Here is a 144,179-nt window from a genome sequence, read left to right on the forward strand (position 1 = left end):
AGCCTGCTGACCCTTCACATACCATAAAACTGTTGAGTAAGAGTTTTGCACAATGGGTTGCTTTTCCCCCAATGTCTACAACCCATTTTAGAAAAAAATGTTTTGTGACTGATGCAGTCACCCACCACATGGCTAAGCACGAGACAGTTGTACAGTACGTAATTGGCTGTAAGAGCAACACTTCTAAAAATAGGAATTGTTTCTCCCGACCCAGGATCCAAAAACACTGGTTATGCTAGATCTTGTTTAAGCAGATAACTAAGAGCTAATCTGAATTATGTGTTGCCTAGAGCAGGAGAATGTAGTTTGATGCTCTTGGAGAACAATGCTTATTCTGCCCATGTTGGTTGGGGATAATGGAGAATGAAGTCTGGATGACAGAAGAATGACAGCTTGACAGACACTTGTAAGCACCTTATTACTGCAGGCAGATGGCTGTAGCTGATGTGCATCTTTGGCATTTATACATCTTACAGTTAAAAGCAGTAAATGGCATCAAAATGTAGAAGTTGATCAAGTATTACATTAAAAGGTATGAATATGTGATGATCCACACACATATTTATAACATGCAATATGTCTAATATGCTGACATATTGAGAGGATCCCCTTGTAGGTATAAACAAAGTATTGAAGATGGTCCTCCAAGACAGATCTTTTCCAGTAACTCAAACTTTATTTCAATCAAAGACGAGCATAGAACAAAACAATTAACAAACTGTTTAAAAGTAAAAAGACCAAACAAAGCATAAGCTAGCAGAATACAGAATATCACTCTATTCATATCACTAAAAGCTATACATAGAATTAAAAAAATCCACAAAACTGTCTAGACATTAAGACAGAAATTAAAATTCTAAGATAGAAATTTAGATTGAAATAAAATAAACTGCTATTTACCCATCCTTATTCAATATTGTTCAAGTTAAGTATAGTAACTGTACCATAATATTGAGGGATGCGATTAGGCAGCTTGAATCTTGTTTTACTAGCAGCATAAAGAGAAGTGGAGTCCCTTAGATCAGAAAGCAGAATTAACTGTAATGGCAGATCACTGGGCTGATCTTTCTCCACCATCTGTAACTTCTATGTAAGGGTTATAAAGGATGAAAAATCAAAGATTGTCAGCCTTCAGCAGTTTAATTTACCCCTCAGTAGTTTTTCTAACACTTATGACATCAGGGCAGGACTTTGAGACTGAAATCTAAGTAATACGCCCCAGGGATGGGTTATCATTTTTAGTGACTGTAAATACACAATACTATCTGAAAAGAGAGAAACGTAAAACCATTTACACCCAAAGTCTTAAAAGTTCCTCCTAGTCTTCTCTGCTGGGCCTACATAGATAGCTCCCCTAAGATACAGATGGCATTGAGGAAAAGAATTGCCAACAGAGACTGCAAACAAATATCAAAAGTGAAGGATTAATATTCCAGCCACGTTTTGGAAATTTTAATCCAGTTTTCAAAGCAATCATCATTTTCAGCGTTAATTCCAAGTTTGAGCCATTTGGTAAGGACAACAGTGGTTGGTTTTATTCTTAATCCAATGTATGTTGCTCTATATTTTTCCGATGACAACCTTGTGAGGTAGGTCTGAATGTGAAGTGTCAACTAGATTAACATCACCCAGTGAGCTTCTGTGTCCAGTGGTGGAGTTGAACCCTTCTTGTCCAGCACCATAATTACTGCATCATGTTTACCGATCTCTAAGGAGGAATTTGAAGGCAGACTTCTTTTATCTGGTGTCCTTCAAATGTCCCTCAAATGCATGAGCATCATTGCTCCAGCGCTGTTCAGAATTATGCAGTGATGGTGCCTGCCAGGAACTGCAGTTCTACATCATCTAGGTTAGCTTCACCATTCAGGTTATACAAATATACTGGACCACAATTTTATGGAAACATCCCCAGGGTGCTAGGCTGTGCGCAATGCCACATTTTGTCATTCACCAGCATTAGTGTCCAAAGGATCCACAGCATGGCTTTTAATCAAGATTATGTTCACTTCTTGCACAGATTAATTGAATGGCAAGGACCGTGAGCAATGGTGTTAGGTAAAACACCTTGCATCAATTCACTTCACACCTCCAGGTATGGCATGGTGTATGAAGTAGAAACATCATCTTCTACTTGCTGCAGCCTGGAGATAAATAGCCACACCTTTGTAACATGGGTATAAACCCATGGGCTTAGACTTGATGCAGTAAGTGCCCTTCAGGGTTTATTTATAAAGCTGAAGACCAGCAGCCAATGAATGAACAGACGGCCTTTTCACCACATCCCCACATCACATTACTGTTAGGACATTATATATGGATAGTCCTCGATTTACAACCATAATTGAGTCCAACATTTGTTTCTAAGTGAAACATTAGTTAAGTGAATTTGCCCCATTTTATGCAGTTGTTTAAGTTAGTAACACAGTTGCTCAGTGAATCTAGTTGACCTATTGACTTTGCTTTTAAGGTCGCAAAAGGTGATCACGTGACACCGGGACACTCCAACTGTCATAAATATGAATCGGTTGCGAAGCATACACATTTTGATCACGTGACCATGGGGATGTTGCAGCAGTCGTAAGTGTGAAAAACTGTCATAAGTCACTCTTTTCAGTGCTGCTGTAACTTTGAACAGTGACTAGATGAAATGTTAAGTTGAGGACAATCTGTATAAAACTCCTAAAACAAAACTCCATTTCAGATAATACCCTGAGTACATTTATCCAAGAGGCAGTTTGGAAATGGTCTGACATCCCAAATTAGCCTACTGTATTGGTATTTTGTGGCAATTTCCATTCCAATTAAGCAGCCTAGCCGTGAGCCGGTACTTCCACTACAACATAATTAATAAATGCTAATCTTATAACGTAATCCAAATTTCAACCATTCCCTCACAGGTACAGATAGTCTTACTTTACTACTGTACCATCCTGGAACCGGAATGTTCATCATCAAGCGATATAGTTAAGTGAACTGTGTCCAAAACCCATTTTTTGTTGTGGTTAATCCCAGTGTCTTTAAGCAAATTCAGCTTCCTCCACTGATTCTGTTTGTCAGAAGCGTCCTAAGAAGGATGCAAATGCAGATCACATGACTCTGCAACTGTCATAAATACATGCCCATTGCCAAGCCTCCAAATTTTGATTACGTAACCCATGCAACACTGAAATGGTCTAAAGTGCAAGGAGTGGTCATAAGTCATTTTTTTCAGTGCAACTTTGAACAGTTGTTAAATGATTGTAAGTCGAGGGCTAGCTGTTATTAAATATGCTAAAGCACATCAATTCCAAACCAGGTTTTTGCATTGTCTTGCTAGTGAGATGAAGAACAAGCTAATCAGAGAACCAAATTTCAGCAATTACAAATGCTCCTTTCATGTAACGATTTAGTCACACATTTTTTACTACATTTCTCAATTACCAGTATGTGTTAATACTTGTATGCAAGCATTACCTATTGAAACATTCTGTTGTTTAAATTATGAATACAAAAAAAGGAGAGGATTTTTCAGAATTAAAAAACCCAAAACTATTCCATATATAAAATATAGCAAGTAAGAAAAGAAAACATTTTTACTGAACTCAGAAAGCAGTGAAGTAAATTAAATGGAGTCATTGCTGCAACTTTAGAGCAACTCCACCCAGGACCTTTATGCCAAGTTTCTCAAAAAGCCTAAATGTTGTCAAAGTATACAGCATATACTTCACTTTGGTGAATGTATCTGAAAGGGCCAAAACATGACGGGAGCTGCATGTTTTTGAAGTACTCTGATCATGAAATCAATAAAAATCTGCTGCAGTGCTAATATGCATGAGATTTTAAATGTAAAGCTTTCTTAGCCTCTTAAATCCATAGCCCACAGGCCAGTTTTATATATGGGATGAGACATCAGGGTGCTGCATGTAGCCTCCAGACCCAGCCTCCAGTCAGAAAACTAGAGTGCACAGCCCAATTAATGTTGTACATACAAATCAGATGATACTTTCTTTCAAATAGATTGCACTATAAATTCTTAGATTCTCCATTAGTTTCCCAAACACAACAAGCCACTCTCAGAAATTATATCGGTTAAACTGCCAACTGGCAGAGGGAGTTTGTATGGATTGATCCTTGTGCCAGGGGGAAGATCACAAAAACAATAAAAGAACAAGAGGTTTGTAAATCAAGGTAATCACTTCATTGAGAAAATTCTATGTGACAGACACTGCATTTTGCTAGCAAAAACACTCCACAAATAAGCCATAATTACTTGTCATTACATGCACCCTTTGATGGGGATTAAGAATGGCAGTAATTGAGAATATGTTGTCTTAAAAATGGAAGGTATAAGATATGTGTTCCACTTACCTCTAGCAACCACAAAATAGGGAAAGAGATCAGGAAGTATGCCTTGATCTTAGATTCATTTCTGAGCAACTGACATTGTTTAAAAACAAATGTAATTAAACTGTTTAAAACATTAAGATGCAGAAAAAATAGAGTTTACAAGTTCATTCAAGACAGTTCATTATTTTGCAGTAGAAAGTCAAAAGTTCAATTTCCTTCAGACAGTATTCAGCTGCAAAGTGATGTAAGATACGAAACATACAGTACTTATCTACCATCTCTATTGTTTCTATGACTGAACATAGTCTGGAGTCCAGGAGGGAGGGACTATCTCAGTGGGAAAGCAGGCAGTGGAGCTTGGAATATCTGGTAGGAAAGAAGAGGACTCTCCCTTGCAGTTCATAGAGTATATTTATAGTTATGCAGATAGTCATTTTAGTCTGGCAAAATTCTGTCTGTAGGCAAACAATAAAGAAGCTATTCAGAAGTAAGTCATCATTCTTGTTTTGTGCGGCCTGACATCAATCTTGCCAGACTACTACTACTATCTGCATAACTACAAATATATTCTGTGAACTGTTTTTTTTTTTTTTTTTTGGGGGGGGGCGTCTGTCCTTGCTCTTTTCCTGCCTATCAGATGTTCTGCTGTTTTTTTGCCCTCTGCGAAGCAGCCCCTCCCTCCTGAGGCTCCAGACTACATTCAACCACACTTCCCTAATTTATCCCAACAATGCTGTTAGGCAGGTTTGGGCTGAAAGAAAGTGCCAGATTCCAAACTACTTGGGATTATTGTTCTTCCAGGTCCCACACTGTGGTGGTTTTAGTAAAAAATACACACAATCCAACACTGCAAACTTAAATCAACCACAGTTCTCCCATCTCTAGTTTTATATTGTTTTCCCACTTGTTTTTAGTTTCACATGAAAGCCCGAGAGACTGTACCCTGGAACTGATTCAAATAATTACAGAACAAAATTTAACAGGAATTTCAATCATCACACAAATTAAGTGAGGTATGTTTTTGATTCTCCTTATGCAATAAAAAGGCTTTCCATATAAATAGTACTACTGACTCTTTAAAACAAGTAAAAATATGAAAACTAAACATGGTTTTTCCGTGAATGTTTCTTTCCTACCATGGAGAAAACTGCATATTGTGGTTTTCTTATCCGATACTTTCACAATAGAATTGTTGCACAGATCTTTTTAATTTGGCTGATCTGTTCTTTTATTCGTTGCTGAATATTATCTTTATAGCATATTCCCATCCTGATTTTATAAAGTTTATAAACACTTCAGATTTACAGCAGAAAAAGGCCATGCAATATTAAAAAAAACCTACCAGCTAATATAACAGTTGGGAGTTTGAGTTCATTGCAACAAACAGTATCAACCAGGCTTTTAAAATTTAAGGAAGGAAAGTCAATAGCTAATGTTACAGCCATATCACGTATTTTTCTTGCTGCTGATATTCAGAGGACTGGGGTACAAGAAACCAGAAACTACAATACCATATTTAAGATATATTTTCTGTATCATTATGTACAATTTTCTTTTAAAGCAGTTATACCCTGCTTTTCAACCAGAAAGACTTCCAAAGTGGTATACAAGTCTTTTATGTATTGTACGAAGTTCTTACTAGAACACTTCTAACATTTATTTTATTATTTTAGCTATTTGAAACAGTGTTCTTTTTTTAAAAAAAACTCTTACAATAAATACCTGTTTTTTAAAACATTAAAAGATGTATTTCTTGCCTTTTTGAATCAGGGACACACTGTGAAGAGCTGATGATACATGATAGTATCCTTACCTGACCTCCACAGGTATGGGAACTGATTATTTCAAATCAGCTGTAGCAGATTAAACCAGAATATAAGCAACTGTAATACATAAAGTCTATGTCACAACTAAGTACTTATCACCAAATTCTCCTGATCCAAATCCTCAGAATCAGTTTATTAGTTAAAAGTGCCAGCAATTCAAGCATCTTCCAGGTTCCTTTTTCTTATCCCATTTTTTTTTTAAAAATGTGGATATTTGCATAAGGGATGAGGGAGAAATAACATGAAAAATGCCTGTTTGGTTGCCTTAGTGATACACATGGCTTATCAGCATGGTTGCACTTGAACATATTATATCCCAAAAGATATTACACAATTTACATGATGATCAGGAAGAATCTATAAATAATGTACAGGAAAAATTAGCTAAAGAGCCCAAAGTCATGGCTTTACTGGTGCTGCATTGCAACTTTAAAGATTTTTTTCTACCTTTCAAATATGACAAGTAACTTGCTGAAATCCTTGATGGTCCAGGAGATTTTCTGAGATGTAAATCTCAATCTCTTTTCGTCAAATCATTTCTCTCTTGTAGCTGGTAAAACTATGCAATGAAACCCTTAAAACAACAAGGGTCAGCATTTCATCCCTTCTTACTCATTGAATGGGATAACCACCATACTAAACTAGATTCTAGATCTGACCCATTTGTTAAATCAGATCAAACTTACCATGCTTGATTTCCTAAAGTCAAAACGCACATCCCCACTTATTGCTTTGGAGGTCAAGAGAAAAACCGGAGACCTGTGATAATTTCAGGACTGGATTTTAACACTGTCATTCACATTAAAGACCCTTCCTTTCCAGTTCTTCCAGTACAGCTTGGATTCTATGAACTGCCTCTTTCCTTGCCTGGCGCACATTGTCCTGACCACCGGTCTCTACTGAGTCCAGTTCCAACAACTTCTTGGTCAGCATTTCTTCCAGCAACCAGTAGTCCTTATCTGTCTTTTTACCTACAAATTCATCCACTTCTTCTTCCAACAGTTCAATTCCCTCCATAACTTGTGCGATCTTCTGTATTCCAGGCAGCACATTAGTTGGAGGCTGTATGTTTATTTTAGAAGCTGATCCACTGTTAATCACAGATGGTTTCTTATGCACATTATCATACAGCTGGGGCTGTGCACTATACTGCACTTTGGGGTTGGAAGCAGATGGCTTAACATCAAGCTGTGTTGGATTGTAGTCATTCGTGGCCCCAGAAGGCAAATTATTGGCTTCAGGAAGATAACCATGTTGGTTAATTCCTTGATCCATTTGGCTAAAAGAGTCCTAAAGCAGAAAAAAAGCAATTTGAACAACTCTATCAATTCCATTTCCCCCCATCCTGTCTCAAAAATGCTGTGAAAGCAGATCCCTAGATGGCCAATATTGCCAGCGTGTTTCTCTGCATATTTGTAAGATCTGCATGCTCAAGATGCCAGTGCAAAAAGGTTCTAGTACTGAAGGCCACTATGGATAGGACCTGACCTTTGAACCTGTCAGAATGACATCACAATGTCCCATGATCCAATAGCCTAAAACCTAGGTGACCTTCTCATGGGTCCTATAACACAGTAAGCAAAAACAAGAATGTAAGAGCTCACTAGACTAAGTACTTCCTTCCTCACATACATGTGTGTAAACTTCAACAGCTACTACACTGAAGACTTGTAAGTTTCAAAATGAGCATCTCCAATTACTTTTCCTATTAGGTTTCTTTTTAAAACTTTATTTTATTGTTACCAATTTCTGCAATATAAAAACATTTCAACTATGACCGAACAAGATTTCACCAGTATTCTACCCAAATGCTCTTGGCAAAATGTTTCTATATCAATACTCGTTGAATATTAATCACCTTGCTTTTTTAAATAGCTATTTCCCTCTGCAATTCTGCATCTATACAAATCTCCTCTAGATGTACTATAATAGCAATAGCAGTTAAGACTTATATACCGCTTTATAGTGCTTTACAACCCACTCTAAGCGGTTTACAAAGTCAGCATATTGCCCCCAACAATTTGGGTCCTCATTTTACTCACAGTAAATAATAATTAATTAAATAATTAAAAAGTATAATGCTGTACTACTCCATTTTTTTTAACATTTAAAGCCTGGGTTCTGCAAATTTCCTATTAAATCAGACTTATTTCAGATAATACACCTAATATAAACTCATACTTTGTTTCTCAGACTGAAAGCTGAAAATAAATCAGGATATTTTTATTTTTAATAACGGTTACCTTAACTCTAGTCCTTTACACTCCAAACACTTTCATTCTTTTTTATATTAATTTCCTACGGTATGTTAGTGACATTATTAGTACAGAACTCACAGTATGTATTTGAAAAAAATTACGTCACTTTCTTGTAATCAGTATTTTTGCACAAAACTCTTAATTTTGAGCTTTTTTATTGCAAGTTAGTGACACTTTGACATGTTTATTTTAAAGTAAATTACTAAATAATTTAGAGTGATAGTGTTTCAACCAGTTTCAATTCTATGGTATTTTGAAGACACAACCCTAAATTTTCAGCATATTCTTTAATATTTTGCATTAAAGGATAAGTAAGTACAGCTAAACTATGAATTAGTATTACAACATTCAGGATTTTTAAATAAAACAACTGTCCCAAAACAGGTATTTATTAAACAGCTGGTAACAAGCACCATTTTAAAATTTTGGATTTTGCTTCAAGGGAGTTAGAAAGGTACTGTATCCAATGGGATTCTTCCTATGACGTAGGGCACAAATCCTAAAGCAGATGAAAATGGAGTTTCTGATCTTGAATAAATAATGCACCAACCCCTTGTGTATTTCAAAGACATACCTTAGGATTGTTATTTGGGGGGTGTAGAGTAGACACATCACTGCTAGGCCAAGATTCTGCAACATACGGATTCCCTTGCCCCGCTGGGGGAGGGGGCCAACCATAGGGAGGCTGCATTCCATAAGTGCCAGGTGTTTGCCAAGTGGCATCTTGAAGTCCTGGTTGAGGAGGGGGTGGCCTCTGCTGTGGAATATTAGGATTGCAATCTCCATAGGGATAGGGTGGGAGCGGAAAAGCTGGGCCCTGTAGGAAAAGGGGGATACAGAGACACAGTTTCTTTAATCATCCCAGGAAAACTCATCACTTAATTACGTTTACACTTAATTACATCACATTAAGACATTTCTAGTAGCAGTATTTCCATGATGCTAATAGAAAAACAACATTCCTGTTCATGCTTCAAAAGACTGGGCCCTTTTCTGATGGGCACATCTGATTATGATCCATCCATGCGGAGTGTAATACAGCTGAGTAAGCAATGGTTTGCCCTCCCCCATTTCCTTATTTTCATGATCAGGACACATGCCAGCACTTTAGAGTAGATGCTTCATAATACCATGTGTGATCTCCCCTTCTTTCAGTATCTGAATGCTCTTTGTCATTTACTGTTTCTATATCTGCCACTTAAAAAGAAGAAAGAAGGGCAGCAATTGAAACAGACAAAGTATTATGGCCTAGAAGAGGCAAGTGCCAGGCCTCCCTTAAGCATGAAAGCTGGATGGTGACATTGTGCCAGCCACTCTCTACAACCAACCCACCTTGTAGGTTTGTTGTTAGGGAGAGACTAAGAGGCAGGAAGATTAGGTATGTTTGTTGTCTTAAGATGACCAAATACACATATACACAATGATGATTCATATTAGATATTTACTTGTAGAGGGGAGTAACCTGCTACCTGCCTCCTCACCATGGACCCTTCAGCTGGACAGTCTGGAGGAGGGTAATTCCAGTTCGATGCCAATGATGGAGTTCTATATATGCTAGAAGTGTCTGTAGAGTAAGTGGCAGGAGTGTGCTCTGAAGAATAGTATGTGTTTGACTGTGGGAGACTTGGGTATGGCGGCCCTGCCCCAGGAGCTGGATATGAAGGTCCATAGGCACCATTTGCGTAGGAAGAATCAATTCCCTGGAGGACAAAAAGAGAAGCTATTTGAAATGGCTAGCCTAGCTTAAAGACAAGAATTAATTAGGATATCAATACCTTATTCAAAGACAGTTCCAGAGTTATTTGCTTAAGCAACCTCAGTAAACAAAATGACAGCTATTAAGATTTTTTGGTTCTTGCAACTTTTAGTTATGGACAATATAGAATATTGCTTATAAAAAAGCTAAGAAGGAAGCAAAAAGACCAGAACATATTCACACCAACAGTCAACACTCAGATAAGCAGAGATTAACACCAGCCAAAAAATCAAGCATGGAACAATACCCTAACCAAGAAATTATCCGGGAGAAAACCACCACCCCACATTGCCAGAAGAGACACTACTATACATAAAAAGAGACCAAATCCCACACTCACTTGCACTGATGCTACCAGTTGGGTAATTAAATGTTTGCAAGCAAACAACCAAGCTCAGAAAACACCAAGGATTTCATAGCAAAAGAAACTGTTACATTTATTACTGTTTGCTTGGTTCTGCTAACAATAAAACAAAATGACCCAGTTGGATAAGATATTAAAATCACTGATACTTCTATATAAACTATTTGCATAAAACAAGAAGTCCTGTGAACATTGATGACAGGCTAATAAACAATTTGAGACAGATTTTATAAACCGTCATTTAGGGCTAAATTTCAGGTGCTTAAGTTTTGTGCCCAGGTGACATCTAAATTCTTACACAAAATTTTACAGAGCAGAAAGCCTCTGAAAATTTGTATGCTGCATTACTTAATTTGATCTTTTTAAGATCGTGTTATATACTACCAACCCTCAAACCAGAAGCTTTATTATTCTACAAGAAGCCATGTCCAGACAAATGCAGTATGTTATTCCTATTACTTTACCTGGCCTTGAAGCTCTGATCCAACAGGATATGGATTTGAATAGGAAGCTCTTGGAGATGAATTCCAGTAATTGGGGGCATACCCGGGATAAGGAGGCTGTTCCTATAGGAAGAACCAATACATTTAATTTCTGTAAGTGATTAGGCTCACCTAGAATATTTCTAGAATAGTATATACAGTTACCTAACTTTTACATTCAAGCTGAATGTCAGACCATCAGTAGGAAGTTCAACAGAATGTTGCTGGAAAATCTTCTTGCCAATCCATGGCTACCAAGCTAAATTCAGCAGTCTGCTTGTAGCAACATGTGTGATTTCTGTTGTGAGAAGATCCTTGTAGCAGAGGAGCCTCTAAAAAGTAATGGCTTGACTTGATCAACTCTTGGTGACTGTGTGGGACTACTGATACAGCTTTCTTGGCTACATTATAAAAATGGTTAGCCTCTTGTTTGAGCCAACTAGTTTAACTTCACAGGGTAGTTTACCATCCTTGTATTCCAGAATTCCAGCCACCCACCAGCCCCTTGGTTGGCACGCTCTTGGGCTCTGCAGGCTCTTCAGCGCAGGTGAGTTGATTTACCAAACAGCAGAGGCAGAGATACGGGGGAGGGGGCAGGGGATCTGGATGTGCTGCGCGGCCGCAGGAAAGCCGAGAACCTATGGGCCAGGGGTTGTGGGAGGCTTGTCTTTGCGCAGAGGCACCAGTAAGTGGAGGCAGAGCCACTCGGCTTCCCTGCAGACTGTCCAGTGCATCCAGATTCCCTGCCTCTGCTTCCGCCTGCTGCTTGCACAAGTACTCAACTCACCTGTGCTGCATGGGCTGCTGCTCCCAGATATCACTGGCCCGCACACACTTGCCGCCTCCTATACTGGCCGCGCCCATCCCCTTCACTAGGGCTTATTTTTGGGATAGGGTTGATATGAGGTGTGCCCGTCAAAAACCAGGCTGAAGCTCATTTTCGGGGCAGGTTGTATTTTCGGGGTTGGTAATATTTTGGGGAAAATCTGTGTGTGTGTGTGTGTGTGTGTGTGTGTGTGTGTGTGTATGTCTGTGTCTGTGTCTGTAAGTGTATTTGTATTTTAAGTGGTGACTGGCAGACAGGCAAGGAAGTCTTGTTTTATTGATGACACATTAAGACTCATAACCACTGGCAAAAATAGGATGAGCACACTGTAGAAGACTTCCAGTCTTTTCAAGGTTATATCAGGAAATGGAAAGAGCAGGAGCTTCCTTTTTCATAATGCAATTTATATTTATATGAACACACAGCTATGATTAATAACAAATCTAAATTTTATCTGCAAAAATCAAATCCTGGGAGGCAGGTGAGTAAGAGGATCAGAGAGCAGGTGAATGAAGTACTCTGTGCTACAATACATCTAGTATTACATTTCTGAAATGCTTTACAACACCTTAAAGCTTAGCTCATTTGTTGGGTGATCTTTACCGTACACAAAGAATTGGAAACGCTTGTGGTGTTTGTTAAGTAAATGGCTACATATTACATTCATGGAAGGATATAATATCTGATAGGAGTGATCTGGAAATAGTGGATATATAGTAATGGTTTCTTCCAAGCAATGACTAGAAAATCTGTAATCTTCAAATGGTAAGAGCTATAAATAAGGATCAGAATAACCAATATGTATCCCAACAATACCTAAATACAAACTTAAAATTTTTAGGCACCCCCCCCTGCCCCCCCGAGTACAATAATCTAAAATTTATTTAAGATTCAAAAAACTCACTCATACTATATCTTTTATTTTATTTCAATTATATAACAGTGAGTCCGACAGTAACACTAAATCCTCTAAAAAAATCCTAGTGGCATCTGAAAGACCAACCAAATTACCGCTCCAGAAACTCTTGTGCATGTCCATTTACTCTTATAGATTTTGAGACTGAGCTGTATTTTTTAGAAATGGAAAAGTTAAGGTGCTGCACGAAATATCAAGAATTATAAGTAGATACAGATAGAAAGATCATAAAAATACCATCCTCCATTTCTCAAGGAAAATAGTCTCAGCTACTATCCATTTTTCTTTAACCAATACAATTTATGAGACTCCTTAATGAATTGCTTAAACTTAGATATTTTGCACTGGTAATTTTAACCATCAGTAGTAAAATATCAGAGTCTTTCAGGACCTATTTCACTGATTGAGCTATTAATTTAAGTGGTATCAAAACACAATTTGAAATAATTGTTTTTACATTTTTAATATCTGCTGATATTTGTGATGCACTAAAATAACATTAGTAAGCCTATGTATGTTTAATTTAATAATCATCTGGGCAACACCTTTTCTTTTACACTTACAGACTATTTACTGAATGGCTGCCAGGACTGACTAACAAAAAGCAAGCTTTATCTTAAATCTCTCTTCAGCAAACGAACTAATTAAATTTTTTTGCCTGATACTCTTATAAAGAATTCTATTCTATTATTCACAACCTATCAAACTGTCCAAGAATTTATAGAATGCAAGTAGTTTGTCATCTGTCCTCAATGTGGTTTTTAACTGGAGGCATACATATTTAATTTCTTAAAATTCCAAAAAACTACAATATTTTCCCAGAACAGAAAGTTAATAATTAGTGAGTTAAAACATTAATGAGCTTTAAAACACATGTGTTATTACTATTCCAACATTAAAATAAGGTGTCTAGAATTATAGTAATAACATTGTATTGCTCTACTTACATTCACTAGTTTCACTAACTGATGCTTAAGGCTATCTCATCTCTACTTGTCTAAATTTTGTAAGCACGCCTCCTCTCAGCAATGCCAAATGTTTGTACTAAAACTAATCTTCCAAGAAATAAAAAGGAATTCAGATCATAACCACTGCTTGTTAAGAATTTTCTAAGTGTTAAAGTATATTAGACAATTGTTCAGTTTAAATTTAGGATTTCTTTGCTCTTCATTCAGAATCTTTATAACTTTTGTAAATCCTTTATTGTTACAATCTCAATTTTTAAGATGTGAAAAAACTAGGGTACAATAAACTAAAAGCAGATGCTTCAAAACAGCACCTTCTACACAATACTACCACAATTCCACTATGAACTACTTTAAAAAAAACCAACTCTATTTGAATCTGCTTCAACATTTTGACGACTATGAATCGAGTTCCAAAACAGAAAGCAACTACCTTAAAAAGCAGCTAAGAGCCAGCTAATCCCACCCAAGCTTTGAAAATAAGCTGCCAGGTAATATAATAATGATCAATGAAAACCTTCTAGGAATACAAAACAAAACATTTTAAGACATTTAAACAATTTCTCAGAACCTACCTTCATGACACAGAATTGTTAAGAGAGCCTGGAGCTGTATACAGCCCCAAAAGAAAAGATCAAACAAAACAGACTTGCTTTATGTTTTCCCCAGATTTATGCAGTAGTTCCTCCCTTCCATGTTATGTTAGCCAGCAAGTCTTTTTCCAATTTAGGAAAAAGCACTCACCAAGAACATTTCCTGAGTCTCTGGGCTCCTTTTCGAGAATTAAAGTCTATACGATTTTCCTGGGGAGAGACAAGGATGAAAAATTCTAGATAGGAACAAGAAGAGGATTTTTCATACAGGTCTTACCATTTTTTCAACTTCTAATCAATCCAAGGCTCCCCCCTCCCCTCTTTTTCTGACTTAGCCGAACCAAGGGAAGGTTTTTGTTATGGGTCAGCTCCGGTAAGCGTGCACTTGGAGGAATGCATCAGACAAGAGTCAGCTAAGCAATCATTAAAACAAATGAGAAGGTAAGGAATAACGAGGGGACAAAACAGAACTGGCTTCGTTTCACTTCCTTCTCAGAGTAGACGCAACAAGACCGGACAGAGCACGTGGCAGCACTTCGGGGGAGGGGGAAGAGCAAAGGAGACGCAGACGGTGGCCTGGGGCGGTCAATTACGTCATATAGCGTTAATAAATGAGAGAAAAAAATAGGGTATGGACTGGGCCGTTACCTGGGAGCCGCCCTGAACCGCGCTCTGCCCGCTGCTGCGGTGCTGGGCACACCTAAATGGTGCCATGCCCCACAACGGTGGGGGAGGCTCCGGTTCAGGCCGAACTCGTTCCACTTCTGTTCCGCGTAACCTCCTCAACGCCGCCGTCATTACGGACTCTCAATTAGTATTTATTTCCCCCCCACCTTGTAAAGCAGTGCGCCTGTTCACCAAGCGACCAATCACAACGATCAACACACCTCTTCGCCTTCGATTGGCTATTTGCGATATTCCCGGATGTGGGGAAAGCGGTAGGGTTTTGCTAAAGAAACAAACGCTGCTGCTGACGTCAATAAGTGGGGACCACTCTTCAACGTCGCTGGGAATGTTATCCAATCAGCTAGTCTGAGTTAAAAGAAACTTTCAATTAACTCTTAAAGCGCCGGGGGAAAAAAAAAGAGGAATTCGGATTTTGTTTAGAGCCAAGATGAGAAATTCCCCTCCCCCCTTTTGTCATTTGTTATTTATTCTACATAGCAGGATTTACCTTCAAACTTTATTTCAGAAGAGGAATATTGTCATGGGTTGAGCATGGTTTATCCCACAAATAACAAATATGGAGGGCCATTGGAGAGTCCCCATCAAAACAAGATTGGGGACAAAACAGAAATTAAATAATATTGTATAGGTTGTGTAACTATCCAGGCACTTGAAAGAGAATTTTGAACGGGGATTTTATGCCCAGGAATATTTTTATATTATTTTCTTTTAAATAGTTTTAAAATATAGATTGTCTCTACTGTACATGTTAAGAACATTCAGCAGACTTTCAATTAACCGAGTTTGCAGTAGTATTTGAAGCCATTTTGACCGTTACATATATATCTGCGGGAGAGCAAGTTAGGAAATCCAGTCAAGGCTTTCTTAGGCTGAACACAATAGGACAAATGGCATACAAATATTTAAGTATGTTTTTTGCCTTCTATTTTATCCTTAAAATGAGTGGCATACAAATACTGTACATATCTTTACATCAATGGTAGACCAGTGTAAATAAAAATCACAATAATAAAATAATAGCAATAATAAAATCTATGCATACAAATAATACCTTAAATTTAGGGTTATAAGAATGTAATATGAAACACTATTTTAAATAAGAATTCTTAGTTTTTGTAATACTGTTGAAAAAGTAAGAATATAAAACAATAGAATAGAGCCAGTTTGATGTAGTGGTTAAATTCAGCTCCCACCCAAAGCCAGCTAGATGATCTAGGGTCATCCTTCTCTTAGCCCTAAGGAAGTAGAAAATGGCAAACTCCTTGAGAAAACCATGCCGAGAAAACTGTAGAGACTAGTTCAGGCACCATTTGGAGTAGAATAATATAAGAGCAAAAGGATAAAATGAATGTGCAATTATAACCCAAGGTCACCCAGTGATCTTCGGGCTGAGTTAGGATCCTGCAAGCTTGCATATACATCAGTTTTAGAACTGGGATCATAGCATCCTAAATGTTGGTTTATTGAATAAAACACATTAGGTGAACTCTCACGTCCTACAGACCAGAGTATAGCAGGCTTTCCACAACAAACCAGGTTTGCACGTGGTTTACTGACCCCGCTGAAGCCCAAATCCCGAGGGGGGGGGTAGGAGCTCCTGACCGGCGGGCGCAGCCGAGATCCCTTTCCGATCCCGTCTTTGACTGCGCTCCAGCCAGCCGGGCGCGGCCGCTCCCGACCCCTCCGCCCTTCCCTGTCCGCCTATTTAAGGGTCGAGGCCGGCGCCGCCAGACTCACTCCTGGGAACTCCCATGCGCACCAATTCGCCGCCGGGCACGGGTCCCCCTTTGTCTCCCCGCCCCGCCGGAGCTTGTGCTTCCGGACCGGGCGGGGAGAGGGCAAGAGCAGGTTCCGCTTCTCCCAGGGCCGATGCAGGCGGCGGAGCTTCCGCTGCGTCCGCGGAAAAAATGAATTATATGCCGGGCACGGCTAGCCTCATCCAAGATATCGACAGTGAGTTGCGCGCCGGGCGCCCCGCCTCAGCACGGCGTCCCTTTGCGCCTGGCGGGTGGCTCCTTGCAAAACCAGCCGGTCTTTCTCCTTTTCTCGGGTTTTGAACCAGCTTTCTTTCCACTTCTCTCCTCCAGATAAATGCCTTTGCTTTAGGAAATGGCACTGCACTAATTTAAGCTCCGCTGCCGTACAACCTGGCTGGCATGCACGCATGCATGCATGGCGGCAGCAGGCAGGGGTAGGGCCATGAATGCGAAGGGCGTAAAAAGGGGGAGAGACCCCACTTTCCAAAAAGAGAGGCATGGAGCGCTGCGTTGTGGCTGATTTCGGTTTGAAGGATTTGCGGCTGGCGAGCTTTCTGTATAGTAGCACGGACACCTCTCTCTGGTTTTGGAGGGTGTGTGGCGGATACCTTGGCACTACCTTCCTGCTTTTTCTTCTCTTTTCTGCCTTGAAAGTGGCTTGTAAAGGCTTTAACTTGACTTGCGGTGGGCTTTGAGCAAGTTAATTGAAATCATTGTTAATGGGATAAGCTACAGTTGGGGAGTTTTGCACAATATACTAAGTTGTAACCCATAGTTTCAAAGCCACTGGTGATTTTTTACAAAAGTTGGGAGGGTTGAAGCCCAAGTTTGTTTCCTACATACCTACCGGAGACATTGAAACATAAGTCAACCATGTTTTACGCTAGCAATGTTTTCATGATAGTTTCCTTCAGTGATATGTTTGTGAATGGCTTTTAAAGGCAAACATCCTTGCAATGCTGGTCAAAAGATAACCCCATTTTAGATATATTTGTACATAATCACCTGAACCACAAAATAGCTGGTTATATTTTTAGACTAGCATGTTGCATATGTGCAGTCCATATGGTATGTTTATGCTGCACTGTGCAAAAGAACCCCTGAACACTGAGCGGAGTAAACCATAGTTTATGGTGTTATAAGCATAAAATGTGGCAGACTGTTAATGCTGTAAAATCCAACACTTTAAAAATGGTGTGAACTAGGTTTTCAGTTAAGTTAGAGCAAATGAGGAAGAAAAAGCAAATTCAAGCAATGAAAATCAAATCCAAACAGGTTAATTGGATTCCTCACCTCTCTGCTTGTACAGTGAATCTGATCATTCTTTATAATTCCAAATAGCAAACCTAAGCGACAAGCATTCTTATAGAAAACAACACAGTAAATATATTTTGCAAAACTCCAAGGCTCATAGATTTTCAGAACTAGAAAAGCAAATTAATGGGATTTTCCTCTCTTTTTTCCCTCTCCAGAGAAACACTTGGTCCTCCTTAGAGATGGCAGAACACTGATTGGATATTTACGCAGCATTGATCAGTTTGGTATGCCAAACCATTCTCTTTTCGTTTATGTACCTTTTGATGGTCCTTCACACAGCTAATATTTTGCCAAAGCCAGGAGTTCAAAGAAAAAAAAAGATTGAGGAAAGAACAGGGAGGAAAAGAAAAAAAAAGTGACATTTTATTTTGAATATACTTAATAGCACTTATTGCTGACAGAGTATAATTATATAGAATCTGTTTGGTGTAATGTGAAGACATCAGGAGACTGTGAATTTTAGTCCTGCCTTAGATGCAAAGCCAGTTGGGGTTTCTCTTAGCCCCAAGAAGGAGGCATTGGCAAACTACATGCAAAAATTTTGCTAAGAAAACTGCAAGGATTTGTCAATGGCATCAATGGAGACCTGGCATCAAAACTGATTCAAAGAAGAAAATGTCAAAGACATTCCTAGATTAAAATCAAAATAAATGATTGGGTTCCTAGGGTACCTTCAAAATAAGTTTTCCAGCAAATAATTTTTTATTCTGCCTTTGCTGCAGGAATTCAAAGCAGTGTACATGGAATTCATTCCTCTTTTTTTTTTTTTTTGCTCCACAATAACCCTGTAGAATTTTGTTTCATGGCTTCTGGGGAAAAGTTGGGGTTCAGAAATCATCCCAGGCTCTCCCAAGCTTAGTTTTCATGCGGTATTATTGTTCTAAAGTCTAAACCATCAGATGACCAGAAAGATTGGTCAGAAATCTGAGTATTCAACATCAATTAATAAAGCACTGGATTAGTGTGAGATGGGGGAAGAGAACTGCATTCCAATACCCTTTTTTGACTAATGTGTGTGAACATCCCCAAAAATCATATCACTGGAATGCAGCAGCAAATAGAAACTTACTTTCGAAAGCAGGAGTGACTTTTGAGAGGCAAACTTCTCCCCTTTAAAATCTGTACCCGGCCTGACTTTATGCTACTGGAATTCAGTTGCTTTGCTATGGAATTTGATTTTCAGCTGTTAGTTGTTAATTCAGGCTTTTACGTACATGAATACATAAAAGTCCAGCTTGCTGCTGAATTCTGCTGTACCACTAGAGGGTAGCAAATGGTACAGAAGATCAAGACTTAGGCATGCTTCTAATTGGGTTTAGAGAGCTTCACTTGGACAATCTGATTGTAAGAATCATAAAAGTAGTTTCTGTTCTTAGATTAGAAGTGCATTGCTATGGGATTGTTTATCAAGCTTGTTTTTCTTCGTGCAGATGGGAAACATCTGTAAAAAGAAAAATAGGCTCAGAATACCAAGAATTCAACAATTCAGTTCTGAGCGACATATAATCCCCAGTATTGTATACTACTATTTTAGAGCTTAGGCTAGTTCTGGTATACTAAGAATTGAACAAAAATAACAAGCGCCAGGATTGACCCAACTCTCAGATTTAATTTAGAAGTCTGTATTCTTTGGTAGAGGCCCAATAGGTCATCCTCCTTTTTCTCTATTTTTATTTTTTCTTTTCTGTGCTGGAGAAAGTTGGAAAGAAGTTTATATAAAGAGGCATGGGACTCTTTATTTGTATGTCTATAAGCAGTATAATTGTCTAACAACTGAATAGAATGGAACAAAATTGGGTGCGGGATGAGAAACTGCTAAAAGAAATACTGAGTTTGAAAATGGATTAGAAAAAAGGAGACTGCAGAAGAAAAAGACTTCCTGTGCGTCTCTGATATTGATCAACGATTGAAATGTTTGCTACTGTACCATTCTAAGCTGCTATGGGCATAGGACTTAAGGCTCTTCCTGTGTTTACCTATGTAAGCATCCCCACAAATGGAGAGCAAAACCCACAGAGATGCAACTTATATTTATTTACATTTACAGAATAAAATGTTGACACTGTACTTCTACAGACATTATCAGCAAAGGACTTGGAAAAGAATTTCAGAAACCATGTTCTGTAGGGCTTCCCTAACTTATTCTTTAATTTATAGTGGTTTGTAATCTTGGTGGGGTTGACCAGAGGAACAGAACTGAAATAGTATATTGTGCCTATTTTCTGGAATGAAAATAAGTAGTGGTGTTCATATATTTCTGTGGCCTGATGTTAATATTTGCTATATGGTCATGGAGCAGAAGTCTTGAAAGGTTCTCCAGATGTGGGATTATTAAATAATGCTTGTCTGCAAATAATCAAATCCCACTAGTGGTTGGGTAGGCATACCATTATTGCTGCATTTGACCATATCCTTACAAGTAAACCTACAAATAATTGCAAGTGATCCTGTACTGACATGCTGCGGTTTGGATTTAATGCTGAAAATATGTTTTGGGATAAGCACACATGGTACATCTATTGGAATCTCCTTATAGAATCTGCAGATTTTGTTTTGCTCGGCTTACACAGTAGTTGTGCAAACCCAGGAAAATCACACCAGTTAAGGAACACTGACATGTATATTTCAAGTACCTTGTTTCATCTTTCACCGTCTTCATAGGTCAAATCAGAGTGGATTTGATTTAAATCAAGTAGATTTAAATCATAATTTTTAAAGAGCAACTGTCATCTCTGTCCCACAGCAGCTCCTCCTCTGACCTGCTGTTGACTCACTGACAGTCCCAATATTGCAGAGTATACAGCTTCATGCTACATAATTAAGCTCCATTTCATGCTGAATAAACTAAATTATTAATGTATCTTAAATAGAAAACTATCTTTAGATAGATTTTTACTCCAAAAGCATTTTATTAAGATAAATTTAATAAAAAATTAAAAATCCAATTTAAATTTTAAAAATCAAATTTTTTAATCAGTTTTTATCCACCCTGGCTCAAATGCATTTTTTAATGGCAATATATTGTATGAGCCCAGAGAAAGATACAACTGCTTAACTGCCAACAGATGTGGATGCATCTCAGTTCCGCTTTGCAAAATCTTTTTGGCTTCAGATCCAATATGTACAATATAATTTTTTTTCCTGAACAATGCCTAGCATTCTGCAATTTCATGCTGGCCATATAGGGCAGCAAGCCCCCGACCTACATCCAACCTGGAAGCTGATGGTGCCGATTTGTTTGTAGGTTAGTCCCTTTTGGGCTGAAAGAATGGGAAACATTGTTCTGTTATCAGCATGTTTATTTACACGTATGGAAATCCTGCACATCTTTGGCTAGCAGATGAATTAGATGGTAAATTTGTGTTAGATGCCAGATAGAGTTTGGATTTGCATACCTCTGTACAGAATAGACTTCCTGTTGGAAAAAATGAGGGATGTCAACTATGATTTTGATTTTGCTATGCATATGAAATTCTGAAGAAAGGCAACTTAGTGAGAAAAGCATAGAAAAATAGACATTGGGATCTGCAACTGAAACAATCACTAAGTGAAACTATGCTGATCTTCCTTCAGCTGTCCTTTCCTTTACAGAACCGAAAAGGTCATTAATGCAGAGGCTGGTTGTAAAGTTACTTTTGCATCTTAAACACAAACAGTTGCTAAACGAGGCAATAACTAAGCAAGGACTACCTATGGTATATGCTTTCTGATTGTACACCTCTCCAAATGAACAATTATTTGCTAAGACCTTATTTGTAAATGGCCACATTTACTTTCATGATCCTATAATCTCCTGATTACCAAGCTGAGAAGCTTTTGTAAATGGCTTGTTAACACCTTTAAAAATGATGGATTGTTCTCAGATCACCAAAATTGAATGTTGGAGGTGTGTACTCTTGGATTCACATGAAAATTTAATTCTGACTTAACATGGAATGTCACTCCAAGCCATTTTGTTTATGACTTATTGTATGAACTGTGGATTATTTAACAAACAGTAGTCAAGGGAACTCTGATTTCAAGCAATGTGCAAACAGACACTAGTCTTTCCTGACTTTCATTTCAGTACCCTAGAATGCAAGTACAATATTTCCTGTCTACAACTGTTTACCAGAAAGTTAGGGGTCATTTTTTGCCTTGTTACTAGAGAGCTGAAAGCTTGAGATGGTCCTTTCTGCCTGTGTTCTCCTGCTGTTTGTGTTAACATTGGAAGTGTTGAATAGGAATATTAGAGAAGATAAAGAAATAAAAGGAATGAAAATCCAAAAGGAAGAGTATAAATTACAAGCTTTTGCAGATGACCTGGTATATTAGAAGACCCATTGGAAACAGCACCTAAATTAATAGAAAAAATAGAATATGGAAAAGTAGCAGGTTTGAAAATAAACAGATAAAACAAAGATACTAACAAAGAATATGCTAGTAAGACGAAAGAAAGAGTTGGAAGAAGTTTTAGAAATACAGGTCACCAAAAAAAAGAAAACTCTTGAGTAATGCAATATAAGTTGAGGGGTCTTTGGTGCTCTCTGAGCTTGGCTGTTTTTTCGTTAGACACTGATGATGTTATCTAGTTGGGATAATGAAATGTTTACAAGAAAACAACCAGGCTCAGAGAGCAAAAAGCCCCCCTAATTTCAACCCTGAGCTACAAATATTCTCCTTTTTTGGGAATATAATATAAGCTACATATATGACAATGGTGTGTTTTTTAGGGACATACCAAAAGAAAATGAAACACCATCATGTTTGTAAAAAGCACTATAAAGGATATCTAAAGAGCGTAAACTATCTCATTGAGTTGTTGGATGAATAAAATAAGGTGAAGATTCACCTCTTACCTGTTGGAAGAAAAACACAGGTCTCATAAGTGCTAAATAGAAACAATGCTTCCAAAGCCAGACAACCAAGAGGAAATATTTGCTAATTAGTATTATTTGCTTACCTCTTTAGAACGCATTGCATAGAAATGCAAAGGTGGAAGGTTGCAGACTTCCTTTACAAGCAGCCACACATTTCATCACTCTTTCCTTCTCCCTGAACTTTCAGCAAATCTGGTTTTGCACCAAACAGTGGAGCGCATTCATGTGGGCAAAAAGTATGGTGACATCCCTCGTGGCATCTTCGTAGTCAGAGGCGAGAATGTTGTGCTCCTGGGAGAAATTGTAAGTCAGCAACTTGTTTTTCTTTATTCAAAGAATCACAGGCCTCGGAGCAGAATTCTGGGAGTTGAAATTCTTACAGCTTAAAGTTGCTATGGTTGAGAAACACTGCTACAACTTAATTGATATTAGCTGACCCAAATTGGGATTAAAAGCACTTGTAGGTTGATCTGTCTGGAGATCATAAGGTTGCAGACCATTAGGAGTTTTTTATTCTTTAGAAAGGTAAAGGTTTCCCTGTCCAGTTGTGTTTGAATCTAGGGCATGGTGCTCACCTCTGTTTCTTGGCTGTGGATCCAGCCAAAATGAAGACATTTTCAGCGGCCATGTGTCCAACATGGCTAGATGCCAAAGGCGCACAGAATACTGAAATGATACCTATTTATCTACTTGAATTTTCATGCTTTCAAACTGCTAGGTGGACAGGAGCTGAGGCAAGGATGGGAGCTCACCCTGTTGCACAGAGCTTGGGCCTCAAACTTGGACTGTCAGCTCTCCAGCTGACAAGCTCAGCATCTTTAACCGTTGAGTCATCCCTCCACTCATTTTATTTTTATTATTTATTGTATGATAAATTGTATCTTTAAGTGATTTTTTTAAAATTGAGAATTGTTTGATAATGTAGTGTAGAACAGAGGCACTGAACATACCTGTACAAATTCACAGCATATGTGCTTTGTGTCTCAGAGGGAAGAAACAGCAATTTCTTCCCAGTTTCAAGCCCTGAAATATTGACTCTCTTTCTACTGCAGGACCTGGAAAAGGAAAGTGATACCCCTTTGCAGCAAGTCTCGATAGAGGAAATCTTGGAAGTTCAACGGGTAGAGCAGCAAACGAAGCAAGAATCAGACAAGTTAAAAATGCAAGCGCTGAAGGAGCGAGGCCTGTCCGTTCCGAGGGCTGATACATTAGACGAATACTAAGTATTTACCTGAACTGTCTCCCAAAGATTGAGGAGACTGTGTACTGAAGTGCCCAAGGGATGGACAACTATTTTTTTTATTATTATTATTTCAGATTCCTTCCTCAGTCCAGAAAACGGTTGGATCACCATGATGTAAACCGTAGTTCTTCCCATTTCACGAAAAATCATTTTTGAAGATTAAATATAATCCAGCATGATGAAGCAGCTATAAAAGAGAAGGCTGGTTTAGGACATTTTGTTTAGTATTTTTTTAAATACAGGAATGATTTCTGGAAGAAGTGGGGAAATAACACCCTCTAGCCTGTAAATAAAAGGTGATTCTAAACACTGCTGTAAGCCAAGGTGAAAGCACTACTGAGAATTTGTCTTTTTTGGTCAGGGCATTTTTCTAGGGGGACAGAGAAGTGACAAAAAAACACTTTTGTCTTCTGAACTGGGCTGATGGAGACTTTAAAACCCTCAAATAGGAGGGGGAAGGTTTGACAGGAGCATCTGAGTTCTTGTTTGTGAAAAGTTCTTAATGGCCTCTGAGCTTGATTGTTTGCTTGCAGATGTTTCAGTATAGAACCAGGTAACATCACTGATGAAGATGTAACATCTGCAAGCAAACAACCAAGCTTAGGTAGCACCAAGAATTCCTGAGCTACAGATATTCTCTTCTATTTGCTTTTATCTGTAAGATTGCAGAATGAGGATTGGAAGAGACCTTGGAGGTCTTCTAGTCCAATCTCTGCTCAGGCAGGAAACCCTGTACCATTTCAGACAAATGATTTGTCCAGTGTCGTCTTAAAAGCCTCCAGTGATGGAGCACCCACAAGTTCTGGAGGCAAGCCATCCCACTGATTCATTGTTCTCACCATCAGGAAATTTCTCCTTAGTTTTAGGTTGGATGATTTTTTGATAAACTTCCATCTGTTCTTCCATCTGCCCTCGGGTGCGTTAGTGAATAGGCCATCCCCTCTTCTCTGTGACAGCCCCTCAAATATTGGAAGACTGCTATCATGTCACTGCTATTCTTCACTAGACTATATGTACTCAGTTCCTGCAGTCATTGTTCATATGATTTAGCCTCCAGACTGCTAATCATCTTTGCTGCTCTTTTCTGCACTCTTTCTAGAGTCTCATCATCTCTTTTGTATTGTGATGACCAAAATTAAATGCAATCATGCAAACAGCCATTGACCAGAAAGCAAGAAGTAAGATGGTTCCTGCCATTTCTTCTAGCTCTCAAGGATGATCCCTGTTAATTCAGTTTAGTCTTATTTTCTTGGCAATTGAGCTCACTTTCAAATAAAGGCAGGTTTCTTTTGCTTCCCTTGCTGTATCCTGAGAAGACCCTGGAGCACTTTAAAAAACAAGAGTAAATACTAGAATTGACATGTCACAGCAGGTCAGTGTCTTATTTGCTTTAAACAGTGTTTTAAACAGTGGAAAAAAAAAATAAAAGCCGGGTGAGGCAGAGATTTAGCAAGATCCAAAATTGATTTTACGTGGAAAAATTGACACTTCCCCTTGCAGTCTGTTACTTGACACAGCATTGTTTTCCTTAAGCAATGCCCAAGATGTGACCCACAGGGCAATATTGATGGCAAAGGACCTTTGGGGGTTGAGATGGGAGGGAAAATTCTTTTTACAGGTTTTTACTGCCAAGCAGCAGGCTTGCGGTATTCTCTGCTTCTCAATTTAGTTTAATTTAGGTGATGCCTAATAGCCCTGAATGCCTCCTGAATGGAACTGGAAAAGATACATGAATAATATATAAGCTGCCAGCGTGGAGTCCTGCCTACTTTTGCCTGTGATAGTTACCAACATACATCCACAAGTTAAAAAAAAAGTCCACAGGGGGAAATCAAGCAGCTTGGAAACCTCTCATTCTGACTTGGTGTATATTGAAGAGAGTCCCTGTAGCCACAGACCTCAGGCTGCTGTTTTAGCCTATATGGTAACTGTAGGTTTGTTTGTTTCTGTGTCCAAACAAAAACAGCACAATTCTGCATGCAATGGAGCAGAATGTATCTATTTCCCCAAATCCTGGTTTTTGTCTTGCAAACTGTGCACGACATTAGCTTCATGTACTTCTTTCCTTCTCCAGAGTGTAATGCATTAATTTTCCCTGCTGCCCCTTGTCATTTCAAATTAGTATTTGTATTACTATCATTGTATTTAAGGGCTTCAACTTTAAAACATCCTAGTTCAGACTGAACATGCTGCTAATTCATTAACCGTGGTTTGCCCATTGAATCTATAGGGACCCATTGAACTATCTACTCATGTTTGTGAACCAGCAAGTTCATAATGGGCTTGATCGATCCCATATCTAGCAAGCTATCCTCAATTCATTCCTTACAAATTGGCCTATTGTTCAAGATCTCACTGGTATCTATAACACCTTCGCAGCATTGTAGGAAAGGTGTGTAAGGGCAACCTGGCTGTGGAATTCTGGGAATTGAAGTCCACACAACCTCAAGTTGCCAAGGTTGAGAACGCTGATCTATGGTGGTGAAAAATCAGGAAGAGCCTGTTAGTACTTTTTCTGAATGAGCAAATTTTGTTAAAAACACCTGCCTTCATGAGCTGCAGCAGATGCATAGATTGGCTAGACTTGTTCTTTAGAATATGATGAGAATATCACAGAAGTAAACATATACACACAATTCATGCAAGTATATACAAAACTTCCACAGGAGTATATGTCAGTGGCCTCATAACTGTATGTCTAGTTCTGCTATTCAGGCAATTGCCTCTCAAGTTGTTTCATCAGATTTTCTAGGGAACCAGGGAATGTTCATTCCTGGCTAGACTTGATACTGGCATGTTGGACTTAACAACAGTCCGTATAGTGTAGTGGTCGCCAACCAGTGGACCAGGGACCACTGGTGGTCCATGAGAAAATTTTGGTGGCCTGCAGAGAAATGTCACCCCCAAAGCACCCCCCAAAGTTTAAAAGACCCCCCAAAACAATCCAGGCTGCGCGGGAACACAAGGTTGCGCTGCCCACATGGCCTGTGGGAATACAAGGCTTGCGTCACTTGCATTGCAAACAACAAGAGGTAGTGGTGGGGGGAAGGGCAGAGAGGGGGAACTTGCCCCACTCGCCTGGCCTGGCCAGGCCACCGGGCTGCTGCTTTCCGCTTCTTCTGTTTTTGTCTTCACACAAGGAAAGCAGCAAAAGTCTTTCTTTCTCTCCTCAAAACTCCACCAGAAATGAGTCTTTGATACCTTTGCAAGGCATCCTGCTCCAAGAGGCTGCACCAGCAAAGACTAATTTCTGGCAGAGTTTGGGGGAGAAAAAGAAAGACGACTGCTGCTTTCCTTGCATGAAGCCAAAAGTCTCTCTCTCTCTCCCTTCCCCCCCTTGAGAACGGAGCTGGAGACGGTATCCTGCGATCCCAAATAAAGAATAATCGATTGGTAGGAAAACAGGATGGGGAATTTTCCTGCAGACTTTTTGGGGGATTTTCCCAGGATCTCTGGTCTGCGGGATTTAAAATTATGAGTTTGGTGGTCCCTGAGGTCCAAAAGGTTGGTGGCCCCTGATTTAGACAATGTTCAAAGTTACGAAGGCATTGGAAAATGTGATTTTATGACTGTTTTTCACAGTTACAACCTTTGCAGCCTCTCAGTGATCATGTGATCAAAATTCAGCTGCTTGGCAAGTGTTTCATACTTATGACTGATGCTGTTTCCCAAAGTCATGTGATCACCTTTTGCAACCTGAGAAGCATAGTCGATGGGGAAGCCAGATTCACTTAAAAATCGGATTACTAATATATCAAGTACAATGATTCACTTAACCACCGTGGCAAGAAAGGTTCGTAAAATGGGCAAAACTCACTTTTAACAAATGTCTCACTTAACAACAGAAATTTTGGGCTCAATTGTGGTCATAAGTCGAAGACTACCTGTACAGGATTAAACCTAGGAGGTTGCTTTCATTGTGTCCCTGGCTTGGAGCTGATGATGAAGGGTGTCCTTAATCTGCAACCACACTAGTGTCAAAGTAGCACCTTTCTCTTTATCCTGATGTCTGCTAATAGCCTAAATGTCTATGACAAATTCTAGGCTTTTGCCATGCATTATTTTGGAGAGGAATTGGGGCTGACCAAGAATGGAGACAGGATAGGGGTCTCCAACATGGAATTTAATGCCATTATTATTTTGTATTGACTTAATAACAGGTCCAATTTCAGTACAAGGGTGAAAGCAGAGGTATTCAGCAGGTTCTGACCAGTTCTGGAGAACTGGTAGCGGAAATTTTGAGTAGTTCAGAGAACCGGCAAATACCACCTCTGACTGGCCGCACGCCTATCTATTCTCTGCCTCCTGAGTCCCAGCTGATTGGCTGGGTCTTCTTTGGTTGCCCTGCACAGGAGAACGGAGCTGGAAAGCAGGCTAGTGGGGCGGGGAGGGAATGGAGATTTTGCAGTATCATTCCCCTGCCATTTGCACCAAGCTACACCCATTGAGTCATGCCACGCCCACCAAGCCACACCCACAGAACTGGTAATAAAAAGTTTTGAATCCCACCACTGGTGAAAGGTCCTCAGACTTGAGTGAATGAAGCATAAATGGGAAGATCCTTCAATGTGCAATTAAAGTCAGAGTTATGGGGCTTTCTGACACTAGTATACAGACCGTTGTAAACTTGAGTGTGCGCCTTTATGCAAGCCGTTAGAGCAGGGGTCCCCGACCTCCAATTCCGGGAAAAGCTCCACGGAACCAGTCCCTGGTGCCCAAATGTTCGGGGGCCATTGCATTGGAGCAGAGGTCTCCAAACTTGGCAACTTTAAGACTAGTGGACTTCAACTCCCAGAATTCTCCAGCCAGAGAATTCTGGGAGTTGAAGTCCACAAGTCTTAAAAGTTGCCAAGTTTGGAGACCCCTGCGTTAGAGAGCCAACCTTTGCTTGCCCAAACTTTCAAGCCCTTCCCTGCCAAACTACATTTCCCAGCAGGCACTCGAGAACCATTTTTTTTTTTTTAAAGGTGGGACGGAGGCGATTACATAAGTCTTTCGAACGTTGACACATCGGAGCCCTCCCTCCACCCCGTGGGTGGCGACGTCACCAACTCCGAGCCCCGCCCTCTTGGAACGTTTTGTAGCCAGCTTGCTCGCGACGGGCTCTTTCTAGTATCCCTGCTATTTCCTGCTGGGACAGAAAGATTCCAGAGGTCTTGCCTTTCGCTTTCCACCCTCCTCTCTCTCTCTCTCTCCGCTCTGCGTCGGCGGGAAGAATTCCCTTTGAAGTGGCTTTCTCCCTTTTGGAAGGACCCCCCTGATCGGTACTTCTTTGGGCGGGGGGCGGGAGGCGCGAGAGGAAGCATCGCGCGCCCCTCAATTCCGCCTGCTGCACATCGACCGGGGCTGAGCCTTAGCTAGTTTTTCCCCTGCCCCCCTTCCCGGGCATGCTTTGCTGGACAGGAGGGTAAGGGGGGGGGATTTTTTCCTCAGCGCTGCTGCCGACCCCCTCCGCCCGCCCCAGGCGAAGAGCTTCACCGGCGCCGGAAAGCCGAGGATACGGCTGGCGGAGGGGGGGGGGGACGAAGGAGCGCGGCTAAAGAGGATTTCTTCTCCTGCCTGGATTTGCATTGCGGCGGTTGTTCCAACGGTCGGGGAAGAAGATCCTGCTTCCCCCCTCACGCCCTGCCGGGTCTCAGTTCGATCTTCCTGCGAGCAGCCGCGAGCCAGCGCTGGGCTGGAGGGATGTGATACCTGGAGGTCCAGGATGCTGGCGGCCTCTTTTTAAAAAGCCGGAGGAGAACATCAGCCTTTCGAATTACGACTGCGGAAGAAAAAGCCGGTTCTCCCCTCCAGCACCTTGATTTTCTGGTCCGGTTTCTCCTCCTCCCACCCGCTTCCCTCCTCGCCCCTCTGTTGTTTCTCTTCGGGATTCTGCCGCACCGCAGCATCTTCCAAGCTGGAGCACCATGGAGCTGGAGAACATCGTAGCCAATACAGTTTTACTGAAAGCCAGAGAAGGTAAGAGAGTCGGGCAGCCGAAGCGAGGCAGAAGCATAAGAGTTGTTGGGGGCGGCAGGCAGGCAGGCAGGCAGGGGAGCCGGTGGCGGTTTCCGAAGAGCGTCGCGCAATTTGAGTAGGGGAAAAAAGTTGAGCCAGCGCACCCACTTCTGGCCGGCAGATTCTCTGAATGGAGTTGCCTTCTGCAAATCTGTTGAGGGAAATGAATAATTTGTAGGATATTTGCATTTTTTTTTTTAAAAAAAAGAAAGCCTTGTGTGGCTGCCCTGGAATTTACACAACTCTTCCGTCATCTCCTCCTGAGTTTTATTTCCACAATGCTCCTGCAGGGTGGCTTGCTCTTAGAGCTAGAGAGTGGTCCATTGTCACCCAGTAAGACTGGCACCAAGATTTCAACCATGATTCTCACTGAACATCCCTGCAATCATAGAAGGGCAGCCAAAGGAATAGATCCAGAGTTGTGGGCTGCTGGTGAGGTACCATAATTTAAATCCAGAACTGGGGGCAGAGAGGATTCATTTGACTTTGATGTGTTGACTTCATCTTAATGATATTCATGGATATAAATTTATGAATTATAAAGTTACTTTGAGAGTTAAATCCAAAGGGATATATGCAGTGCATATTTTTGAAAATTCCAAATGGAAGTAAAGTATGTTAAAAATCTTTAAAGGTAGTTGCTATGTTCTATAGGTGTTCTATAAGTGAGACTTTAACTGACTAAAAGGTTCTTAAACATACACACATGCTCTTTAGATTTGCAGGCTTGTCAGAAATGCCCTGGGCAAGATGCTACAAAGAAGTTGTTTTGCGCTGAGATGGGCAACAAATAAAATATGTAAGAGTGTGACTTTAATAATAGCAGTGATGATGCTGTAGCCTTTTTGATGAGCCATAAAATCGAAGAGCAAGTTTCATTATCTTTTAAAAAATGTTTTAAATTAAGAACATTGGATAAAATATTGAATTTGTGTCTGGGTCTAAATCCCAGTTTATTGATTTATGCACAAAATGGTTAGCCTTTATTTTACCAGTGGGAAGGCGAATTGCCTGTTTGGAATGGTGCCAAAGATCAGAAAATTAAAGGCTACAAAATTAATTGTTCCAATACGAGAGAATATATGCAGCTCAGAGTTGACCTGTGGAGTCCTTGATATTCTCAGAGTTTAGTTATTTTCTTGCAGACATTTCATTACACGACTTCTTAACATAATCAGTGCACTGATGTTACCTAGTCAGATAATGAAGCATCTGCAAGCAAACCACCAAGTTTGGAGAGCACCACAAAATAGTTAGTGTTCTAAAATATATTTTTCACTATAAATATCAATTTTATTCTGTTGTCTCTGTTAAGTAGATAAGAATAAAGAAGCCTACAGTATCTTGTTCAGAGCTGAACTCATTTCCTGTGTGTGGCCAAGATTGAGATGTCACATGTGTTGCATTTCCATGGTGTGTTGGGATATCTCTGCTTTACCCAGATCAGTAGTTATATTCAATTCTTTCTCAGCGAGTCTGAAAATGTCAAATAAACAGCAGCACGCTTCAGTTCAGTATAGACAAAAATACTCTGTGTGTATCTTCAACAGTGGTTGTTGGGGTGTGGGGGGGAATCTCAGATGCCATTACGTGTCAAGACTGCATTGCTGTTTATGTGAATGAGTAAACCACAGGGTGGCCTTTAGAAAGGAAAGCCCAGACCTGTACTTTCAAGGCTCCTGCAGTTGTTTTTCAGCAAGGTCATGAAACTTTAGGGCAAGGGGAGCAGGCCTTTATTGATGGGGGCAGAAAAAGCAGAGAGACCACAGAAAAATACGTGGTATAGGATAAGAGTGTACAACCTTAGCAACTTTAAACCCGTGGACTTCAACTCCCAGAATTCTCCAGCCAGCCATGCAGGCTGGGGAATTCTGGGAGTTGAAGTCCACAGGTCTTAAAGTTGCCAAGATTGGACACCCCAACATGGGACTCATCATTTACAAGCTACAAAGGCAGATATACAGGTAGTACTCAACTTATGGCCACAATTGAGCCCAAAATTTCTGTTGCTAAGTGAGACAGTTTTGCCCCATTTTACGACCTTTCTTGCCACAGGAGTTAAATGAATCACGGCAGTTCACTTAGTGACATGGTTGTTAAGTGAAACTGGCTCCCCCATTGACATTGCTTGTCAGAAGGTTGCAAAAGGGGATCCCGTGACCCCCCCAGGCACTCTGCAACTGTCATAAATATGAATTAGTTGCTGAGCGTCCAAATTTTGATCACGGGACCATGGGGATGCTAACAATGGTTGTAAGTGTGAAAAACAGTCATAACTCACTTTTTTCAGTGCCATTTGAACAGTCAGTCAATGAATAGTTGTAAGTTGAGAACTACCAATACTGGGAGCTGCTTTGCTATAATTTGCTGTAAACTTTACCCTACTAGATGAGTGGATGGGGCAATTAGGCCTTCTCAAGAGAAATTGGGAACTCCTTAGCTCAATTTCTGGTCCTACAAGAGGATAAGAAAATATTTCTTGAGAGGTTTGAATGAACAGCACAGGAAGACACAATTCAGTGACGAAAAGCTATTGTCCTCACATGCCCTTTTCCTTTGTTAAAAAAAACGCACATACACAGTTGCTGAATTCCTAAGCCCTTTGTAATTGTCAAAATGTTGTAAGTCAGCCTGGGAATGATGAGTTTTGTTGAGTGGTTACAGCCCTTCAGTAATTGTGATGTTTTCCCCGCTCCTTTCCTTAAAAGCCATAATGTCATCCATATGTTGATAAGAATCATAATATAGCTGGAAGGGACCTTGGAGGTCTTCTAGTCCAGCCCCCTACTCAAGCAGGAGATCCTATACCATTTCAGACAAGTGTCTGTGCAGACTCTTCTTAAAAACCTCCAGTGATGAAGGACTCACAGTGTCTGAAGGCAAGCCCTTCCACTGGCTAATTGTTAGGAAGTTTCTCCTTCATTCCATGTTGCTTCTCTCCTTGATTAGTTTCCACCCATTGTTTCTTATCCCGCCGTGTGGTGCTCCGGAAAATAAACTGACCTCCCTCTTCTTTGTGGCAGCCTCTCAAATACTGGAAAACTGCTATCATGTCACCCCCGAGTCCTTCTTTTCTCTAGACCAGCCTGCGACTGTTTTTCAAATGTTTTAGTCTCTAGGCTTTTATCATCTTCGTTGCTCTTCTTTGCACTTTTCCCAAAATCTCAACATCTTTTTTTTTCTAATGTGGCGACCAGAACTGGATGCAGTATTCCAGATATGGTCTTACTAAGTCTTTATAAAGCGGCACTAATACTTCACATGACCTCTCTTTAGAAAGATAGAAAAAAGGAACAGTTCTAGCCGACCCCAGAATTAAAGGCACCAGAGGGGAAAGGTTTGGGGTTTTTTGACCCTCTTGTAACTAGGCTGTATACAGGTTGTCCTATGGCCACCATTGAGGCCAGAATTCCTGTTGCTAAGCAAGGCAATTTTTCAGTGTGTCACACCTGACTTTACAACTTTTTTTTACAATGGTTGTTAAATGAATCACTTAATGGTTGTTAAGTGAATCATTGTGAACTAAATCCGGCTTCCCCCATTGACTTTGGTTGTCACAAGGCTGCATAGTCTGCAAATGGCAACCCTGTGAACCCACGATGCTGCAATTGTCATAAATATGCTGCCTTTCAAATCAGCCAAATTCTGATCAATTGAACGTGGGCAATGCTGCAACGATTTTAAGTGGAGGGATAGGGTATACCTCACTTTCCCCCCACACAACTTTTGCTAGCTTCAAAAGGTCACTAAAGAAATCATTGCGAGTCGAGGACAACCTGTAATTCTATTTCCAAAAGATGACTGAAAAGTGAAACTACATCAAAGCAATTTTACAAGAAAAAAATAAGATCTTGTTTGAGCAACATTTGGGACAAAGAAGTGATGCTGTGCAGAACTGATTGTTTAACTCCCAACCCCTTTGGATTTTATGGCTGTTCTTCTTAAATATGTTAAGCTTCTTTTAGGAATATTTGCGTGATTCTTGCCTTTAAATAGAAAAAACTCTAGAGGCATATTTGATCCTGGGCTTTAGGTTGCTTTCCTCTGTTCTTCTTCATCCCAGGCACATTTTCAGATGGAAATTGCCCTTCGCTTACAATTTAAATTTGAAGTTTTATTCATATAAGTGATATAATTGGTCCTTTTTATACCCATGCTTCATTTTGTGACACTAAGGTGTATTCCAGAATCTTGATCAATGTTCCTTAATCAGACAAGTGGATTCTATTGTTTTGTGGATGTTTCAAGGCTTAGTGGATTTTTTTTAAAAAGCAGGAATCTCCATGCTTAAAACAGCATTCACACTACATGTCTGCAGGATGCATGCTCTTTCCAGCATGTCTGTTAACATTTAAAACAATGAAGCTATTTGTCTGAATATACATTAGCGGAAAGCACACTGTGTACACTTTAAAATGTCTCAGGATAAAATGGATGAAGAGAACAATGATTACAAAATGTGCAATTCCACAAGTCCTAGATGGTTATAAACATCCTCAATTTTCTCCAGCAATTTTTGGAGAGGTTAGAAAGGAAGAATCTACTAGATATAACATGGGGAGAAAGACAGAATTCTTTAACTTTAATTTGTTGAACAAGCCAAATTAATGTTTTGGGATTGTTGTGGATTGGTTTTCCACTATTTTTGGCCACTGTTATGCATTTTTATAAATTGGCAGGGGCAGGGACAAAACACAGAAGCAAATTGAAAACCATCATTTCTAATACAGCTGTATGAATAACAAACCCTAGTTAGTTTTATGTGCATAAAGGACATAATTAGCTTTGTCTGGATAAAACTAATTCCTTCAAAGAGACAAGGAAAGTTAGAATAAGTTGGGGAATTTAAACTGTTGTTTCTGATAGCCATTATTGACTAGGGAATTCTACAAGTTGATGTCAATATATCTGGAAGATGTCCACGTTAGTCTACTCTAGACCAAGTTCTCCAGTATGGTGTCTTCTAGATTTTCAGATAAGGATTTCCACTAGCTCCAGACAACATGACCATTAGCAGTAAAAGTTATACCCAGGTCACCAAGGAGAGGGGAGGGAAAGAAATGATTTTTGATGTATGTAAACTTTTCCTAGTATACTTCCATACTATTATGACAAGCTTAAGAGCTATGTTGCCTCAGGAATGGTGGTTCCATCTGGTTTTGTCCTAGCCTAAGTTCAAATGTGTGTAACTTAAGAAAGCTGTTGTAGTGGATATTGGATAATGTTGGACTTTGTCCTGGAAAAATCAAATTCAGATTACCAGTGCAGGATCCAGTCTGGGTCAGTCACCAGAACCAGCGGGTTTTTTGTCTTCCAAGTTTTCAGACTCGTGCCGATCCTCAGGGAACTTCTCTCTGTGACACAGAAAATTCCCTGAAGATGGGCTCCAGAACAAATCCAAAACCTTGGAAGACAAAAAACCCCTCTGGTCTTAGTAACCCACTCAGATTGGATCCTGCAGCACATACAGTCATCATATTACTATATACATACATACATAAATACATATACTTATACTTATACTTATACATATACATATACATATACATATACATATACATACATATACATACATACATACATACATATATATATATATATATATATATGTATGTATACATATACATGCACATACATACATACATACATATGTGTGTGTGTGTGTGTGTGTGTGTGTGTGTGTTCGAAGATTTTCATGGGTACAGGTATGCAGGTAGGTATATATGTGTGTGTGTGTGTTTGTAGATTTTCACGGGTACAGGTATGCAGGTCTTGGCGTGTTCGGGTCTTTTCCCATGTAAGATTGAGAGTATCTTGGCAACATTTTGATGAGGTCCCACTCGCCATCTTCAGGCTAGTGTTTTCGCCTTCGTGCTTGTGCGAGCAAAGCATGATCGGAGCTGTCGTCTCCCTAGGACAAGCACAAAGACGAAAGCACCAGCCCGAAGATGGCTAGTGGGACCTTGTTGAAACATTGCCAAGATACTCTCAAACTTACACGGAAAAAGACCCAAACACACCATGACCTGCACACCACGACCTGCATAATTTGTTTTTGAGGTTCTCGCGGGTATTTGTATGTGGGTCTTTGGTTATTCGGGTTTTCTCCCGTGTAAAATTGGAAGTATCTAGGCAATGTTTCGATGAAGTCTCATTCATCATCTTCAGGCTTGTGTCTTCAGCTCTGTGCTTCTCAGAGTAATGTGAGCTTGCAGCTGCTTCTTCCTTTTAATTGCTAGTGGGGGTGTGACTTGATTGGGTGGAGGCTTGGCTGTGTTCTGATTGGGTGGGGGTGTGTTCTCATAGGTTGGGGGGTTGGCTGTGTTCTGATTGGCTGGGGGTGTGTTCTGTTCAGGTGGGGGCTTGGTTGTGCTCAGGTTAGTCTTAGTTGCTGGGGGATTTGAGCTAGTGAGCTTTGATCCTGCTGTTTGGCTTCACGTTCGTGGTCGTGCCGCCTCTCCATGGTGGGCATCAGTTCGCTTCATGTATGGGTCAGAGGGGTTTGAAGCAGATAGTGATGCAGCTGCGGTGTGGCTTCTGGTCCGTGGTCGTGTCTCATCTTCTGTGTGGGTGTGAGTCTGCTTTCTACGTGGAAGTGTGGTGGTAGCATCTTGTGTGGCCCTCGTGGGTGTGGGTCTGGTGTCATTCTTCATGTTAGGTACTCGTCTGTTCATGAGGGCAGGTTTCCAAATGGCTGGTAGGTGGGAGGTGTCATCTCGTTTATACATACTGTGTGGGCGTTTTTCTATCTCTAGAAAAACCTCTTCCCTGGTCCAACACCTCAAAGCCACAGGACATGAGATTGACTTTAAAAATACCAGAACTATCGCCAAAACCGAACACTTCAACAACAGAATAATCAGAGAAGCCATAGAGATAGAAAAATGCCCACATAGTATGAATAAACGAGATGACACCTCCCTGATGATGGCAGATGAGATTCTGCTGAAACATTACTACAACTTTAAAAGCACAACTATAATGACATGGGAAAATACCCGAACAAAGCTGAATACCATAGATAGATAGATAGATAGATAGATAGATAGATAGATAGATAGATAGATAGATAGATAGAGATATATAGATATAGATATATAGATATAGATATATAGATATATATATAGGGGGATCTTTGGTTATTCAGGTTTTCTCCCACGTAAAATTGGAAGTATTTTGGCGACATTTCAACGAAATTTCATTCGTCATCTTCAGGCTTGTGTCTTCGTCTTTGTGCTTCTTGGAGTAATGTGAGCTTGCAGTTTTATGTGGGAGAAAACCCGAATAACCAAAGATCCACATACAAATACCCACGAAAACCTCAGAAAACAAATATATATCTATATCTATATCTATATCTATATCTATCTATCTATCTATCTATCTATCTATCTATCTATCTATCTATCTATCTATCTATCTATCTATACACACACACACATATATATATATATGACTCCAGTGAATAATGACTATATCTGGGTGACCCTAAGCTATCTCTCAAGTTATCTTGCTTCAAAGGCATCTTGCAGGGATAATTGAGGAGGGCAGATCTAGCAGACCTTGTATAAATTCCTAATCACCTAAATGGTGGAGAGAAATAGGAAAACAAATGCCTACGATTGCTTTAAAGAGTAGGTGAAGTCAAATACTTTGGAAAAAAATCCCTTATAAAAGGTCTGGATTTAAGACAGAATTTCTTGACACAGTGAAAATTGCCTAAGCAAATGGAAACTAACTTTTTTACAAAAAAATCTAGAAGGTATAAGTGTTCCTAATGAGAACCATGCACTGATGGAACTGAACATGAAATTCTTTGAAAGCTTTTTCTAGATGGGTTTTACAACTATTGGGGAATTTAGGGAAATATTTTAGGTTGAAGTTTCTATTACAATTCTAAGCACAAAAGGCTTTTCTTCATACTCTTTTCAATTTCCAGCAAATTTTCTTCTCTCACAAAAAAGGCTTTGGTTTTTCTAAAGTTGTTTTAGAATCTCGTAAAATGTGTCTTCTCTGTGATTCTTTCCAGACTCTTTGCATTTTTCTCTGTTGCTTCTCTTTTTTCTCTTATGCATGTCAAAGCTCTTTTGGGCAACTAAAATCCAAAGCAGCCCTACAATCTGGGGCATTTTAGAGCTTGTTGGCTGTATCCTAAAAGGAATTACGTTATGTTTGCTTGATTCAAAACAGTGTATGATGCATTTATTTAGTAGATTATAAGAAAAAAGAAACAAAAGTTGGAAGACTGAGAGAAAGAAAAAGAAAAGTGTAAAGAAAAAAGGGGGAGGAAGGATCTCTGTTTTTTTTCAGTGCATTGAAATACAAAAATAAAAACTGCAACCTCAGATTTTTGCTTTATGTTTCATATCATTTAAAACTTCTATAGTAACAGAATTATTTGAATCATCAAAATCTAAAAGCAGTTCCATTTTTTTCCGTTTCAAGCAAAAAGTCTAGAAGTTTCTGGGTAGAAACAAAACTAGATAAATTCTGTAATTAATCTCTGCTAATTCCATCAATTTTATCATCCAGGCTTCCATTGTGGGAATGAATGTGTCTTTCCTTCTTTGTATATTTAAGATTCTCACTGCTGTCAACCTATATAGTAACTAAGTTCCAAATTTTCTTTCAAGCTCTTTGTCACTGTGATCCTTTTTTCTAAAGCAGTTTTACAGATTTGCTGTCTATTTGGTGCACCAATGTAGCCTGGATTGTCATCTTACAGTGCTCCATTAATCAGTTGATCAGTTAACTTTAATCAGTTAATTGATCAAAGGCCTTTAGGCAAAAATTAAAAAAAACAGTAAAATAACTTTCCTGGTTGGAACCATAGCTGATTTTAACCAGTGAAGTTTCTTCTAATGAAATTTAAAATGTGCAGTTGGGATGCCCATTTTAAAACTCCAATCTCTTTCCTTATTTGGAAGAAACTGTGTAGGATGCTAAATATCCCGATTAATAAAAAAGAGAGGATAATTTTGCAATGTAACACAAAGGTAAAGATGTCATCACTTCTTGGTTAACTCTAGGTAAATGCATCCATTGGAGTTGTGGAAGTGGTTTGATATACTCTTTTTCAAGATTTTTTCCCCCCAATCCATTCACCTAGCTGACATCCCTAAAATTTTCAGTTTATCTGAGTATTATCCAACACTGACTGAACTAATCCTGCTTAGTGGATCAAGATCAGCCAAAGATGGTCTAGCTGCTGCTAAAACAACAGAAACATCAAAAGATCTGATCTATAATTTGGTTTGTCTAAAAACCAAATTATAGATCAGTAAACTACAGCTCCTTCACTTCAGAAGTGAAGGATTCATAAATCCATAGCTACACTAAGGTAGAGAAATTGTGTTTTTCACTAAAACCAGAAAGTCCATCATCTAGACTTGGGAACAAATTACAGATAGTCCTTGACTTACATCCATTCATTTAGTGACTATTCAGAAATACAAAGGCACTGAAAAAGGTGACTTACACCTAGCTGGTCTTGGCACTTCTGACTCTCACAGCATCCCTACAGTCATGTGATCAGAACTTAGATGTTTGGCTACTGACATGTGTTTACGATGATTGCCATGTCCCAGGGCCATGGGACTGCCATTTGCAACCTTCCCAGCTGGCTTCTGTGGGTCAGTGGGGATTTGCTTAATGATCATATGGTTCACTTCACAACTGGAGTGGTTCGTTTAACAACAATGGCGAAAAGGTGGTGAATGAGTCACTTAATCACCAGCGTTGCTTAGCAGCTGAAGGCTACCTACAGTATCTCAAGTAGGCAGATTTAAAATTACTGACCATCTGCTTAGTAGCTCTGCCCTTGTATGCTCAGGATTTTGCTTCTCTTTTTTTTTTCTCAAAAGCTTTCTTAAAAGAAACAAAAATGTGGGTTTTTTTTTTTTTTTGGAAATTGTTCTCTAACCATGGAATGTCAGAAACTCTGACCCATCTGCCTTAGAAGATTCTGGCTCCTTCCCAGAAGATCCCAAATTAGCATCTGTCCATCTGTAATTAGGTCATCTTCAGCTTTTTCTGACCCCAAAACCCTATTTAATTTCAAATTGCCAAATGGTATCAGAGAGATTCCCCATGTACACTTGCTTTTCCTTCTTTCTAGATTGACCAAAGACATAAGGAAAAAAGTGCGCTATTTTATTCTTAATGCCAAGGGAAGAATTAGACTTGTCTGCAAAGTATATTTTTGATAGGCAGAAAGGGGATGACTTGGTTTCTCAGAATAACTTCTTTGGTAAAATTAATATAAATACATTTGTTGCCAGATTAGGGTTTAAAAAGTCCCACAGGAAAAGTTCATCATGTGTCTTCAATGGCGTTTAACTGATGTCAGGAAAACTGAACAGAGATAACAGCATATATGCTTCCTTGGTTCACAGACTCCTTGCTCTTATAATGAAATAATAGAATTGTTTTCCTTCCTTCCTTCCTCCCTCCCTCTCTTCCTTTCTCCTGCCATTCCTGATTTTTCTTCACTTAATTAATTTCATGTTTGTGGAATCAGTGAAGATAAAATGAATGATCAGCATGAGTGAATCCTAAAGTCTGAATGGGTCTTTCTACTCCTCAGTGTACATGTAGCCTAGACATAAATCTAGCCTCAGTTCAGAAGAACAGTTTTTGCAAAGAGTTAAGGCAACATTCAAAGGTTTTTCTGCAGTAGTTGGTTGAAACGAGTCTTCTACAACAGGAGTCTCCAACCTTGGCAACTTTAAGACTTGTGGACTAGAAATCCACAAGTCTTAAAGTTGCAAGGTTGGAAACCCCTGTTCTACAAAACATAGTTACATAGTTGGTTCATTTTAGCCAGATGGAATTATGGTGACTCACAGAATAGGATTCAAACATAAAGTTTATATATCAGCCTTCCCCTCAGTTGTGCAGGTGATTTTGCAGCCAGTCTAGATATCGCTAAGAATTCTGGAATTGAAGTCAATATAGAGGCACCTCGATTGCAAAAGTTGGTATATACAATATGTCAAGGATCTCAATTGTATCTGCGGACATCTCTGGGTATGAATCTAAACAAAGATTCCTCAGAGCTTTCGGGATTTTATTTATGTATTTAATTTCTATGACTACTATTCTCAATCAAATGACTCTGAATGGCTTACAGTTCTAAAGCGATAAAACAGTTAAAACCAATTTCCTTTCCATTCATCTTTTCTGCTCATCAAAGTTTTCTAGTCCAAATGATTTACTGTAATTATAGAGTTTGTTAAATGAGAGAGATTGTGTATCAACTTCCTGCTTGGGTCTTTCACAATTCTGATGTTTTGTAAGTCAAGCTTCATGACTTTGAGAAAATAAAGTTTTATATTCGGCTGAAAAAGCTCTTGTCCATCTCTCCTATTTGTTTTAAAGGCACTAAATTTAATGATGTTAACATGGGAGGATGGATTTGTCTGTCTAACAGACACAATTTCCTTTTGTGAGTCTTCCTATCAGTTATGGACTGAACTACATGTTCTCTTAAAAATATGCCTATGCACTACGGGATTATCAGCACTGTGTGAAAAAGAAGATTTGTGTTTCCTGCTGTGAAGCTGATTTTAAAAAAATCATGTCCGCAAAGATGCATTTTCCTCCCACAAGGAGGAAGTTTCTGTTGGTGTGAATATCACATGGGAGAGAATTAAACTGTCCGTGTAATGTAGCCTGAGCTCTTCAAGGCAGCAATTTTTAAAATAACAGATTAACAGAGTTGGAGGGGACCTCAGAGGTTTTATAGTCCAACCTCCTGCTCAAGCAGGAAATCCTATACCATTTCAAACAAATGGTTGTCCAATCTCTTCTTAACAACATCCAGTGTTGAAAATCTACAACTTCTGGAAGCAAGTTGTTCCACTGATTAATTGTTCTAGCTGCAGAAATTTCTCTTTAGTTCTAGGTTGGTTCGAATAGCTACATTACAAACAAACAGGGTTTAAGACAAGGCTATTTAAACTGCATCCAGAGTGCATGAATAAATATAAAATGATCATTGTTCACTTGGAGGCCTATTATTATTGGAGGTATATTATTCCTTTAGCCCAGTCCTTCCAATTCCTATCAGTTATTTGGATATGAATGATTACATGTTATCACCAATAATACCTTGTGTTGCGCTCACAGCCTTTATACTTTTAACACATGCCATTGTCTGTAAACTACTGTTCATTCCTGGTTTAAAAAGTAGACCTTATTCAGACATGAAGCAAAGACCAGAATCTAGCATCTCTCAGATATTTGGGGCAATTCCATCGACCAGCATTCCCAGTTACTGGCTATCTGAGTGGATCAATGGGACTGAAACATATGGAGGAATGACTGCAATGTATGGTCTAGTGTTGCATAAAACTAATTCTGGACAGGTTAATATTCTTCTCTTCCCTCCTGTTGCTTGGTTGTAAGAACGAAACTGAGAGATTTGGTTTTTGTCCAAATACAAACTATGGTTAACTAGTTGACAACATAGGCTGCAACAATGGAAAAGCAAGATCTCAAGATATAAAACTGTCATTGAACAGTTTTATAATCTAGTTCACTCTTTGCATGAAGCCATGGCTTGTGGATTAAGCCAGAATTGATTGAGTATGAGTTATATGCACAGCCAGGGTGGAGGAGTTACCTTGAGAACCAAACTTTCTCAGGACAGGCATGTAAGTTGTGTCAACAAGCAACCATTGAACAGCTTTGAGGCTGAGAAAGTCCAAAGCAAAGAGTCCATTAAACCCTGAAAGGGTGGAAGAAAAAAATCAATTTATAACATAACAGATACAAACAAGGAATTACTCCTTCATGTTGACAGAAGGCTGTCAATTGTTTGAAGAAGAAAAAAAATAAGTGTGTTACCTAGCTATATGCAGACAGCCTTAAATCATAAAGCCATGCTGGGTATTTAGGAAATTCTGCCAAGCTTTTTTCAGCAAGCCTGATAAGACCAGGCAATCTCTGGTGCTCAGGTGTTGCTGAACAACCATTTCCAGGCTCTCATTAGTAACCCTGATTTCTTGGAAGTTGGAAGTTGCAATTCAGCAACATCTGGAGAAGTACAGGTGCCTGTCTACTCCATGCTGAACTGAAACACTCTACAAACTACAGGGACTAGGTCTGCACAGCATGCTGAGGCTTAGTGCAATGACTACACAGGTAGTCCTTGACTTACAACCACAAATGGGGGCAAAATTTATGTTGCTAAGTGAGAAATGTGTTAAGTGAGTTTCCCTCCATTTTATGATCTTTCTTACCACCTTTGTTAAGTCAATCAGTGCAATTGTTACGTTAGTAACACCTTTGTTAAATGAATCTGGCTTTCCCCTTGACTTTGCTTGCTGGAAGGTCACAAAAGGGGATCACATGACCCTGGGACACTGCAACCATCATAAATATGAACCAGTTGTCAAGCATCTGAATGTAAATCACAATGCTGCAATGGTCGTAAGTGTGAAAAATGGTCACCAGTCACTTTTTTCCGTGCTGTTGTAACTTCATAGGGTCACTAAATGAACGGTTGTAAATGGAGGACTCCCTGTACTAATCATAAACCATTAAAACAATGGTTCAGGACCACTTAAATCTATTGAGTGAACAATTGCTAGAATTCCTAAGCCATTTAAGCTAGTTGTCCCCAGCTCTGATAAAATTGCATCCCCATTTTAAACATAACATTTCCACTCTTGAGAAGTTACTTGACTTATTTTAGTTGCTTGATCTCAGAAAATCAGAGATCTCAGAAGATCTTCGTTCCCCATCCAGATGCTGTCTGAAACCACCTTGCCAGTCCTGGAAAGATCACATCTATTTCCTTTAAAAAATGATTTCCCTTCTCCACCACCAAGTTATCTTATGCTGAGGCTTCTCCCCTGGAATTAAATAGAACAGGGTCCACAAATTGAGATGGAGGAAGGGAACTTTTTGCCTAATCTATTTGTAACCTATAAAAAACATGGTAGAAGCAGTAGTGTAATCATGGCTTGAAGAATACTTTGTGTATAATCATGAAAATAATTATATCATTCAAGCTTTGAATTATTTCTTGGGTACGGTCTTCTATTTTGAAATCTGGAGTAACTGATGGAGCCCTTTCTCTCTCTCTAGCTTCTGGGCTGGGAGGCTGCTTTCAGTGGGAAAGCCTTCACATATTATGAACATGGTGCTCCTTGCAACTTAATCAGAATGCTTCCTTCTTCATCCTGTATGTTCTCATTTCCTGAAGCCTTGCAAGTCCTCCCCCCTCCTCCATCTAGTCAAACCTGCTGCTTTAGCTGCAGGGCAGAGCATAGAGGTAATGGGGATGGCGGAGTGCCAGAGCAGAGCAGGAATGTGGTGCTTAGTACAAGTTGACACAAGAAAATTAGATGAGTTCTGGAGTAGGGAGGAACAGCTGACAAAGCCCACAAGTACTACCGTGTTTCCTAGGGAATGTGGTTCATTCCTAGAACATCCAGAGATTGCACCCATCAACAGATAGGAGGAAACTATGGCTCAGACACAAAAGCTATGCTTTGCAAGCCAAAGTTTGCACTTCACTTAGGATGTCAATTTGTCAATTGTTTCCCGTTCACTTCTATGAATGGGAAGAATGAAGCAATAGCGCTTAAGACTTATATACCACTTCACAATCCTTTATAGCCCTCTCTAAGCGGTTTACAGAGTCAGCATCTCGTTCCCAACAATCTGGGTCCTCATTTTACCAATCTTGGAAGGATGGAAGGCTGAGTCAACCTTGAGTCTGGTGAGATTCAAACTGCCAAATTGCAGTCAGCTGGTGCAGAAAGCTGCCTCTGTTTGACTGATCCAGATACGCAAATAAACAGACCTACAACAAAGAATCTAACCTCGTAAAATTAATCTGCAGAGATAATTGAAGTGTCTTCTGTGCCTAATGTCTTCTACTACATCTTCTTGAGTGATTAGGTGCTGTCAAAGTTCCTTTGGACCCCTACTAACAACTCATAGATTTTCTGCATGAGGAACCATCCCTAATCTGATTTTTTTTCCACATATCCTGCCTTCTCCATTTCCCCTACCTGTCATCAACAAAGAGATGTCTAGTCGGCATGAAGAATTTGTATTCTTTCAAAGCTCAGTCCAGTGTAATTAAAAGGAAAGGATATTCTCTGATGTTCTAGATTTAATTTTGTTAGTTAATTAGCACTGTCATTTTATTTGTCTTCATAAATGTATTTTGCCTGCAGGGGGATCTTCAGCTGCTCTCTTGTGACGGCTTGTGAAAATCTGTGTGATTCATGTAGCTCGATTGAGTGTGTGTATCTGTTTTCAATAAACAGAGAAAGAACATTGCCCTGGCACAATGCCAGCACTCAAAATGATGGGAGATCAGAACATTTGGAAAGAATTGATCAGGAAATTGTGTGTCAAAAGATTGTAAGAACTATATTTTATTGAGTATTTATGTACAGAGACTGTTCTCATGTGACCTACCTCCTATAGCTGGATGCCTGATTGAGAATGTAGTGTTCTGTGTTGTGTTCAACAGTTGTGATAACTAAAGCGCTGTAGAAGAATCATGCTTAAAAGTAATTAAGCATGATAGAATCTGATACATGTCAGCAGTGCTTCTGCATTTGCTAACAATCATAGGGATGATGTTGGGTGGCATGGGGTAGAAGAAAGGAAGTCAATGTGACATGAGATGAAAAGACGCCATTGTGAAAAAGGATTGTAAAATCAGGATGAAACAAGAAAGACCTCAAAAGTACAAAATCCAAATAACTTCTGGCTTAGACCTCACCTATGCCACAAATTTAGGACTCCACTTTAGAAATGCAGCCATTACCATCTTTTTACTATCCCCATGTAGGTGCCTAGACTGTGGCTGGGTTCAAACTTTCAACCTGAGTCAACAAATGACCAAAGATATACAACCCTAACTATGATGATATATGATTGCATGTTACATAAATCAACCAAACCAACAGGATCAGTGAATTTGTTGGTTTATTTAAAATAGGGGTATCAAACTTGATTTCACTGAGGGCCATATCAAGGTTGTGTTGACTTCAGGGCACCAGGGGGGGCATGGTCAGGGTGGGTGTGGCCAGCTCAATATCACTTGTCGAGGCTCCGTTTTCAGCCGCGGTGGCTTCCTGCAGCCCTCTGCCACTGAAAACAGAGCTCAGGGTGGCTAAGGCTCCCCAAGCTCTGTTTTCTCTGGCAGAGGCACTGCGGGACGGTCCTTTTCTGCTTCCAGGGTGGCCCCGTGCCCCTAAGCACCCTATAGGCTGGATCTGGCCTGCGGGCCTTGAGTTTGACATCCCTGATTTACAAGTTTTGATAATAGTCTCAACTCTTGAGTATGTTGAATTACAATGCTGCCAACTCCATTTTAGCTCGAGATAATGCATCACACATTTAGAATAATAATATTTTACATGGTGGTTTTATGTAGATTTCTCTGACCAGGGCTTGCCAACCATGTAGAATTCAATGTTCCTCCTTTCATATGCTTATTTTACTCTCATAACTAATCTGAAGGGCTGTTTAAAAAAATTAGCTCCAAGTCACCCGGGGGTACATTGGAATTTGAACTTAGATTACCAAATTTATGTCTCTTCCTCATGTGATTTATTTAAATATGATTTATTTCCAGAAGTTGGGGATGCTCCACTGCTGGAAATTATTAAAAAGAGAATGGACAGCCCTTTGTCCGGAATGGTATGGGGGTCACCTGTTTGAGCAGAGGGTTGGACTAGAAGACCTCCAAAGTCCCTTCCAATTCTGCTATTTTATATTCTGTATGCTATAGTGCAGTGGTGGCTAACCTTTTTGGGCTCCTGTGCCAAAAATTATGCATGCGCTTGCACATGCGCGCTCACATGCCAGCACCCAGAAGGCAATGTGCATGGGCACCCCATGCCCCCTGTGCATGTGCACACAATCCCCCCATCCCCTTACCTGCACTGCACCTCGCAGCTAATTTTTGGCCTCCCAGAGGCTTGAAAAAAGCCTCTGCAGGCTTCGCAGGACAAATAATAGGCCTGTTTCATCACAGGAAGTAACAAAACAGGTCTATTATTCGCCCTGCAGAGCCTACAGAGGCTTTTTTCAAGTCTCTGGGAAGCTGAAAAAGGCCTCAAACTAGCTGAAAATCAGCTGTAAGGCACGCGCATGCACAGTGAGATAAGTTTGCCTACAGCTTACGTGCTGGCACAAATGGCTCTTTGTACCACCTGTGGCACGCGTGCCATAGGTTCGTCATCACAGCTATAGTGTCTCTCAGTTACTGTTGTGACAATATAAGTCGCCTGATACCTCAGCCGCCAAATATTGATAATAAATTCCTAATGAGTGAATGACTCTAGTTTGACTTTCTAGTCATTTCTAGTCACCCCACCTTAAGAAAAGGACAAGTATATCACACAAAACTATTATCCATGTTAATGTGACCCAGTTGCCTGGGGTTACACAAGATACTGAACTATAAAGTAACCATGCAGATTAGGTCAGAAGAACTCAATACTGTATGTAAAGTATGGATGACAACTTTGTGTTTCAATGTGCTGGGCAAACGTAGTCATGGAAGGTCATTTTATCTTGCTTGGATCTTAGCCCTTGGATTACATACATAATAGAACAAGATGGTAGACTTTTGAGATGGTGGAATAGGGCACTGAACAATGATGTATTACTTAAAATACATTCCTTTATGTTAAAAAAGAAAAACTGGGAGATATCAGTCTATCTTAACTCTGATTTTCCTTCAAAGATGTGGAGAACCTAGATACAGACTGGCACTGCCAGTATAGCGCCTCCCTCCCTCCCCCCCTCCCTCTTCCCTCCTTATCCATCCCTCTCTCTGTCTCCCAGTTCAAAGTCCAGTTCTGTCTCCTTTCCCATCTGCATTTAAATTATGAATTTCCCCAAGAGGAAGTAACATCCTTTAGCACATGGGCAAAAATCCTTCGTACTTTTTCTTTTGAAAACTAAACTTACTTACCTGGGGAAAGTCTTAAAAACCCTGCTCTGTGGTTGTTTAAGTGATGATGTACAATCTGGAATGGCTCCATTGGGTTTTTAACCTGAGTTTTCTGTCAATTCTTGCCTGAAGATTTAGGTTCTGTTTTTTAAAGGACAACTGTTTATTTGTCAGAGTTGTACAAAAACATCCCAGGAAGATTGAAAGCAACAGGATTTTTAAAAAAAACATTTTTACTACTTCTCATTCCTCTTTTAGCTGATCTGCTTCCAAGCCATTTTAATCAACCTATTTATTTTTTAAAAATGTAAATAGAAGAAAGGAAAACAAACCTGCTTTGAAGGGATTTTAGGAAAGGGAGCTCATTCATAAGACCAGGATCTGCTCCAAATGATAGATCCTGTTTATTCATTGTTTCAATATGGCTTATTGATTATAGCAAGGTGTTTGATTTCATGCATCACCTTTATTTTTATGATTTTGAAACAAAAAAGGCAGGGTAAGGTTGCACTAAATTTAAATGGGGGATTTTTCCAGATTATTATAAAATGTTTATTATATTAAACTTGTATCTTATATTAGACTTGTTGTCTTTTCCTATTCCCTCACGAACCTGAGGTTTCTTCCTTTGCCAATGAAGTTAGTGAAGATTCTCCTTAGAGCTGCTCGGATCATCCAGAGAGTGGGAGGTACTTCAGTCAGCGTTGCTGTAGGCTGAGCTTAATTACTGAGGAACGCTCCGCCCTCTACCACGTGGCTCCCTTGTAGCGTTCCCCAGTTTATGCTCAGCCTTTGTGAGAGTTAGGCTGTGTTTGCTTTCACTCCTTGGCCGATTCAAGCCTCGTCTGTAAATTCTAAGGTTTGCCTGGTTTATTTCTTCCTTTAGCCTCTGCGCATTTGGGGTGCCTCTAAAGCAAGGGGAGCGTGTTTTTCGCCCCCAAGGGGGAAAAAGAGTGGGCAGTTTAGCAGTGCTTCTGCGCTAATCCCCCCCTACTTTCGATTTGGCTTGTTTCTTCCTGCCGCTTCTCTACGCCGCCCTCACTAGCGGCTTGAATCATTTGCGCTGCGAGCACAGCTGGTTTTCCCCCCACCTGAACTCCGATCGCCCCAGGAAGGGGCGAATTCACCTTGCTGCCCTCTCGGCATTCTAATCTTGCTGGAGGAAGCTAGTTCCGCCCTGAGCGGCCCGAAAAGGAGATCCGTAGGCGGCCGCCATTTTGGGCGCCGCCTCGTGCTCGGGCGCCATCTTCCGGCCTCATTTTCGGCTGCGAGGTTGCTAGCTCGCTTACACAGGCCTCCCAGCCTGTTAGAGCTTTTATTATTTCTGTTTCCGTTGCCTGCAAAAATAAAAAAAAACAGAATTGTTGGCTTTCCGCAGCAGCGCTCAGGGCGAGGAATTGCAGGCACCCCCTCCCGGTTGCTGTCTGGGAGTTCAGGCTGCTAGAGGCCTTATCTCCAGCCTCAGGTGTTCATTTGGCCAATTGGATATTAACAACAATAATTCCCTGGCTTTCCTGTCCTGGGAGCTCCAGACCTAGTTAATTGGTTAGATATTTTGAATTAAAAAAATTAAAATTAAAATTAAAATTAAAATTTATATATATATATAATACTATTAATAATAGTAATTTATTCATGTATATACATATCTGTATAAATAAAATGCAGTTACGTATAATTTTTAATAATAATAATAATAATAATAATAATAATAATAATAATAATACAGATTATACACTTCTAAATTCCAAAAGGGGGCGCGGGCCAGCTATAAGGACACCCGGCCTTTGCTGTAGGTCGAACCCTTGGCGAGCCAACCGCCTATAGTATCTTATATCCAATCCTTACTTCTAAAATGGCAGATGACAATTCCGCTAAACGCCTTTCTTTGAAGGCCAGATCTAAGTCCTACCACTTGCGCAGACAGGCTAAGGAAACTTCCAAGGCCTCTCAAAGAGACGCCTTAAGACGCCATAAGGTGTTGGAGAAAGAATTCGACAGGCGATCCAGGGAGTCCCAACCGGTGCCTCCAGCCCTCCCACCCCCCATTCCTTCTACCTCTAGGCAACCCCCCTCTCCTCCAGATTGTTCTTCCCTCTCCAGGCACAGCTCATCCCAGGAGCATCAGGTCCCTGGACCAACGACCAGGCGGATACCCGAAGCTACATTTACTCCCACGGCCGCTGGTCTGTGCCAAGAGGAGCCCGCCACAGTCGAGATTTCTGAACAAATGAGGGCGTGGATGGAACTGGCTATCCGCCAGGGGATCGCAGAAGGTCTCCAACAGATGTCCAGGCCCGGCCTCCTTCCGATGGCTCCCCCACACAAGTCACTATCAGTCAGGTCCTTGCCTAGATCAGACCCTCTCCATGGTCAGGTACCTTCACAGAGGGGCAGCCCTCTCCCAGAAGGGGAACTGGAGGAGGAGATAGAGGGCTTGGACCAGTTCAGGGAGGAGGAAGAATTTGAATGGGGGTCCACACACCTCAGTGAGCCCCTATCGGAGATAGACCCGATGGAAGGGGAGATGTTCGAGAATGAGGGTCTCGCCCCCGATCAACCCACCTTTGTGGGTTTGTTCAAGCCACACATGTTTAAATCGCTCCTCTTTAAGGCCAAAAACATCTCCTGCCTATCTGTACAGTCTCCTTCTGCCCACCCTTCCCCGGCGGAGGGTCCAGAGGACACCATTTTCAGGCAGCCCGTTGTGGAAGCAGAGGTTATTCCAGCTCCACCCATCTTTCTCGACCTAGTCTCAAATCAGTTGGTCTCCACGGGGGGCCCTCCTGCCCCATCCAATCAGTACAAGAGGTTCTTCAACCTCGACTCAAGCTTTTGCAACCTGCTTAATACTCTCGAGGTTGATGAGCCCATCGTTGGCTTAGCATCCTCCTCCTCCCCTAGTGATCCTCTGGAGGCTCTGAAACCCGAGGACAAGAGGTCCAAACTAGCCTTATGTCGGGCTCATCAAGTCGACGCTTGGGCCATTAGATCAGCCACGGCCGCCTCCTTCTTTACCAGGTCTTCGATCCGGTGGCTCCACCAACTGAAACAGCATGTCCCCCCACCTCTAATACAAGGGTGCACCAGGACATCGCCAAGCTCGTGGCCGCGGCAGAATTTTTGGCCGACGTCACCTACCACGCGATTAAGTTCTCCTCCCGAGCAATAACCTCTCATGTTACAGCCCGCTGTCTGCTCTGGCTCAAACACTGGCAGGCAGATGTAAAAAACAAAGTTAAGTTGGCCACCACCCCATCAAGGGGGACAAATTATTCGGTACGGCTCTGGAGCCCCTGCTAGCCGAGACCAGAAGCAAGAAAAAATTTCTTCCTTCTCTTTTTTGGAGACCAGAGCCAAGAACCCCTCAGCCATTTCGGTCCTCCCGACCTTTCTACCAGTCTCCCTTCCCACCCAGGTACCTGAGACCCCCTCCTTTCGGCCATTCCAACCTCAGGATCGAGCCGATCCGGGCGACAGGAACAGGAGGCGCGGCAGCTACAAGCGTCCCTTCAGGGGTTCAGGGGAAGCCCTTCTGGCGCTCCAGATAGATCCCGTCCCTCCTTCCCATTGGAGGACGTCTCAAACATTTTGCCGATCAATGGGACTCCTCTACTTCCAATGCCTGGGTCCGGGACACCATCAGATTCGGTCTCGCCCTGGAGTTCGGTGCATCCCCCCCCCCAACTTTTTCATGGCATCCCCCCCCTCGAGGGATCCCACCAAACGCAGTTTGATGGATTCCGCTATTCATCATCTCCTCAACATACAGGCTATCCAACCCATCCCACCCTCTCAACGAGGGCAGGGTTTTTACTCCCACCTTTTCGTGGTTCCCAAATCCTCAGGCGGATGGAGAGCAATTCTAGACCTAAAACGCCTTAACCGTTACCTGATCCACCGCAGGTTTAAGATGCACACCTTACAGTCCATTCTACTGGGCACCAGGCAGGGGGACTGGCTCTCTTCTATAGATCTTTCAGAGGCGTATCTACACATACCAATCTGGCCCTCCCATTCCAAATTCCTCAGGTTCTGTTACAATCACCGCCACTTCCAGTACGTGGCCCTCCCCTTTGGTTTGGCTTCTGCCCCGAGAGCCTTCACTAAGGTCCTCGCGGCCCTAGCGGCTCACCCCAGGAACCGTCTGGTGCGTCTCCACTGCTACCTGGATGACATCCTCATCCTGTCCCACTCCAGACGCCAAGCAGAGAGGGACACCAGAGCTACTCTCTCTGCCCTCCAAGACCACGGGTTCCTAGTAAACTGGCAAAAGAGCCAATTGTTACCATCTACCCGGATATCACACTTGGGGTCCGTCATTGACACAGTTAAAGGGAAGGTCTTCCTTTCCTCGGAAAGATTCCTTAGCATCCAGGAATCCGTCAAACTCATCCGACGATCAAAAAGGGTATCACTCTTAGAATTGTCTAAATTACTAGGTAAAATGGTCTCATGCATTTCCATTGTTCCCTGGGCCCATTTACACACCAGATCCCTGCAGTGGTTCCTGCTCCCTTTCCAAAGATCTGGCAGAAGCAATTCAAAGGCCACGGTCAAGGTACCTCCAAGGGTCCTCACGTCTCTCCTCTGGTGGACCAATCCCACCATCAACAAGGGCCATTGCTTCAAGGAGCCCCAACGCCTCACCCTCACCACAGACGCCAGCCTGTCTGGATGGGGCGCTCACATCCACTTGCTCACGACACTGGGCAGATGGTCGCAGGCAGAGCGGGCATGCAGTATAATCTGGTTGGAACTCCATGCCATCCATCTTGCCCTGCGCAACTTCCTCCCTCCGGTATGCGGGCGGCATGTCCTTATACTCACGGACAACGTCACCGCCAAGGCTCACGTCAACAGGCAAGGGGGTACCCAGTCCATACGGCTGATGAGAGAGGCCAAGCACCTCTGCCGTTGGGCGGAGTGCTATCTCCTCTCCCTCAAAGCAGAACACATCTCAGGGGTTTCAAACACCCAAGCAGACTGGCTGAGCAGGGCCATGGTGGACCAGTCCGAGTGGTGCATCCACCCGTCCCTGTTCAAGGAGGCGACCATGATCTTCGGTCTCCCCACAGTGGACCTCTTCGTATCCCACCCTCAACACACAACTCCCAAGGTTTTTCTTGAGATACCCTTCCCATGGGGCCGAGAATTACAATGCCTTCTGTTGCCCCTGGCCCTCAGGACTTCTATACGCATTCCCTCCATTAGCCTTAGTCCCCAGAGTCATACAGAAACTGATCCAAGAGAAGGCAGAACTGCTTCTGGTGGCCCCCTACTGGCCCAGACGCCCATGGTTTGCGGACCTCCGCAACCTATCAGTGGCCCCTCCCTGGAAAATCCTCCCAAACAGGATCTCCCTTTCTCAGAGGCCCCTACAGCATCCAGATCCCCAATGGCTCCAGTTAACCATTTGGAGGTTGAGTGGGAACGGCTAAGAAATGAGAAGCTCTCCGACCAGGTTATTGATACTATTTTAGCCGCCAGGCAGCCCTCAACTACCTGAATATACAATGCCACTTGGAATCGTTTCTGCAAGTGGTGCCATAATTTCCAGGTCAACCCACTTTCGCCCTCCATCGCTCAAGTTTTGGACTACCTCCAAGAAGGTCTGAGGAAAGGGCTTTCCCCTAACACCTTGAGGCACCAAGTCGCAGCCCTCTCAACTGTCATCGCTTGTGACAACCTTGGTTCCCTTTCTCACCACCCTCGCATTAGGGCATTCCTCAGAGGAGCCACTAACTTGTGCCCCCCTACCGTTCACCGATATCCTACCTGGGACCTCAATAAGGTCCTTGTGTCCCTCACTAAACTCCCCTTTGAGCCTCTCAGGGAATCCACCCTCCAGTTCTTAACATTCAAAGTTGTGTTCCTGGTGGCCATTACTTCGGCCCGCCGAATCTCAGAGATCGCAGCTTTGTCGGTGAGAAAGGACCTTTGCATCTTCCATGCTGACTGGGTGGTCCTCCGGCCTGACCCTACCTTTTTGCCCAAGGTCAGCTCAACCTTCCACAGGGCACAGGAACTCACGCTCCCGAACTTCTGCCCCAATCCCTTGCGGGAGAGGGAGAAGCTTTGGCACACCCTGGATGTGAGACGTGCCCTTCGCATTTACATTAAGCGCACCCAGCCCTTTAGGAGGTCCGAATTCCTATTCCTTTTCTTTCAACCCAAGACATTCTCACAAGGTGTCCCCCTCAACCATCGGCCACTGGATCAGAGCTACTATTTCCAAAGCTTCTTTGTCTCAGGCTCTGCCAGTACCCAGCAGAATAACAGCACATTCCACCAGAAGTGCAGCTACCTCAGCAGCCTGGGCCACCCAAGCTCCAATCTCTGATATTTGCCAGGCCGCCACCTGAGCCTCCCCATCTCCTTTCATTAGGCATTATAAGATCGACATATTTGCCTCGGCGGAGGCCTCGTTTGGCAGGTGAGTCCTTCAGCGGGTCCTCGAGGACCTGCGGAGGCCTCCACATCAGACAGAGTCCCTCCTGTAGGACAGCCAAGCTTTGGTATGTCCCACTCTCTGGATGATCCGAGCAGCTCTAAGGAGAATGGGCGTTGGTTCTTACCTGACACGCCATTTCTCTTCGAACTGCGAGGATCATCCAGCCCCACCCTTATTCTTTCACCGTCTGGTGGGGTCTTGTTTCAGCCAATGAACCCTTAAATCTAGTAAAATGAGAGTACAACCTTCTCTTCCATCTCGACTTCGCATAAACTGGGGAATGCTACAAGGGAGCCACGTGACAGAGGGCGGAGCGTTCCTCAGTAATTAAGCTCAGCCTACAGCAACGCAGATTGAAGCACCTCCCACTCTCTGGATGATCCGAGCAGCTCGAAGAGAGATGGTGTGTCAGGTAAGAACCAACGCCCATTCTCAGTCATCCAAGTAGATTGTCCAGAAATTTAGTCATGGCAACCTACTTCTTTTCTTGTTGAAAAATTTGCTGCTTATTATCACCATATTACTATCATCATATTATAAAAAAGATGTATAGACTCTGAAAAGAGTGAAAAAAGAGCAACAAAGATGATGAGGCTGGAGGCTAAAACATATGAAGAACAGTTGCAGGAGTTGGGTTTGCTTAGTTTAGTGAAAAGAAGGACTAGGGGTGACACAATAGCAGTGTTCCAATATTTGAGGGTTCGCATTAATGGGGTTGTCACAAAGAAGAGGGAGTCAACCTATTTTCCAAAGCACCAGAAGGCAGGACAAAAAACAATGGATGGAAACTAATCAAGGAGAAAAACAATCTACAGTATGTCTAAGGAGAAATAGAACAATTAATCAGTAGAAGTGCTTGTCTTCAGTGGGTATTCCAACACTGGAGGATTTTAAAAAGAGACTGGACTTGTCTGAAAGGTTATAGGGTCTCCTATTTGTGCAGGAGGTTGAGCTACAAGACATCCAAGGTCCTTTCCAACTTTGTTGTTCTGTTCTGTTTATAGCTTCTTCATTATTATACTAGACATTTTTTATGTTTCATGCATGCAAATGATAGGAAACCTTCCCCTTGAGTTTGGCCAAGAATGGTCAAGGTCATCTAACTTCACGGGTTAGAAAAGCAGGATTCATTGGCTGCATACAACTCCTGGGTTTCCTATGGTCTACCCTGACATTAAACAATGCAGCTTTTAGGGTCAAGCATCCTTCATGCAGGCATTACTGCTTGATTGCCCCTGCCAAGCCATTGTCCTGAGCCATTGTCCTGAAAGACCAGAGGAATACATGGAAAGACTGATGCTCATTCTCAAGACATAGGACAGTTTCTCTTTAGACAGTATGAAAACCATCACTCAATAATGTGCAATGTTCAAATATTATAGATTGCCATTCTCAGGGGGACTGGGCAGGGGGAAATTATCAATTTATAAAACTAGGGTTTGTGTTTCCCAATTAGGTGGTTATAATCTTTAAAGGGAGCATATAGCAGCATGGACCACAGCCAGGGCCAAGAAAGAATATGGATGCTCCTTTCTCTTTCCAGCCATCCCCCCATGTATCCAATTCCTCTTAACCAAAATGGCTTCTTGGGGAAAGGGCTGCCTGTTGGCAACCCCTGTTGTACTCTAAATGTTTAACATTTCTTCCAGGAGTTACACTATACGGATTGAAACCTTTGGGGCTTGTGTGGAGTGGTGCGAGAAAGGGAAGATGGCAATGCAGGAAGGGCTGGTCTTCCTGTAACATTTCCTGCCTTCTGGACATTTTCACCTAAGCCAGTCCTGAATGTACAGATGTGCTGTGCTCTGCACAGGCAGAGAGTTCTCCTTCTGCTGGTAGATGTTTTGAAGATGAAACAAATAAAAGAAGGCCTAGGTCTTGCCATTTGGTGCATGGGAATTAGGTTGGTCTTGCTGAGCTTTCCTGGAGGGAAGTGTTTTATTTTGCATTCAGCAGCCTGTCTACTTTCATGAGTCACCTATGGGGGAAAGAAAGGGATGTAATGCATTCCTCCTCCTCCTTCTTTCAGGAAAGCTGTTTAAATGATGCAGAGACTCGAGCAGTGTGCTGGTACAGACAGGGCAGTCATGACTGAACAGCTCCCACTCCCTTCTTATGAGGGTGCAGAAGGTGCAACCAAGCCTTTTCTTGTCTATGTCATTAACATGATAATTGTCTCTGCCCCAAAACTCTCATCTCTATTTTTTTCTCCAGGAATATTTTAATTGGTTGAAACTAAATGTTGTTAATTAACAGCATTCTTGAAGAACATTCTTTATTCTTGAAGAACAAAAGGCAAAGAGTGAAGCGGGGACTGATGGACACAAAGGTGGTTGCAAAGGATGAAACAGTGCATAGTGAATAGTGCTGTAGATGAGAAGTAGTTTTAGCTAGATTTTCTTTTCTTCTTACTATATTGTGCCTTTAATCTTTTTTGCTTACACTTATCTTACTCTTGCTTACTCTTACCTTACTCTTCCATAACAATGTTAACTCCCCAAAATGTTTATTCATTGTTTTTATATCTTGGCTTTTCTCTTGGAGATGAGGCAACCAATTTAATACTGTCATCTGCCACCAACAACAACGTTGTGAGATGGGTTGGACTGAGTATATGCGACTGACCCCATAACACTCAATGGGCTTTAGGGTACAGGTGAACCTGAGCCTAGTCTACAGCTCTTTAACCACTACATCACTCTGACTTCTATTTCATATGATAAGATTCTCAGGGATATCCTGCCTCACATTGTACCATTCTTTAGTGGTCTGTAACAACGCCGGCATCTATGCTTCAGTTAAATCCCAAAGAAAAACTTCATAAAGGAAAAGGTATATCCCAAAGAAAAACTTTGTAAGGGGAATTCTTTCAATGGGGCTTTTTTGAATCAGGAAGTATGGTCAGCTAGGGAGGCTGTAGATTGTTAGAGAGATGTGTAACAGGAAATAACAGTAACACTGGTGTCCTCCACCCTTTAACAATAAGAAAAGCGAAACAGGTCTGAAGTAGTTTGAAAGCTCCCTGAGAATGAGGTTGAAAAACATACATCTTTTTAAAATCTCTTTCTGGAAACTGAAGGACTAGAGTTTTGACTGTATATTAGTCATACCTTTTAGAATTAGAGCAACTGAATGACTGGTCTAAAAGAACACTACTCAAGAAAGTGACAGCTGAGGGAAGATGGTTTCCATTGGCTCCTTTGATGTAAACATGGCCAACTGCCTGCCCAACATTCCTCTTTACTTTAATTATTGGAACAACCAGTTGGGTTGTGGGAATTGAAGAACAGGATTGGCTAGTTGAATCTTCTCTCCCTCTTGAGTTGTCAATTGTATGTTTTAACAAAAGGCTGGCAATCACAGGCCTGGAAGATGTTTGTACCAGGAGAGGGGGGCTTAAAGTCATAGAAAAGATAAAAAAAGGTGTATTATCATGTGATTTATGTTATATGAAGGATGCATAACTCAACCCATAATCCTTCACAATCCTTTATGCTTAAGGTAAGGCAAAGAACATGTTTGATGCTGTTGTCAATTGGGAACCGGGCTATAGCCTCATTAACTGTTTGTAGTTTTATCACATTGTGTGACTTTATATATATTTGCCCCAGATTTAAACTTCAATATTTCTGCAATCCTTAATCCGCAATGAAACTGATGTTTTGTATTTAATGAGAGTTATTTGCCTCTACCCTTTTAATTATTGTGACATCAGCCAGCTTTCTTTGTATATCTAGTGTAGCATCTTTTTCCACATCATTCTTGTAGCCTATCATTTTTAAAACCACTTTCAAGTCAGTTCCAGTCTTGTCTGTTTCATAACATCTTTTAAGCACAGCCTATCTTTAATAAAAGACACTCTTAAAATTAATGTCTGGGTCCATTCTTCACAAATATCCTTCAATATAGCCAATGTTAAAGTGTTTTGTTCAATTCTATATTAGTTAATCACATGTAAATGTTCTCTTTTAATTGTAATATTTAGTGCCTTATGATTCCCTCTAGTGTCCAACCTTCAAAATCCTATCATTTCTTTTTAAAAAAATCCAAACAAAAGCATTTTCCTATGAGAAAAATTCTTATAATTTTTTAAAAAAACATCTTATTTCAAATGCACCAGGCCTCTTAGTTAAACTTGCATGTAAAGGTTCTTTCACTAAGGATTGATACTTACCAGGTATTCTAAACCTTGCCATTGTGAAGTTTTCTAATAGTTAAAAAAAGTTTTTGAAAAAGATTATAAATGAGGTTTGATGAAGCCCATAAAGACTACATTGCAGCTGTGAGCTTGGTTGGAATCCCTCAACTCCCAACCACTTGACTCACAAGTTGACCACAAACACCTCAGTTCCTGCAGTGTATTCATGTGAGCAGCTGTCCTGAATACAAATGGGCAATCTCACAATCTCTCCTTTTTCTAGAGATGTTTCATTGCCCAGAATTCACTGTCTGGCTGCTGATCTCATCACAATGCCATCTTAACTTTTTTTTTGGAAATATTTAGTTCACTACACATTCTCACTGATAGTCAGCCAGAGCTAGATTTTTAAACCAATTCAAAAGATTGATTAATTTGGACTTTTTAATCAGTTTGGATCATCAGTTAAATATGGTTTTTTTTAAATCCAATCAATTTGGACTTATGAATCCATTCAAAAAAGTGTGTCTGCATATGCATAGAACCCATCAGAGCATGGAAGCAAGTCTAGATATTCCAGATTAATTTATATATATTATTAAATTCAGTCTGTCTATTTGACTTATGCTATTCTGATGCCACATTATTAAGGATGTTGTGAAATAGAACAAGAGGAGCAGTGAATGGCCCTAGTCACCATGGCTATTGGTGAAAGATCAAGAGACTTTTCCCCTCTCCCCCCCCCCAATATTACATTAAAGGCTACATGTTGCACACTTCTGGGTTAATAGCTGAAGTAAAGGTTTGCAAACAGGAGAGACAACAAGAGAGATTACTCAGCTCTTTGAGACAGTTTCCTCAAACTGCAAAACAACCTGCATAAAATATAGACTTAAATTGGTAGGAAACCAAATTATGAGAAGTTCACCCGCTCTCTTTTCAAGAAAAAGACTTGGCCTGGTTATCCCATTCATGATAAGGTCGCTTCTTTATATTGTTTATCATCTTCACTTAGAATGTGGCATTGCTGTTGGAGCAGAAACTTGGTTTGGCACAAGAGGAGGAAAGAACACGTGCCTATAAGATCACATAAACATTCTACTAGTTAGATGGCCGGCCATGTCTACCTGTTTAATAAAATAATGAATATATAAATGAATGGTAGAGTTCTGGCTGGGAAGTTTCAGGTGCGAGATCAGAATGAGAAAAGGAGCAAATATCACAAATACCATTCAGTCGTTCCTGACCATGTGGACCACCCATTTTTAAAAAGGTCCATTTTAAATGCCCACTGTCTGGCAGGATAGTCCGAATGCCTTTTTTGAATCTTATCAGTTGTGGCAGCTTGGAAGCCTAGGTGCCAGCTGCACTGCCTTATCGTGGTCTCCAGCTGGCAAAGCTTCCGATCTTCAAAATTTCCTATTTTCATTCTAGAAGAGCATCATACCATTTGCGTGGGTGCATATTTTTTCAAGGATGACCAAAGAATTTCCAATAACAATAAAATATGCTACTAACAAGTAGCCATAAGGTGTTATTCCTGTTAACCTATTTGATCCATCTACTACAATGGTAGACAAGGGACACATTCCGTATTTAGAAGGGAGGGTCCCATGGATGGGGCTATAAGGCTAAATTGGTAGGACTTGTCACATAGCTTGGGAAGGGGCCATGAGTAGGAGAACATGTTCAACCACAAAGTTAGATTTCCCATATTATTTTGCTCCCATCTAACGATCATCCAGATTTTTGTATCCCAAAAATGCAAGACCTGAATTCCTCTGCCATGGACCAGGAACATAAAAAATATCAACAGGTCAGACCATTTGCTCAGTAAGCTGAATATTGGCTGGGCTCCATATAATAAAATATAATGGATTCAGCTTGTTTTGATTTTAGTGTTTTATGTGAATTCAGCCAGTGAAATTTCTAAAGCATGTTTAATTGCTCCGTATGTTGCATCACTTCAACAAAATGTATTTATCTAAGAAAGAGCAATTCAACAAAACATTAGTTAGGGAGCCAGATCTAGAAGTTCCACATGCAGGCAAGGCAACACCCTCTTCATATTTTGGGCTCCAACTACCATCAGCCACAACCAACATAGACAGAATCAAGAGGTTGTGGCTGTTTGCACTCACAGGAAGGTGTGTCAACAACCTGTATAGGACAATATTTTCCTTTTACACAATCCAGGGGTAATGATAAAAGGTGGAGTGGCAGGATTGAAGTGACTGAAGACTATCCATTTCATAGGTGATCTGAGAGAATACATGAATAAATAAGCTAGGATGTTCCTCCAGAAAGATACTTTTAGGTGGCACCATTCTACGGTACCTGTCTCAGAAGACTTTCAGACCAATGGAGTTTCTGTCTGCTGTCTTAGTACCTATGTGAGGTAGTGAAATTTAGTTTGAAAGATCAATAGCTGATTGGCAGCTTAGAATGCAAGATAACCATGTGTGTGTGTGTGTGTGAGAGAGAGAGAGAGAGAGAGAGAGATATTAGGCTAGTTTCCTATCACTCTGTGGATCAAATGAAGCAAAAAACCTGAGAAGCAGATAGGTCTTTCCTGGTAGAATTTCAAAATGAGTATTCATTGGAGAAGTGTGATTATGTGGCAGGGAGAGGAAATACCCCAGGATCATTTCCTTGGGTGTTCCATAGAGCTAACAATGCAGCTGTTTCTGCAAGGCCAGCACAACTGGTTCGAATTCACTTGAATGCTGAGATGCAATGCTCATTCAAATCCGAGATGTTTAATATACTCCATTCCATTGGGTGTATTTAAAAAAAAAATAATTCTGAAAACTGCGGGAAAATTCACCTGATTGTTCAATCGTAAGAAAATTCCCAGAATGACTAGTATACTCCAAGAATCATACAGTAGTTAAAATTGTTGTTGTGCTCATACTTTGTGTGGACATGGAATAAAACCTAGTGCCTCAGTTGTAACATGATATCAGTTTTCCAATATTTGAGGGACTGTCACAAAAAAGAAAGGGTCGACCTATTCTCCAAAGCACCTGATGACAGGACAAGAAGTAGAGGGTAAAAGATCATTAAAGAGAAATCCAACCTTGAACTAAGAAATTTCCTGTCAGTGAGAACAATTAATTTGTGGAATGGCTTGCCTCCCAAAGTTGTGGATGCACCGTCACTGGAGGTTTTCAAGAAGAGTTTGGACAACTATTTGTCCGAAACGATATAGACTGTCCTGTTCAAATGTGGGGAGGGTTGATGTAGGTCCTTCCAACCCTGTTATTCTATAGACCAGGGGTGTCAAACTAGATTTCTTTGAGGGCTGGATTTAAGCACTCCAAGGGCCAGATGTGGCCCACGGGCCTTGAGCTTGATACCCCTGCTATAGACTATGCTGGGTTTGCACAATATAGAGTTCTTAAGGTAGAAATAGGTTTCCTGTTCATTTTCAAATATTATTTGAGCCTTCAAAAGATGTGGGGAAGCTAAATCTACAGTGGGAAACAGTAGACACATAGACACTTTTTTTTCCTTCTTGTTAGGGAACTAATGGATAGTTGGCTACCTAGAGTAACAACTCACATTCAGCATAGGAAAAACAGAGAATTGTAAACTGGAGACATAGTGAAATAGTAGCACTAGGTGATTTTTTTAATGTGTTCTATAGGCTTACAGCTCATTATTACTAATACTGATTAGTACTAATGCGATGGATTTATTTTATTCTAATTGTGCAAATAATAAACTTGCTGTATATGAGAGGGAAATCTATGAAGCTGCAATTGAAGTGTCTATTCAGGACAGGTTTAAAAATTAATCCTTAAACCAATGGGCAAAAATGGAACGTACAGCAGGTACTTCTTTAGAAGAGACCCATTGATCACTGTTGAACCATAGAAAATTCAAGCTGAGTTCTTGAACAGTGAGGATAATTCCTACTGCCCTTTGCGATGATGGGGCCGTACTCCTAACAGCATGGAAACAATCATGTGAAACTTTGTCACGGAGGTGCAAGCTGTACAGGACAAACATATTTAACCTTTCTTCCCTTTCAGTAGTATGTAATTTGCATTCTTTCCCTTTAATTAATGACCAGTGATAAAGATACAACCATTAACCTTTCTGTTTGAGTGTCCTGCTATGTTACATATATTTAATTCAGTGTGTGCCTGTTTGATCTCTGGATAGATGCTTTGCAGAAAGCTGTAATGTGGGGTTGAACCACCATAATTTGTAAGTAGTGTTTTATAGCACAGCATGTTAACAGCACTGAGATAATAATTCAGGAAGGGTATGCCAAGCAGTCTTGAATGCATTGTGGGAACACAGCCATGAATAAATGGTCTGAGAGCTTATTGAAACTTGAATTATTCCTTGGCTTACCTAATAGATTTTTTTTTCTTTAGATCTGGTCCCTCTTTAGATTACATTTAACCCTTGATCCTCAGCATGGCACTCCAGGGTAACAGTTTGCCCCTTGACACAATTCTTGGCATCTGCCAAAATCTTTGCCCAATATTTTTACTCAGTCTTGTTCAGTTTAGAAAAATGAATGGGGAGTTTAGCATGACAAATAGTACCCTGAGACATTTCAACTAGCCAAATGAGCATTGCTTGAAAATAAAATGGCAGTGATGAAGCCTGTTGCTTTGTTCACCTTCTTTCATATGAATATTTTTTAATTAGCCACATCTTCCATGGCAATCACTTTATGAAAGTGCCAACAACAGTCTTTTAAAATTCCAAATGAGCCTATAAGCCTACAAAGGTAGGTGTGATTTATTGAACAAGTCTTGTGGCTGAGTTTACATTCGACACAGCATCGTAAACATGTTATGACATATATATTGACAAATGAACATTCTGGACTAGGAGAAAACTGACTACAGAATAGTTTGAACTAGTTTCTCAATCTGGGCAACTTTTGCAAGCATGACTGGCTGGGGAGTTCTAGGAGTTGAAGTCCATACCTCCTAAAGTTGGCCAGGTTTTGGAACACTGATTCAAGCTTAAGCTCTATGTAGCATCCTTTGCAGGGATGAAAATATGATGATATCACTGTAATGGAGCCTTTTCAAGGAAAATCCAAAGGTGTTTTTTTTTTTCAAAAGCAACTGGACATTCTTTGTTTTTCCTCAAAGACATTTTTCTTCTCATCCAAGAAGTTTCTCCAGAATGAGAAGTGAAAGGTCTTCAAGGAAAAACAAAGAATGTCCAGTTGCCTTTTGGAAAGAAAAAAAAGCATCTTTGAGATTACCATGACTGAATGACTGAGAATTTCCATAGACATTTTCAAGGAAAAGTGTTGGGTTTGATGCTGAACTGGTTTCAGAAATAGAAGCATGAAAGCTTAAAAATAGTACACATTTTGTGTATAAGACATTCCCTGTCACCTTGTGTTAAATAGAACAGGAACACTAGATGGGCAAGATCGTTTCTTCAACAGTCTAGATTCTAGAAAGCCTCTTCTAGTCAAACTAGATGAATCTATCTTAATCTAATCTTATTGAATCTAATCTAGTTTCCTTCAGATATAATATGATACTAATTCCAGATATTTCAAGCAGCTTGGGCCAAGCATATCTTGAGGGCAACAGCTTAGAAAACAAATGTTTGATTTGTAAAGTGTACCTCTATTGTGATCTGTTTGTAATCTTGACAATGAATTAGCTTGCATAGAATAGTTGAGAGTGAAGGAGAGCTGTGAGAGTGAAGGACAGCTGTGTTAATATATATCTGATATAGATATATATTAATACAATGCTATCAAGTCATCAGGGCCCTTGATCCCAAGGTTTCCTTTGGTAAGTTTGCACTTTTAAAACAGAAGGAAACTTTAAAACCTGAAATAAAACCTGAAATGTTGATTCCATAATTTCCAACCCTCATCCAACCCTCTGGATGCAAACATATTTGCATGTGTATCTTTGGGATGAATCTAGGCAGAAGGCCCACTGGAAACACCTTCTCAGCCATTGCATTTCTCAAGCTGACGACCCCTTGCCCTTCCCATCCCAAATCTCTTTTTCAGAATTGAGATCTGTAAAACAATCCTCCCTTCTGCTTTCAATTTTTTTTCCTGTGACTGCCTTTGTCTTGAAAGGGAAAGCTCATGACTTGTGATTGTGCTAGAAAACAGCTCCCGCTCTTCCTTCCTGAATCAGCTCACATGGAACTATGAAAAAGGAAAAAAAAAAAGCCACAGAGAGGGAGAGAAATGGATTACGCACTTGGTTGGTTGGAGAGCTGACTCACCCTCAAAGGAGTTTGTCAGGGCAGCTTTGAGAGATGTGCTCCGTGAGCACAGGCCTTGTTCTTTTGCTGCTGTTCACCTCAGAGCTGCCATCTGGAGCCTACTCCTGACCTTCTTGGCATCCCAGAGATGGAGAGTAATAGCAAGGGGACCTGAGTGGGAGGGAAATGAGTAATGTGGCCTTTGTGGTTCGTTCTCTCTGGGTTTGACTTTAGCCTCCTCGTTGGCAGGAGACATTGGCGGCACTTGGTAGTAGGAATGTACGATCCCTGTTATTCCCAACCTGAAAGCTTTCACATCAACAAGGTTGGGAGATAAAGATCTTACATTTAAGAATTAAAGTAAAAAAAAAAAAAGCAGGAGGGAGATGGAGGGAGTAAAGCATACACAGGGAAGAAGAGGAGTGTTTGCTATTCCATTAGTCACCTCTAATGTGCCACATCACCATTGGCCTAGATAACGTAGCCATGTCTTCAAGGAAGGCCAAAAGGCTGGCAGCAGACCAACCTTTTATTCCTTCCAACTTAATTAAATATTAGGAGGAAAGTTCTATACAGTAGTTCTGCCTTTCCATTTGTTTGGGCAGCCCTAGCTCAAAAGGTGTGTGGAAATCCTCCTTCCTTCCTTCCTTCCTTCCTTCCTTCCTTCCTTCCTTCCTTCCTTCCTTCCTTCCTTCCTTCCTTCCTTCCTTCCTTCCTTCCTTCCTTGAGTTTGCCAAATTAACTGCAGCATTGATCACTGATAATGATGCTTTATCACTGGGAAGGGAGTCAAGGAACTTCCTCAACTTTTCTTGTGCCAAGAAGTAAATGTGGGTGTTAGCGCTGATGTCCCCAGCAGGTCGTAGACACAGACTATTAATCTGCTTTGCTCCAAGGCATGGGGAGAGACGTAAAGTGTCATATCTTTTGCCTTTATCATTCTGTTTTTAACTTCCTTGTCAGAAACAACAACAGTGCTATAAAATCAGCTGTTGAACAGCTTGACATTTGTGCTCTTTACCAAGTGTTATTACTCTAAATCTATATAACACTGTAGGACATCAATCGATGTCTATGGAGATTCTCAATGGTGTAGGACACTGTAGGACATCAGTGGTTGGTGTACCTGGCATTGTTGTTCTGTTCACCCTTTCTGCAGTTGGTCAAGCAGGAGCTCCAAGACTCACAGGAAACAATAAGTGGTAAATGAAGAATTGATGTAGAAGAAACAGGGGTTAAATTACCTGCAGTGTTCTACATGACAGCCTCTTCCTCAATTGGGTTTAATTGTTACATTAATCATAAATAATAGAGACCCTTGCTTCTATTAGCTGCTTTTGACAGTGTGAGTAGAGATAAGGAAGTTAATCTGCACTGTTAGTTATAGACAACAGTCTGAAAACCTAAGGACTGCTTTCTCTCAACAGTGATCTACCAACTTTAATGGGTTAAAACCCAGATTAGCCTACCACATTTGAGTTCTCAATCCGGTACAGATAATCTTCCATTTGGGGGCAGCGGTGGTAAGATGCTGGGCCTGCGCACCGCTGAGGTTGGTGGCTCGATTCCCGTGAGCAAATAAACCGCGGAAGAACAAGAAAGGAACCTCCCCCAAATGCCTACCAGCATTCAAGCGTCCCACAGGTAAAGATAAATTCCTTTCACAGAGGCAGTCAACCACCTCAGTGATCCCTGGCTAACATGTGCCATACGCTTTAAAAAAAAAACCCTTCCATTTTCAATAGCTTATTTAATGATCATTTGAAGTTGTAACAGCACTGAAAAAATTGACTTACGACTGTTTTTCACATTTATAACAGTTGCAGCATCTCCATGATCAAAATTCAGATGCTTGGCAACTGATTCATATTTGCGGTTGAGTGTCCCGGGGTCATGCAATTACCTTTTGTGACCTTCTAAAAAGCAAAGTCAATCCAGATTCACTTAACAACCATGTTACTAACTTAACAACTGCACAGTCTCGCTTAACAACTGTGGCAAGAAAGGTCATAAAATAGGGCAAACTTCGCTTAACAAAATTCATTTGTACTCAGTTTGTTGTCGGAAGTCAGGGACCGCCCATATTAGCTCTATGGTTGATCTCAGTTTTCAGCCTCTCAAACCAAGAAAGTCTTTTTCATCAGTTGCTTCCTAAATCCTGTTAGCCAGGTTAGAAAAAGTTGAATGATATACCAGGCAGCTTGAGAATATTTTCTGAAATAAAGCAAAGCAACAGATTTCCTTGACCTGCTATCATTCTTATAATTCTATAGCCAAGGATATTGGAAGTGCGTACAACTGCACATCAAGAAGGTGTAAAATCGGGAAAAGATGCAATGCCCTAGAGGTGAAAAACTGTATCATCATGAAATCATAGTGACAGAAAGAGTTCTTCCTACTGGATATATTGGAAAACACCCAATTTGCAGTAGGCAGGACTGGGCGGATGTACAGATAGTCTGACTTGGTACAGTTCATTTAGTGACCAGTCACAGTTATAACGGCACTGGAAAAAAGTGATTTATGACTTTTTCATACTTATGACTGCTATAGTATCCCCATGATCACATGATCAAAATTCAGATACTTGGCAACTGATTCATACTTAGACATTTGCTATGTTCCAGGATCCTATAATTCTCTCTTGTGACCTTCTGACAAGCAAAGACAATGGGGAAGCCAGATTCAACAATAGCCATGTCAGTAACTTAACAACTGCATTGATTCACTGGACAGGAAAAGTTGTAAGATGGAGCAAAATTCACTTAACAAATGTCTCACTTAGCAACAGAAATTTTGGGCTCAATTGGTGGTTATAAGTCAAGGACTACTTGCATAGAAAAGTTTTTGTTGTTCTAGAAATGGCTAGTGTATATTACTGTGTTAAAGTAAAAAGTTGAGGCTGTAATGTAATGGTCTTATTCTACTATGCTAAAAAGAGTCTGATGTCAATGCTTTTCTTTTTTCCCCACTCTTTAACCCTACACTTTCTCTTCTTCCCTTTTTCCTCCCCTAGTTTCCCATCATTTACACTTTCCTTTGTATTTTATATCCTGATAAACGAATAAAAATTTGATGAGATATAGAAATGTTTTCTCTGCAATTCGCTTAGCTGATTAATTGAAAAATTACGGTAGATTCACCCAGCAATGCCCAACCTGAAGCAAGAGTAGCTCACTCTGTGTAGTCTGCTAAACCCCAATAGTCTGTTTATTTCAGGTTACAAAAATGTCAATGTAATGGACCTATTGATCCCACTAGTACTCCTGTTGATGAACCAGTGTATGGTTGCGTCCTCTGGGTTAGCCATGTATTACCCTGAAATTGTGTGTGTGTGTCTCCCCTCCCCCACACACAAAAAATCAATACAAGGAACAGAAAGAAGAAGTAGACCTGGCAGAGATCACCCTGCCCACCCTTTCCCCCCTTTAAAAAAAAAACTCAGTTTGAAACATGCAAAAGAATGTCCAGACGTCTATGTTCTTATCAAGAATTCTTGCTGACGGCAGGCATGAGGTAAGAATAGTCCTTAATAAGATCATTATCAGGCTTCTATTAAAACGGAGGGGCGGAAGGGACCTTGAGAAGATGGGTGGTGGTGGCAAGACTTTAAAAGTTGGCAAGCCTGAGACCAGCTATTGTTGCGAGCTAGGAAGAGGAAGTCCAACCAACCATTTAACAACCTCACTGTGCGTAAGTAGAGCTAAGAAAGCCAAAGACTGGGATTTTCCAGCCAAATCTTTTTAGCTGGTGTTGCTCCTTTACAGGTTGGAAAGGACAGTGATGGGAGGCTTCTAAGCGCTTTTGGCTGGGCTTAGGCTTTTCTTCTTTTTTTCATCACTGCAAAACTGACGTAGTTAGTTGTTTTCAATTTCATCTGGCAAAGGATGCTTGGTTTAACCCAAACTGCAGCTGGAAATCTTTACCCCATTTACACTGATGACTAATCAACTTTCATTCGAGAGGACCAGAATCAAAAGAGAATGAGGTTCCTGGACATGTTTTGCTTCTCCAAAAGCAAAATGATAGCTGCTTTTACCCAATTGAGGCAGCCCAGTAAGGAATGCATAATATCTGGGTATGCGCAGCAGGCTGAGAGATAAAACATGATTTACAAGCCCTAATTAGCTGGATTTGGGGAGTGCACTAAGGCAGCAACCCCCAACCTTTTGGGTACCAGGGACCAGTTCCACGGAGAGAGGTTTTTCCATGGACTGGAAAGTGCGTGGTTTTGTGTGCTGCTTGCATCCCATGGATGGGGCTTCACTTGTTTCTGTGACCCTGTTTCTGGCATGCGACGGCCCAGTGCTGGTCCATGGACCGGGGGTTGGGGACCCCTGCACTAAGTTTAGTGGGTTCATGACATTGCCAAGTTGGAGACCCCTGCCCAAGACTAATGCATTCCTTCTGAATCCAGTATTCCAGCAGATACTCTGCATTAGGGTGAGATGCAAGGCAGAAGAGGCAGAGGCGCTGAAACTAGTGGAAGAAACAAAGTGCGTAGGGCTGTCCTGTTATTTACTGAAAGGAGCCCATTTCAGCTCTTGACGCTCAGCCTATTCATGGAAGAGGAAGTGAATCGATTCCAACAGGAAGCCTTTGCCCAGCCTATTCCCTGGAGGGCTTTGAAGGACAAGGACTCTCCACAAGTTTTGTGAAGGGCTGTGGCACTCTCAGACTCTGTTGGTGGGATGATGGAGCCATATGTATTTCGTGGGGTCAGCATTTCCTGCTTGGCTTACCTTGACATCATAAGGCGCTTTCTCTTGGATGGGAAACGTTCAACGGAAGAAGTTCTGCCTGGCCAGCCACCAGCCCTGAGCTGTCCAGAGGAGTGCTGATGTCATACCTCCACAGGGATTACTTCATAAGTGAAGCATTTAGGCTGTGAAGGGAGGGGAGCAGGAGGGGGAGCAAGGCAAGAAAATCAAATCCATACATCTCCCATCTACACACACACATACACATGCACACACACACTCCTCAGCAGTCTCCTTTTTTCAAAAAAAAGAGTGAAAAAAGCACTTGTATAGAGCTGTTTCAGGCATAAGTAGAGCCTTTGAGTCTTTCGAATCATTTTAAGTTTAAAAGATCCAGGGATTTTCTTAGCTTCTCTCCCACCCAATTCTGATTATTATACTTGAGCAATTGCAAAATTCTGAAAATCCAGAGGATGCTGTTTTGAGGTCTGTTGCTTCACTTTTCCCAAAGGCCAAACCATAGATTATACTCCTCTTTGTTACGGCAAGAGAGAATCAAGAAATTCTGGAGTTTATATTCCCATTTGGATACTCTAAGACAGCGTCCCTTTTCAATGGTTAGCTGCCTCCCTGCATATTTTCAGCCTATGGACCAGACAGAAGATTCCAAGGTTGTTAATCCAAGTATCTTTGTGGGAACAGAGAAATACATATAAGTGCTTCCATATCTAGCCTTTGCAGTTTAAATACATATATATCTGACTATATCAAGACACTAAGGTAGAAGCCAGATGGCAAAGTAGAAAAAAATGAAAATGACGGAGGAGAAGGAAGAGGAGGAGGAGGAAAAAAATGAAGCAGCAAGGTTCTCAGAGTTCACAGTCACACACTAGCCATCACACTGTTGCTAACTGATGCAAGTCTGGGTTCCAAAATTCCTGAACAGTCAGTTTTATTTGTCTCTTGTTTAACCACCCAAATAAACTGGTCACCTCTCACATGGGTGGGTAGAATACTGTTTCAGTGGTAAGATGATGGGCTTGTCAGCTGGAAAGCCAACAGCCTGGGTTCAAGACCTGAGCACCACATGACAAGGTAAGCTCCCGTCCTCGCCCCAGCTCCTGCTAGCTTAGCAGTTTGAAAGCAGGCAAATGAAAGTAGATAAATAGATACCATTGGTGGGAAGGTAACAGCACTCCAGGATGTTATACTGGCCACATGACCACAGAAATGTCTTGGGACAGCGTCAGCTCAAGGGCCTTGAAACAGAGATGAGAGCGCCCCCTATAGTCAGCAATGAGTAGTGGTGTCAAATTTCAAAAGATTTTTGCTGTTGCAACTATTATCGCATCTCATCTCACCAAAGAAATATGAGGGGAAGAAGATAGAAAATGGCCCGGACATCAAGATGTCAGCATGAGAACCAAGGGCATTTCGGCAGGTGTTTACAGAAGCCAATAAAAGACTTTTCCACAACAATATCCAGAGACCGTATTGAACAATGTGACCTGAGCTAATTGGGGATCTGGGAGGTGGAATTTGAACTTTAACTATAGGGAAAGCAAAGGAAAGCTCTAGATTTGGTTTTGCCCTCAAACATGCCAAAATGATGTACTCAATAAAGTTTTGCACAAGGAGATTGGAGCATCTCAATCATGCTTGCCTTGGTTGGGTTCATCAGTCATCACCTTGACAAGCCAAGTAAAATCTGCAGGGATTTCTTTCCCTTTTTTCTCACAGAGGTGTTTCTGGATGGCATATAATGATTACACACACACACACACAACATATAACCCTGCTCCTAAGCATAGAAATGGCCAAACAGCTGGTGCCAAAAAAAATTCCAGTATTTCAGGCATTTCCAGTTTGTGGTGTCCTTCAGCAGGGCTATTGAATCCTCTGCATAGAATATCCCTTCTTGGCAAAATAAACCAGGTGATTCCAGACTCATAATTCCCAACATTGCTTTGGAAGAAGCAATTAGCAATTTTTCAATGTAAACAGATTGCTATGTTCTGTTCCATTCTGGTACTCTAATAAAATAGCCCCCAAACCTAAGGAAGCTGATATCTGGTCTTCCACATTTGGCAACCCATGTATCTGGTTGTGGCTGATGGGTGCTGGAGTCCTAATAAAAGCAGGAGGAAGAAGTGGGGAAGATCTTGTGAGCATCCAGTTGATTCTCTCATGGGAACAGATATGAGTGATCTAGGAAGTTTCACCAGGTGGATTGAATGGCTACTTTTCTTGCCATCTTCTTTCTCTTTTTTAATTATATGAAAATGGAATTTAATTCTAAGGGTTGCTGCAAGAGCAGGTGATATTAAACACATAGCAGTAGGCTTTTAAAATATGCAGAGTGTAACTTCTCAAAGATAACAGTCATGGCTGGCCAATCCATAGTTAAAGATATCAGCATTGATGCAAATATTTCAGATGACTAAAAGGAGCAAGGAATCTGTCACTCCCAGATGTTTGCCATAGCCCAGCAAACAGACTGTTGAAATTAATTAGGGGTGCTTGAATTCCACTGGATAAAATCACCTAAAGTCAAGCTAATTTATTTTACAAATCAAGGAACAACAACCATTAGATTCATAAGTCATGACAATAGTTAGAGTAAATAGCAAACTGTTGGCTGAACTTTCACACAGAGATGTATAATCAACTCTAATCCATAAAGGAAAGGTTCCACACGCAGTTGCCAAAAATGTTGGATGTGAAACTATTCCAAAATGTGCTATCTTAGTGAAATGTTTGTCATGACAGAAGACAACATTACTAAATACACAAGGGACGATTGTATTATCTGCATTTAATTAATCTGATATTTGAAATCCGGGCACTTAGCAACTAGCATATATTTATGATATTTCAATGTCCCAGGGTCATGGGATCACCATTCGTAACTTTTCCAGCTGGTAAAAACTTTCCAACAAGTAAAGTCAATGGGGGAGGCCAGATTCACTTAATAACCTCAGGATTCACTTAACAACTGCAGTGATTCGCTTAACAATTGTGGGAAAAGGTTATAACATGAGACACAACTCATTTAACAACAGCTTTGCTTAGCACAGAAATTTGGGGCTCAACTGTGTTCGTATATTGAGGACTATGTGTATGATGTACAGTGTGTGAGTGTGTCTGAGACAGAGCAAGCAATGGCTTTATGCTACGGGTAGGTTATCATTACGGGGAGTTTCCTAAACTGAAGGCGTCTGCATTGGGCATGCGAGGGCATTGTCTTGGACAAGATGGAGTCTCCCAAGGGCAGCCAGTGAGATAAGGAAGCTAGTTGGCCATTAATGGGTGAGACCAGAGGATGGACCCATTGTCCATGGCGGAAGTGGGAACCACCTTTGCACTTCAGCTCCAAGAATCGGCTCTGACAGTGAAGTTCCTCAACTCCTGGAATCAGTTCAACAAGGTTACTGAAGGGACAACCTTTATGAAAGGGAAAAGATTAATTACAAGAGCAGGAATGGAGCAGCCCCTCCTGGAGCCTAAAAAACCCTGAGAAAAGTTTAGAAGGTAGTTCCTGAAGTGGCTGTAGTTAGAAGAACAAGCACTTAAGGGCTTTCTGTTTCCTTCCTCTTATTTATTTCATTTGACTTTTTCCTTTTGTCTATGAGTCTCATGGTAGTATACGTGGCTTCCTATTCCCCTTTTCTCTTCCCACAGTAACAGAATATTGATAGTCCTTGAATTATGAGCACAATTGAGCCCAAAATTTCTGTTGCTAAGCAAGATGGTTGTTAAGTGAATTTTGCCCCATTTTGAGATCTTTCTTGCCACAATTGTGAAGTGATTCATTGCAGTTGTTAAGTTAGTAACATGGTTGTTAAGTGAAGCTGACTTCTCCATTGACTTTGCTTGTCAGAAGATTGCAAAAGGCAATCACATGACCTTGGGACACTGTAACCGTCACAAATATGAGTGAGTTGCCTAGTGTATGAATTTTGATCACATGACAATGGCGATGCTGCAGTGGTCATAAGGATGAAAATGGCCATAAGTCGCTTTCAGTAACACTGTAACTTTGAACGGTCATTAAATGAACAGTTGTAAGTTGAGGACTACTGTATAGTTGATGCTGAGAGATAAGGATTAGTCCTAGTGCACCTTGTAAGCTTCATTGAGAACAGAGCTATTTTGTTTTCAACCAGGCCATATATCGGCCTCTTATACCCATTGTGTAAGTCATGATATGATCTGTTTGGTGTGGGTTTAGCAAACGGTTGGCAAACCAATGGCCTTCCAGATGTCGTTGAAGTACTCCTTCTAAGAATTCCTTCTAAATTCTTCCTTCTAAGGCTGCTGGGAATTGTGGTCATCACCTGCAAGGACACAGATGATGAGTGTGTTGATTGTGTTGGGAAAAGCCAGCCACTATAGTCTGAAAAGAATAGTTTATGGTATAATGTGATCTATGGATTCATTCAGGGTGATTTACTTAACAGACTGTCATTTATAAACATGTGAGGATCCAGCCATGATCTTCTAGCCTTGAACTAAGGCATATTTGGGCAAGGAAAGTCTACCAATATTTCTCTCCCAATTTTTATCTGATCTGATCTTATTGAAGACTAGCAGCATATTAGATGTTTAGATGATGAGCTGAACAAAAGAAGCCTGAAGTTGCTTTAAAATATAAGAAGCGGAAACAAAGAAGATCTCACCAAAGAATCCAGTGGGAGCAGGGTAATGAGCTTTGCAATCGGTATTTGTTTTGTTAGATTTATATTAGTATAACAGAATAACAGAGTTGGAAGGGACCTTGGAGTCCAACCCCTCACTGGGGCAGAAAGCTGATGAAGATTCTTGATTCACCTCGTACTTATGGGTCAAATGTACTCGGTTTCGCAACCTAAGCCACAGCTTCAGACATCACTACAAGGAGGAATCTGCCTTGTAAATATGAGGGTACTTCCCTAACTGTACTAGGGAAAATAAAAGTACCAATTTATTAAAGTAGTTACATCCTTTACAAACAATATAGAAGTTTCAAAGGATTTCATTGGTTGTCTATCTCTACAGGAATTGTTGCTTTGGTTTTGCTGGCAGTCCAAAAAGAAGTCATCTGTGCATGGACCAGCACCTTATCAGGGAAGCCTTGTTGAGCCTTCCTAAAAATATGGCTACTTGAATATTTTGGGGTACATTGTTTCACTCATGCCAACACTCACTGCAAGCACCCTTTTCAAATGCCTTGCATAGCCTTAGTTATTATAAGTAGATCAAGATAACATGTATGAAATGCTTGGAATATCTAAACTTTTCCTCCTTGTGTTCATTATTTGGGGTTTACTTGATTAAGACACTCCTTAAAAGATTATCTCAAGGACCATGCTTGTTTTAACTTCTCTCCCACATGGAACCATGTCTGTGTGGTGGCAAATGTCATCTCATGTAGAATCTGTCAGGACACCTATGCAGCGAGATATAATCTTCTATTTCTGTATCGTGCAGAGTATTTCTTAGCTATCCACAATAGGCTGGAAGTCTGCTGATACGGATGGACAAAAATATAATAGCTTTAGCTTGTTACGGAGGTGGAAAGGAATGTTGACAAGCAGTGGTATAGACTAGCAAAAGATGAAAAGTATTCGCAAGCAATACATTCAAGATGGCCCTCTGGGACTTTCTTCTTACAAATCATCTAATGACTATTTGGTGCCTTCTAGGTATGTTGGAACTATCCATAAGGAGGGTACCAATTGGGGAAAGTCAGTCTAGTATTTTCTGATTCCTGGGGTTCGGAACAAGAATGGTGGACCACAAAGACCTTAATCTCATCCAGCAAAGCACTTTCATTCTCATTCAAGCACTCAGAATCATAAGTGCACTCCTGTTTCCATGGTGAATCAGCCTCTGGAGGTGGAACAATAGCTCAACAAATAGTTCATCACTTTTGAGATTATGCCAAATCATAAGCCTGACTTGGGCATTATTTTAAATCAAGGAGAAATAATATATTGAAAAGCGGTAGGAATCAGCATGTCACCTCTGCTTGAAATTAGCATTTATTCGATTCCAATGCCTTTTGTGGGAAGACCTGAAGGGGAAATCTTCCCCTTTAATCAATAAGCTGTATGCTTTTCTATACTTTCTTTGCATGATGCTTTTCATGATTCAGATAGTTGCACATACCTGATGCCTGTTTCCCCCAAAATCTCAATTATGCAAATTTCTATGACTAGTGGTCGAGTGTGACCATATTTTAGCTAAGGGCATATTTAGTAGCCCAGAGTTTTTCAACCTTGGCAGCTTTAAGCTTGGCAGATTTTTTCAACCTTGCCAGCTTTAAGCTTGGCAGATTTTTTCAACCTTGGCAGCTTTAAGATAGGTAGACTTCAACTCCCAGAATTGGGTTCACTGGCGGGGAAATTTTGTGAATTGAAGTTCACCCATCTTAAAGCTGCCAAGGTTGAATATCACTATATTAGCCTATTTAGCTAGATAAAATCTGGGAAGAGAATACATACTGCCTACCCCTTGCTTGAAAGAAAACCTACAAAGAGCAGTAAATTGCAGAGAGCTGGGTGTTTCTACAAACCAGCCTCATGCCTGGTTGTTGTTTTTTTAAACCTGGTGGATGCCAAGTCCTGTTTAGTCTGTCCACACCGCCTTGTATGTGTCAGTAAAAATATTTTAAAGGAGCTTGTTATTGCACCTAACAAACAAATTTGTTGAAATGTGTCAGATAATGTAATTGCTTCTTTGAATTCTCTGGGTCACTGTTTGACCCTCATAGTCAGTCTTTGCTTTGCATTTAATCATCAAGTTTCAGGCTTCTGAAGTTTTTCTTCTGTTGAGAAAGACGTTTTTGTTTTTTTACTTCACTCTTAAGTTATTTGTGTACAACAATTTTCCTTTGGTTTAATTGATACATGGGATATAAGGGAGGTTGCAAATTCTAAAGAGATTATTGCACAATCCAAAGCACAATGGTAAGAAATAATCTTTGATCAGATTATAACTAGGTTAAATACAAGCGCTCTACTTAGTAAAAATTGAACCAGGATGTTCTTCTCATTTATGATGGATAGCATTGACTGCTATGGTTGGTATTGTACTGCACTTGTATGAATTAAAGGGAACCAAGACTGTCCTGGCCAGAAGGTAAAACAGAGTCAGAAAATAAGCCATTGTATTATTCACATTCATCATTCTCCTCTTCCCTCTCGTCTCTCTGATTTGTAGGAGGTGGAGGGAAACGGAAAGGAAGGAGCAAGAAATGGAGAGAGATCCTCAAGTTCCCACACATCAGCCAATGCGATGAGCTCCGGAAAGGGTTGGGTAAGTGCAATATGAGACAGATTCCCTCTGCTCAAGGAAATGCAGCAGCTGGTAGCCAAAAGCGTCACAAAATGATGCCACCTTACTTCCTTGTGATGAGCAGAACTACACATGCCACATCAAAGTAAGATTTCCTGTAACATCAATTTCCAATGGAAAGCCAAATGGGTTGCTGAACATCCAGACAGGTTGATATACAAATGACCCCACGCAAAAGATGCCAGGCTTCGAACAACCACCTCACATGGTGTCTGCCAGGACTCAATGTATAAATGGAACATAGTAACCTCCCCTCAGTGTGACTGTGGGGTCCTATGTCAAACTGTAGGTCTCATCATGACCAGATGTAAGCTGAGGGCATATGTTAATATATGTTGGAAGACCAGGTATCAGTGGAAAAGGTATTAGAGGTAATATTTCTCCTCCAATGAATGCACAGCCTATAATTTAACAGAAAAGTGAGGAAAGGATCTGTGAACAAAACCAAGTATGAATAATCAATAGTTCAATTTAGCTTTTGTTCTTATAATCTTTCCTTACTATGTTAAATTTTAGGCTGTGCATTCATTGGAGGAGAAATAATAATTATTTGTGGAATTGATCACCAGTTGGTGTGATAATGGCCACTAATTTTCCTAATAAGTGGATTGAATCAATGCAGGATCGAACCAGTTAGAGAGGACTGATCTGCTGAAGGTGATTAATCTTGAACTACCATACAGTTTGGAGTTGCGCATTTTCAAGTGCCAGCTGTAGGAAAATTATGATGGGAGAGAAGTGTCTCTATCTCTCTTGTGAGCATCTTGGACATATCTGGTTGGCCACTGAAAGAAATAAACTGCTGGATAAAGATTTGCCATAATTTCACCCATTCCATTGTTATCATCATGGGTCCTATACACTCTTGTCCATTACCCACGTCCAGGAGTGATTCCCAGATTTTCCAGAATTGCACTGCTGAAATTTGATGACAACTGTTAAAATATAACTCTGTGATTCCTCAGATTTTTTAAAAGGGCCTTTACAAGACTTAGTAGACCCATTTTACTTCCTAAAATCCTTATGAGTATTAGGGTGGGGGTAGAGATGGAGAAAAGAAGGGTCTGCGGGAATCCTTGAAATGTGAGGAAAAGAGAACAATAAGCTTATTTTAGGTGTGAAGAATCAGGACCACACATTAAACTCCAGTTAAGTTGATTTATTGCTCATGCCTATACAGAAGAATGTAGTCAACTAATGGTCAGCACTAAATTGGTGTTAGATAAGAGCCAATGGAATTCAAGAGGGATGAACTCAGACCATTTGTGGGAATATAAGGTTTCTAGACTTATGACTCTCTTGACTCCACCCCTGACTCTGCCTATCCTTCTCCAACAGCTCTTCTTCTAAAGAAATTACCCACCTTTGATGTTTGCATGGCAACTACTGTAGGTCTTTGGGGCCACATTGTATTTTTATTCCCCACAACAGCAAAATTGAAAAATAAAGTGGGATAACAGAGAACTATTGCCCTAAAGTCAATGTGACTTGGTGACTGACGGGGGAGAGGTCTCCCCACTCCTAATGCAATACATAACTACTGTATTTAACTGATTATCAGAGGGAAGTTGGAAGTGACTTTCATCATGCCTACTGTGTGATTTTTATGCATCGAGTCATCTCCAAATCATCTCTTTCCAACAACTTCTGTGAGCCTTTTTTTCAAGTGAATCAACACAAAGAGTAAATTAATATCCTTGGTGGTTGTGTGGCCTGGTCTCTGACTTTAAGTAAGCTCACTGTTCTCCCAGGCCCTTGTAGACTATTAGAGATCCTTGTGTCTGCCCCCATCTTCTCATACTTCAGTTTGTTCCCAGAAGGAACATGCTGAGATGCAAATGAGAACATGTTCCTACTGCTTGAAAGTATGTTTACAAAAGATTCTGGGGGTGGGGGGAGTTGTGAAATGGGGAATGCGAAGGAGTTGGGCAAAGGCAGAGGGGCTCGTGAGAGAGCTCAGCAGGACATGATTGTGACAACTAGAAGTTGCAGTTATGGAAAGTGCCATGAGCACCTGAGTGCAAAAAAGAGCTGGCCTTCTCAGTAGCTGAAAAGCAAGTTTTGAGAGTCCAGTTTTTTCCCCCCAGGACTTTGAATCTGCACCCAAAGGTCATCTTTGTTTGATGTGATCACATGAAGAATTTATGTTTTGGGATCAGCTACAACATCATCCCAAAGCTGAACAGTTTTGTATCTAAACAGATGAACTATGATTTAGAATTTCTTTTTTACTTTCATATGCGCAAAATCCAGGTGTGCAATGATAATCCCCAGCATCATCATCCCTATTCACACATTACACTAAACAATAATGTAGCTTGTTTGTTTTGTGCTTATAGATTGAGTCCAGCCATTGTCATTTTGGAATCATAATTAATGAGTTAGATTTATTGCTTATTTTAATAACCAATGTTAAGCACATTGTAGTTTAAAACAGTGTTTGAATTAGCATACACCATGGACTTCAAATTCATAACAAGACTTGGTTTCATTTTTTGTGCACCATTCAGATAACTTTGGCTACAGAGCAAAGCAAATTCAAATCCAGATGAACTTTGATCTGATCTGAAATCTAAACATAGCTCTCTTCTTTGGGGAATTGTGTGCATCTTTAGCTATAAATATTTACAGCCAGGCTGACTGGGAAATTCGGGGAGATGAAGTCCATAAGTCTTAAAGTTGCCAAGGTTAGACACCCCGGCTTTTAAAAATGGCATTCCAACTTGCTACATGTGAAGCTCTACTAAGATGGACACCCTTGAAAGCCCCATGGTCCAGAACTGTCTGCTTACAAGTGACAATAATTCCTTCTCCATATCTTCCTTTGTAGAACGAGATTACAACAGTTTGTGTGACAAGCAACCCATCGGCCGACTGCTTTTTCGACAGTTTTGTGAAACCCGGCTGGAACTCCTACGGTGTATCCACTTCCTGGATGCTGTGGTAAGGCGAGCACAGTTTCTAAAGTATATCTGGTTCTGTTCAGCCAATCCTTAAGGGACAACCAGGTTCCCTTTGGCAGCTCCTATTTAAAGTATCCCAAAACATTGGATGGCACAAGATTGATGATGAAGTGTCAAAAATCAGTAGCAAAATTGATGGAATCCTTGGTACTTCAAGTCTAGAAGAGTTTCAGAAACATACCCTTTACAGCAGGGGTCGCCAACCTTTTGGACCTCAGGGACCACCAAACTCATAATTTTAAATCCCGCGGACCAGAGACCCTGGGAAAATCCCCAAAAAAGTCTGGAGGAAAATTCCTCACCCCGTTTTCCTACCGATCAATCATTCTTTATTTGGGATCGCAGGATACCATCTCCAGCTCCATTCTTGGGGGTGGTGGGGGTGGGAGAGAGACTTTTGGCTTCCGGCAAAGAAAGCAATAGAAGCAGCAGAAGTCTTTCTTTCTCTCCCCCAAATTCTGCCAGAAATGAGTCTTCGTGAGACTTGTCATGCCAGCACAGCCTCTTGGAGCAGGAGGCCTTGTAGGGTCCCAAAGATTCATTTCTCGCAGAGTTTGGGGGAGAGAAAGAAAGACTTTTGCTGCTTTCCTTGCATGCAGCCACAAGCAGAAGAAAAAAGAAGCAGAAAGAAGCAGCCAGGTGGCCAAGTGAGGCATGTGGAGCAAGTGGGGTAAGTCCCACCCACTGCCCTTTCCTCCCTCCCCTCACTACCTCATGTTGTTTGCAATGCAAGCAACACAAGCCTTGTATTCCCATGGGCCATGTGGGTGGTGCAGCCTTGTGTTCCCGCACAACCAGGATTACTTGCTTTGGGGGGTGCTTTGGGGGTGACATTTCTCTGCGGACCACCACAATTTTCTTGCGGACCCTGTCCCACTGGTAGTGACCACTGCTTTACAGTATATGCACTACTGAATTAGGTGGACCTGTTACCTAATTAAATAATAAGTTCTTTTGCTTTCCTCCTCCAATCAGGAATGGTTTAGCTGGGTGCAAAATATCTGCCTTACATGCAATTGGTCATGGGTTTGGTCCCAGGGATCTCCCACTGAAAACAAGTGGGATCTAGTGGCATATGTGAGGAGAAAGGTCCTTTGTCAAGCACTCTTGAGAGGTGCTTCAGCTTGATCCTTCATCGTTTGTAACCAGTTGGAATTTGGAGAATCTATCATGGGTGTTTCTCATCAAAAAATGGCTGCTTACAAGAAGCTGTTCATGTCCAGGCCTGCATAAGCCAGTGTGGTTGTTTATCACCAGGTAAAATGATGAAATTAAAAAATAAAACTTAATATGAAGGCTGGGATGGAACTGAAGTGCCAAAATACGTACTGGCACTCCCACAAGACTTCAGAATATCTGTTTTCCAGAAGCCATGGTAGTGACACTCAGAAAACACTCATATCTACACTACCCTTCCACCAGCACACACACATATCAAGGTAAACCACACAACGCACACTCTGATATATATGCAAAAATATTCCCCAACCTTGTTTATTCTTAAATCTTTAACTTACTTTCCCAAGCTTATCTTATATCTGAAACGTATGGTCTTATATTTGAGGAACCTCAAAGAAAAAAATATCTTTCATCTCTGCCCATTATAGACAGGATACGGTCTCTTATGGGGGGTGGGGTTTGGAATTTCTCATCATCTTCTCCCAACTGGCTAGTAAACATTGGATGCAAATTAGAAACTTTCATGACCTTCTTCACACGACGCACTCCGCTGTGGGAAATCCTTTCCTCGTAACATTTTAGTTCCAAGAATCCAGTTATGGAACTTACAGAGGAAGTACAAAATCAGTCACTCTTTTGAGATAATTCTGTTCACCAAAATTCTGATGGCAACATTTTTATCTTCTCTGTCTTTTACAAACCTTCTTCCTGTCAGTACTGCCTTTTTGAAATTCTTGTAAAGGGAGGACAACTTAAAAAAAAAAAAACTAAGAGGGGAATGGTGGGGGGAAAAAAACCCAAATTCTTGCAGAGTGACCTCTGGAGAAGATCAGAAAGGCGGGTGTGTTTTTCAACCCACTCTAAAGTCAACGTGCAAAAATTCCATTGGGATGACGTATGATTTAAAAGTCAGCACGTCATCTGAAATACTATCCTAGTGTTTTTGTGGGTTGCAACCCCCACTCATGTCTTTCTTTTGAAAATTTTGCTTAGCCTGAAAGCATTTTAACCTCAAGCAGAACAAATCATAGTTTAGGGTTTCTTCAACTCATTTTCCTCTCCAAGTTCCTTCTTCCGCATCTCCTAAACTCAGACAAATTTACAACCAGAAAATTGATCTGTTTTTGCTCCTGGGCCAGGAGGTCTTTTCAGATGGCCAGGAGGCCTTACATCAACCTCGTAAAACACACTGTGTTTCTCATTACCAAACTGTTTATGCAATTCAACATTGTTCTCTCTCTCTTCCTCTCAATGGGAGGGAGTTTGTTGAACCTTGGGCCTCTTATTTTCATAAGCTTGTTGGATGTGAATGACAGGAATGCCTATCTGGTCAGCTGGCTGCAAAATGGGAAACACATGCTTGGAAACCAATCCTCTGTAAGATTTGAACTCTTTCAGCCAGCAAAAGGCTGAGTGATAAAAAGTCATTGTTTATTTAAATTTGGTTCAGGAACTTGACCCGGCCAGGGGATCTTTTCTCAAGGAAATTAAAACTGGTGAGCATCAAATGCTTTAAGAAGGGTGTTGAAGGATCCGGAACGATTTATGCTTTTCATTTTTCAGAGTTCAGCACCTTGTTTTCCCATTCTTATTTCCAAGTTAATAGAAATGGATACAGCTACAATCCCAAGAAATCTGTCCCTGGTTTTGTGTTTTTTTCATCAACCGTTATAGTATGCAAAGCTCCCAGAATAGTTTATATAATAACAAAAATTGGAAAGCTCTCAGAATTGTGGTCTAAAAAACCCTTCACACAGAGCTGGAAAAAAAGGCAGTGAAAATAAGAACTATCCAGATACCAAGTATTAAAATGGTATGGTGACTATAATGGAATTGGGCTGCTTTTAGAGTTACACCGTTGTCTCCAAGTTCAACAATCCAGTTGCTTTATCATACCAGAACAGCAGTCTTAATATTGTTTACAGCAGATGGAAATTTTTCTTTGCCCTTTAAATTCTCAGTATTTTTTTTTCCAACACCTTTGAGTCAGAGTTGATTCCTGGTGACTCCCTGGACATGTCCCTGTAGTTTTCTTGGCAAGGTTTCTGAAGGAGTTTGCCATTGTCTCTTTCCTTGAGTTGAAAGTGAATGACTGGCCCAAGCTCATTCAGCTGGTTTCATGCCTAAGACAAGAATAGAACCCACAGTTCCTTGGTTTCTAGTCTGATGCCTTAACCACTACACCAATGGTCTAACCAGGACTAAATTTATAGTCTAAGAAAACTTTTCAGCATGGCACTCTGCAGTCAGCTTTAACATTTCCTACCAGCATTTTCACTAGAAGTGGAGAATAGGATTGTTCAATTTGCTTTGTTGGGTTTTTTCCAGCAAACATAGAGGGAATTATCTGCTGTGTATTAGTGCAAGGCCAAATGTCTATGGAGATTCTCAGTCATCCAGGTTATAGTTGTCTCAAAGGTGCTTTTTCCAAAGGGACTGTTTTTTGAGGATGAAGATGTTTCGCTTCTCATCCAAGAAGCTGCAAGTTTAGATTCTTATCCAATAGTGAACAGTCTGAATAAGACCAAAATATCTTCACACTGATTAAATATAATAGTTGAGAATTGCAGAGTTGGTTTTACTGAGTTTAGAATTTCTTCAGAAAAAAGCCTTCCAGTTGTAACGTGCTTCTTTTTTTAAATATGTGCATCTCATATCTGGAAATCACTGTCTGAGCTCACCCGTTGTCCTTAGTCATGGTTCCTTGAATAAGCTGCAACTGGCTGAATTCACATATATTGCAAATCCATAGATCATAATCTCAATACATTATTTTTAAGCTCACATAGCATGCTAATATCAAACCAAAGAAATCACACCATATAAAGTCACTATGTTTATAGGTCCAAAGTACAGACAGGGATTTAATAGAGTGTCATCTTAGGTGCCTTCTATCTGAATATCCAACAGCACAAAGACTTCAGTCACTTTACTAGTGGTTGCCATGTTTATTTTGATATCTGCCATTGTAGTTTTGCATTTAACTCATAATGCACTGGACTTAGAAGTTTTTACCCATTGCAGTTAGGAAAATATAACTGGCTGCAATATCTGGGTGCTGCTAGAAGAACAGTTCTATACATGTCACCAGCAATGGAGGCCCCAATCTGTATCCCGTCACACCTGTAACAGGATGCTAGAAGCTGAGGCAGTGGCACTGTTTATAGCTTGCACAGAAATCTCTGGTGCTCTGTCTTTTATAGTCTTCCTGAAGGCAGTTTCAATATGCTCTTAGTTAATAAATTTTCTACCATGATAAGGTGTTTATCTTTTCATCAGATGTTAGCTTTTATCTACTGCTGTTTCCTGTTCCTTCCTTTTATCATGATGGAGTGCTATTTTATATCAGAAGTGTGCTATTGCTCTTTGAATTTGTGTACTGCTTTGTTTGCCCTTAGGGCAGGGGAGCAGGATAAAAATAATTAATTTGGTGGGTGGGCTGATAGATCCTTCTCCTTGAACTCCCTGCTGTTTTTTTGTGTTCATTCTCTAGCCAGACTTCATCCATCATCAAGATACTTTGGGTATGCATACAGGTTCCCAATCCTGTGGCAGATTTGGGGGTCTTCTAGCAAATCATTGTCCCATGATTAATTTGTGTCTCAGCAACCCAGGGTGTTTAACTTTAAGAGTCTTTGGCTTTTTCCATTTTTCTCCCTTCCTCAAAGTCTTCTCAGACCCAGGTTTATTCTTCTGCTTCTTCAGCAGCTGACGGTCTTGTAAAGGAGCAATATGGAGGAACGTTCATCAAGCACCCCTGTAGCTGGTGAACATCTATCTACTTCCCTGGGGAATTGCTGTACATGCTTTCCCATTCATTTCTCATGGCTGTGGCCCAGCAGCCTTTCCAGCAACAAAAACACAGATGTCACTTGAGCCTTGAGAGTAGCAATGACCTGCAAGTCATCCTAGTGACATGGACCTTCTAATTTGGATCTTCCTGTTTTTAAGAACGTTGGAGGGATGTTAAGGCAATTTATTAAAGGTGGGGGAGAGGGAAATCCACCTGTGTTCTTCTGCTTTGATTGGCCATTTGAGGTCCACCTCCCTTCTCTTGCAGTTGACATGTAGCGCAAAGCACTTTCATACTTGGCGTTATCGCCCTGGTCTGCTGAAATGGGTTCCGTCTGCTGCACGCTTGGCCAATTTACCTGCCTCTCCACTCCCACCATCACCACTATTGGGATGAGATGAGGAGTCCATGTCTTGTTTCCCTTTTGTTGCTTAGCAGCAAGCCCTGTTCCAAAACAATGGGGAGGGAATCTGTGGGTCAGATTTTTTAATAGCAGCAATGTGCTCTTCTCCACTGTCAGGCAAACAGCTTGTGCTCCTGTGGAAATAAGCCAGGAAAGGAAGGGAGGTACACTAGAGAGACAAAAAGAATGTGGGGAGTGGGAGGAAGGAGGGGGTAAAGGGAATTACAGACAGGGACTTTAAGCTTGAATCCAGAAGCAGAGTTGAAAGCCGGACCACACTTTTGTCTTCAGGTTTCAGTTGCTGGAGTTCCCTTTAGGAGTCCACACTGGGAGATGTAGAAATCCTTGCTTAGTTCTTGGTAGGGTTGAGTACAAAGTGTTTCTTCATTCATACGGTAGCATCAGTGCACAAATTATAATACTTTACCTGTCTAATATGAGAAGCACAAGTTCCTTATTTTTCCCACATTTAAATCCCACAATCCAGCCTAACAGAGCCTGCTGTTTTGAGTGGGATGTGAACCTGTTAGGATGTTCACAGGTCCTGGTCATTTTTCAATCTTGTCCTGGATCAGATTTGAGCTAGATGATTCTTGTAATTCCCAGGCTTTTTGCAATTTGGCTCGTTCAGATTCAGACTAAGGAAATGATAATGGTCAGCTCTTGAGGCCATGTTTGGTCTTGGAGGACTTTGATTGTTCATTCCTTAACATCTTCAGATGCCTAGAGAGCTTAAGGACCTCCTAGCTGAGCTTGAAAAACCAAGCAGGATGAGATCTGGTTAGCATTTGGATGGAAGAAATCAAGAAGTCCTAAGGCCACAGTCTAGTCTTGGTAGACAGTAGAACATCCTAGAAGAAGCCTGATCCAGCTACTTTATATTTTATCTTTTTTGTTTATTTTAGATCAGGCTGCATCTTCCCCTGAGAGTCTAGCACAAATAAGTATGGAAAATTGGTGACATTCAAGTCACCAATTTATATTTACTTGTATTTATACAAGTAAACCAATTAGCAACATCTGCATGTGTTTCATCACAGTTGTCATTATGAACCAGTTGACAAAATGTGTTCCATCCATAGTCCCAGGCATCTTGCTGATTAGTGAACTATAAACATCCCCTTTCCCCCAGGAAAAATCTCTAGTATTTATGCTTTCCCATCTGTTATTTTTTCATACCCTGAACTCAAGGGGAGCTGTGAAAATCTCATCTGGCATCTGGTGTGTAACATCCGCAAGTTTACTTATATCCTTGATATAGGACTATCTGAAGGACACACAAGTGCCAAAAGAGAGTTGTTTTCAGTCCATTGTATCATCCCCATGTATATGCACTTAGGTGAATCAGAATACAGTTGAAAGAGACCTTGGAGGTCTTCTAGTCCAACCCCTTTTCAAGCAGGAGACTATACCTACCAATACCAGTAGGTGGTTGTCCAGTCTTTTCTTAAAACCTTCCAGTGATGAAGCATCTACAACTTCTGAAGGCAAGCTTTTTCACTGGTTAATTGTCTTCACTGTTAGGAAGATTCTCTTTAATTCTAGGTTACTTCTCTCCTTGATTAGTTTCCATCCATTGTTACTTGTCCCATCCTGTGCTTTGGAAAATAATTTGACCCCCTCTTTTCTGTGGCAGCCTCTCAAATATTGGAACACTGCTGTCATGTCCCCTAGTCCTTCTTTTCTCTAGACTGGCTATACCCAGTTCTAGCAACCGTTCTTCATATGTTTTTGTCTCCAGGCCCTTAATCCTTAGCTCTTCTTTCCACTTTTTCCAAAGTCTCAACTTTTTTAAAAAAAAATCAGTGACCAAAACTGGATGAAGTATTCTAGTGTGGTATCACTAGAAGTCTTATAGAGTGGTATCAATACCTCACTTGATCTTGATTGTATCCCTTTGTTAATACAACTTAGGTTTGCATTGGGTTTTTTGGCTGCTGCTGCATACTGCTGGCTCATATTTAACTGGTTGTCCACTAAGACCCCAAGATCCTTCTCACTGTTACTGCTATTAAACCTGGTTTCACACAGACTATATGTCTATTTTTGGTTTTTCTTGCCTAAGTGTAAGACTTTACTTTTCTCTGCACTGAATTTCATTTTGTTAGATAGGGCCCAGTGTTCAAATCTGTCAAGATCCATCTGGATCTTGAGCCTATCTTCTAGAGTGTTAGCTATTCCTGCCAGTTTAGTATCATCTGCAAATTTGGTAAGTTCCCCTTCTACTCCCTCATCTATGTTGTTTATGAAGATGTTGAAGAGTAAGATGGAATCTTGTGGTACTCCACTGCTTACTTCCCTCCATGTAGACTTAGACCCATTAAGGACTACTTGAGCATAGTTTGTCAGCCAGTTATGAATCCATCTGGTGGTAATGCTATCTATCCCACTTTTTTCTAGCTTACCAAGAAGTAGGTTGTGGTCTACTTTGTCAAATGCCTTGCTGAGGTCTAAGTATATTATGTCCACAGTATTTCTTGAATAAACAATGCCTCAATTGGCACAGTGTGAACATAGTCAGTATAAAACAGCCTTAAATTCACAACAGTAACTTGTGGCACATTTTGTTCTTTACTAGTTCTCTAAGCAGTTAGTACTTGATGATTTCTTTTTGACTTCAGAGAAAAGGAGAGATAGTGGCTTTTTCTCCAGTTAATCAAGAAAGAGTCCATTTTCTTTGTCTGTAAGAGCATTGCAACAAGAGGGCAAGGGGAAGAAATAGAGAGAACCATTCACATAGCTGATGCAATAATACACATCTGTGGGTGTGGAATTTCTTGACGACTGCAGCTGGACAACAAGTTGGTTATTAAATACAAAGCAGAAATAACATTTCTCCAGAACTGCACCTAGAATATCACTATTGCAATTCAGGAAATTTGGCAATTCCAGAAACAAGCAAAAAGGAAAGGCAGAGTAACTATCAATGTTTCATCCATAACTCACAACTTTATACCAGAACAGAGGTCACTCCAGGTTCTTTTCCATGAAGAGCACTTGAGCTTTTAAAAATGAAAGGAAAAAAATGAAAGATCTCAAGGACCAAAACTGGGGTAGGGGCAATAAATAGGACGATCTAGTTTTGAGCTAATTCTCCCTGCCATCTCCAAAATGTTTGTGAGTCAACAGACAATGAGGAGAAACATAAGTCTTGTGGGGGGGGGGGGAGACACCTTAATGAATCAAGAAATGTCCTTCTAGATGTGTGGGATAGATGCCCTCTCTGGCTTCCAGGATAATGTCCTTTTCAGGTGGAGCTTCTGGTCTGATGACCCTCTTTTCTTCTTCCCCAGGCAGAATATGAGCTTTCTCCAGATGAGAAACGTAAGGAAATGGGAGAAGAAGTCATTCGGCAGTTTTTCAACAAGGAGGTCAGTATCGCACCTTCAGAAGATAAAGGTGGAGATTGATAGGGTCCTTCTAAAAAGGTGGTTTGATATACAGAAGTCCAAAAGTATTATTAAGAATTGCTAGAATAATCTGTAGCAACTTATGTTTCCTTTCTCTGGGCTTGCCCCATTTTTCTTCTTCCAGCTATTGTGTGAGATGTTTTACTTTGGATAAAAGTGCCAGGATCATTTCAAAAGATGTGATCTTGGGTGCTGGGTGCTTTTAGAGTATTCCTGATTGTAGAGTCCAAACATTGAGTAATCCAAAAGAATCTTCTTCAATTGGTTGGCTTTCCAGAGGAGCTCAACTCTAGCTGCTCTTCTCCTAGACAGCAGGAATGATTGGTTATGAGAACCTTATTCTAGCAAACAGAAGATCACTAACTAGGGAAGGCTGCTGTATGAACTGAGAGCAGAGACTACAGAAGCATATAGCATATTTTTATTTTACAGTGAGGAGTCAAAGTAGGGAGTGAAGACAGAGAAGAATAAGAATTGAAATCTACCGATAGAGGAGAATATTTGTAAGTCAACTGTAGAGTCCTTCCTGCTCTTGAGCTTGGTGGTTTTCTTGCGGACATTTCATTACTAAACTAAGGAGCACAATGGCTCATGTAGTTAGGACTCTGGTTTCTAGGTTAGTAAGCCCAGATTGAAGAACTGAGTGCTGCCATGGGGTGGGGTTAGCTCTCATCCTTCACTCCAGCTCCTGCTGAGGACATGAAAGAAGCCACCAATTGTGCATCCCCTGGGCAATGGTGGTGTCACTGGCTAATCCTTTCCCGGAAGCACCTCAGTGCTTCTGACACGTGTAGTAATTACTAAACTAGGTAACATCATCAGTGCACGACTCCACAGAATTAGTATCTAGTGTGCAAGATAGTTTACTCGCTTTAAGAATTATTAAGCATTTGTTTATGGCTCTTTTCCTTCTTTTTATGTGTATGAGTTTAGTCCCTGGGCTATATGGCAGAAATTTGTGAACTTTTTATGAACCAGTGCATAGAAGACCTACAGAGAAGCCCTTGCAAGGATCTCTTTGGCAGTTGTGTACAGTAAGTACTACATCCAATAGATCTGGAAGCCAAAAGGATAAGGGGGTGGATTTGGTTTCTTGTCAGGACAAGCTTGTGTATATCCATAGAAGTCCAATTTTTTGTATAATAAACCAACCTTTTCCAATCTAGGAACCCTTCCAGATGTGTATGTAGACCAACCACAGAGTTCCCCAAATCCAAGTGACATTGCTGAGAATTATGGGAGTTGAAATGTATGGGTGGAGGGTGCCCTGTCATAAAACATTGGGATAAAACATGGTTACTTTATCCATAATTTGCTATAAAGAAGTTAGCTGCATAAATCATGGTTGACATTGGCTTGTTTTAAACTCAAAGGGTAATTAAAATAACCACAATTTGTTGGGTTCAAATAATGTGGCTAGATGTGGCTAATATACTCATACAACACACTTACTCATAGTTAACCATATTGAACTCTGTCCAGTTTTCTGGGTTCACACACTACAATAATTCATAACCACACAGGCTGAGTTTGCACAAATGCTATATTGAAATGATTTGGGACTTAGTGTGTCATATAAAACAGCCAATAACTCCCAAACTCTTTTTTTAAATATGCCCCCAATGAAGGAAAGGTGTGTATGACCTAGATGGGGGCCTGAATTCATTCCTTTTACAATGAACTCAATGAAAATTATTTAGTGTAGTTTTTAGTAATTACCTATTCTACAGATACATGAAGGCATGAGACTGAAGAACACTGATGTTTTGTGGTAACCAATTTGTAGCTAATTAATCCAATAATTTTCTAAATGGCATTTACATTACATATTACATTAAAATAAAGTCTATTAAGCTATGTATAGCATAGCTTATTGAATCCATGTCACACGAGGAATAAATCATTTACAAACCATGACAGTTGAGTCCATAATCCTGCTATCAGTCTCAAACAAACCTTATTTTGAATGAACCCAACTAAGTGGTGCATCTTTTCATTTTATAAGAAAATCATGACCAGTCAAGGCTGAACTGTTTTTCTTCCCTATGAATCCCAAGGTGGACCATCATGGGCAGAAGTAGCTTTAAAGTCAAGAAAAAACACTGGGTTTATATCATTATATAGCAGTGTTTCTCAACCTTGATAACTTTAAAATGTGTGAACTTCAATGCCCAGAATTTCTCAGCTGATATGCTGGGTGGAGAATTCTGGGAGTTGAAATCCACACATATTAGAGTTGCTAAGCTTGAGAAGAACTGCTATGGAGAGTATCCAATATTAATCACTTTGTGAGCCCACAAAGAACCTGCCTTCCTAATTCATAGGGGGAAAAACACCCATTTTCAATTCCTCTTATCTCCTAGGCGCTTGCATGAATACCTGGGTGGTGCTCCTTTCACAAATTACCAGGACAGTATGTATTTTGACAGATTCCTCCAATGGAAACACCTGGAGAGGTAAGACAATAATCCTGAGTGGCCAGAATGCAAGAATCCCCACTCATTTACTGAGCTAATGCTGATAAAAATGGGTGTTCAATGATGCGGTATGATCTTCTTAATATCTTTAGGCAATCCGTGACCAAAGACACCTTCAGGCAATACCGGATCCTAGGCAAAGGAGGCTTCGGAGAGGTAGGAAGTAGTGACAGCTTGAACTTGTTCTGAATTAGGAGTAGCTTTGGATTCCTGCAATCTCAAATTCATTTCTTTGGCCTCAGTTCGAACTAGGAGGGGTGAATTTGCCAAAGTCAGATTTACTCAGTTTTCAAAAGCAACCACCACCAAAAACCTATTTTAGCTTTCTTCTGCATCTCACCACAAACTTCCTCAAAGATAAATCAGCTCTTTTCCAAATATGTCTGATTTTGGAGTGGGGGCATTGTTTGAATCATGAAAAGATTAAGACATTCCGGAAAATAGAATTTTTATCATTTAAGTGGGTTGCAATTTGGGTCTAGGTTTATGAAGTGCAACATTTTTGTCAAAATGAATCAAATAAATTTTGCTGCTATGCCTACTTATAATACTTCTATTATTGTCTGCCAAATGGTGAATTGTCATAGCAATTCCTATCAGTGAGAGTGAGAGGCTCACTGCATGCAGAAGCTATTTCAGACCATGCTGGCCGGGGAATTCTGAGTATTGAAGTCCACAAGTCTTAAAGTTGCCATGGTGGGAGACCCCTGGTCTAGATCAGGGGTCGCCAACCTTTTGGACCTCAGGGACCACCAAACTTATAATTTTAGATCCCAGGGACCACTAACTGGTTCTGTGGGTGTGGCCTAATTTGTGGGTGTGGCTTGGTGGTCATGTGACTGGCTGGGCATGGCTTGTATATAAATATTATATATATTTATATAAATATTGAATTTTTTTATAAAAAAGAGCAACTTTTTCCCAAAATCAGGCAAAGCAGACAGGCAGATTGAGTTGCTCATAGAATCACAGATTCATTTCAAAATCTATCTATCTGCCATTGGCTAGCTCAGTCTGTCACATAAAATTTGCTTGCAAGCAAACTCATAAAATTTGCTAGCAAGAAAACTCATAAAATTAACTCACAACACACCATGTATGTAAATATTGAACTTTTTATTTAAAAAATAACAACTTTTACCCAAAATAAGGCAAAGCAGGCTGGCAGATTGAGTTGCTCACAGAATCACAGATTCATTCAGAAATCTATCTATCTGTCATTGGCTAGCTCAGTCTGTCACATAAAATTTGCTTGCAAGCAAACTCATAAAATTTGATAGCAAGCAAACTCACAAAATTAACTCACAACACACCATGTATGTAAATATTGAATTTTTTTAATTAAAAAAAGCAACTTTTATCCAAAATTAGGCAAAGCAGGCAGATTGAGTTGCTCACAGAATCATTCAGTGATCTATCTATCTGCCATCAGCTAGCTCAATCTCTCAAATTTGCTTGCCGTGAGTCTGCACTGAATTTCCTTGCAAGCAAACTTTCAGTCCTAAGGGAGGTTCGTCTGTACACTTAAAAGCAGAGCTGAAGATCTAAAGACTAGCTAGAAAGCAAGAAATCCAACCATTTCCTGCTTCCTAGCTAATCTAAATCTCCCGGCACAGCAGAACGGATGACGGTCGGAAAAAGGAAAAATAGCAACTTAGCAGACAAGTTTGGCGGGTAAGGAGTGAGTGGGTGGAGAGGGTTCTGCGGGCCATGTGGGCTGAGCAGCCTTGTGTTTCTGTGTAGCCTGGATGAATTGCTTTTGGGGGGTGCTCTGGGGGTGAGATTTCTTTGTGGCCCACCGAAATTTTCTCATGACCCACCAGTGGGCCATAGCCCACCAGTTGGCGACCGCTGGTCTAGATGACCAAGCTAGAACCCCCCAATTGACTGAATTCATACCCATCTCTCTGGTTTGTAGTTTGCAAACCACTTAAAAGTACAGTATAGTATTAGGTCTTAAGACAACCCAGGGTTAATTCAGCAGTTAAGCTACTTCACCTAATGCAATGCAATGGAGAAACACAGCATCTCACCCCAAGTCCCCCACCACAAAAGGGTAGTTGTGAATCATGTGGGAGAAAGATGTCTATGGAGATTCTCAGTCATCCAGATCATGGTTGTCCCTTTTTCAAGTTCCTTGTTTTTCTTTGAAGACGTTTTGGTTCTCATCCAAGAAACTTCTTCACCTCTAGAAGGGCTTCTTCAAAGAAAAAAAAGAAAGTCCAATTGCCTCTTGAAAAAGCAAAAGAGCATTTTTGGCAGGACTGGATGTTGCTTATAAATAATTCCTATCCAAGAAGCATCAGAGGTCATCAAAATATCAAATCAGGAATGGCCCAGACATCCTGTCCTCTTCTGGGCTACTGGAAGTCCTGAAATGAAATTGAAATAAATCTAGAACCCTCTAAAAAAAGTAGATATGAAGAAGGATTGAGACTAATGTTCCAGCATTACTTCCTTCTTCTCTGACATTACTGTTTTGATGGGGAAACTCTGCAGGAAGGTTGTCATTGTGTTCATCTGAATTTGACCACAACTTCCCATGAAGCTTAATTCCAGTTTCATGGAGAATTGCAACATCATTCCATTAAAAATGTTTACACACTATTTCTACAGTTCTTGTCAACACGGGTCAAGCAGGGGAAGGGAGAAGAGTTTACTACAATCTGACTCCATGAAGTTGTTTGCTGAGAGCCAGAAGAGGTTTGTTCTGAAAGGGTGCAACCCCAAGTTAGCAACACAGAAGCTGCATTTAGATTATATTAAAAAATAGACATGACTCATTTCCTGGTTATTCCACCTAAATCCTTGTTATTAGTTGAGTGTGAGGGACTTGAAAAATAAAGGTGATGACTTCATATGCTGAGGCTGGGACAATTCAGTTTGTCCAATTTTTGGTTTGGAGTTGAAAGGGTCAAGAATGAACGCAGAGGAAGAAAAATCACTGGGAATAAAACCATTCTCATGTCCTTCTTTAGAAAGAGCTCCCCCCACCCACCCAGTCTCCTCCAAATTGCACTGCTGAAGTGTGGGGAGAAAGGACTACAAATCAATGTAATTTGATGGCAATATAGTTCTGGCTGTTTTGAAGTAGGTAGAGGTAATCCTTGACTTACAAGCACAATTTGAACCAGAACTTTGCTCGCTAAGTGATTCAACTGTTAAGTGAGTTGGGTCCAATTTTATGACCTTTTCAATGGGGTCATTAAATGATCATCATGGACATTAAGCAAATCATGTAGGTGTTAAGCAAATCCAGCTTCCTCCACTGACTTTATTTGTCAGAACCCTCCTTAGAAAGTCGCAAATGGGAATCACATGATCCCAGGATGCTGCAAATACATGCTGGTTCCTAAGCACCCAAATTTTGATCAGATCACCACAGGACACTGCAACGATCGTAAGTGTGAGTAAACTATTTTTTTGAGAGCCATCATAACTCCAAACAGTTGTGAAATAAATGGTCATAAGTCAAGGATTATCTCTTAACAGTAAAAAGCAGTGAAACTGTTTATCTTGCAACGGGCTCCCATTTTCCCTGTTCAGATTAATTCCTTTGGCGAAGGGTCATACCACCAGACATGTCTTCTTGCCTCTTGATTTCTGCAAGATGGTCTTGGAGATGACATTCCTGTTTTGGAGATGGTCTCCAAATAGAATTTGGGCTGCAGGTGGCCTGCACCTGCTATAAATAGATTGATTTAACGGAACATTTGAATAGCAGTTTCAAGATTTTTAATTCCAACAGGCCAAGCTGAGCCCAACTAATGGATAAAGGACACTATTGCTGTGCTTAATGGACCCCTAAGGTTTACAGAAGAACAAAATATTAGAGAAAGAAGGAGACAGTCTGTTTCCTGCTCCTCCTAAAAGCCAAATGTAGAATGTGGCTACCAGTATAAGATGACCCAGAATCCATTCAGAACATGGGAAGACAAAGCACTGCAAGCAGCTGGACCCTCTATGGCAGTGGTCTCCAATCTTGGCAACTTTAAGCCTGGAGGACTTCAACTCCCAAAATTCTGGGAGCTGAAGTCCTCCAGGCTTACAAGGTTGGAGACCCCTGCTCTATGGTACTGTTTCTCAACCCTGGCAACTTTAAGGACACATGGATTTCAAGTCCCAGAATTCTGGCTGGTTGAGAAATTCTGGGAGTTGAAGTCCACATGTCTTAAACTTGCCATGGTAGAGAAACACTGCTCTAAAGGGTCACTTATTTAGGAAGGGAGACACCCTGGTTACATTTAGTCCCCGCAAAAACATGTAACTGCTTTTAAAAGCTGCTTTGAGAGGGAACTGTGTAATGTGGCAAGTGAGAGCTTTCTGTTCTTTCCATCCCTCTTGCTCCTAATCATCTCCCTCTTCATAGCAATTTACACCCAGCAACCCACAACTTCCTGTAGTTGCCCTGCTGAAGTTGGGTATCTAAATAATTTAGCAGGACAGTCTTAGACCATTTGGGGTTTAGAATGGGAAAGAGCGCTGTTTGGCTCAAGGAGCCTTCCCACTCTTACCTGCCCTCTGCCAGTAAAAGGGAAGAAAAAAAACCAAGCTGAACAACTGTACTCCTCTACCCACTTCCAGTGGTATCTCTGAAATAAATACAGTGTTGTGTGGCTCCTCTTCAGAGGTTTGGGAAGCTAAATAGCAGTCTTCACCTCTCAGATGATGTAACACTACTGCAATGTCGATAGCAGCCATTAAATGTGCCCCTGACAGTCCACCTTGTCTTGCCTTTAGGTTTGTGCATGCCAAGTACGTGCTACAGGGAAGATGTATGCTTGCAAAAAGCTGGAGAAGAAGCGCATCAAGAAGCGGAAAGGGGAAGCAATGGCTCTGAATGAGAAGCAGATCCTGGAGAAGGTCAATAGCCGATTTGTGGTGAGCAACAGTCCTGACTGTGTTGTTGATGACTGCATTTGGGATTGGCCTTTAGAAGGCTGAAATATCCAAAGACTTCCATTTGCTAATGCTATTTGGCTCTGCATTCTGAGGGGGATTTCACAGTATCAGATTCAGCCTGGTTGATTTAGCTGCAGTTATTGCCCATGATAATTAAATGAAACTTCTTGCATTCAAAAGCGATGGTCAAGTGTCTTTTAGGGGCAGTCCAGCCCAGTTTTCTCCAGATATAACTGGGTAAATAATGTTGTACCAAAATATACTTCCAATTCCTAGAAATTGCTTGTTCTGTGTCACTTTTAAAGTGGCCCTGTCATTTTTCAGGTTTCACTCATCTGAAAAAAAAATTGTGGCTGTTTTAATTAGTAGCAGAGTAGCTGGACTTGCATTCTGGAAGACTGCGAGCAAGTTATTTTCAAAGCGTGCACAGTTCTATCAAATATAAGAGAATAAGGCAGCTCCCTGTATTTCTAAACTATTGAATGTCATATGTTTATGGAAGGGGATAAACAGATGATTGCTATCTACATGTTTCTTGATAATTGGACACTGTAGAAGCAGAATATTCTGCAATATGCTTGGAGTCATCTCCTTCTTTTCATCTATGCCAACAGGTCAGTTTGGCTTACGCGTATGAAACCAAGGATGCTCTGTGCCTGGTCCTCACAATCATGAATGGAGGTGATCTGAAGTTTCACATCTACAACATGGGCAACCCGGGTTTTGACAATGAGCGGGTCACCTTCTACGCTGCAGAGATTTGCTGTGGCCTTGAACATTTGCACCAGGAGGGCATTGTTTACAGGTGAGAGGGGATGAAATTATTTCCTGGTTCCAAAAAGATAGAGAAAGGGCTAAGGTAAAGTCTCTCTTAATTGGCATGATGGAGAAGTGATCATCACCCTTTATCTGATTAAGTGTTGAGTTATCTGAATGGCAGAGGGAATCAACTGCTAAACCAATGTCGCTCTACCTGGCACTCCATGTGGATCCTTTAGGTGTTGTGACCAACAATTTTAGAGGGAGAGACGTGCTAAACCAGGGGTCGCCAACCTTTTGGACCTCAGGGACCACTAAACTCATAATTTTAAATCCCAGGGACCACTAACTGGTTCTGTGGACATGGCCTAATTTATGGGTGTGGCTTGGTGGTCATGTGACTGGCTGGGCATGGCTTGTATGTAAATATTATAAATATTTATATAAATATTGAATTTTTTATAAAAAAAAGAGCAACTTTTTCCCAAAATCAGGCAAAGCAGGCAGGCAGATTGAGTTGCTCACAGAATCACAGATTCATTCTGAAATCTATCTATCTGCTATTGGCTAGCTCAGTCTGTCACATAAAATTTGCTTGCAAGCAAACTCATAAAATTAACTCACAACACACCATGCCTGTAAATATTGATTTTTTTATTTTAAAAAGAGCAACTTTTTCCCAAAATCAGGCAAAGCAGGCAGGCAGATTGAGTTGCTCACAGAATCACAGATTCATTCAGAAATCTATCTATCTGCCATTGGCTAGCTCAGTCTCTCAAATTTGCTTGCCATGAGTCTGCACTGAATTTGCTTGCAAGCAAACCTTTAGTCCTAAGGGAGGTTCGGCTGTGCTTAGCTAGAAAGCAAGAAATCCAATCATTTCCTGCTTCCTAGCTAATCTAAATCTCCTGGCACAGCAGAACACCTGATGGTCGGAAAAAGGAAAAATAGCAACTTAGCAGACAAGTTTGCCGGGTAAGGAGTGAGTGGGCGGAGAGGGTTCCCACGAGCCATGTGGGCTGAGCAGCCTTGTGTTTCTGTGCAACTTGGATTAATTGCTTTGTGGGGGTGCTCTGGGGGTGAGATTTCTCTGCGGTCCACCAAAATTTTCTCACGGCCCACCGGTTGGTGGCCGCTGTGCTAAACCATAATGGATTAGACCAGTGGTTCCGAAACTTTTTGAGTACACCGCCCTCTTGGTGCTACAAACTCATCCTCGGTGCCCCCCACCCAAAGGTGGGATTCAAATTTCTGTGGGCATGGCCTAATTTGAGGGTGTGGCTTGCTGGTCATGTGACTGGGTGGGCATGGCCAGGTGATTGGCAAACCAAATACAAGTGGTCCTCACTTAATGGTCGGTTGTTTAGCAAGTGTTCTAATTTATGACTGGCCTCCCCAGAGCTACTTGACCTGTTTTTGGAGTTTTGACAGCTTTAGATCAGGACTCTAAATCCCACCCCTGCCTGTGTGTGTGAGAGAGAGGGAGAGAGAGAGGTTGGATCAGATCTCTCTCTCTCTCTCTCTCTCACCAACGCCAGAAAGCCACTATCAGTCAAAATTCATATTAGTGGTCTCTGGGATTTAAAATTATGAGTTTGGTGGTCCCTGAGGTCCAAAAGTTTGGCAACCCCTGATCTAAAGGAGTGAGCCTGAGAGAGGAAAAGAGAGAGAGAGAGAGAGGAAGAAAAGAAAGAGAAAAGGGAAAGAAAGAAAAAGGGGCAGACAAAGAATGGGGGAATGGAAGGAAGGGATAGAAAGAAAAAGAAATAAAGAAGGAGGGAGGGAGAGAGGGAGGGAGGAGAAAGAAAATGAGATATCTATTCTAGTCCAATCACCTGCTCTAGCAGGGTTAGAAGGGAGTGTGTGTGCGTGTGTGTGTGTTGTTCTCCTTGTAATTTACCAGTACATTTTGGTTTTGCCTTCAGAATTGGCACTGTAATACATTGGGGAAAAGTAATTTTAGGGTGGAGATCTCGTCCAATGGATCCTGTTTAAAGCCTCAACAAAATGTGAGAGCTTCCTGATAGTCTTGACCATGTTTCGTCCACAAAACGATGGACGAAATAGAATAATAGAAGCCAAAGAGGTTTCAATGTGCTGGCAAAGATATTTCAATATTTCATTGGAGGCACTGGCTCCGGAGCATTACTATAGTCAATGGGTGAACCTGCAGGGCTGGTGCCTCAAATGCCCCCCTGCCTACTCTTAGCATCCCCAAGGGGGTCAACAGAGGGGCGCCAAGAGGCAGCAAGGGCGGCGCATCGTAACGTGCCACCGCTTCTGCATTGGAGGGGCTGGCTCCGGAGCAGTGCTAGTCAATGGGTGAACCTGTAGGGCCGGCCGGCACCTTGAACTCTCCCCTGCTGCCTCTTAGCATCCCCAAGGGGGCCGGCAGAGAGGCGCTAACACGTCGTAATGTGCCACCGCTTCCGCATTGGAGGCACCGGCTCTGGAGCAGTGCTACAGTCAATGGGTGAACCTGCAGGGCTGGTGCCTCAAATGCCCCCCTGCTACCTCTTAGCACCCCCCTGCAGGCCCCTTGTCTCTTAGCGACCCCCTAAGGCATCCCACCGCCCCCCAGGGGGTGGTACCGCCCACTTTGGTAACCACTAGATTAGACGAAAGGATCCACTTGTCTCTATAACCCTTTTGAATGCCAAACCCCAGCGTGGTCCTTTATCCCTCTGAGAGTTAAAGTAGTACTCTCTGGATAACAATCACCCGCCTATCATTTGATGTCACTGACCAAATGAATCATTATAGACCTAAGCTTGAAATCAACTGTCCATCTGTAGACCTTCCTAATGGTGGTCATTTCTCCCTTTGAGATTCAAAGCTTTCCCAAATCAAGCACTTTTAGCACTCAGTGCTGGATAACATTCATCAGTGAAAACTGCAACAGAATGCTGTGGTAATCCTGATCACTGAGCTTAATAGAGCGACATCCTCTTCCCCAAAAAATCTATTTCCACTCCCCCTTCCTCTTCTTCACCCCCCGACTTGCTTTCGCAAGCAGCCAACATTCCACACCCATGAGTGTTCTGCATTCTAATTGGTCTGTTGGGGAGAAACACACTCTATTAACCTTTCTCTCTAAGTATATTTTCTATTTCTACATAAATTGGGATTCTCCCAAGTTTACTACTAGCTCCCTCTTGTGTGTCAATGGTGTCAAGTCGCAGGAGCCATGCCTGCACAGTTAAAATCTTCACAGGAGTGTTTCCTAGCCTTTTCATCTTCCTTGTAAAGTGGAAGTACAAACATACTATCTAGAAATGCTGTATTATTACGCATTGCTCTATATTTGATCTACAGCAAGAGCCTCTCTTGTGAGTCCCTCTAAGGTGGGACTAGAATGTAGTCGTGCTTAGAACACTCTCCCCCATTTTTTTAACATCATTGTTGTTGTTGTTAGTCACAAAGTCATGTCCAACCCATTGTCCGACCCATGGACAACGTTCCTCCAGGCCTTCCTATCCTCTACCATCCCCCAGAGTCCATTTAAGGTCACATCGACTACTTTAGTGACTCCATCCAGCCACCTCATTCTCTGCCATCCCCTTTTTCTTTTGCCCTCAATCGTTCCCAGCATCAGGCTCTTCTCCAGTGAGTCCTTCCTTCTCACGAGGTGGCCAAAGTATTTGAGTTTCATCTTCAGGATCTGGCCTTCTAAAGAGCAGTCAGGATTGATCTCCTCTAGGACTGACCAGTTTGATCACCTTGTAGTCCAAGGGACTTGCAGGAGTCTTCTGCAGCACCAGAGTTCAAAGGCCTCAATTCTTTGGCACTCAGCCTTCCTTATGGTCCACCTTTCACAGCCATATATTGCAACTGGGAAAACCATAGCCTTGACTATACACACTTTTGTTGGCAGGGTGATGGCTCTTCTTTTTAATATGCTGTCTAGATTTGCCATACTTTCCTCCCCAGGAGCAAGCAACTTTTAATTTCTTGGCTGTAGTCCCCATCTGCAGTGATCCTGGAGCCCAGGAAAATAAAATCTGTCTCCTCCAAGAAAAAGAATTATTTCAGATTTGCACATAGTTGTCAACCAAACAAGTAGAGTTATAAATTCTGGGTTTTTTTCCTACTCATGTAAAAGAGACAGAAGGGAAAAGGGTGTGTGGGTGATTCTTGGCAGCTACTTGTCTGCACATGTGCAAGCATTCCTTCATGGATTTAGCCATTGTATTATGCCATGGTTTCTTAACCTTGTTTATTCAATAATACATAATCAGACTAACCGCACTGTGGCTTCAGTGAAGTTTGAATCAACATGAACATGCTTGCAGGAGAGTTGAAGGAGTTGTAATCAAACACCTCTCAAGAACACTAGTCTGGGGAAAGTTCTGTTCAAGATAAAAGTAACTACAAAGTGAGCAAACCACAAGAAAATGTGGAAAGGAAGCCTATTAAAACAACTGAAAAAGGAAAAGACTGTCCCAATTAAAAGGTGGTCCTCCAGGGTTAAGATGATAGAGAGGGATACTTAGGAGTAATTTTGCTAGAAGGTGCCTAGACAAAAATCAAACCATCTGTTATGTATGTAAGTTTCAAATGTTATGGGAGCCCCCTTGGTTTATTTCTTTATTTTATTTGTATCCTGCCTTTGTCATTTTTATAAACAACTCAAAGCAGTGAACATATTTAGAGTGGAGTGGAGTGGAGTGGAGTGGAATGGAATGGAACAGAACAGAACAGAACAGAATAGAATAGAATAGAATAGAATAACAGAGTTGGAAGGGACCTTGGAGGTCTTCTTGTCCAATCCCCTGCTTAGGCAGGAAACCCTACACCACTTCAGACAAATGGTTATTCAACACCTTTTTAAAAACTTCTAGTGTTGGAGCATTCACAACTTCTGGAGGCAAATTGCACCACTGATTAATTGTTCTAACTGTCAGGAACTTTCTCCTTAGTTCTAAGTTTTAATGCTCCTCCTTCCTATTTTTCCCCACAACAACTCTTTGATGTGAGTTGGGCTAAGAGAGGGTGACTGGCCTGAAGTCATCCAGTGGCTTTTGTGAATCAGGTGGGACCAACGCTTGCATTCTCCTAGAGATTGGCCCAAAGTTGGTTGAGCTGGTTTTCATGACTAAAGCCGGACTTGAACTCACAGCCTCAAAGTTTCTAGGTGGTGCCTTAACTTCTAGAGGCTAGACCAAACTGACTCTCAAACTGATCCTTATTCTGGGTTGTGTCTCTATTTCCCCTGCAGGGACTTAAAGCCAGAGAACATTCTCCTGGATGATGATGGTGAGTGCCACGTGTCACATGTTTGAATTGTCCCTGTTATAGACTTTCAGAATAACTTTTACCTACAAATATCAGAGATCACAGCCAGATCTTCCTTCCTTCAAATCATCTTTCACCATTGAACAACACAAACACATTTTTGGGCAGATTAGAACTTCGACCCCTTCTGTCTTTCCTCATGAAAGATCACAGGATTCCCATCATGATTTTGTATCCTCTATAATCACCTTCTCTCTTCTTGTATCTAGGGCATATACGGATCTCAGATCTGGGGCTGGCCATTAAGATCCCCGAAGGTGACACCATCCGTGGCCGTGTAGGAACTGTAGGCTACATGGGTATGTGTTGGAGAACTGCTCCAGGTCTTGTGAGATTGCTGGCTCAAGAGAAAGCTGGCTCAATCCATGGACCTTCATTTTGGATCTATCTGACCACACAGGCTGAGAGGGCATGGTACTTTAAAACAGAGGCAGAAAAGCTATTTTAGACTGAAAATCAAATTTCTACCTTTACAGTTAGTCCTTGACTTGCAGCCACAATTGGGACCAGAATTTCTGTTGCTAAATAAGGCAGTTATTAAGTCCGTTGTGCCCGATTTTACAAACTTTTTTGCCATGCTTGTTAAGTGAGTCACTGCAGTTGTTAAGCAAATCTTGTGCTCGTTAAGGAAATCCAGGTTCCCCCATTAACTTTTCTTGTCAGAAGCTGGCTGGAAAGGTTGCCAAGTGCCCAAATTATGATCATGTGACTGTGGGGATGCTACAACAGTTATAAGTGTGAGGACCAGTTGTAACTCACTTTTTTCAGTGCTGTTCTGACTTTGAACTATAATGGCACAGTGGTTAGAATGCAGTATTGCAGACTAGCCTGCTGACCATCAGCAGTTCAAATCTCACCAGGCTTAAGCTTGACCCATCCTTCCAAGGTCAGTCAAATGAGGACCCAGATTGTTGGGGGCAATAGGCTGACTCTGTAAACTGCTTAGAGCGGGGCTGAAAAACACTGTGAAGCGGTATATAAGTCTAAGTGCTACTGCTATTTGAATGGTTGCTAAATGAATGGTTCTAAGTCAAGGACTGTCTGTATTGTCTTTTCTGGTTCTGTTGTTATGCACATATTTATAAGTAAAATAAGGAGAGGAGTCCAACAAAAAATTTTATCAATCCAGAAATGGTTTGTTACTGCCTTCTTTTTTTTCAGTTTTCCAAGGTAGACTACAAACCCAGACATTCTTTCATCCAGGAATTAACCAGCTCCAACCCTTTATCACTTTTTCAACCAGCCACTCAGTTAAGTGCTGCTACTTGTTAAAAAGCAACACATTTAATTCCTTCCCCTTATAAGGGGGAGAAATCCTTGCCCCTTGGATTTTGCATTATCACCCGTGATGGGTAATGGTTCTCCAAGATGCAAAACAAAAGAAGATTCTTTCTCACAGTTTGCCACCCAATCAAGTGCTTTACATGAAATTGTTGTCTCTTAACTGTGCTCTCTCCACCCTTCTCCTCCTCTCCCCAGCTCCTGAAGTAATTAACAATGAGCGCTACTCCTTCAGCCCAGACTGGTGGGGACTTGGCTGCCTCATCTATGAGATGATTGAGGGCCAATCACCCTTCCGGGCCCGCAAGGAACGGGTGAAGAGAGAAGAGGTAGAAAAGCGGGTTCAGGACGACCAGGAACAGTATTCAGACAAGTTCTCTGAAGATGCCAAAACCATCTGCAAGTCGGTGAGCCAAGAAGATAAGGAGGAATCTTTTCCATGAGTCTGTAGTATCAGATGGCAACTCCTACATGCCCTGAGTTGATGTCAACTCGGGGTTGACTACTTGAACCCCTTTTGGCACTATCAAGAAGTACTTGGCCATTGTCTTCTACTGGGCTATTATTTTAGCTTCTCATTCATTTGGTCTGTCAAGTAAGGACCAACTAAGAGTTTTGTGATCAGCCAAGATTGGCTAATCTGCTTAGCCGGGCATAGGTAAATTGTGCCCGAGTGTGTATATACAGGTGCACAAGTTTATACGTGTGAGCTGACCTGGATAGAGTGTATTTAGTCAAGCAGCCCCACATATTATTCCCTTAAGCTTACCAGATTTCCACTTTGCAGGGGTTTTCAAAAGCAATAATATAAATATTTCTTTTACATTAAGAGAAGCAGAAAGGGATGCTTCTGATCACAGCCATTCTACTGTTGTAATGCATGCTTAGTTCTTAATGGACTCCCTGTTATTTCATTTCCATTGGTTTAATTTTTAAAATCGGTTGATATTAATCATATTTTTTTAAAAAAATGCCTTTGACAAAGTGGACAAATCCTTTCTTTTCCGCATGGACGCTTTCTTCCTCATTACAAGAAACTGTATTTACAGGATAAACATTGGTGAAATATTCTGGACTCAAGTGGGTTTGAGAACCAACTTGGTTTGTGTTCCATGGCAGAAAAAGCCAACTTGGGCTTGGTTTACAAAGTCTACTTTAAAAAGTTCTGAGTTTAATGTTGTCACAGGCTTTACTTACCAAAAAAGTCCTCTTTCCCCCCTCCCCGTTTCAGCTCCTGACTAAAGATCCTAAGCAGCGGCTTGGAAACAAAGGTGAGGGGGCCGTCCAGGTGAAGCAGCATCCATTCTTCAGGACAATCAACTTCAAGCGACTGGAAGCTGGGATTATGAAGCCCTCATTTGTGCCAGATGTAAGTTCTTACAAGTAAGAGTGAGGAACTCAAGGACAGCATTAAGAAAACAAATAGATGGGCAAATGTTTTATCTGGAGGGGTGAAGTGTTAAGCCAGTGCTAAAACTTTCCTCTTTCTCCAGCTGTTGTAGTCGTCATCGTCATCATTTTGTATTGAGATGTTCTTTGTTGGCAAGGTTGTTATCATGCAAGATTGTTTCTGAGTTTTCTGCTTCAGCAGAGGAGAATTCCCTGGTTTTTAGCAACTGTGAATGCACAATTTGGGGCCCAAATGTAGAATTCTAGAAGCTTCAGAATGAAAAGGAGGCAGGAAGGCCTTGGGCCATGAACTGTCCAATCTGTGATATTTCAGGCTTTTAGTTCTCTTCTTTTTCTTCCGAGTAATGGGGAACTCCTCTCTGCTTTGTGCGAGTCTTTTAGATCTTGAAAAGTACTATCATATCCCGCTTCCTCACCCTAATCGTATCTGGTTTCTTCTGCTTTTTGAAATAGTATTAGTGTCTACATATTCTACGCATCATCCTCACCAGTTTTCCCCCTCCCTCCAATTCCAAATCTGTCCCAAAGAAGCTAAATAAAAGAACCATAAATTAACTTATGGGGTTCCTCAGTATCCACTTTTTACCTTTTTAGTTAGATTTACTATCATAAACTGAGCTAGAAGGGAACTTATAGATCTTCCTAATTCAACTCACAGTTGAGGCCATGAATTTACAAAACCATGCCTAACATGTGGCCATGCAGCCTCCCTCTCTCCTTTCAAAAGAGAAATCCTCCTCCACTATTCTGGCTGGATGGTGGCACTGCTTAATTACTGTTATCTTCAGGAAACTCTCCCTAAAGTTCATTCTGAATCTTCTGTCTTTTCATTTCGATTTATTAATCCCAGTCCTTCCTTTGGCTTTCAAAGGGACCAAATCCATTTCTCCTCGCACATGACTTGCACATCTGGATATGTAAGTCCTGGAGATGACAAACTTACTGGAATCCTTGTCTTTCCCTTAGCCTCGGGCTGTGTACTGTAAGGATGTACTGGACATTGAACAATTCTCCACTGTGAAGGGTGTCAACCTAGACCAAACCGACAATGACTTCTATGCCAAATTTGCCACAGGCTGTGTCCCAATACCCTGGCAGAACGAGGTAAGGAAAGGACATACAAATATTTATCTATCAAATTTAGAAACTGTCCATCTCCCTCACAGAGTCAAATCTGGGAAGAGACTCATGTATTGTAGTTGTATATACCTCTAAGCTAAAAGAAGATCATTGTCAAAGCCTCTTGATCTAAGGAGGCACATAGAATGGGTTGTCCCAAATTTCCATTCTGTCCAGTTGTTTTAAGGATTTTTATTATATAGCATCCTGTTTCCCCACCATTCTTACCAATTGCATCATCTTCTTTTTATTTAGATGATCGAGACAGAATGCTTTAAGGATCTCAACATCTTTGGACCAAATGGCACCCGATCCCCAGATCTGGACTGGAAGCAGCTCCCTGACCCACCCAAGCGTAGCCTCTTGCAGAGGCTCTTTCGACGTAACGTAAGATCCAATCTTGCTCCTTTTTTGCTATGTATCTTTGCAACTATTAATCCCATACTTACAACCTTCAATATTACTCAACCTAATTAAGCAATATAGCACTGTGCCTTCAGCTTCAAGATATACTTTAGGTACTTCATATATCAGAAGTTTGTTTTTGAATGGACATATTTCCAGGTAACTATGAATATGGGTCTTCTCCAAACTGGCCAGCCAGCAATTGTGGAGATCTCAATTCCTGGAACTCTCAGCAATGGCCATGCTGGCTGAAGAATTCTGAGAAATGAAATCCCATGTCTGGAAGTCACCCAGATTGGAGAAGCCTGGTATATAGGCCCTTTGCCAGAGACTGCAGATTGGAGGAATTTTATGTGGCTCAATGATAAAGCGCTTCAGGAGTTCCCAAGTTAGATCTCTGGGTGCCTGTTACATCCTTCCTGAAACTCTGGAAAGCTGCTGCCAGTCAGTCTAGATCAGTCTAGATCAGTATTTTCCAACCATGGTATCTTCCAGATGTATGCAGTAACTCCATAAGTCTTCAGCAATTGCTGAATGGGGAATTCCTGGAGTTGAAGTCCATACATTTCGGAAGTTGCTGTGGTGGGGGAATTCTGGAACAGTGGTCCAAACTGAATAAGGCAGTTTCTTAGATTCCTAAGGCTTTGGATTCTTCTGTTTGAAGAACAGCAGTTCACTGGTTGAGCAACTGCATAGCACAAATAAGTTCTTGGGATTATTGCTGGCATCTCAGAACAGAACAAAGATCTTGCCTGTTAATCATGCTAGATAGCAGATTTTTTTTCCCCCTGCACTCACCTGTCTTCATTTTTCCCTATAGCCAAGTGACTTCACCATCGGCACCAACGTACATTCCAACCTGTCGGCAGCCCCCTCACCAGCTTGGCCCATGGCACAGGCTCCCTCCTGACCTCTGGAGCTAGCACTCATCCTTGTCTTCTCAGGGTTGCCTTAGGCTGATATATGGAAGTCCCTGTCTGGGGCCAGGCTCTGTTACTGCTGGGAGCCGAAGAAACACAGCCTTCCAATCGGCAGGGCAGCAATGGTCCAGAAGACCTTTGCCACCTCCTGGTGCTGATGTGGATTGGGAGCATGGAGACTCTTCTTGTCCAGAACCTTGGCTGCTGCTTGTTGACAGGGTCTTCCTTCATCTTTCTGTACTTTGACTGCACAGGGAGCATCCATGGCTCTCCCCCATTTTCTTTGTCTCATCACCTCCTGACCCAACTTTCACGGGAGATCAGCTGGGGAGATATACCTGAGAAGGAAGGATTTAAACACAGAAAGAACCACCAATGGTGCCTGGAGATGGCAGAGATGGGGGCTGGAGTCTTACTGGAGAGAAAAAGAGAATGCATAGCTTGGACAAAATTACAATGGGGATGAGAAAGACTCCCCACTCTTGTATTGGTATTTCCGGAGACTCATGGATAAGTGTGTGTTGGTTAGTGTGTGGATGTGTATTGAACTGCTAGCTCCTTGGAGTTCATTCAGGGTTTTTCCAGGGATCTCTCCCACCCACACCATCAATTCTACAGCCTGGGGCCATTGCAAAGCCAGAACATGGAAGACAAAGAAAATTGAAGAGCAATTGGTTGTCTTTCCTTCAGGACATCCTTTCTTGGCTGGTCATCTTCTAGCTGTGCTGGACTGTCCAGCACCTGCCATCCCTTAGCAATACAACCTTCAGACCAGATTGTTGGGCAGGGTCAACTGGAATCCAGGATATGTGGAAATCCCCAGATGCAGGATGCTGCTTTAGAAGCACTCAATAGGAAAAGACAGAGAGGTGAGATGGATGACATCTCAGCCTGCATAAAGTGTTCCCAAACCCTGACTCTAACCTCAACCTGCAGTGTTGAAAAGATATTTTTTAAATCCTACATATTTTAACTTTTATTACAATTGTTTCCATAGGTCTGTCTACTCATTTATTTTATTTCCTTTCCTTTCTGTCTCTGTATTTTCCCCCTTTCTCACATGACCTTTCCTTTTTCTCTTTATGCCACCCAGCCTAGCTGGTTCCTGGTGTATTAAAGCAGATGCAGGGTCTACCCTGATTGTGATCGTATGCGCAAGTATGACGGAACCAGATAATTTCATCTTATTGGTTCCAAAAAGTCCAACATTGGAAAATAAAAACCTCTCTGTAAGAAGAAAAGCAGAATAAGACTGGGCTAAAGTTTTAACCCATAATATTCTGGATTTCTGACTTTCGAAGAGAGTCCCCTTGCCCATCCTACCCCCAGCACAAGGCTTGAGTTTCGCTTGTTTGCGTGGCCCAGTTTCTGGCATGCCATGGCCCAGTTGACACTGTCCTTGGCCTCGGGGTTGGGGACTCCTACCCTAATGTGCTTCGTTTCAGGAAAAAAGGATCATTTTGTTGCTGCTATTGCTAAATAATTGGAATATTCCTGTTGCCTCTTCTCTTTGAAAATGATAGCAATGATGATGCAGAGAGAAATGCATGAAGAGAGCATTTCTCTCTAGGCTGAGAGAAGAAGCAAGAGAAGGAGAAAGGACAACAGTGGAGAGGGGAAGGAAGACTCAACATAGGAAATTTTGTTTGCAAATTTCTCCAAACCCAAACAGGAAGCAGGGCTCTGGAGCTATGTTGAAGAACAGTGTGGAAGTTAGATACTTGTAGCTCTCCAGAGGCTGGTGGAGCACAACTCTCGGCATCTCTTACTCTAGATCTTCCTAGGTGGCCCTGTTGGAAATGGTCATTTAACAACTTCTGGACAGCTATAGATTTTCTACTTGTAAATAAGGCTAGATTTTCTTTAGCTTATAATATACTATTGTAGTGTTCCAGTTTGACCCTGTTTTCCACCTTTGCTTCTCTGCCATTTGTTTTTATGATCCTAGGAGGCTCTAAAGGATAGGATAATAGATCTATGGACAAAGCTGCTGCTTTCCCTTCTGGCTGCCAGAGTGTGGTGCTCTTTCACTGATTTATGTGGCTCAGGTTGAGACTGAAACAATGCATCCATTCTAAGATAACCACAGGGAGCTTCCCAAATTCTGAGGGTCTCCCTTCCAAAGTAATTTGCAAAGGATTGGCTCTAAATGGCTACAGCCATCACACATTGCAAAGGTCAGGGGAAGATAGATCTATTTTTATCAGAATTCCTTCTCTTTATCTTATCACTTGGCTGCTACATGTCCTGCTGAAGGAAGGGCTTGCTCTCAGCCTGGTGCTTTCTTTTTTTAAATAGGCAGAGATGTCCTTGGAATAGGAAGAACTTTCTGGGTGAAATATCAGGGAAACTCATTCTCAGCAGTCAGACTTCAGCCTGGGAATTGCCCTCTGATCCTCCAGCAGCAGGTGTGAAAATTTGGGCTCACCCTTGACAAGCTGAGCCCTAATGAACAGCTTGACCCAGGTAGTGAAGCTCATCTGTTCATTAAATCCCAAGTTCTGGCAAGCCCCGTCTAGAAAGGTTGATTTCTGGAGGCTTAACTCATTAAGAAAGACTGAAGACCAAGTCTGTCTTCGAGACCAGAGAGACAGGAGAGAACTTGGGGCCTTTCTCTTGTGCAAGTGACATCATGCTGATGTTTTGAATGGATGCCTGACTTTTAATAACTGTATGGTAGGCAAAGGATCCACCAGTAGAACCAGAAAGAAATTGCAATATTTTTTTCTGGGTGTTATTGTTTAAAAACTGCACAAATATGGATAATAGTCAAGGAAATAGAGACTTCTCTTAATGCCCAAGGTAAACAACTGAACTTCCTGAGCTGTTGATATTTTTCCACTCCTTACTTTTATTTTTTGGAATCTCAGTTCCTTCTCTACTTCAGTTGCCTCTCACTAAATCTGTAGCATGAAGATTTGTTTTAAAACAAAAACAATCTAAGTAAATAGGCATAAAATCCTGGTACAGGGGCCACATACCCACTTTGCATCCTTGCTCTGCCCACCAGGACCCTTCCAAAAACGTAAGTGCTACACATGCCCCTTGAAAGTTGCCTGCTTTTTTCCAGGTGCCTGTCTAATGACATTTCACTAAAAGGTCAAGCAAGAGATGTTTGCAAAGAGAAGGAGGCCTTGCATAGGGAAAACATACAGCAGCAAAAAGAGGGCCAAGCTTCTTTCCCACCTTCCATTTCTGCACAAAATTTGACTCCACTTGTGGATTATTCCACAAAGCTTCCTGCATTACCATTAGAACACAAATGCAGAGTGGGGATTTGGATTGCTCTGACTTTCAAGAACAGAGGTTCTAGAAAGAACCTCCTGCTCTAATATTAACAGGTCAGGCAGACAATGGTTCAGGTTGCTGTAAAGAGCTGTGGGCGGGCTTTATGACAGATTGGGCATGAATTTTATGGCAAAATGGAACACCGCAAGGGGAAACTTGGATCTATTCAATTAACTCCTTTGTTGAGCCTTATCAGCAGTCTAAAGTAGAAAGGTCTACCATAATGGGAGAAGTTAGACTATGATCTTTGATCTTCCTTTCTGCTCTGTTTAAACAGCTTATCTTCTCTGCCATGTGTTGGCAGAGTACTTGAGGCAGGGGGCATGGTGTTCATACTAGAAGACATGCATAAAGCTTTTCCACATGAAGGAGGATCTGTTCAAATCCAGCATCTTTGAGCAGACATGATGGGGCCCAACAATGACCTCATCGATGCCTGCTCCCCTTCTTAAAGATGCAAAAGATTCCGTTGCCCAAATGGCTTTGTACAAGCAGTCCTCAACTTATGACCACAACTGAGACCAGGCTTTCCATTGTTAAGTGAGATGGTTGTTGAATGAGTCATTGCCCAATTGTATCACCTTCTGTGCCCCAGTTCTTCAGCAAATCCGGCTTCCTCTATTGAGTTGAGTCATTGGAAGTTGGCTGGGAAGGTTCCAAGTGGTGATCACATGACCCTAGGGTGCTACAACTGTCATAAATATAGGCTGAATTGCCGAGCGCCTGAATTTTGATCAAGTGACCGTGGGATGTTGCCACTGTTATAAGTATGAGAACTAGTTGTAAGTTACTTTTTTCACCACTGTTGTAATTTTGAACAGTTGCTAAATGGATGTAAGTAGGGGACTACCTGTAGGATTTCCACTGCCCTCTAATAGAAGGAAAGACATCTCAGCAGTAACAGAATAACAGAGTTGGGAGGGACCTTGTAGGTCTTCTAGTTCAACCCCTGTTCAGGCAGGAAACCCTATACCATTTCAGACAAATTGTAATCCAATCACTTCTTAAAAACTTCCAGTGTTGGAGCATCCACAATTTCTGGAGGCAAGTTGTTCCACTGATTAAATTTTTTCTTAGTTTTAGGTCACTTTTCTGCTTGATTAGTTTCCATTTGTTGCTTCTTGTCCTACCTTTACGTGCTTTGGAGAACACCTTGACTCCCTCTCCTTTGTGGCAACCCCATTAATGCCAACCTGACCCATTGTGCAAGATTTTGGAGAATCTGCTAATTGAAATAGTAGCCTCTCTTGACATATTGACTCCTAGAATTCTTCCAAAAACGTAACTGGTAGAAAGGGAATTGATTCTATAGATGGGTCATCCAATGAATGGATGGATTGGGTGGATTGTTGGAGCCCTGACACAGTGTTTATATCATTTCATGTTAATTCAATCTATAAAATCAGTTACAGACTGAGAGGGGCTTGGTCCAAAATAGGTGAGCTGCTGCTGGGATTTAATTGGCCAATAGTCACATATTGTGAGCACTCTGCCTAAACCTGTCTTGGCTCAATCCCCATCACATACTTTATTGCAGACCTCTTTCTCACATACACATACCTACAGACAAGGAATGGGCAAAAAAAAAAATACAACTTTCAGCCAAAATCAGGAGGAGAGAGAAAGAGGAAAATATCTGAAATTGTGATTTGCACATCACACTAAGCCATACAATGGTTGGCTGGCCTGGAGTTCAGTGTAACGTTTGTTTGCAGCCGGGTATAGTTTATTGAATAAATTGTGGTTATACAGTGGCCTGGTGTGATGGGTGAACCTCATCTAGGTGAGAACCTCCAAAGGAACCAAATAGGAAGAAACTTGAAAGGACTATGAGCAGAATGTTAAGGAACTGTTGCCTTCTTCGTCTGAGAAGAACAAAAGGAGGAAATATTCTGTGGGTGGAGTGATCCTCTTGACTTCAGACCCTTACACTTTTTTTGTATTTCCCTTTTCTTTGTACATCAGTGTTGTTGGCGTTGGTCTAATGCTGGCTTTTTATTTCTTTCTCTTTTTTTACACTGCTCATTTCTGATTCTGGAGCATTTGGGTTCTGACTTCTTGGGTTTTTATTTTGTACATTTGTAAATATTTGTATGTTGAATGTTTGGATGTACATTTTTAAACTTGAAAAAGCTGCAAGCCAAGCCATGTTTGGAAAGGTACCCCTAATGCTTCGGGGTATTTTTTTTTAATTGGGAATACAGAGGGAGGTGGGAGGAAAGAAATGAATCAAAAGTTATTATAATATAAAGTCCCTATTCCAGTCAAAGGAAGCCAGAGCAGAGAGGGGGGAAATTATCTCAATCAGTCAACTGGGATTTCTATTCCTCCCGATTTTAAAATTTCATACAGTATATATGTACTATGGTTGCTGTTTTTTCTTGTTACTTATTCCCAGGGCTGTGTGTAATCTGCATTGAATAAAACATATACACCAAATCTCCACCAAAAAGAGTTGCATTCTCTGAATTACCTGATAAAGCCAGTTTGACCTTAAGGTACCGGGCCAAAAACTAGGAGACTGCGAGTTCTAGTCCTCCTTTGGCAAGAAAGATGGCTGGGTGACCTTGAGCCAATCACCAGGAGGCTGTGAACTCTAGTCCTGTCTTAGCCATGAAAACCAGATAGGTAACTTCGGATCAGGAAGGTAAAGGCAAATCTTACCAAGAAAACCGAAAGAATTGTCCAAGCAGTTACCAGGAAACAAAAATGACACACACATTCAAAGGGGTGGTAGTGGAGTAATAACCCATATGTAATGGAGGATATTTAATTTAAAGGATATTTAATGTTTTAAGGATTAAGCATTGTTTTGCTTTGTTTTTAAACATTGATATATGCAGCAGCCAGTGAATGTTCTTTATCTGGTTACCAAGATGCCCAACATGTTTTTATTTATATAGAATACTAGGAAGCAGTACATCACTAGTCTCAATCTACTTAAAGCTTATTAAATGTATATAGTCTCAGATCTTTTAATGAGATTAGATTCTTCTAGTAGGGATTGAACTCATAGCAGGGGTGGGATGCTACCGGTTCAGTCCGGTTCTATAGAACTGGTAGCTGCAAAGAGCAGCTGACTTCGAACCGGTTTGGTGTTTGGCCCACCCGCCTGCCCGGGCTCTAGGCTGTCCTTTATTCCCTGCTTTTCCCTCCTCAGCTGCTTTGTGCAGCACAGCTGAGGTTGAAAAAGCAGGAAACGAGGAGCACTGGTCAGCTGTCCAGGTGGCACAGCTGATGATTTCTTGCAAACGCTGCACACACACGTGTTATGATTGTCCACAGTTCGGAGAACCAGCAAATCGCTCCACTGGCTGGCCCTGCCCACTCACTCCTTACCTGGCATGCGAGCGTCCAACTTGCCTGGTTTGGTGAGTTGCTATTTTTCCTTCCCCTCCCCCGACCATCAGCTGTTCTGCTGGGCCAGGAGATTTAGATTAGCTAGAAAGCAGGAAGTCCTTGGATTTCTTGCTTTCTAGCTAATCTAAAAGCAGAGCCGAACCTTCCTTAGGATTGAAGCTTCTACTTTTCAGTGCAAACCTAGGTAGCCAATTGCAGAAAGATAGATCTCTAAGTGAATCTGTCATTCTCTAAGCAACTCAATCTGTCTGCCTGCTTTGCCTGATTTGGGGTAAAAGTTGCTCTTTTTTAATAGAAAATTCAATATTTACATACATGGTGTGTTGTGAGTTAATTTTGTGAGTTTGCTTGCAAGCAAATTTTATGTGACAGACTCAGATAGCCAATTGCAGATAGATAGATCTCTAAGTGAATCTGTGAGCAACTCAATTCTGTGAGCAACTGCCTGCCTGCCTGCTTTGCTTGCTTTTTTTATTGCTCTTTTTTATTAAAAAATCAATATTTACATAAATATTTATAATATTTACATACAAGCCATGCCCACACACCACATGACCACCAAGCCATACCTAGTCAGCAAGCCATGCCCACCCAGTCACATGGCCACCAAGGCACAAATTAGGCCACACCCACAGAACCAGTTATTAAGAAATTTGAATCCCATCCCTGACTCATAGGCCACTGAACCTGAGAGGATTGTCCTCAGCAATGTTTCAGAAAGAATATATACAATCTGTCTTTAGAATGATGTATAAGACCATCTTCCTCTCCTAAGCTTTCAAACCAGAGAGATGTATAGTTGCTATATTATGTCCTTATACAGATGGTATTCAGCAGGTTCTGACCAGTTCTGGAGAACTGGTAGTGGAAATTTTGAGTAGTTCAGAGAACCAGAAAATACCACCTCTGACTGGAGATATTACAGTAACCTTCCTCTGCCATGCCCACCAAGCCACATCCACAGAACCAGTAGTAAAAAAAATTGAATCCCACCATTGGTCCTTATGTATGAAGTTATACGTTTTATGAGACCCAAACAGGACAAAATCATCCCTATATGGCTCCTGAAAGTCCATGTAAGTAAAAACATACACAGGATATACATTGTGCAAAAAAATTGTACATAAGGGCATGAAACACAGTAGCATCTGGTCTAGGAGCTTAAGAAAAGGAAGGTGGATTGAGTATATCATTCTAAAAATACTGTACATTCAGAATTACAGCATACCTACACCAAACAGAAGCATCTTCTGTGCTCCCCAATTCCATTAGTTCAAGTAGTGACTTCTCCTTTTTGACCTGATTCAAGATCTCAAGAGACAAGTCAACATGCATGGTTTCTCCTTGCCCTGTAGGACAATACTTGGGCACCCAAGGATCTGCAGACCTTGATAACACGATGTGGTTGACCAAACCAGAGTCCAGTTTGTAGCAGTAAACATTAACTGCTTGTGCTCTTCAGTTTGGCTGCAGAGGGGAAGGCTGAGGAAATAGCTCGAGATACTGGTGCCATCAATGAAGGACTTTCAGGTTGGAACCCACTGGTCACATCAAGAAGGGGAAACTCCAAACCCAGCATGATGGATCTCCTACATTTTAAAATAGGCAAATAAGTAAAGAGGGGTATTTGTGCAAGACCATTAAGCCCCAAGGAGTTTGCCATAGAACCTTTAAGACTACAGCCTAAAATTACCACTGCTACTGTGATTTAAGGACAAGGTCAGCCTGATAGTGGTGAAAATGATAAATTTTAGCTAATTATCTGCAGTTTAGGGCATTCCCTAAATGACCTCAAGCATTTATTATTTACTTTAAGGCTAGGAGCAGAGTCAAGATAGATGAGTGCATTTATCCTTGATAAAGTTTCTAAAATATGCAACATGAAGCATTATTTTTTTTGCCTGATGTTGTACTTGCTTACAAAGTAAGAAAGTAAGATCAGGAAATTAGAAAGTAAGATCAGGAAATTAGAATAAGGGATCAGAAAAGGTGAAGGTTTTTTTCAGAATCTATGGTAAAATTGCAACAGCTAACATCCTGGTCTCCTTTTGCCTGTGTTCAATTCTATGTAAGATATTTGAGGTTAATAAGGTAAGGAATAAGCTGAAGTTAGTTAGACATTTGAATAAGTGCATTTATCTAAAAGTAATAAAGGTTTAACAAAGGTTAAACTGTCTAACAGTGAGAACAATCAACCAATGGAACAGCTTGCCATCGGAAGTTGTGGGAGCACCATCACTTGAGACTTTCAAGAAGAGATTGGACTTCCATCTGTCAGAAATGGTGTAGGGTCTCCCGCTCGGGTGGGGAGTTGGACTAGATGACCTACAAGGTCCCTTCCAATTCTGATTATCTGTTATCTGATCAAGTTTAAGTGCATTTATCTATGGTGCATTTATCTATGGTAATAAAGGTTTCCAAAAATTGCCTGATCAGAAGGAAAGAAAGGAGGCATAAAACATGTGTGACAAGTTTATTATTCTATGTATGGAATGAATGGGCACTGAATTTAATAAGATTCAGTTCAAGCAGGGATGTCAAGGTGTAGCTTTTTAAGATGATGGTGTAGATACACATGGGAAAGTTATGTACAACAAACATTCTGGCTAAATTATGGAAACGCCTTTTGAAGGAACTTCATTCTCTTTTTTTAAATCCCATTTGACAGGGAAGATGTTCTAGCCCAAAATAAATTTAAGTTTTCATTGGTTTTTAAAAACAAACTTAAACAAACAAAACATAAAAACATCAAGCCATCTTCCATATGTATACATACAGTGTGCCGGTTGGTTTACAAATCGTTTTGTGCTTCCATTTCGTAGTCTTCAATTACAATTACATTGTACATAATCTCGTATTTTCAATCAATATATTAAATACATTAATATCATTATTAATCATTTGACTATACTTTTATTCATTCATGTTTTACAAGATAATCATAATTTACTTAGTTTGTTTTATAACAGTTCATATTATCATCCCAAATCTATCCTAAAATCATTTTGTAGATATAATAAGAAAGAAGTACATCTTTATATATTTATTATTTTCTAAAAGTCTACATATTTCATTACTTTATTTTATTGTCTAACCATTGATAGAATAGATCCCAAATTTTATAAAATGGTTTATCCTCTTGTTCTCTAATTTCAAATGTCAATCTACCCATTTCAACACATTCCAATATTTTCTTAATGATTTCCTCCTGTGATGGTGTTTTCTCATTTTTCCAGTTTTTGGCAAATACAATCCTAGCCGCTGTTAATACATTTACAATCAGATATTTCAAGTCTTTACTATATATTTCAGGTAAAATTCCCAATAAAAATATCTCTGGTTTCAAGTCTATATGTTTTTTTGTCATATTTTCCAACCACATGTGGATTTTAGTCCAGTACTTTTTAGCATCCGCACAAGTCCATCACATATGGTAATATGAGCCAGGTGTCTGATGACATTTCCAACATTTTTCAGATTTATTCTTGAACATTCTTGCTATTCTTTTTTTTTTTTAAGAACAAGTTTTATTGATTTTTGAAGACAAACAAAACATAAAACATAAAAGTATAAAACCTCCTTTCTAAGAATTACTTATAAATTTTAACAAGGCAAATAAAGCATTATTTTTTAAGACATAGTTCCACATTATCACATTTCCATTTACACATATATATCTTTTCCAAATTTCTCATTATTTCTCCCTTCACTTTTATTCAATTATATTTCTTTCTATCAAGGTTTTATTAATTCTCAATCAGTCATAAGCACACAAAATACATAACATAAAACAAAACATAAAAAAAATAAAAACCCCTTAATTGTCATTTATACATGTCTTTTCCAAATTTCTCTCCCTTTAGTTTTATTCCTCCAAGGTTTTATTAATTCACAATCAAACATAACTAACCAAAACACAAAACATAAAACTTAAGACTTCTTTTGAAAAGTGGCTTAGCCCCAGGTTACATCTTTTTTAACAGACCTAAATCAAATTCATGCTCACCTTATATACCATTCATATCTTATTAACCATTTTATATTTTCTATATAACTTCTCCCATCTTTTCACTCTCTTAATTATGTTTTATTTATTTCATCTTATTTCAAAATCATTATGCTTGTATCTTTTGTCCGTTCTTTTCCAATCATCAATTTATCTCTTCTCTTTAGCAAAAAATTTCCCCTGTAATCACTTTTAAAGTGTGACGCCTTCCCCTAAAGTAAAACTTAAAATAATACATAATTTCCATCCTGATTCTGCGTAGTACATTCTACATATTACATCTTAAAATAAAAGAATAATAAACTTATAGTATAGTTAAGTATATAATTTCCATTCTAATTCTAATTAGTACATTATTTTAGAATAAGAAAATAAAATACTAAGTTTAAAATAACATTAAGACAATAATGAATTAAACTATAACTAAACATTAATCATTTTACACATTCTCCTTAATATTTTATTAAATATTGAAATCTATCATTATTAAACATTAATATTTTATTAAATATTCCAATAGACTATTTTAAATGCAAATACTACAATACTATCTTATGTACTCTTGCAGAATCTTTCTTTAATTATACACTATCCATTATCCTTTATCTCTAAATTTTTTTTGCTTTTTGGCATCTTGTTCTAGCCCATGGCTTTTTTTCCCTTTTTCCCTCCCTTTCTTCTCCAGTCTGGTCTTTTTGCTCTCCCCCTCTCCTAACCTCCCCCTTTTTAACTTCCCCTCTCTGTTGTAATTCTCTTTTCAATTGCTTTCTAACATTGTATCTTTTTTTCACCCTATTTTTCTTTTTCTTGGTTGTTTTATTAAATCTTAAATTCTCATTTTTCCTTCCTCTCTTCCCATTTTCTTTCTTAATCGAACTTTTTAGTCCATTAAAGATGGCTTCCTTTTCTTCTTCTTCTTCTTCTCCTTCTCCTTCTTCCTCAAGTATTTGCTGGTACGTAGAAACCGCCATTTCTAAAAAGTGGAAGACAGCTCCCAAGGAATCCTTGCCATTTTGCTCTCTTTCTTTTAATTTTTCATATTCCATTTTTAGTTCATCCACAGATGGTGCCATTGTAAATTTTTAAAAACAACCCAGATGTTTTCAATCTTAAAGTAATTTCCAAATGTCAAAGTTATCAAACAATCCAAATAAACAAAAATTATTTCCTCTTCTTCTCTTTACAATTTTTCCTCCAGGGGCAAAATCCCAAGTGTATTTTAAAAGCCGTATTACAGTTAATTGATGGTCTTATAATCTTCAAGGCGTCTCCTCCAACAAAGTTTTAAAGATTTTTTTTTTTTAGTCCTCTCCTTCCCACTTGTAACAAAGAGCTTGTTTTTACCTTTAAAAAGCAGGTTTTTCTATGCTCATTTGCTTTCTCCGTAAGGAAGGGGAGTGAACTTTCCTTCAGCACTTTCGCCGCTGTAACAACTTCTTTTGGAAACAAATGTATCAATCTGAAAGTCAGGTTTCCAGGGTGTTTTAAAAGTAACTTAATGTCCCGGTTCAGCCAAGAAAACTTCTCCTTCTGGCTCTTCCTCCTGCACAGTCTTGTCCGATTGAAGATTTCTTTGTGGCTGCCATTACTGACAGCCGCTCCACCGCCTCAGGAAAAAGGAGTCTAGCTGGCTGGGGAAAGGGGGTGTGATATCCCCAAACCCCTGCCCGGATCTCCTCTGTCTTCCGCTGCCCCTTTGGGGTAGTGACAACCCCCAAATCCAGTTGGATTGAGGGTACCTCAGAAGCGAGCGCAGCAGGGACCCACAGAGAAGCGGATTACTGCCGCCGCCGAAGCCTTGCAACCCAACATTCTTGCTATTCTTGTTGGGGGAAAATGCCAGCTGTAAAACATCTTATACAAATTTTCTTTATATGCTGTTGACATTGTCATTTTATAATTTTGAGACCACAATTTTTGCCATTTCTCTAAATCAATCCCATATCCAAAATTCTTCCCCCAAGCAATCATAGTTTCTTTAACTTGTTCTTCTTCTAGTTTAATTTCTAATAAATATCCATACAATTTTTTAATCACCTTTTCATCAGTACCTGTCAAAATCATCTAAATCAGTCAATTTATCATAGAAACCTTCAATTTTAGAATCTTCATCATACCTTGGTGCATTTGCACATATGAAATACCAATTCATCTTTATACCTTGTTCCTCTAGTTTTTGTATAGATTTGAGTTCACCCTTTTCATTCAATATTTCACCATATCTAACTGTTTGTTCCTTTTTCTATATTATAGGATAAGAAAATGCTTCAATAGTCGATAGCCAGTCTGGAATTTTCAAATAACACTGTCTTTTAATCTTTTCCCAGTTTAATCACAGAGACTCCCGTATATGTCTTCTAAAATACCCCCGTGTTTTAGTTCCTTTATACCAGAGGTCCCCAACCACCGGGTCCCGGACCGGTACTGGTCCGTGGATCATTTTCTACCCGGCCGCTGGTTTGCTGGGCACCGCCATCTTGTTTCGATGAGAAAGTGCTTCCGGGTGAACTTTTCCAGTTGGAAAGTGGCGTTTGGGTCCTGAAGGAATCCTCGCACCTAAGTTTCATAGAAGAGGGGGCGCTTAGAATGAAGAGCCATCCCGATGGCGGAGGAGATTAAGAAAGCACAAAAAAGGTACAAAGGAGGAGTTGAAGGTGGCGGGGAGAAGCGGGGGATGGCTGGCTGGCTGGTCGCTCGGCTCACCTTGCCTTGTCATGCGTGCTGATGCCGGTACTGGGCCATGGATCATTTTGTGATTCCGGTACCGGGCCGTGGCACAAAAAAGGTTGGGGGCCACTGCTTTATACCATAAAAAAGCATGCCACCCCAACAACAAATCATGTCCTTCTAATGTCAACAATCTAGTATTTCTTAGTGTTATCCATTCCTTAACCCACATCAGATTTGTAGCTTGATAATACAACTCCCAATTAGGCAAACCAAATCCTCCTCTAATTCTAGCATCTTGCAAAAGTTTTAACTTTATTCTCGCTTTCTTACCTTGCCATATATATTTCAACACAATTTTATTTAAATCTTCAAAGTAATCTTTTCCAAGCCTAATTGGAATTGTTTGAAACAAATATAAAATTCTGGGTAATATATTCATCTTGATTGTTGAAATTCTCCTTATTAGTGACAGTTGTACATTTTCCCATTTCACCAGATCTAGCGCTATCTGCTGTTTAAGTTTGATATAATTATTCTCTTTTAATGTATTACATCTTGCTGTCAAATATATCCCCAAGTACTTGATCTTATTCATGACCTGAATTTTCAGTAGGTCTGCCAGTTCTTCCTTTTGTCTTAATAGAATATTCTTTGTCAAGATCTTTGTCTTATCTTTATTTATTTTCAAACCAGCCACCTTTCCATATGTCTCTATCTTTTCTATCAATTTTGGTGCTGTTTCTAGAGGGTCTTCTAAGATGAAAACCAGATCATCTGCAAATGCTTGCACCTTAAATTCTTCCTTTTTGATTTTCATTCCTTTTATATTCTTTTCATCTCTAATATTTCTGTTTAGCACTTCCAAAGTTAACACAAACAACAAAGGTGATAGTGGGCACCCTTGTCTTGTTCCTTTTCTTATATTAATAGAGTCTGTCAGTTCTCCCTCTATCATTACCTTTGTCGTTTGCTTATAGTATACAGCTTCTATTGCTTGAATAAATTTTCTAGCAAAGCCCACCTGTTCCAGTAAGTAATAACATGAATCGCCAATTCACATTATCAAATGCCTTCTGTGCATCTAGAAATATCAGAGCCATTTGTTTTTCAGGATGTGCCTCGCAGTGTTCCAAGGTGTCCAAGATTACTCTCATATTATCTTTAATTTGTCTCTTTGGCAGAAATCCATTTTGATCAGGATGAATAAAATTATTTAGATTAAGTCTTTCTGCCAATATTGAAGCAAAGATTTTATAATCTGCATTTAGTAGAGAAATAGGTCTATAGTTTTTAATTTGTAATGGATCAGCCTCCTCTTTTGGAATAAGTGTAATATAGGCTTCTGACCATGATTTAGGTATCTTCTTCTTTAACACAACTTCATTCATAACTTCTAGCAATGGAAGATTCTTGTAATGTTTTGTAAAATTCTGCCGGAAGTCCATCTGGGCCTGTTGCCTTTCCATTATTTTGCTTCTTGAGTGCTTCAGTTAACTCCATCATCGTTATATTGCTTTCTAACATTTTTTCAATCTCTTTAAGTATCTGAGGTAAATTAGCATTCTGTAAGTAGTTTAACTCTTTCCTCATCAATATTCTCTTGCATATATAGTTTCCCATAGAAGTCTTGAATGATTTCCTTCTTCTCTTTACTACCATACCAAACTTGGCCTTGGTCATCTGTTAATTGCAATATTTTCCTTGATTCTTTCTCCTTTCTCAATTTGTATGCTAACCATCTACCCGGTTTGTTTGCATCTTCAAAGTAGTTTCGTTTAGCACCTCTAATTTTCTGTGCTAATTCTTCTTTTTCTATTTGACCCATTTTATGTTTAACTATATCCATTTTTAGCTTGATGTCCTTTTTCTGTGGCATTTTCTGGAGCTCTTTTTCAAGTCTTTTATACTCATCCTCCAAGGCCTTAGAGGCTAATCTTTTCATAGTATTTCTTTTCCTTGTATAGTCTATTATCAAGCCTCTAACATATGCTTTCATTGTATCCCATACATTCTGAATTGATGTATCTTCTTTTTTGTTTTCTCTAAAGAAAAAAGCCAATTCTTTCTCCATCCACTGTGTAGTCTTTTTCTTTTAAAATAGTATTATTTAACGTCCATCTAGATCTTCTTTTTTGTCCTTTCCATTTAATTGTCATTGGATTGTGATCTGCCCAAGTACTTGTTTCAATATTTATTTCTTGAATATTAGTTATTAATTCTGTTGACATCCATATCATATCTATTCTGGACCATGATAAGTGTCTATTTGAATAGAAGTTTTAGCATTTCTTTCTCTCCATGTATCTTTTAAGTTTATTTCATCTACCATTTTAAAAAAAAGATTTAGAGAGAGTCTTTCTGTTTTGCTTTATTGTTTTCTGTGTTGTATAGTCCAATTTATTGTCTACAATTCCATTAAAATCTCCCGTCATAACTATATTAGCATAGTCCAGTTCAATTATTTTCATATGTAATTTTTTGTAGAATTCTTCTTGTTTGTCATTTGGGGCATAGATTGCAATCAGGAGTATTTTCGTATTATTGTCCATTATTTCCACCATTAGTATTCTTCCGTCATCATCGGTATAAATCAATTTTGCTGGGATGGTCTCTTTAATATAAAACCACTCCTCTTTTCTTACATTGTGTCAAGGAAGTAAACATTTTCCCTAGTTTTGGCTGTATGAACAATTGTTCATATTGTTTTTTAATATGTACTTCTTGTAGACAAATTATATCAAATTTTAATTTCTCTAATTTATGAAAGGTTTTCCTTCTTTTAATGGCTGAGTTAAGCCCATTTTTATTAATTGGAATCAGTTTTTTCTCTTCCATGGTTATATTTTGTAGTTAGGTTTAGCAGCTCTCGTAGATCTTGGTTCACATTGTCCTTTGGCTTCCACCTTTCCACCTACTGCACCTTCTTCTTTTTCAATTGCCATTTGGCAATCCTCCTGGAATTCAATTAGTGAGATTTCTTTTTCTGCCTCTTCCCCTTTCCCTCCAAAAAATTCTGTATAAAATAATTCCGCTTTCTCAATTGAGTCAATTCTATGTCTCTGTTCTTGCCATTTGAACATTAAACCTTCTGGAATCAGCCATCTATAATTCACTTCTTTTTTAAGTAGCATTTTAGTCAGGAATCAGCATTCTCTTCTCATCTCTCTCACTCTTCTGGGTATTTGTTTCAAGACTACAATCTGCTTGTCTTTATATTTCAATGTTTTCTCTTTTGCCACTTGCAATATTTGCGTTTTAGTGGCTTTCTTTGTAAATCTAATGTGAACTTCTCTTGGTAAGCTATTTTTCATTGCATATCTTGTGAAAACTCAATAAACCTCATCTATTCCATCCATCATCTTCTCTTGAGTTATTTCCAAAGCTTCAGCCAGTATTTCTATCATTATCTCAGCTAAGTTTTGTCCTTTTTCTTCCTCTACGTTTTGGAATCTAAGATAGAATTCTGATCTATCCATCTCCCATCTCAACATACCACTTTTATCTTGTTCAACCACTGTTAATCTATTATCAATATCTCCAATCTTCTTGTCTCTTTGTTTATCTTCTTCTTCAATTTTTTGGAATCTCTCATCATACTTCAACATCATTTGTTGGATGTTCTCCACTTTTTCATCGGTTTTCCCTGTTCTTTGTTCAATGTTCTCTGTTTTTGTTCAATGTTCTCTGTTCTTTGTTCAATGTTCTCTATTCTCTTTTCAATATTCTCTGATCTTGCTTGAATATTTTGAATTCCTTGCATAATCATCTGCAGAGTCACTTTTTCTTGTTCTTGTTCTTGCTTTAACATTGTCGGTGTTGAACGTTGTCCTCCAGATGGTGGAGAGGAGGAAGTAGAAGTTGAAGAACCAGGAGCTGTTAGTTTCCTACTCATTTTAAGCAATTCAAAATCTTCAGGTTCTTCTAAACCTTAATCCAATTGTGAAATAACCAATTGTAGTTTGAAATAAAAATGGTAGAAAAAAGAAGCCAAATTGTAATGATAAAAAAAGAAGAAAAAAGAAAAGAAAAGAAAAAGGGAGGACAAAATTTCTTCAGGTTCTTGTATACCTTAATCCAATCGGTGGTTAGATGAAGAAAAAGGCTTGGAAAAAAAAAAGGAAGGGAAAAATTCTTCAGGTTCTTCAACACCTTAATCCAATTGAGTGGACTCAAATAGAAAAGAGTACATAAATATAAACCAGAAAGGTAGATGAAAAAAAAAATACCAGGAAAGGAGAAAAAAGGCTATTCCCTTTTAAAAAAAAGGAAACATTAATACTAAAACTTTCCCTTTAAAATAAAAAGCAAGCATAGAGATTGGACTTCCAAAGAAAAACAAAGAAAAACAAAGACAAGCTCCAACAAAGCCAAAGATCCAAATAGCTATTGCAAAAAAAAAAAAAAAGATAAAATGAAATAAAATAAAGCTAGTGAGGAGGAATAGCACAACTTAGAAAAAGTAAAAAGAGCACACTGCACTTTGTTTAATTATCCAAGGCTCTTATTATAACTCTCTTCTCCAAAAACTTATCACCATTTTTCCCCCCTAGGTTTCAACACCAGACTCCAAATGTTGATAGAAACCCAGAAGAGCACCTGCAATAATACTCTCCCATGCTCTTCCCTCTACCTTATCAAACAGGCTGTGTCCTTGAAAAAAAGTCTCAATTCTTTCTCAGCTTTGTCTGGTCAAAGGAAAAGTAGAGTATTTCCAAGCCTCTAGCTGGCAGTGTTACAAAGTTTATGTAGCTTTCACTTTCCCCCTCTTTTTCCGGCAGAATATAATAAGAATTAGTTTAAAAAGGAAGAAAATATTTTTTTTTTAAAAAAAAAAAGCCTAAAAGGGAGTCTCTGGCTTAATATATTATAAAATCAAAAAGGGGAAAGAAAAGAGTAGATTAAAAAAAAACGAAAAAAACCAGTCGAGTTTCAAAATATAGGATCATCAGCAATAAGAAAATAAAAATAAAAATATTATTTTGACATTCCTGTTTAAAATCACCGCTTATTCACTTCTGTCAAAAAACTTTTACAGATTCTTTCTTTCCCTTAGGGTGTCCTCTAAAATCTTTAAATAAAGAAAAGTTCTCACCAAACCGGCACACTTTCTCTTTCATTCTCTTTCGTTTTGGAGCTGTCCCAACTTCAGCAGCTTTAACGGCTGCCTCTTTGCCGCTGGCAAAAAGAGCTTCTCCTGGATCTACCAGGGACTTTGCAATATCCCTGGGATCGACAGGATGCGCTCTTTACATTCACCGTCTCTTCGTACACTCAACAGAATGGAGAAAGCGGTTAACCCCTAACAACAATAACTATTGGCAACCATTGTGGGCCAAGCTTTTGGCATAATGTAGCAAAATTTTGCTACTTTAGAAAAATAAATTTATCTTGGTTGTTGAACAGATAATGAAAATAAAAATTATCATACAGTTAATTATTTCAGCACCTTCTTTGATTGGACCTGCATGGAGATTGGAACAACAGATGGCAGCATTTGGCTGAGTTTATCAGAACTTGGAGACAAACAAGGTCAGGAATAATGAATAATGGGATGAGACACCTCCAAGGAATATCAATAGTATAGACTGTACTGGGAATAACAAACAAAAAAATCTTGGAAGAAGGCAAACCAATTAAGAATTTGTCTATGTGAAGTCATTGACTGTCAAACTCATCTCAAGGTGATGATCTCTTTTAATGAAGTTGATTTCTTTTTTTTTTTTAATGAAGTTGAGTTTCAGAAACTCAGAGTGAAAGATAATACACAGTGAGAGACAACTAGATACTGTAGATTCATTACAATCATAGAGCTGTGCAATACAATAAACTAGGTAAGACAGATTGAAATAACCATTAAATGTTTAAAGGAACTCTGGAAATACCTCCTTTAAGACCATGGCCTGATGCGACCTAAATTTCTGCAATCTTGAAAGGAATGTGTCTTTTCATTCATTTTATCTGCAGAAGCAATCCCAAGGTTTCCAACAAGGATTCCTGTGGGCCATAGTATCTTCTCCTGGGAGAAAATCCTGTCCTTGGATTCCCTTTGCCACGAAGCTGAAACACTCTGCATGTTTTGGGTTCCAGAATCAGACTGGATATCTTTACATATCCAAAGACCTTTGCCTGAATTCTCTCCCTAAATTCATTGCGTGAGGTGGAGTGACCAAAGGACCAACAGAGTAGCAGAGCCAGTTGGTAGAATATTCTTCTCAGAAGATTTTCCAGATGCCTCCTTTATATTCTCACTGGTGCCAGGTGGAGACCTTTTTAAAATTTTCAAAATGTATTTTTACATGTTTATTTCATTAATACATAAGTATGTATGCTTGCATTTAGCATGGATGTGACTAGTCAACATATTTTGGAATGAGAGGTTCAGATTTTATTGACAAACCAGCCTTCCACAACCCCAGCCCTGTCTGTTCAAGGACCTAAAAGTGACTTATCTTGCTTTTGGATTTCCCAATGTTTTGATCAAGCATTTCTTCTTAATAGTAGGCGGATCTTCATCAAGGGCAAATTGTCTAGTAGGCCAAGATTTATTGGTTGCTGTTGTCCAGCTGCTCAAATGAAAAAAACATGGAAGGACTTTTGAATCATCTTCACCTACAAAAGACTTTTTAAATAATGGAAGATTAAAATAGGATCCAATAAAACAAAAACTTTTAAAATAGAACATACACATAGAAAGAAGTGAAGGTGTTGGTATATAATATGATGGAAAAAGTGAAATGAAAAAATCCTTATCCAAAGGTGTTTTCCAAAAGGCAACTGGACTTTCTTGAATGAGAAACAAAACATCTTCAAGGAAAAACCTAGAAACTCCAGTTGCCTTCAGAGAAGCACTTTTAGGACCACCATGACTTGGATGACTAAGAATCTCCACAGATGAAAAATCCTGAGCTCTATCTGCTAAAATGCATATTAAAAATCCATCATGAAAGATACATTCCATTTTAATAAACCCAATTCATCTATTTACTGATATCAATGACAAACAAACAGTATACAAAAACCTTATCTTACAATAAGGTCTGCCTAAGTGTGTCAGAAATGAAGGAACAAATGCAGAATACTCATGTCCCTGACTAGTTAGTTCAAAGTCTGAGACAGCATTTCCTCCAGAGGTGGGTGGGTGTGTGTCTATGTATGTATGTATATACACAAACACACATTCTGAAAATAACAGAATTCTAAAATGGTTTTAAAACACTAGCATTAAAACAAAAAACAAAAAACTTCGAAAACATTACCAGACCTGGATAAAAAGGTAGATCTTCATCCCTCTGCTAAACAATGACAAGGAGAGGCCCAACTCAAGCACAAGAACAAAGTTGGGTATGATCTTTGCCCTAGAAAAAGTACAAATGCAGTATTGATGTCAGACATCTCAGTAGTGACATTTGGAAAAGGTGCCTGATTGAGGAACACATACTGAGGGATGAAGGTACAAATAACTTGGTTGAAGCCCAAATAAAGTCTGAAAAATTTCAGAGGACCCCTAAATGACAACCATAGAAACACCAGAAAATTCTTGGTCATCTGGATTTGAAATTCTATCATTCTGTGGTGAACTGTGATGGAGTGATTAGTACTGCAGGCTACTTCTGCTGACTGCCGGCTACCTGCAGTTCGGCAGTTCAGTTCTCACCAGATCAGGGTTGACTCAGCCTTCCATCCTTCCAAGGTTGGTAAAATGAGGACCCAGATTGTTGGGGGCAATATGCTGACTCTGTAAACCACTTAGAGTGGACTGTAAAGCATTGTGAAGTGGTATATAAGTCTAAGTGCTATTGCTATTCTTTCTGAAGCAGAAAAAGAGACTGTATAATAATTAAATAAGTAGCAGATATTGGTTTTTCAGGACTTTTTCAATGGAGAAAGATGGAAATGACATGAAATAACTCAGCAGTTGAGTAATCAATTAAACTAGATATAATGTCATAGAAATGATGAGTCTATGCATAGTGGCTCTTTAATACCAGTACCATGCAATTGAACTAGAATGTAGCATAAAACATATAATCTGAAAATGTTATGGAAGCAAAATGGTGAAAGCAGTATGGCTACATCATTCTACCAGCTGTGCCCTTTTGTACATATAAAGGAACCCACTGTGCAAACACCAGTATATCAATTGTTATTGGAACAATCCTAGTTACAAAAGAACCAGGTTACCACAAGTCACAAAAAAGAGTGAGAGGATACAGCCATAACTCCTATGCCTCATCTTATTTATTAAAAACTGGGTGGATAAAATAAATTCCTCTATAATTGTTTGTGCCCATTTGGCACACAAAGAGGTTTTTTTATGAGCATCTTTACATTCCTTACGTGTAGATTTTTACTGGAGGACAAACTTCTTAACTTTGTTAGGAGAACTTCCTTTAAGTTTTTGTGACAATTTTTCAATCAATGCCCAGAATTTATTTCTCCCTCATTCCTTTCCATCTGTGTAATGTCAGTTCCATTATTGCCCTTGCACTCAAATAGAAAATGCTTTATGTTCAGCCAGGTTTCATAAGCCATCATTAGACCAGAGATTAGTTTTGTAATCAACTCCATTTTTTATTGTCAGAAGTTAATTGGAGATAAAGAAAAAAAAACACTGTCCTTGTTCTCTAACCTTTTTGGAGAATTTGGATTTTACTCTGCAGAATTTCTACTATGGAGCTTCTAATATGGAGAGGTTCTGCAATTTCCCATCTATCCCAGAGCTAGATTGCAGTAACACTAATCAAAATCCATTATGGTCATTGTTCTGTCACCAGTAAAGAGACTTGCAGACCGGAGTTGAAATAATAACAGTAACTTCAACTGCAGTCAAAACCGCAGCAGCCCTTTTTATAGCGGCTGCTCCATGGCTCGCAATCAATGACATTTAGTTAAACTTCCCGCCGCTATGGCGGCCAATCAGGTACTAACATTACTAACCAATTATATCGTTGCTTCTGTTAACCAATAGGAACATCGCCTTAGAAGTCTCTATTTAAATACACTACACCCCTCCCCTCTTGGTTCGTGTCGTTTCCATGATCTGCCATCGGTGGTTTCTAAACGGTAGGAACAAGGGCCAGTGATTTGAGTAATCGTTGCCGGTAACGACAATGGTTCTCCAGTAAGATTTTTTGCGTAGACTAAATTGCCTGGTAAGAAAGAACGGAACTTACTGGACGAGTCTGGTGGCTTTTCTGGGTTGTAGGTAGGGTGCAGTCTATCCAAGTAAGTTCGCAATTTTCTTCCCATCAAAAGTTCAGCTGGGCTCTTGTTCGTAGTTGTGCATGGTGTTATATGTTGGATGGTGAGCATGGTGTTGAGTTTTTCTTGCATATCACTTCCGTCAAGCTTTTCCAGTGCTTCTTTAGTAAAACGAACCATGCGTTCCACTCTACCATTCGCCACCAGATGAGCTGGCGCTGTCAAAGCATGTCATATTCCATGTTCCGCAAGAAACTGTTTAAAAGCCAAGGCTGTAAACTGTGGCCCATTGTCCGATACTACTACATTTGGTAGACCGTGGGTGGCAAAAAGTTTTTTTAGTTGTTTGGTGATGGCTTCTGTGGTTGTTGAACTCATGATGATGACTTCCAACCAGTTTGAATAGGCATCGACGACGATGAGGTAAGTGTAACCTTTTGTGGGGCCGGCAAAATCCATATGGATTCTTGACCAGGGGCCTCGGGGTGTCTCCCATTCGAGGACTGGTGCTGAGGGGGGGGGGGGGTGTCTGGAAGATTGGCATTTGTTACATGTTTTAACCTAGGCTTCAATGTCTTTATCTATTCCTGGCCACCAAACGTAGCTTCTGGCCAGGGACTTCATTTTTACTATGCCGGGGTGTCCTTCGTGTAGCATGGTTAGCACCTTTTCTTGTAACTTTTTTGGAACCACCACCCTGTCCCACAAAATGCACCCTTTTTTCAGTGATAATTCAGTTTGCCAGTTTTTAAATGGTTTAAAAGTCTCGGTTTTCATGTTTTCCGGCCAGCCCCGTCCCACCCAGTTCAATATCTGGCTCATCAGTGCATCTTTAGCCATTTCCCTGGCGATGTCTGATGCAGTGATAGGCCAATTTGGCATCATTTCAATTTGTAGTGTCTGTGTGGTGGGAGCTGGATCGTCATCGTGCCCTGGTAGTGGTGCACGGCTTAAGGCATCTGTGTGGGGTATGGCTTTCCCCGGGCTATAAATGAGTTTGTAACTGTAAGCTGCTAGAAATTCTGACCATCTAGTCATTTTGGGGGATATGATATTGGGGGTTGCCCTGTCTCCGGCTAGGATTCCCAATAATGGTTTGTGGTCGGTAATCAAAGAAAATGTCCTACCATATAAATATTCGTGGAAGCGTTTCACTTCTGAGATGGCTGCCAAAGCTTCCCTGTCTAGTTGGCTGTAGTTTCTTTCGGTTTTGGATAATGTCTTGGAATAAAAGGCAATTGGTGCTTCTCTGCCGTCTGGTAGTGTGTGGCTGAGAATTGCGCCTATTCTGAAAGATGAAGCATCGCAGGTGACAGTTAGAGGTAGCGTGTTGCTGTATTGAATCAATACTGATTTCGATGTGATTAGATCCTTAATTTTTTTAAAATGCTGTTTCTTCTTGGTGGCCCCATTTCCAACTGGCTTTTTTATTGAGAAGTCTATGCAGTGGTTCTGCTACTGTTGCCTTCTGTGGCAGAAAGACATGATAAAAGTTAATGAGACCTCCCAAAAGCCTGTAAATCCATTTTGTTTTTGGGTCTGGGGGCTTCCTTAATCACTCGTATTTTTTTTGTGTGGGGTATCCCAGGAACTCGACCTGGTTTGTGGCAAGTTGGCATTTTTCTTTTTTGACCTTGAGTCCTGCTTCTCTAAATTTTGTCAGAACTGCCCTTAAACGGTCTTTTAGTTCTTTTTTGTTTTCAGCAGATATTAATACATCATCGAAATAGGGTACCACCCCTTTTAGACCTTGTAGAAGGCGTTCCATTAAGCTCTGAAAAACGCCAGGGGCTATGCTTACGCCGAATTGTAATCTATTGCATTTAAATGCTCCTCTGTGCGTAACGATGGTTTGTGCCTCGGCTGTTTCAGGATTAATGGGTAATTGTTGATAAGCCTGCACGAGGTCGAGTTTTGCAAAAATTCTGCCTCTTCCCAATGAATGCAACAGGTGTTGGACTACTGGGACAGGGTATGCGCTCTGTTGCAATGCGTGGTTCAGGGTGGCCTTATAGTCACCACAGATGTGCACGGACCCATCAGGTTTTATAGGGGTCACAATTGGGGTCTCCCATCTGGCATGGTCAGTTGGCTCTAGAACCCCCAGAGCAATTAGTTTGTTTAGTTGTTCATCAATTTTAGGTCTTAGTGCAAATGGTACCCGTCTGGCTTTGAGTCTAACTGGAGCTACATTCTGGTTTAAGTTAAACGATATAGGGGTTCCACAGTACTTGCCTAGGGTCCCATCGAACATGTCATGGAATTCTTCTATCAGGTCTTTTTCCCAGTCAGTCATGGTGGTGGTGTTGATTCCTGTCACCTCGATCCTGAGCAGTTCGAACCATTCCAATCCAAGCAGGCTGGGGCGATCTCTGTCAATAATGGTTAATGTCAGGGTCTTGGTGTGCCTTTTAAATTTTACTTTGATATGTCCTAGCCCTACTACCGGTATTTTGTTACCCTGGTAGTCCTTGATGATCAGGCTTTGCTTCTCAAGTTCTCTGCGTTGTATATCGGGAATTAAACTTTTTATTGTGTTCCATGACACCATTGATAAATACGAACTGGAGTCTACTTCCATCTCGCACGGCTCGCCTTCAATCAGGATGTTGATTTGAACCTTCTTAGAGTTTGTTGTCCTGGCCATCCCAATTGTGATAGTTTGGTGCGTTTCTTCCTTTTCATCTTTCCATTGACTTTTTCTGTCACAGTTTCAATGGCTTCCCGTTGTCTTTTCTTTGTTTCTGGGGGGAATACTGCCTTGTTCCCTTGAACTATAGCTCTTTTTGTTTCAGCATACCTTTGTGATGTGCCCTGGTTCTCACAATGTCGGCATGTGGCATCCAGGAATCGACACTCAGATCTTGGGTGGTTTCCGCCGCAACCTGCACACTGGAACTCGGATCTTCTGCTTCGTCTCTCTCTCTCTGGTTCCTTTCTGAATAGAATCTGTTCACTTCCTCGTCTTCATCATCTGAATCAGTTGATGATCCAATGTCCTCATGGTGAGAGGTCGTGGCAACGTGCTTTTTGGTTCCCTCTGTCTTCTTCTCTTTGTTCATGCTCAGGCTGCCCGCCATGTTCATCTGCTTTGTTTTTGCTGCAGATTTCTTTGCGGCTTCAGCGGCAGTTGCTTCAGCAATGGCTTCGTCGACAGTGATGTTTGGTCGGTTTAATAGTTTGCTCTGTAAAGTTGCGTCTCTTAGTCCAAGGACTATGTGATCCCTCATGGCTTCGTCCATGTTGTGGAATTCGCATGCCCCCCCCAATGTCTCTTAATGCTGCTACAAAGTCTCCAATGCTCTCACCTTCTAGTTGGTTGCGCTTGTAAAACTCGTTTCTTCTAATTAGGTTGGATACGGCCGGTGTGTAATGATTCCTCAACATCCGTTTCAGGTCTGGACATGCCATCTGTTTAACATCATTTGGTCTTGCTTTGGCCATTTTAAAAACAGTCGGACCGCAATGCGTTAGGAATACGGCTCTCTTCCTTTGGTCAGTGATTCCTTGCAGCTCATTGCTTTCTAAAAACATCAGGAATCTGTCAATGTACGACTCCCATTCTTCTTCGGCTGGGTTGAACGGTGTGGGTGGCGAATTGTTGCCGGCCATCTCGTTGGTCCTTCGCTTGTTGTTGCCACGTGCTTATGGTCTTTGTCTCTTTAATCCCATTCTCGTCGCCAGTGTTCTGTCGCCAGTAAAGAGACTCACAGACCAGAGTTGAATTCAACTCTTTAATAATAACAGTAACTTCAACTGCAGTCAAAACCGCAGCAGCCCTTTTTATAGTGGCTGCTCCATGGCTTGCAACCAATGACATTTAGTTAAACTTCCTGCCGCTATGGCGGCCAATCATGTACTAACGTTACTAACCAATTATATCGTTGCTTCTGTTAACCAATAGGAACATCGCCCTAGAAGTCTCTATTTAAATACACTACAGTCATCAAGTATTCAGATTTCAGAGAATATTTGTACATCGCTTTATGTCACAGGTTATCCAAATTTGGCAACTTTGAGACTTAAGTACTTCAGCTCCCAGAATGCCTATGTTATGCTGGCTGAGGAATTCTGTGACTTGGTCCACAAGACCTCTCCTTTATGAGTTACAGCCAACTCATAAACTCCACTATCAAGTCCTCAGTTCTGGGTAGAAAACAACAACTATGAGTAATTTTGAATTTATTAAATCTTTAATAGGATGCAACATCCTCTGTGGCAGATGTTAGTCCCATTGAGGCATATTTCCTCCCATGGGGAAAATTTAGCAGCAGATAGAATGTTGCAATAAAAGATATACAAAAACTATGCTCTATTTATTGAAATGATATACCTGAAACTATATAGATCATTAATGAGTTATGATCACAAAAGAGCAGGAGAAATATATCTATTTCCCAAGCAAGTATATCCAGAGTTGTGTTGCTTCCCATTGAACTCTTATACAGTTTACTTCTTTGTAAACAAGAAAGCTTTATGGATATAGGTATGGCTACGAAGCAGGAAAGCTGTTGTTGCTCAGTCACAGTTTTATTTGTGTGATGGTTTATTAAAGTAACACAGCCTTGGACTGCTCAGTCAAGGTGAATGACCCTACCTGGCCCATTGGGACATGCTAAATTTTCCTTTAGTGCTGCTATGATGATTTTGAAGGTCATTGGTACAGCGAGCACAATATGCTGAAGCCCTTGCCTCGACATATTTTTTGTCAACCTCTAAATGAGGAGCCACAGCTTCCACAATCCTTAGACACCACCATCTTCCTTGTTCTCCTTTTCTCCTTCAAGTCTTTCCCATTAGAAAACTGGAAAAAGGAAATTTTGCTCTTCAGGGGAGAGGAGAAAGGATGATATTAAGAGGCACCTTAATATTCACCTGAGCCTAGGTATACAAATACATGTCCAATCACTCACATTTCTTCAAGATGACTAGATAGCTAAGCCAAACAACAAGCCCCAAATTTAGAAGTCTAACCTTGGCAAGATTTATTGCCCTTCCCAAAGCCGTTTTTGAGAGTGCCTACTTTGTTTCCATGAAGGATTTTATATTGATTTGTTTCCTTCATGTAGCTGGCCAACTCAACAAAGCCAAGAGATAGGCTATATCGCACTGGGCAGAAAACCAAGTTTTTCAGGCTTTGTGCAAAGCCAGCAAGGTTGAAGCTAACTTAATCTAAGGTGGAATGTTGTTTCCCCAGGGGCGATACCGGAGCAGAAAAAGTTCTCTTGGACTCCACCAACTGACACTCCTATTGTACTAGAAAGGACAGGTAGAAACAATGGGGAGAGAGAGTTCTTGAGACACTAACCCACATTTGTTATGTTGCTCTTTTCATAAAGAGGCCCAACTGCACTTATTAACTCCCCATCTAGTCAGATTTCCTGGTCACCCAGATCCATTTTATTTATAGTAGTTACTATACAACCAGAGCAATCTAATTCTCTACTTCTTAAAGTAACTGTATTTGGTTATACTATTTGGAAAATACATCGTATTTTCTCCAAACCAGTTTTATAATTTTGGGATTTTAATGTTTATTTGCTGTCTCATAGTTTTCTTTCACTGATCAGTGACTCTAATAAAATATTACTTTCTCTGGATCTAGGTGAAATAAAAAAAAATCAGCTTTTAAATGAAATGTACAGTAGTTGGCCTCAACTCATTTGCCAAGAAAATTATTTAGCTGCCATCAGTTTGAGCTGGATTCCAGCGGAAAAGAGTTTGCCCTCCCAACTTGTCTCAGCTATAAGTTGTAATTCTTAATGAGTTGTAAACTCATTTCAGCAATTTATGTTATCCCATGATTCTGATCTGTTCTGGTCCCTGCTTTCTCTTCTACTCATCAAACAGCCCCACATTCTTGGCCAAACAGAAGATTCCTCAAGTTCTGACCTTCCTTCCTTTCTCCAACTGTTTCAAGAGAAATCCACAGACACTATAAAACAAGAGAGTGAAGTCATCAAATGCTGCTTTCTTGGAAGACTGATCAACTTCCTGTAGGCCAGATCAAAATTTCTCATCTTTCAGATACAGCATTTAGTTTCAAAAGACCACCCTTTTATGGCTTCTTGCCTAGAGGCGTAAACCTAGAGGCCTACTGGGGAACTAGAGAGGAAGTTCTTTCAGAATTCTAGCACATATAAAACAACATGTTCTCTGCCAAAGAAAAGCAAGAAAGGAAATCTTGGAATGTTCAGTGTTTAATATATTGGAGGAAGACTCTTCTCCAATATATCTTCCTTTCCATGGTCCATCTTCCATTCTACAAGGGAGTTTCTTCCTTTATATGTGATTATGAAATAACAAAGAATATATTAATCTTGTTCATTCTGGTGCCATCCTGACATTTTGGGCTTCAAATCTCATAGTCCATGCTAGCTGGGGATTATGAGAGTTGAAATCCAAAACATCTCAAGGGCTCTAAGATGGAAGAAGGTAACTTTAGAACTATTTCTGCCATTAGCATTATGAATGTTCTGGTCCAAGTTAGTATTTATTCTGTTTCCCTCTGCATTTAAAAATTGCTTATTAAATATGTGTTGCCATCTTCCATCATTTTAGCTGATTTCAGTTTTTGATAATTATTGATGCTTTCTTTTGGAACTTGTTTAGAACCACACTTGGTTAGAATAAGTGGATTAAACATTCTGTTGCTTCTTGGGCTCTAAAATTAGATTCATGAAATATATTGTATGAACCTCTTTCAAATTCCATAACGGCCTAGCAACAAGTGGGAAGCCTGCCCTGTAGCTTTTTCAATAAACCATTATTAAATAACCATATTTTCATGTGATGTGTGAATCTAATCATAATGTATAGCTATGGCTTTAAAGTTCCTTGTTGCACACAACAGAGTACTCCGTTTTCCTTTGCTATCATTTTTTTAGTGCATACAAATATCAAACCTATCAGTTCCAAGTTAGTAGGGGATCCATTGCAACTTGCAAACTCTGGTCCTATTATGTATGGCCTTGATCCATTCCTGATTATATGCATGATGGGTCAAGAAATACAAAGGCCTTGAGCAACATTTGCATCTTTCCACATCTGCACAGCTGGATATGTACATTCTCTTATTCTTGCCAAAAGCTGGAATTCATCTTAACAGATCTTGCTATCAAAAAGCTTTAGCGGCTGTGATCTGGCCTTGCAATTTGCTCCTAACAGATAATGGAGGGAAAATAACTTTTATCAGCCAGCTCTAATGTTTGATCTCCCTCCACCTACCTGAGCAAGTGCTAGTTCTTTTCTTTTCTTTTTCTGACCCCCTTAAAGGCCTGGCAGGAGGTTATCTTTAGCAAAAGAAAATGAGGTTTGCTTTTGATATGGAGTTCTTGGTGCAGAAAGTTGCGAAAGGCAGGATAAATTGTTCAGATTATTTCTGGTGGTGGAGAAGCCAGGATGCTCAAAATTAAAACAGAACATCATTCGTCAGGCAGACTCGATTTTGAGAAAGGTGCAAAGGAAGAACAGCATTGATTGGTCCATGCATTGCATGTACTGTAGAAGATGGCAGAAGGTTGCAGGGGAAATTTCCTGCACCTCCAGTTTAATAAAGCTCAGAGAAGTGAAGAAAAATACTTTTGTCTGCATCCAACTCTGGGGAAACTTTATCTGGCATTGGAGTCAAACTGAACTATAGAAAGAATTTTACATATTTTAAGATGGACAAATAAAGTTGGTTACAGATTTATGGAGCTGAATAAAACTATTCATTTTGCTTTCCCTGATAGAAAGGTAGCATTATACTCTGTCAGTTTCTCTTTTTTAAAAAATGAAAAACCTAATTAAAGTCCTCTTTTAAAAATCGATTTTAAAACTTACCTCTGATTTGGTTCACAGCTTTCCCTAACAGATGGAGCTTTTGTACAAGACAAAACATTTATAGCCAACTCTGCAATTCCAAGGCATTCTCTTTTTTCAATTATAAAAAGTAGATGTACATTCCTGAATCAAGAAATTTGAAATTAGTGGCAAATCAATTCTTTTCCCAGGCAACAAAATCAAATAAGTAAATCTTGTGTCTTATGCTCATGATTGTTCTAATTATTAAAATTAATTATAAGCTGTCCTCACATTAAAAAAGCAGCAAGATGGGAACAGGACAAATGTTTCTTTGTTCCAGTAACATGTTCTACCCAATCCACTCATATCAATCCCATCTCAAAACATTTGTTACTCAAGTACATTGCAACAAATGATATCATCACCAGCATAGACATTTAACAGTTGGGTAGGGGAAAATTCTATTGGTTGCACATCAAGGACTTGTGCTTTATTGACAAACAGTGCGAGTTTGAAAATGATTAATTCCTTGAGTCAAAAGAAAAAGCAGGTCAAAAGAAGGGACTTATAAAAGCAGTAACTGGCACTGAGGAATGATGTGTTAAATGGCCTGACTCAAACATGTGAATGTAGCATTGTGATTTTTATCCAGGGCTCTTTCCTTCCTTCCTTCCTTCCTTCCTTCCTTCCTTCCTTCCTTCCTTCCTTCCTTCCTTCCTTCCTTCCTTCCTTCCTTCCTTCCTTCCTTCCTTCCCTTCTCTCTTCTCCCTTCTCCCTTCTCCCTTCCCCCCATTGCTTTCTCTCTTTTGAGACACAGTGCAAGAACAAAATATCATTCTGTTCTTGGGCCCTTTGCAGTCCCATTATATTTTATTTTATGTTATACTTTATTTTTTTCTTTTTCCATTTTTGGCCACACTGAGGTCAATGACTAAATAACCAGGAATATACAGAGGAGACCCAAAATGCTGACCTAACCATTAAAAATGCTCTTAAACTGATTCGTTTTGTTGCCTTCAATTAAAAGAAAAAGATTAATTTGACTATGTGAAATCCTGATTTGTACTGAATAATTATTTCTATCTGAGGGGTTTATCCTTTACACTCTTTAGTAAAATTCCAAAGTTCCTGGCAGTGAACAAAGTATTTCCTGGACCCACAAATAAGGCACTTGACATCCTGGATCTCTTTCAGTGAATATGGGACTAGAACTCAATTAGCTTGGCCAATAGTCAGGATGATGGATGTTACAGTCTAAAACATTGAAAGGGCAAAATGCCTTAAATGAGTTTATAATTTCTGTAGATTTTTTAAAGTAGATGCTATAGGCTATTTACAAAGGAAGGTAAAACAGTGGATTGTATGTATGAACAAGGCATACTAGATTAAATGATCTTTAAGACCCCCTTATTTCTGCTATGACAATTACATACATACAACAGAACAACTAGACACAAGGAGTTTTTCCCCGAATGCCATCACTCTGCTAAACAAACAATTCCCTCAACACTGTCCAACTATTTACAAAGTCTGCACTACTATTACTATTAATATTCTCACCACTCATTACCCATCCCCAGGGGTAGGATTCAAATTTTTTAACAACCGGTTCTGTGGGCGTAGCTTAGGTGGTAGGCGTGGCTTTGTAGTCATGTGACTGGGTGGACATGGCTTGGTGGTCATGTTATTGGCTGGATGTGGCCAACTCAATATCACTCACATTGAGGCACACATCTCCTCACCTGGCCTCTGTGGGGATGCTGCAACAGTCGTAAGTGTGAAAAATGGTCATAAGTCACTTTTTTCAGTGCCATTGTAACTTTGAATGGTCACTCCACACAAGCAAAGTACCAGCAAAAGAGGGAAAGAGAACTCCAGAGAAGTTCCGGAGACAGGAAGTCTAGTCCTGCCAAGAATGTAATAAGGGTTAACAGAGAGGCAGTTTCTGTAAGCAACACCAGAATGTTTCCTTCCTGCCTTCCTTACAGGATTAGGCCAGTAATTTCTTCTAACAACTAGTTCTCCAAACTACTTAGAATGTTAACAACCGGTTCTAGTGAATAGGTGCAAACTGGTAGAATCCCACCCCTGCCCATCCCCTCCCACTTGTGACTGTATGACTGTAACTTTGTCGCTTGTATCCTTACAATTTATATTGACTGTTTCCTAGTATGATTTGTTTATTGTACCCTATGACTATTATTAAGTGTTGTGATTCTTGACTCTTGATGAATGTATCTTTTATGTACACTGAGGGCACCAAGACAAATTCCTTGTGTGTCCAACCACACTTGGCCAGTAAAGAATTCTATTCTATTCTATTTTCAAATAAATAAAAATTAACTATCAGCTTGACTTGCTCTGCGTTCATCTCAGCCCCAGAATTAGACATCAGAAGAGTCCAACTGATAGGACCAATGGCTTACTGAATCCAGCACTTGGTTCTGTGATTGGATCAACCTAGAAACTGATGCCTTCCCCAGATCTGATGGCAACAAGCTCTATATTGGATCTATATTATACACAAAAGTATCTGTGACAAAAGAAAGCAATGGAAATATATCTATATTTACTACAGATGTGTATGCATGTAAAATGTAAAACGTAAAATGTAAAACATGTAAAATATAAAGATGGGAGGAGGAGGAGGAGGAGGAGGAGAAGGAGGAGGAGGAGGAGGAGGAGGAGAAGGAGAAGAAGAAGAAGAAGAAGAAGAAGAAGAAGAAGAAGAAGAAGAAGAAGAAGAAGAAGAAGAAGAAGAAGAAGAAGAAGAAGAAGAAGAAGAAGAAGAAGAAGAAGAAGATTTTTATCACACAGTACCCAAATTCATTAATAAGTACATAGAACATGGATGGAAACAGCGAGGAAGATGCCTGGGATGGCTCTTTAAACACTGGATGATGGCTTTGTTGCTGGGCACAGCTCTGCCAAGTAGAAAAAGCAAAGCTGTCAGCCTTCAATAGAAAGCCCCATTTTCTTGCCTTCTTGCGACAGTAACCTGGAAGGTCAGCATCCCAGCAAATGAGCACGCAAGCTGACGTCAAAGGAAGTATCTGCCGATCGACTGGCTTTTGGGAAAGAGCATCCCCACAGCTGTAACTCACTAGGAAATGTCAGCTTATCCTTGACTGTTATCATCTCCTGCATGGCATATTGCCACTGCGCCCCCCCCCCCGCCTCTGGAGAATGATAATGCAGCTGGTTTCACAGATAGAAGAAAGGAAGAGTTTAAAGAGATGGCTGATGTCTTTCTTTCATTTAGGGTTGAAATTGATTTCTTTGACACCTGCATCCTTCCCTCCTTTCCTCCCACCACTTTGTGGACTATCTAACATTTTTCATGGAAGTTATCACCTGCCTAAACAAGGTCAGGTATTCTGCAGGGCTCACATCATCTGTTTTTGAAACACTGTGCCTCTCAGACTTAATATGAGTTTTCATAATTTAACATCACTTTAAATTTCATAACATCTATTAATTTTACTTTTCCTTAAATAAAGTGAAGTTAATCCAAACAGGGTGTCCCTTGCTGGGAAGTCCTATTTTATCAGATATCTGCACTTTTGGAAAATGTGATTCTCTCTTCTGTTCCACCACTAGCGTGACAATATGGAATGGATGGTAACCACTGCAGACTCGCTGGCACAAGCTGCACAGGTTGTTATTTTGAGAAAATTAATATGTTCACAGCTGGAATAGGGATTCTTCCCCATTACCTAACATTTGAGATTTGCATCCACTTTGGAGGACTTTTCTTTCCTCTCCTCTCCTTTTTCCTTTCCTCTCTTCTCCTCCCATCCCCCCTCTCCTCTCCCCTCCCCTTTCTCCTTTCCTTTCCTTTCCTTATTGTCATAAAAGGAGTGTGTCTCCCTGCACCCATCATACTTCTTGGCCATGTAACCAAATATTCTGGGGTTTTCAGGATAATCTGAATCATAGCTAATCATGCATACTGAGTTACCTAAACAAACTAGCCGAAAGCATATTCATTACTTTGTGGTTTGGAAGTGGATATATATGTCTCAGAGAAAAAAGACGTACGGCAGTGGCTTTTACATTCTCCTCAAGGAAGATGCATATTGAACTCAAACATGCATTATTTTGAAGGACCATTTTTAAATGTTTAATATGTTTCTGGAAGAAGTAGTCTATTCCCTAAGACTTGGAGTCAACAGCTCCTGGCTTAGTTGTCCTGCATTTCTCTCCATTATCACTGAAAGCCATCATGGCTTATTAGCTTAGCCACCCCTGAAGACCAGTGTGTTAGAGAAGGGATACAATGCAACTAAAGACAAACATTATAAAAATACAGATTGCACAATTGTCCCAGTTCTGTATTTACCTAAACAAAACCAGTAACAGTATAATAAAGTGACACAACGTGAATGACACATTTACCACACTATCCTCTTTGCATACAGAGGTTTAAGAGGGAACTAAAACAAAACCATTGCAGAACTGGACATATCAGCCAGAGAAAGTTTGCAATAAACCCACCCCAAGAGAATTTTTTCCATGTCTGCTTGCAATTCATTTGTATCAAGCACTTGATTAGAATTCAGTGGTGATATAGTCAGAGCACTTCTCACAAAGCCTCATGAAAGAGTCATAGCCGTGGTGTTATTTTAAAAAAAAAGTCAGTATTTTTTTATCACGTGTATGTGCTGCCTGTTCTCTTGAAAACTCAAGATGGTGTCACTGGAGTTTCTCTCATTTATGTTCCCAAGAATAATCTCTCTGAAGTAGTTCATATGAAGCCAGTGGCTGGTCCCATGAAGTCATGGTCAAGAAACTTGAATTTGACTTCCTGGTCTCGGTCCAACCTCTTAACCACTGCTCTATGTCATCTTTGTCATCTATTCTGTCATGTCTGACCCTTGACCACATATGGATCAGCTCTCTCCATGTCCCTCCGTCTTACACCGCCTCCTTCAAATCTGCCCTGGTCATGCTGGTGTCATCCTTTCTAGCGTCCAGCCAGTGGAGACTAGGATGGCTTCTTCTCTTTTTTCTGCTGATCACTCCCAGCATGATTGAAGTGAGTCAGTTCTCATGACATGACCAAAGTATAACAGCCTAATTGTAGAGCAATCTTGGCTTCAAGATTGCTCTACACAGAATGCTATATTAAGAAAACCTTTGTATATATTTTTAAAGAATCAGATCAACTTCTAGTTGGGATGATTGTTGGAATATTAGAGGCTGGCTTTGGGGACCAGGTTTCAAATTTCAATTCCACTCTGATTGGGAAATTTATTATCAGGCTGCAGCACTCACATGGGTAAAGGACTGGATCACTCTTGATAATAGAAGAATGTTAGCTTTAGAAGGCCACAATCTACAAGCAGGATGGCATGTCTTTTTATGGTAAGATAGACAAGAGGCTCACCGATACTTTCAAAGACATAAGATTAGGCAGGCATTGTTATGGGCATGGAGTAAAACCAAACAACAAATAAATGTAGAAACACTAATATGGCTATCTACATTGGAAGCTCTGATGTACCCACATTTGCTCCATCAAGGGAAAATAATTACTTATGGAGATATCTTAAACGAGACAGGAGAACTGAGATCAAGGCAAGAATTGAAAGAACAAGGAGTGGATTTGGAATGGTGAGCTTACCTACAAGTCCAATTGAGATACAGGAAAGATATGAAACAACAGGGAATTAGTAGACAAAAAACACAACTAAATGAAATATTATTGGGAACAGATGATAAATTGATAAGGAAAATTTATAGAGTATTATTGGAATATAAATTAGAGGAAGAAAAAGTAAAAGAAACAATGTTGGCATGGATGAAAGATATTGGTCATGGTATTAATTTGGACAAATGGCCAATTCTATGGAAATAAATAAAAAAATAACATTGGCCACATTGTATAAAGAAAATTCATACAACATGTTTTACAAATGGCACATTCCTCCAACAAAATTAGCTAAAATGTATGCAAATTTATCCCCTATTTGTTGGAAATGCTCCCAGGAAAATGGATCGTACTATCATGTATGGTGGACTTGTAGGAAAGCCCAAAATTTTTGGCATGAAATTCAGAGCTGGTTAGAGGAAGTGTATGAAATCAAAATCGAATATAAACCAGAATTCTTCTAATTGGGAATTAATATAGATATAATAAAGATATGATATACCTACATGTGATTACAGCTGCAAGACTAGTAATTCCAGATGAAACAGAGGTAATCAAAAAGATATGGACATGCACAGAAATGGATAAATTAACGCAGGAATTAAAAAATAAAGATGAATCTGAATACTATAAAGTATGGGAAAAGTTTTATCACTGATTGGGAAAAAGGAAGGACTCAAAATGTAAATTAAAATAAGATAAGGATGTTAAAATGACAGACTAGGATTAATTAAGAATTGTTGATATTGATGTATATATTATGTAAATATGTATTATTTACCATATGAAATAGCTATGTAAGGCAATTAGGTGTGTCAGGATGATTATACCAGGTTCACTGTTTTTTAAAAAAATTCAATTCCACTCTAATGCTGATTTGGAAGTTGACTTCAAAACAATAAAGGTAGTCCTCAATTTACAACAGTTCATTTAGTTGATCTTTT

General features: G+C 40.4%; 3 protein-coding genes across 8 annotated transcripts; 2 read left to right on the forward strand and 1 right to left on the reverse strand.

The window, feature by feature from the left end:
• Positions 1-5,838: 5,838 nt before the first annotated feature.
• Positions 5,839-16,806, reverse strand: BAG4 (BAG cochaperone 4). 6 transcript variants are annotated; one of them, XM_087938904.1, is made up of 6 exons: positions 16,737-16,806; positions 14,464-14,522; positions 10,995-11,096; positions 9,856-10,110; positions 8,985-9,227; positions 5,839-7,442 (listed from the first exon to the last, which is right to left on the reverse strand). In XM_087938904.1, exons 2-6 carry the CDS (start codon positions 14,470-14,472, stop codon positions 6,954-6,956), a joined length of 1,098 nt encoding a protein of 365 aa, XP_087795030.1. In that variant the 5' UTR covers positions 14,473-14,522; positions 16,737-16,806; the 3' UTR covers positions 5,839-6,953. The 6 variants fall into 6 exon arrangements, with proteins under 6 accessions (XP_087795030.1, XP_087795029.1, XP_087795031.1 ...); XM_087938903.1 differs by lacking the exon at positions 16,737-16,806 and adding an exon at positions 14,961-15,164; XM_087938905.1 differs by lacking the exon at positions 16,737-16,806 and adding an exon at positions 14,961-15,150 and having other exon boundaries at positions 14,295-14,522.
• Positions 16,580-24,508, forward strand: LSM1 (LSM1 homolog, mRNA degradation associated). The gene is made up of 4 exons (XM_026717243.2): positions 16,580-16,952; positions 18,229-18,297; positions 23,120-23,235; positions 23,985-24,508. The coding sequence occupies exons 1-4, from the start codon at positions 16,751-16,753 to the stop codon at positions 24,153-24,155; spliced, it is 558 nt and encodes a 185-aa protein (XP_026573028.2). The 5' UTR covers positions 16,580-16,750; the 3' UTR covers positions 24,156-24,508.
• Positions 24,509-29,933: 5,425 nt separating this feature from the next.
• LOC113447215 (G protein-coupled receptor kinase 5-like) lies at positions 29,934-113,012 on the forward strand. Its single transcript, XM_026717260.2, has 16 exons — positions 29,934-30,136; positions 76,822-76,917; positions 79,787-79,899; positions 88,588-88,665; positions 89,638-89,738; positions 91,068-91,160; positions 91,274-91,337; positions 95,922-96,062; positions 96,698-96,888; positions 102,061-102,098; positions 102,347-102,436; positions 103,617-103,825; positions 104,650-104,787; positions 105,795-105,932; positions 106,203-106,334; positions 107,173-113,012. Exons 1-16 carry the CDS (start codon positions 30,085-30,087, stop codon positions 107,260-107,262), a joined length of 1,764 nt encoding a protein of 587 aa, XP_026573045.1. The 5' UTR covers positions 29,934-30,084; the 3' UTR covers positions 107,263-113,012.
• The last annotated feature ends 31,167 nt before the right edge of the window (positions 113,013-144,179 follow it).

The sequence above is a fragment of the Pseudonaja textilis genome, chromosome 9 (assembly GCF_049901715.1).
Source record: "Pseudonaja textilis isolate UNSWEBS1 chromosome 9, rPseTex1.2, whole genome shotgun sequence".
Classification (NCBI taxonomy): domain Eukaryota; kingdom Metazoa; phylum Chordata; class Lepidosauria; order Squamata; family Elapidae; genus Pseudonaja; species Pseudonaja textilis.

Coding starts and splice junctions, on each gene's coding strand:
- LSM1 (XM_026717243.2), top strand. CDS start 16,751: ATGCGCACCAATTCGCCGCCGGGCACGGGTCCCCCTTTGTCTCCCCGC. Junction 18,298..23,119: donor ACGCAGCATTGATCAGTTTG/GTATGCCAAACC, acceptor CTGAACTTTCAG/CAAATCTGGTTTTGCACCAA. Junction 23,236..23,984: donor TTGTGCTCCTGGGAGAAATT/GTAAGTCAGCAA, acceptor TTTCTACTGCAG/GACCTGGAAAAGGAAAGTGA.
- BAG4 (XM_026717235.2), bottom strand. CDS start 15,110: ATGACGGCGGCGTTGAGGAGGTTACGCGGAACAGAAGTGGAACGAGTT. Junction 11,097..14,960: donor CGGTTCAGGGCGGCTCCCAG/GTAACGGCCCAG, acceptor TTCTTCCTATAG/GAACAGCCTCCTTATCCCGG. Junction 10,111..10,994: donor GATCAGAGCTTCAAGGCCAG/GTAAAGTAATAG, acceptor TTTGTCCTCCAG/GGAATTGATTCTTCCTACGC.
- LOC113447215 (XM_026717260.2), top strand. CDS start 30,085: ATGGAGCTGGAGAACATCGTAGCCAATACAGTTTTACTGAAAGCCAGA. Junction 102,437..103,616: donor AGGAACTGTAGGCTACATGG/GTATGTGTTGGA, acceptor TCCTCTCCCCAG/CTCCTGAAGTAATTAACAAT. Junction 103,826..104,649: donor CCAAAACCATCTGCAAGTCG/GTGAGCCAAGAA, acceptor TCCCCGTTTCAG/CTCCTGACTAAAGATCCTAA.